We start from the raw sequence: 144,179 nt of genomic DNA on the forward strand, positions 1-144,179 counted from the left end.
TAGGACAGAGAAGATACAAAAAGCCTTGGGGAAGGTGGGGCACTGCCTTTTCCCCTGGGGGCCTGGTGTGTGCAGCATCCTTAAGAAATGGTCCTTGCATCTGAAATAAACCTTTTTAAATCCATCCACAACCTTGGCATTCTTGGGAAGAATACCCGCATGTTTTACCTTACACTACCCCAATAAGACCTAAAATCCTGTCAGAGAATGCAAACAGTGCAAGCTATCATGCAAGTTATGTGTGGTAACATTGGTGTCAGGGTACTGGTTTTGGTGTTGAATTATAGAATCATAGAATCATAGAATCGATTGGGTTGGAAAAGACCTCCGAGATCATCGAGTCCAACCCTTGGTCCAAATCCAGTCCATTTACTAGATCATAGCACTCAGTGCCACGTCCAATCTGCGTTTAAAAATCTCCAGGGATGGTGAATCCACCACCTCTCTGGGCAGCCCATTCCAATGCCTGATCACTCTCTCTGTAAAGAATTTTCTCCTGATATCCAACTTAAATTTCCCCTGGCGGAGCTTAAGCCCGTGTCCCCTTGTCCTATTGCTGAGTGCCTGAGAGAAGAGACCAACCCCCACCTGGCTAGAACTTCCCTTCAGGTAGTTATAGACGGTGATGAGGTCACCTCTGAGCCTCCTCTTCTCCAGGCTAAACAACCCCAGCTCCCTCAGCCTCTCCCCATAGGACTTGTGCTCCAGTCCCTTCACCAGCCTTGTTGCTCTTCTCTGGACCCGCTGCAGCACCTCAATATCCTTTCTGAACTGAGGGGCCCAGAACTGAACACAATACTCAAGGTGTGGCCTCACCAACGCAGAGTACAGGGGAAGGATCACTTCCCTGCTCCTGTTGGCCACACTATTTTTGATACAGGACAAGATCCCATTGGCCTTCTTGGCCACCTGGGCACACTGTTGGCTCATGTTGAGCTTCCTGTCAATTAGTACCCCCAGGTCCCTTTCTGCCTGGCTGCTCTCCAGCCACTCTGTCCCCAGCCTGTAGCGCTGCATGGGGTTGTTGTGGCCAAAGTGTGAATTATGCTAAAACCAACCTGGTTCACTGAACTCCAAATACACATCCTGCTTTTTGAAGTTGGATGTGACAAATAAGCTGGTAGCTGGTCTGTAAATGTGTGACTAGCAGTCAATCACTTTATACTATGAGTCCAGTCCCCTCTCATGCAGTCAGGTTCTTCTGACATAAAAAATTGATGCCGAAAAACTCGGTCTGAAGAACTACTCAGAGACTTTTGTATCTTTAAGTAGCAAGGTATTTGTTTATTCAACACTGGGAGCAAGCCAGTTCGCACTGGACAAACTTGCTCAACTTGAAAGTGCAAAAGCAAGCCATTTTATACACTTTAGATACATGGTTACATCATTTAACAAACATATTAATAAGTAGGCTAGTCTCTGAGCGGAGTCTTTCCAGACATGCGCAGTCTTCTACTCCTCAAGCCTTCCTCCCTCTGGTGATCGCCATGGATGTCTTCCTCAATTTGACCTCTTCAGTTAGGTGATCTGAATTCTTTGAGCTTGCAAAATCCTGGCTCTGGACCTTCTATATCTTATTCAAACATCTAGTTCACCTAATTTATTACTGTGTGTATACTACTCCTCTTCTTTCTATAATAAGGCCTTTGGTCCAGTGAGCAGAACAGAACATGATATTAACCAGTGCTCCTAAAATGTTCTTCTAGCAAAACAGGTATTGGGGTTTCTTAGCAGGCCAAGATATCTCAGTTAACTCTTTTAGGCCTGGCTCCTGTTTCACCTTCTTGGGGTGTACGCGTGGAGATTCCTCCCTTGGGTGGGGATGTCCTCCAAGGATACTCCGGTCATGGGTGGGAGTAGAAGGCTTAGACAAAGTTATTAAAAAACAAAGCCTTGCCAGTGAGTCTCGAGGTACAGGAAGTACTCCCTTGCTTTCTAAACCTCTTCTCAGAGAGTAGTCTAGGTGTGGCTAAAGCCAATCTTAGCCTCTATTTATGTTAATGGTTTAAATTTAAGCAATTATAATGGTATGATTGAAAAACTTTTGTCCCACAGGTTTCAATGATTGGCAAAATGAGAATATCTATATAAAATGAATATTTTATTTTATACAAAAGACCTTAATCAGAACTATTTACTACACAATATAAACACTAAAAATCTACTAGTCGAGTATAATATAGCATAAAGAAGTACAGTGCACTGTAACAAAGCAATTATTGAAGTAGTTATATTAAAGCTAGCAAAAAAAAATAATTATTAAGTAGAGATCTGATGTAACTCACCCATACCAATGCTCGTGGGGAGATCTCTTTCTCTCAACCTTGAGGAGTAACCTTGGAGGTGATGCCGTAAGGTCCATCTGGTTTTTTCTTATTTTCCTAATTTTATAAGCTTTGTAAGTAGTTATGTAGTAGATTTTAGGAGCAGCAGCCCTTATTCTCTCACCCTTTAGCACAGTAGTTTACACATTCCTCAACCCTCTTACCCCATTCTGTGTTCCCCATATCAATCCTACCTCTGAATTCCAGCAGAAAATGTTTAGTCTCTTGTCAAGGCAAGGCCTATGCTGTTTAGAGAACACTCATATCTTAGCCTGAACCACAGAACACAGTCAAGAACTGGGTGACCGTGTACCCTTTGTGCTCTGAAGAAGATGAAAATGATGAAGAAAAGCCCCCAGACCCAATTCCCAGGGGGTGGGCCAGGGGGTGGACCAGAGCAAAGGTTACGGGGTGGAAACACCTGGGATTGGACAGATAATATTATAAATTGTAACACCTGAACACGGCCTGGGCGTGCATCCTGTAATCTTATGCCTAGGCACAAATTAAACCCTTTTCTTATCTCATCCTCAATTAACTGCTCCGGAGTTTTTTTTCCTCAGCACATTTAGGCATCAGAGGGCATCCCCAGACAAGGGAGGAATCTCCACACATACACCCCAAGAAGATGTATAGTGCACTATCCTATCTTATACTATGCTACTAGTAGTTTTAGCGTTTATACTGTGTAGTAAATAATTCTGAATAAGATCTTTTGTCTGATCATTTGTAATAATAAATTATTCTTTCTATATAAATATTCTCAGTTTGCCAATCATTAAAACCTGTGGGACAAAAGTGGTTCAATCACACCTTTGTAATTCCCTAAATTTAAACCATTGACGTAATCCAAGGCTGCACCTAGACTCCTCTCTGAGAAAGAGTTTAGAAAGTGTGGTGGTTTGAGACCCCTCAAAAATCCAATTTCCAAGTTTAAGCCCCCCTCCCACAATTTACTTCAGTGTGAAAGGGTTTTCAGACAAAACACAGCTACTCAGCATTGGGGGAAGGGGAAAATACTTATGAGGTTTATTTACGTATATATATATATATATAGGTAATGTTGCCGCTGTATTTTGGTGCTGAAAAAAATCTCCAGGAGCAGTTAATTAGGGGTGAGATAAGAAAGGGTTTATTTGCCAAGGCTAAGATGTTACAAGACGCGCGCAGGCCGTGCCTGAGAGGTTACATTTTATAATACCATCCATCCAATCCCAGATGTGCCCACCTTTTGTCCTTTCCTCTGGTCCGCCCCGGGTCCACCCCCTTAAAATGAGTCTGGGGTCTTTTACTTCATCATCTTCACCATCTTCAGAGCACAAAGGGTACATAGTTACCTAATTTTTGACTGTATTCTGTGGTTTAGGCCCTGATATGCTGTTCTGTCAACTGTCTAGGCCTTGCCTTGACAAAAGACTAAACACTTCTGCTGTATTCAGAAGCAGGATTGATATGGGGAACATAGAATGGGGTAAGAGGGTTAGGAAATGTATAAACAAGGGTGCTGGAGAAAGGGAAAGGAACAAGGGACAAGGGGGGGGGAAGGTTACTGCTTTTAAAACTGACTTATAAAACTTACAAGTCTTACAAATATTAGAAAAATAAAAAAAAACATTAGGGGCTTAAGGCATCAGTAACAATTTAACTATCTCTTCTACGATGAAATAATATATTTACATTAGATTAAATTTCTCTTTTTCTTCAACAAGAGTCCAAGAAGAAAAAGTCTTTGTCACCTTTCAGGTCACAGTTCCTTCAAATTAGTTTCTGTGGTATTAGTTAGTGTCCTTTATTTTTAAGGTAGCAGGTTTTAGCATTGCAGTCAGAATTGTTCTGTTGTTACTTTGTGAAAATCCCAATCCCTCGAGCCCGAGCCTTCGGGGGACTTCCTTAGAGACTTTCACTCCTCCGATGTTGCTGCATTTTGGAACTCCCTTCAAATGGGAGTCCACCCGTCTCTCCAAAAGCGGGTCTCTGAAAGGGGTTTTGGGGATATTTAATTCAGTCTTACCCCCAAAATAGTCTTCATTGAGTTTTCTCTGTTCTATTGCCAGCTCTCCCTCCTTGCAGGAACATCTCTGCATCTTTGAGCCTGGCTCCACGCCATCTCGCTGCTGCTGGCTATCTTTCTGGCTTTCAGCCACCGCTGTCTCTGTTCAGCTCTGCAAAGAGCCATCTTCTTCCCCCCCCACAGAGGAGGGGAAGAAGGTGCGATCCAGGGGTCTCTCCGATTCTTTCGGAATCCCCCTCGATCACCAGCCTCAGGGGGGGCTCCACTCAGCTACTGGGCTGCTCCAGGCCCCCCAGCCAGGGGTTGGAGGGGAGGGCCTGCTGGCCCTCCCTCCCTGTGGCTTCACAACATGGCTACAACTTTTTTCAACTACCTCAACTTCCTTCTCTTCTGACCTGTGCCATATGTTGATTTTTACAGTAGCAAAATGTAGCTTCTGATTGGCCCTGGCACATCAGGAACACCCTCCCCCCGGGGTTAAGCACTTTCTAACTCTAGGGGAAAACACTTTTTATCCTAGGACAGAAAGCAAGGGAGTCCTTTCTGCACCTCGCAACTAAACGGCAGAGTTTTTTTAATAAATTTTGTCTAAGCCTTCCACTTCCTCCAGCAACAGTCAGATGCTGGGAACTCTGCTTTTGTGAAGCATTGGATGGACTCCTGGTGGACAACCATGGCACACTGCGCAAATGCTGTCTATGGAGAAGTTAATCCTCCCCCTTATACTGTGACTCTGTATCTACTGTAACAAAGAAAACTATACATCTTGTTTTGATAGGTAGAAATGCTATCTTCTTCTTAATGCCCACCAGACCATATACAGCTACATGTATCTAGGAACAATGCATATCCAGAGCCTTCCAGCACATTCCCTTACACTGTGGTATACCTGGGGTCATACGGTGATCACTCATGGTAACATACAGATATTTCAAGTCTGAAGCTCAAGGGCCAATATGGCTGACAGGGGTTACTCAAGATGACTAACTTCCCAAATACATCTTCTGCAAGACTCCCAGTACATCAGAGAATTATTTGGATTCTCCCAACTATCATTATTTCTCTGTCCTCCTTTGTGTGTATGCATCTTTTTATCATAGTTTTGAGTTAACGCTGGTAGGCAGCTAAGCACTACACAGTCACTTGCTCACTCCTCCCAGTGGGATTGGGTAGAGAATCAGAAGGGCAAAAGTGAAAAAACTCATGAGTTGAGATGAATGCAGTTTAATAGGTAAAGCAATGGGTGTCCACATAAACAAAACAAAATAAGGAATTAATTCACTATGCCACATGGGCAGGCAGGTGTTCAGTCATCTCCAGGAAAGCAGGGCTTCATCATGTGTAACAGTTACTTGGGAAGACAGGTGCCATAATTCCAAATATTCCCCCTTCTTTCTTCTTTCCCTGAGCTTTTACTGCTAAGCACAATGTCATATGGCATGGAATATTCCCTTGGTCAGTTGGGACCAGGTGTTCCGGCTGTGTCTCCTTGCAACTTCTTGGGCACCTCTGGCCTACTTGCCATGGGGGCAATGTGAGAAGCAGAAATGGCCTTGACTCTGTATAAACACTGTTCAGCAATAACTAAAATATCCCTGTGTTATCAACACTGTTTTGATCACAAATACAAAATATAGCCTCATACCAGCTACTATGAAGAAAAATAACTCTGTCCTAGATGAAACCAGTACATTCACATAATCTAATACTGTGCATGAAATGATAATCAGTGTTATATACCTTTGCTTTGGATAGTGATGCCGTGGAATGTTGGTGCTAAAAAAATACTCCGGAGAAGTTAATTAGGGGTGAGATAAGGGTTTAATTGTGCCAAGGCAAAAGATGTTACAGGACGCGCGCCCACTGTGCCCGAGATGTTACATTTTATAATACCATCTATCCAATCCCAAATGTGTCCACCCTGTGGCCTTTACTCTGGACCGCCCTGGGTCCACCCCCTGAGAAATGGGTCTGGGGGCTTTTACTTCATCATCTTCACCATCTTCAGAGCACAAAGGGTACATAGTCACCTAATTCTTGACTCCGTTTTGTTATTCAGGCCCTTATATGCTGTTCTCCAAACAGTCCAGGCCTTGCCTTGACAAAAGACTAAACATTGCCTCTGAATTCGGGGGTAGGTTTGATACGGGGAGCATAGAATGGGGTAAGAGGGTTAACGAATGTGTAAACTAAGGGTGCTACAGGGAAAGGGATGTGAGGGTTGCTGCTTTTAAAGTCTACTTCCACTACTTATAAAACTTATAAGGATTACAAATATTAGAAAAATAAATGACTATTAGGGGCTTAAGGCATCAATAACCTGCAATAAACTTTTCAAGAAAGTCACATGGGGCTCATGAGACAGCAAACAACAAGTAGTTTAAGTGCAGATTCAGCCTCAATACATCCAGAAAACTGCCCACAGTGAGACCTGCATTTTCTCAAGCTTTTGCCACCAGTAAGAGAAAGAACAGTGTGGAACTAAAATCCTGTTCCCCTGGCCTTCTTTTAAGGAGTGAGGGGAACTACATGGCAGAAGGTCTATTTATGCAGATCACGTGATAAACAGTGAGACTTGGTGTTGCAGGAGGAAATGGAAGACAGACAAAATTTATTAAAGAAGCCCTGCTGTTGAGTCATGAGGTACAGACAGTATCCAATCTTAGCCTCAGATTTTGTCAACAGTTTAAATTTGAGGAATTATAGAGGTGTGATTGAATCACTTCTGTCCCACAGGTTTTAATGATGTCAAACTGAGAATGTTTATATATAAAATTAATCATTTATTATTACAAATTATCAGAAAAAAGATCTTAATCAGAATTATTTGCTACACAATATAAACACTAAAACTACTACTAGTATAGTATATTGAAGCAATTATTGAAGCAAATATATTAAAGCTAGAAAAAGGAAATAAATATTAAGTAGAGTTTTGATGTAACTCACCTATACCAGTGTTCGTCGGGAGATCTCTTTCACTCAATCTCAAGGAGTATCCTAGGAGGACATCCCCACCCAAGGGAGGAATCTCCACACATACACCCCAAGAAGGGTTATGTTAGAAGAACCTGACTGTATGAAAGGGGACTGGACTTTTATAGTATAAAGTGATTGACTGCTAATCACACATTTACAGGCCAGCTACCAGCTTATCTGTCACATCCAACTTCAAAAAGCAGGATGTATGTTTGGAGTTTGGTGAACCAGGCTGGTTTTAGCATAATTCAACACCAAAAACTCTGGATCCCTTTCCCCACCCACAACGTGGGGGAGCCCAGTTCTAGTTCCATCTCCATCTGAAGAACCATTCCGACGTCTTGAGGGACGGGGAAAGGGGACTCCAGTGACAGGGTTTTTCAGGCCCCGAGCCTGGAGGGGAGAGGTGCCCTCCCCTCCCCCCACCCACGTGGCTCCATGGCTGGTACAGAGACAGCACACCGGCGTGGAGAGGAGGTAAGAGAAAGTTTATTGTTGGGAAGGGGTTTATAAAGCTTTTAGGAGGGTCAAAGGGGAACCAATCCCAAGTTCAGGGTCACAGAAAAAGCCATCAGGTAAAGGGTCAACAGCCAATAGGAAGGGGTTTACAAGGACCAATGAAAAAACACCTCAGGACACCTTCCCAGGACACTTTGTATGAGAGACAATAGTCCTTCACAGGGGCTGTCGGGAAGAGGGAGCAATGACACTGCAGAAAATACAAAAAGCCATTTTGAAACATGTTTAAACCAGTTTCTCATCAGATTCACTGCTACAAAAAACATTACTGTGGTGCCACCAGTGACTCACCACAGATAGCTTGCATGATAGCTTGCATTGTTTGCATTCTCTGACAGGATTTTAGGTCTTATCAGGGTAGGCCGTCCTGCCATACTTGGCTCTTCCCTTACCACTGCTCCTGTTGCTGTAGAACAGTCTGTAGTGAGCCATATACTATGAAACAGGTGTGATCAAGGATCATTATAGGTCCTAAAGATCTGAAGGAAGTGCCTTACTCACTGGCAGTCCAACTATTTTTACTTAACAATTTCTATAACATACATTTCTCAGATTTCCTAAATGTCATAAAACTGAAGCTCCCAATATCATATCCTATTCCTTGACAAAACTTATCACTACCACTTAAACATTTTATAACATACATTTTCAAATAGTCCAGCAATTAAGGTCTTTTACAATGTTCATTTAATCTTTAAGGTATTTTGTCCTGTCACTTGGACTTTCAGGAAATAGTAATTTCACTCATTCCTGTCATGTGATGTTCTGGGTGCTTTTTTTTCAATTTGGCATAACTGTTGCCTAATTTGAATTCCCTCATACAACAAGTCACTTTCATGCTCGTTCTCTCCTTCCCTTCTGAAAGTGAAAGTATGACCTATTGTTTCAGTTAGCCCATGGGGCACCCATACTCTTTTCAACCATACATTTCCTTCATAAATTTTTAAATGTATAGTAGCTCCAGGGATTCCAAATATTTCTCTTTTTTTTGGAGGTAGTTTTTCCCATCTTTTCATACTTTTACCAGTCTTAAGTTCTTCAGATTCCAGCTTTCAAATTAACAAGACATTCCAGTTTTCAAACGTGTTTCACTGAAAAGCTCTGCAGTGAAAAATCATGATTGTGATGTCATTATATCATTTAACAGTGCTAACTATCCTCATAGCCTTACTCGAATGACTTTTTAAGTAATTGGTTTATTCTTGTAATGCCTTTTTCCACCAACCTGTTCAATTGGATTTAGCAGGGACTAGCAATTGTAAGAAATACACTCCACTGTAATTACCTAAATGGAGTCCTACTGTGCTATATCACATTCAGGCATTACTGTGTCAGGTGTACCACATTTGCTAAGGTATTGTATTGGGCTTCTGTGGCCAGGTTTTGGTAGAAGGGAGGCTACAGGGGTGGCTTCTGTGAGAAGCTGCTAGAAGCTTCCCCCATTGTTATAGGTGTATGTGATCTCTCCCCCTGAGGTGAAGATGGTTAGTTCCAGGACAAACTTCCTGGTTCTGACCCAGAGAAGAACCAATTGAAAGTTTTAGTAACGCCTCTGCGAATGACATATTCAAGAAAGGTGGAAGAGAAGGTCGTTGCGCAGAAGAAATTCCAGCCAGGGAAGAGCTGCCCGGGAGCTCCCAGGTGACCTCGCCGCCTCCCCCGCCACGGCGGGGAGCTGTGCCCATCCAGTATGGAACAAAGTAGATGCATGAAAATGAAAGAGGACTGCTGCCCTTGTGGAAAGCCCAGGAGAGAATGGAGTTCTTCAGAAGACACTGTGGCCCGTGGAGAGAGAAGCAGTTTGTTCTGAGTGATGCCTTAAGCCCCTAATGGTTTTTTTTATTTTTCTAATATTTGTAAGACTGGTAAGAATTGTAGGTTTTAAAAAGCAGAAACCCCTTTGTCCCCTTGTTCCTTTCCCTTGTTTACACATTCCCTAACCCTTTTACCCCATTCTATGCCTTCTATATCAACCTACCCCTGAATCCAGTAGCAGTGTTTAGTCTTTTGTCAAGGCAAAGGCCTAGACTGTTTGGAGAACAGCATATCAGGGCCTAAACCACAGAGTACGGTCAAAAACTAGGTAACAATGTACCCTTTGTACTCTGATGAAGCTGAAGATGATGAAGTAGGTGGTCCCAAAAAGACCCCAGACCCAATTCTCAGGGGGAGGGCCCGGGGCAGACCAGAGGAAGGGCCAAAGGGTGGACACATCTGGGATTGGATGGATAATGTTATAAAATGTAACCTCTCGGGCACGGCCGGAGCGCGCGCACGTCTATATCACCTATTGCCTTGGCAAATAAACCCTTTCTTATCTCACCCCTAATTAACTGCTCCGGAGATTTTTTCAGAACCAAAATACACCAGCAACAGTGGTGGAACCCGCACGGGGAAAACTGGACCGGGGACTTCTTCAGACTGGAAATTTTCATCAGCAGGAATATTCCTCAGCAAGCCGGCTTTTATCTGAGAGAAATTCCCGCCGGTCTGAGAAGCCCAGCTCCACGGAACCCACGAAAACAAGCACGGAGCATAGAGGTGAGATAAGAAAAGAGCGAATTTGGTTAGTTAGCAGCTGCGGGAAAGTTTTGTGTCCCGGGATAGGGGGCACGGATTCCTGAAAATTTTGACTTGGGCCCTCGAAACAGTCTAGAGAGTCAATTTTCGGGGGGGGCGAACGGGTTAGTTCGCCAATTACCCAGGTCAGGGCGAGTGTTCAGCCTAGGGGCTGTTCTGGTTTTGGAGGGGACGCCCTCCGGTGCTCTGAGGTTGTGGGAGAGCCGGTGGGGCTCTATACTTTGTAGCTTGGTAAATAGCTGAGAGGTTACGTTAACAGCCTTGTAACCTAGAGGTAACAAGTTTGAGACCCAGTGTGTGACTGTGGTTTGCTTTTGTTTTGCAAGCATGGGTTGTGTGGATTCAAAATTTAAGATCCCTGAAGAATCCCCCCTGAGTTTGGTTCTAAAACACTGGAAAACGTTAATTAGTTCTGAGACATCTTTAAAGAAGGAAGAGCTGTGTAGGCTGTCTATAAATACCTGGCCGTTGTTTGGACAAATGAGAGGAGTAGCATGGCCGAAATTTGGTCCGTTTGAACTGAACACAGTGTTTCAATTAATCTCGCTTTTACATGTAGAACAGAGGTGGAGGGAAATTCGATACGCAGAGTTGTTTTTGTTCCTATTAACACGCCCTGGATTGGGGGTAGAAGATAAGAGAAACGAAAGCTCAGAAAAGGCAGAAAAATCGGAAATAGAGTTAGAAAAAGAGGGAAAAGATCAAGTTAAAACTACCCCCGTCTCACGAGTTTTATTTAAGAACACGGGGAATGGTGATTTAAATGCGTTAATATCATCCGATGAGAGAGAAAACAGCCTGGGAACGACGGGAGCGGCCCGGGGACCAGCCCCTGCTGAGCAGGCAGGAGCCATTGGCGGACCCCCTGGTGCGGATCTGGGTGCACCGGGAGGGATTAGGCAAATTAAAGTCTCTGGAGAAGTTAGCTCTAGTCCAGCGGGAGCGAGTCCTGTCGGTTTAGTTGGAATGTGCACAGAGGTGCAGGTGAAATCAGCTTTTGTTGGGGCTGCTGGCAGCGCGGTAGAGCTGAGCGAGAGTTACGCAGACGCTGCGGGGCTGGCTAGCCCAGGGATAACAACAGGAGAGACTCCTGACCCCACAGGGACCAAGGCTGCGGGATCTGCCCTGTCTGTTCCAGCGAGCAGGGAAGCAGTCTGTAGCTCTGCAGCAGCTGGCAGCTTTGCCGGAGTAGATAAAGTCGCCATAACAACGGCAGAAGTGAAACTTGAAAGCAGAGAAACTAGTAACAACTGAGATTGATAGCTGTATCGGTGAAGGGGGGGCGACGGCCCCAAATGTAGAGGTGTTTCTGAGAACAAGTAGCCCAGCACCAGAGATGGGTGCTCAGGCAGCTGGTTTTATCGGTGATGATAGCGATATAAGAACTGTAGGAGCGGAGCTGCATGCCCCAGGTGCAAGAGAAATAAGTTGGGTAAAAATGTATGAGACCAGGCAAAAGGCAAATGAGTCGCCCACAGACTTTTTGAATAGATTGAAAGATGTGGTTAAAAAACATATTGATATTGACTTAGAATCAGACTTGGGAAAGAAACAGTTGGTATACCTATTTGTGGGACAGCCCACAAACAATATAAAGAAGAAATTATTAGAGATAGCTTGGGCAGTATATCAGAACAGAAAGCAGAAAGTTAGTACGGTGGGCGGTGAGGCGATTATAAGAACAGCCATTGCCGCGGCAACAGAACTCCCGGCTCAGAGAGCAGGGGAGGCTTCTCGAATGGCCGTTACCATAGCGACGGAACTGGCTGGCGCGGTGAAGAAAAAAGTGTTACCTGTGTGTGATACAGTGGGAATGTATGTGACAGGAAAAGATCTGGGGACGGAGAAAGCGAAATTAGAGCAGAGAGCGATCCCAAAGTTTAAAACTGTGGCGAGCACGATAAAGCGAAGACAAGAAAAGCTAGTCCTAGTTGTTGCTCTAACTAGTGAAGAACTTTTAGTTCCTGCCAGTGTGGTCCAGGCAGAGACAGCAGATGCGAGTGCCGGGGCAGCGTTAACCACGCGCACAGAAAGGATGAATCCAACTGCGAGACAGTTAAAATCTAGATTTGGTACAGGAGCTGCTGCCGCCTCCGCAGACAGAGCGGAGGCCGTAGCAGGGGCAAAGGCAAATTATTTCCTGGCTGTGGCCAACACGAGTGGAGCAACTCATAACACCTTAGCGGCTGCGAACAAAAAATCAACTAGAGTGCAGAGACTGCAAAAGAACCTAGAATGGTGTCTGTGGCTGGAGTCTCAGCCCAGTTTAACACAGGATCCTCTGGCTCTGCCATTGGGGGCGGAGACGGAGCTGTTGCTTCCACTCCAGCCCTCCCAAACCTGCACAATCCGTATCCTCCCATCAGACCGAAAGGGGGGAAGGGAAGACAGAAGCAGTGTAAATTCCCGGCGAACCCAAAAACTAAAACCCGCCGGTGCAAAATATGTTATAAAGTAATAAGGTGATGCTTTGAATATTGATCTATTTTGAATGAAAACTAACCATGTGTCAGAAGTTAAATGTTCACAGGCAGTTCGTTCCAGCAAACAACCCTGGAAGCTGTACCACTAAAAATTCAAACTGAGAAGCTATGAGAACAACTTTTATGCAAGAGTAGACACGTCTCAACTGCAAACGCAATACACCAGACCAGGAGTGAGTAGATAAAGGCCTTCTGACACAATTGAAATTAATTTGCACTAAAAGGTGGTACAGAAACGTATACATATGTTATAATTATTGTGTTTCTTTGTTACTTTCTATTTTATATTGTTTTAAGCTTCGCTTATTGTTAGCTTAATTGCTAAGAATTGAAAGCTTATATTGCTTTTGCTTTTGTTACATGAATTGCTTTGAAGCCTGCAATGTTTGTACTTGCACTTATCTCGTTCCAACGACAATTTGTAAACATCTATGTTTCTCTGCAGCCTGTGGAAGAATTTCTCCTGAAGCAGTTTGATGAAGGGTCCGTAAAATTTGCATGTGATTGTGGAATCTGTTTATGTTTTAAGATGCTTTTTATCTAGTGTCATCTAGGAGTGTGTGTGTAAACCTGAATTTGCAAAGGAAGTCCTACACTGAAACAGAGGACAGATAAGAAAGTGGCATCAATGCTGTAGTGAAAGGCAGCAGAGCCGAGAAACCACAGAGTGACCCTTTGCCTGGATGCCATCACAGCTTCTGTAAAGCAGCAGTACTGCTCTAGCAGGTTCAACACTGCATCATGGGAATCCTGCTTCTGATTGCTAACCAGGAATTACAGCACTGGTTTTGTGAACTCTCCAATAAGGTCCTAGAAATCTGGCTTGCACCATTGCATACAATCCTTGAGACAATCCGGTAACATCGTTGTTGGAATAATAGGTTTAAGTTGCTTAAATAGTTTGCCGAAAATGCTTCTTAGCTTTATTGCCTTGTTGATATTCATATATCTATAAATGTACCTATTTTAACAGGTGAGGCAGCTTTTATCCATGGAGGCAAGGAGTCCCTGTAAGACTACTCCATGAGGTAAAGATGATTGACTGCAGTCTGGGACAGGTTGGAACAGGACAACCTGCCCCCGGTAAGGCCTAGAATTTGTCCAGAGAGTACGAGCTCTCTGTGGTGGGCTACTGACACTGCCAGGGTGCTGTTTGCATCCAGACGCAGTCTGCTTCAAGTAAGCTCTTGACTGGCCTATTAGATCTGTGACTGGCAGTTAATTGCTTTATGTGATAAAAGCACAAGCTCCTCTCTCAGAAGATTGAAATGCAGGAATTCCAAGATCCAAAATTCCTGTGAAATTGTCATCAAACAGAGAGTCACACTTCATCGACTCCCTAGTTGCATAAAGAGGTTTGTCTGTAGAATTGTTTAATGTTTTAAGATCTGCTTTGCAGGAACTGCAGAGATTTATCATGTCAGCTAAGCCTGTGAAGTAGGACACTCCTGTTCATCTGTTCCAGCCCAAAGACTGAAACTCCTGCAAGCCAAATGGAAAGAACTGTTTTTAAGTCCAGCAGACCATCTCCAATGTGGACAGTTATCATCAAAGACCATGAATTTCACCCAGGAAGAAGAAAAACCTCTGTTCCTGAGACGAGTAGAACAGCAAGGACTGTTACAAGAACTGTTAAAATAGTGTTGAAGTTTGCTTCTCTTGTTTGTATTGCTTAGTATGGTCAGGAACTATGAATTAAGTTTAAAACCCAAATTTACATTTGGCTTAGCAAAATGCACCAAACATTCTTTTAAGTGAGTGCTGAATTTGCACTACGGATTTGGCTGAAATTTGGCAACAAGTTTAAATTACACATTGGTAATTCTTAAAGATGTTTCATTAAGTCTATTTTCACAAACTTACTTCATGGTTACCAGGCTGGATCTGAATAGAGCAGCCATTAATGCTAGTATAAAAACTGCATAGCTTGTTATATAGTTAGTGCTATGTAGAGATTGAACAAGATCTTTGAGTCTTGTTTAATCTCTAAAGGGGGGAACTGATGCCTTAAGCCCCTAATGGTTTTTTTTTATTTTTCTAATATTTGTAAGACTGGTAAGAATTGTAGGTTTTAAAAAGCAGAAACCCCTTTGTCCCCTTGTTCCTTTCCCTTGTTTACACATTCCCTAACCCTTTTACCCCATTCTATGCCTTCTATATCAACCTACCCCTGAATCCAGTAGCAGTGTTTAGTCTTTTGTCAAGGCAAAGGCCTAGACTGTTTGGAGAACAGCATATCAGGGCCTAAACCACAGAGTATGGTCAAAAACTAGGTAACAATGTACCCTTTGTACTCTGATGAAGCTGAAGATGATGAAGTAGGTGGTCCCAAAAAGACCCCAGACCCAATTCTCAGGGGGAGGGCTCGGGGCAGACCAGAGGAAGGGCCAAAGGGTGGACACATCTGGGATTGGATGGATAATGTTATAAAATGTAACCTCTCGGGCACGGCCGGAGCGCGCGCACGTCTATATCACCTATTGCCTTGGCAAATAAACCCTTTCTTATCTCACCCCTAATTAACTGCTCCGGAGATTTTTTCAGAACCAAAATACACCGGCAACATGAGTAAGACTCTGTGATCCTTGTGGGGGACCCATGCTGGGACAATACCCTCTGTCAAAGACTGCATTCTATGAAAAACTATCGGGGTATAGAGACTCTGTGCACCCCAGGACCTGCAGCCTGGAGGAGGGGCGGACCCAACTTGGAGGGGTTTCCCGAGGACTGTTTCCCATGGGAGGGACCATGATGGAGCACACTGCCTTCTGCAGCCCATAGAAGAGAGACGATAAGGCGCAGCAGATTTGGAAGAGCTGTCGCCCTGGGGATAATGGAAGAGAGATTCTCGAGTGTGGCAGATTTGGAAGAGCTGTTGCCCTGGGGATAATGGAAGAGGGACCCTCAAGTGCTGTAGATTTGGAAGAGCTATTGCCCTGAGAATAAAGAAGGGACTCTGTGGGAGGCGTGTCTAAAAGGCACAGAGGATGTGCCCAGGTACAGAGCCCAAGGAGCATGCCCCAGAGTTAGTAAATTGGTTGGTTAAGAAAGTCACATGATATACAAGGATAAAAGGGCGCGTGAGTTTGAAATAAACCTCTTTGTCTCACCATCCACAAGGAGCATCATTTCTTTCCTTGTTATACAAGGGTCCCCTGCTACATATGACGCATGAACGGGACAATTTTAGCTTATATTAAGCAGATATTTACCCTGAATCAGGTATATAAGTGGTAGTTTCCAGCTATCAAGTCTATTAGTTTGACTTGGGAATCTTTAACCACAAAAAAGTTTGACGTCAATAAACCGTGCTCTTAGGGCATCTAAGAGACGGACAGTTAGTTTAGCGAGCTCAAAAAATATTAGGATAGTGCACGGAAGAAGAGAAGAAAGAGTTAAAGAAGAAGCCGAGAGGTCAGAGCAGGCAACCGGAGAGAGCGGAGAGGGTCCAACGCAACATCAAAAGCGGTGAGTTTAGCTAAAAGGCATTCCGCACGACTAGACTGCTCCCTGGGCGAGACGTGCCTGCAGCTCGGAGACCCGAGCCGCGGAGCACCTTAAGATCGTCAGGGAAAAGCCTGTTGGTCCCCTGAGTGTCGGTCATCTGGTAAAGCGGCTCTTCGCTACCGACTACTGTGGATCACGTGCGAGAAGCAGTTTCGCTGCCGCCCGTACCATCCCAGCCCCACCGCACGACCCCCACATTGCCTTTCTGCGGAAAGCACAGAGCTCCATGCCCGCTGCACCGCCGGCCCGGCACCTAGTGCCTGTTGCCTAGCAACTACTAAAACCGTATTTTGGAAGTACCGGGGAAACGGCCGAGCAGAGCACGTGTGCTGGCCGCCCCCCGTGCCGCAGTATCTGCTTATCGGAACCCAGCGCCGCCTTAACATCGCCCGCGTTCGCCCACTGTTCCTGCCGAAACCACGCTGCGCTCAAAAGCCACGTGGAAAAGCAGAACTGCGCCGCGACCCTATCGGAACCCCTGCTGAGTCCTGCGCACCGGAGGAGGCTGCCGCCACCTCCTGCCGACCCCTGCCTGTCTGTGACAACAGTGTAGACCCTCCAAGCTGAGGAAAAACCTTTCAGAAACCGCGGAAACCCCAAAAGAACTTTTTGCCGCTTTTCGCCACTTTTTGCCGCCGGCCCGGCGCTAGGACCGCCCGCCGGCCCCGCGCCACGTGGCGCCCGCCGAACCGCGCGTGCCGCAGACACCCCGCGCCTGCTGACCCTGCCCCGCTGCCGCCACCCAAGCGGCACACCGCCGCCCGCACGGGTCCCGCCCCGCGCCCCACCGCCGCTGCCCCGAGCACGCCGCTGGAGCCGGCCGTGCGGGTCCCGCCCCGCACCCGTCGCTACAGCTGCCCGTGCCTGCCGCTGCTCTGCACCGCAGCTTGCAGCCTGCACCGGGACACCAGCCACCAGCGCCGGAACCCCACGGCCCGCCATCACCGAACCAGCATCTGCCGAGCCTGCCCCCGCGCCAGGAGCTGCCCCACGCCGCAGCTGCCCCCAGCCGCGCGCAGAACCGCCCACGCCACCGGAGCAGCGCAGCGCACCCCCCCGTGCCGCAGGCAAAGCAGCCCTGACCCCCCAGTCACCGCAGAAAAAAGACTGCCAGTTAGCCCAAACTGCTACAAAAGGACTGAGAACGTGTGCTCCCAGCCGCTCGAGATAAGGTAACAAGACACCCTGTTTCCATAGAAACCTCATGATACATTGAAGCAAAACTCAGACTCAGGCGTTTTGCTAAACTTTGCAATATAAAGCAGTTTACTCTGATAAACTCTGCCTGCACGAGGCACACAGGGAAGAACAAAACAGCCCACACCCCACCCCCCCGCACACACTGCTGATAGCAGCACAGTACAACATGGTAATACAAACGCAAGGATCATACCGGGAGACACGAGAGCCACGTAAAACGAATCGCTGGGAAAGGACAGACATTGCCATGCGAACTCCCGACCCCCGGGTCCACACAAGGCAGTCCTGTTACAGCGATGGGGAGAGTAATTCAGTGTATTCGTCCCATTTCGCTGCAAATGAACAGCGACCACGTGGCAGCCATGGCCGCAGCCATTTTCCCCCACACACACAGACTGAACTCCAACCTTTCTTTTCCGGCCGAGAAGCCAACCCCGCCCCCTACTCGCCGCCTGCACCGCCCACCATCTCCCCACAGGGAACTGGTTTTGCCGAGACCACAAGGGAGGAATGGGAGGAATGGGGGGAGGGGGAGAAGGAGGGGGAGAAGGAGGGGGAGAAAGAGGGGGAGAAAGAGGGGGAGAAAGAGGGGGAGAAAGAGCCAAACATAGTTCCAACGGGAGGGATAAAAAGGGCAAATGGGGACAAGTCAGTTAACATGTGGGAGCAATGTCTGGACAAGGCAATTCGAATGGAACACATTCTCACTGCAGATCCAATTGATTACCTATCCAACAGTAAAGAGTTACAAGGTTATACTGAATTAAATTTAAGATGCTTGGACCAGCTGCAGTTGACTTTAAACAAGCAAATTGAATACAATGAAGCCAGAGAGATGCTGTACAAACATTTGGCTTTTGAAAGAGAAAATGCAAGAGCTTTGCAGAGCTCTCCTGTAAAGGAGAACTGTGACTTTACTGAGCTGGTGCAACCCTACCAAAAGGCTAGCTCTGAGAAGCAGCTACCTGCCTCCCTAGTTGCAGCTTTAGATGCCCAGATAAGAACACAGAAGGAAGTCAGACACACAGCTAGCTGTTTTAGTTGTGGAGAAATAGGTCACTCTCAGGAGGATTGCCCCTGGAAGCCCCTAATTGCAACGTTCCATAAACACCCTAGCAGCAGAGAAATGACTCAGTTGTACCAAGAGTGCCATAAGCAAAGCAAAAGATGTGCTACAAGCATTATACTGCTTGTAGCAGCCCTGCTTGTTGTAATCCTTTGTGGTACTACTTTTCATGTGCAAAAGAGAAACCTACTTAAGGCAAGCCACAATATACCAATAACCAGCCCCCAAAATAACCATGTGCCCTATACCCCAAAGAAAGGTGACAGGTGGAAAACATTACAGATGTTAATAGCAGAACACGCAGTCAAAAAACATGCAGAAGCCTTGCAGATCGGACTGCCTCTACCTATAAGGCTTCTAGCAAATTGGTCACGAGTGGTAACTGATTCAAAAAACCATTCCTTTACCATTCTCCATCACCCTGAGGATGCCCAAAAACCCCTCTTTCCCATCATGGTTTTAAACAGTGCACAATCTATCCAAAATCACTGCTGGGCTGCCTTTCCTCAGGGGATGCAAAATACCTCGATGAAGTATCAGACAACCATAATACACCATTATGCAGAAGACACATTAATAACCAATGCCACAAGAAATGAACTGCTAATTGTTTCTGCTGTTTTAACCAAAACTGCCCAAGGTGCAGATCTTCAGGTTGTTTCAGGAAGAATCCAACAGCCACAACTCTGGACTTGCCATGAACAAGACAACACAGCAAAAAAGCTCTACACAGGTGACACAGCTCAAGGTAAAATACATTTATATTTACACGAGTTGCAGGAACCTCAGAGGGCTACCAGTTGCCCTCTCTTGGTGTTGCTAGGGGAGAACTCCAACTTAAAGTCTGACAAATTGCTAACTGCAGAGGCAAACCAAATGTTAGAAAAAGATACTAAAGTAACAAAAAGCAAACAAAACAGGAGAGATCCTGAAAGGCAAATCTGCCTAGTTTTTGTTTCCAGCAGGTATGAAGCATTGCAGGTTTGTTTAAGTGGGATCAAACTGAGAGAAACCCGCTGTTGGTTCTAAAACAGCTCTTTCTGTCATGCCTCACCACCTAAATCTGTGTAAGTTGCTATTGAGTTTGTAAGCTTGTCATTTAGGGCAGAGCACGACTGAAGAACTGGACGGATGAAATCCTGCCTTTACCAACATTCCAGCTTTGAAAGGACAATTTGGATAGGATGACAGCTGAGGACACTGGATTTCAAGATGCCCTGGCAAGTTTTAGTGGTAATATTTTAATCCATCTCCTTAAGCACAGATTGTGGCAGAAATCAACAGTTTACCTTTAAAAACCACACCAGATGCAAAACTGAACCAGTGAAAGGCCTCAGGGCCTTCACACATGCATCTAAGAAAACACAATATGCTGCAATAGACTTAAATAAATCCTGCCACGGAACAGTAGGAAAACTACAAGCCATGAACTTAGCTTCTGTATAGTTCTGGACTGATTGTCATTCATATTACCTTGAGAAAAATTTAAAACAATCCTTTGATGTTGTGACTGTGCTTATTATGCTATGAAGTTGCTAACCTGTTTTGAAAGTTAATTTCCTTGAGATATTGTTAACCCTTACCTGTTTTTTGAAATGCGTTCTGGTTGGTTCCTGTGAGTTACAAAAGGTATGATTTCTATACAAATGCACACAAAATCACATCCTGAGACGCCACAGCCAATGACTGACAGAAACTGAAAAGCTGCTAAAGCAGCAATGTTTAACACTATACCCAGAGTTTTAAGGCAAGAAATTGCCTCATTCGTTCTCCATCAGAATACAGGTTCTCTAAGAGACCATTCAAATAACAATTAATAAAGCTACATCATCGAGGCATGCACACTGTCGGAAAACCACACTGAGAGTTAATAGCAGATGAGGCCTGGCGATCAGAGATATACATCTTTGAATTAGACATATTGAAATTGTACATGCAAATAGATATACATCCACAAAACATAACTGCTACTACATCCACTAGACAAAACACAAAAGTGTAAAACACATGAGTTAGTTGCTTAGCAAACCTTTGGTACTCTAAAATAGATTAACATTAAAATTAAGCAGCTAAATTCCTATAAAATAGGAAAATTCTCATGTCAAGCATTTCACACTAATCCATAAAACAGTAAAGGCGCATATTGAAACACGTGCTAAGTTTAAACAAAAGGGGGGAGAACTGGTGTAACCTGTAAGAACATCTGTATAAAGCTATGTATGTTATCAATTTTTGAGTTGTGACAGTGCTGAAAGAAACAGGTCTGAAAAGCAGCACACACCTCAGGCGTTTGTTTCTCCCAAGTTGCTAATCATAGTAAGATTTGATTTCAGGACGATGGATGAGATTCCTAGATTTATGACATGGAGAGAAAGCTATGCCTAAAAGTTATAAGAAAGAACTCAAGCAGGTTTCTTCCAGGTGTGTAAAACCCTATTCAAATATGTGACCACAGCAGCAGGAACCAGAGTAACGCAGAAGTTTGGAAAAGAGTTATGTTATGTTTCAAGTTTACATTAGAAAATGACCAACGTGGTGAAAAGCAATCTCTGGAATGTGTGTGTGTGTTCAGAGTACGGTGGCCACCGATGGATGATATGAATGAAAGGAATGAATGAATGAAAATAGTTGTTTGACTGGTCAAATAATAAAAAACAAACACCTCACAAATAACATTATCTCAGCCACAGGTCGCTTTTAAGAAATTGTAGTTTGCTAAGATTACCCTGTTCTTAAATAAAGTTGAATTCCCCAGTTATAAAAACCCTCAGATTAATAAAGTTATAAGTTTATACACAGTTAAGATAAGCCCCAAGTTAATAAAGTAATTATCCAAGTTGCACTACCCTATAAGAATATAAGAAGGTTTTAAAAAGGTTTACATTAGAGTTAAGAAACTGAGCAAAGCAATGTGCTGGATCGCTGCGAAGCTTAGTAATTTTATAATGTTCTGATTGTTAAAATTGTTGTTTACATTGTTGTTTGCATTTTTGTTCATACTGTTTTTGTGACTTCTTAATATAATTAAAGGAGGGGATATGTGGGAGGCGTGTCTAAAAGGCACAGAGGATGTGCCCAGGTACAGAGCCCAAGGAGCATGCCCCAGAGTTAGTAAATTGGTTGGTTAAGAAAGTCACATGATATACAAGGATAAAAGGGCGCGCGAGTTTGAAATAAACCTCTTTGTCTCACCATCCACGAGGAGCATCATTTCTTTCCTTGTTATACAAGGGTCCCCTGCTACAGGACTCCTCCTCCTGCATTGATGAAGGGGGAGGAGGGGTGGTTTGAAAAAGTGTGAAAAAGATCAGAACCTTCAGTTCTTGCTCAACAGTCTTCACAACTTCTTTTTCATCTACTAGAACAAGTAAATCCTTGGAAATACTTTATCACAGGGAAAGCTGTTTAAAATTGTCTTATCTCTCATTCTTGCGTTCCTATCCTGTTAGCAATAAATTTTTAATATTATCCCCATGTTGAGTTTGTCTTGCCTGTGTGACCTCTCCCAGTTCTTAGCAACTTTCGTGGGGGTTTGAAATCCGGCCAGAGTCAACCCACGACACCCATGTCTGGTAGAGCCAATGCCAGCTGGCTCCAGGACGAGCTTCCTGTTGCTGGTCAAGGCTGAGTCAATTAGGAATGATAGTAATGCCTCTGTGATAACATATTTTAAGAAGGAAAAAATAACATATTTTAAGAAGGAAAAAATTATTGCGCAGATGAAAATTGCGGCCAGAGAAGAGCGTAGTGAAAACATGAGAACAACTATGCAGACACCAAGGTCAGTGGAGAAGGAGGGAGAGGAGGTGCTCCAGGCACCCGAGCTGAGATTCCCCTGCAGCCCGTGGTGAAGACCATGGTGGAGCAGGCTGTCCCCCTGCAGCCCCTGGAGGACCACTGGGGTGCAGAGATCCACCTGCAGCCTGTGGAGGAGACCCACGCTGGAGCAGGTGGATGCCCAAAGGAGGCTGTGACCCCATGGAAGGCCCATGATGGAGCCGGGTCCTGGCAGGGACCTGCTGACCCATGCAGAGAGGAGCCCACACTGGAGCAGGTTTTCCTGGAAGGACCTGTGGGGGACCCACGCTGGAGCAGCCTGTGCCTGAAGGACTGCACCCCATGGAGGAGTGACCCACGGGACAGCAGTTTTGTGAAGATCTGTTGCCTGTGGGATGGACTCACGCTGGAGAGGTTTGTGAAGGACTGTCTCCTGTGGGAGGGACTCCATGGGAAGCAGGGGAAGGACTCCTCTCTCTGACAGTGGCAGAAACAACAACTGACCGTAACCTCCATTCCCCATCTCCGTGCACCGCTGTGGGGAGAAGGTAGAATTTGGAAGGAAGGAGGGGTGGGCGGAAGGTGTTTTTAAGATTATTTTCCTTCTTACTCTTTGGCTCTGATCCTGTCAGTAATAATTTTAATTAATATCCCCACTTTGCATCTGTTTTACCCATGCTGGTGATCAGTAACCTTTCCCAGCTCTTAACTCATGAATGCTTCATTGTATTTTCTCTCCTCTGTCCAGTTGCAGAGGGGAGGGAGAAAGCTGCTTTAGTGGGTACCTGGCATCCAGCCAGGGTCAACCCACTACACCATGTATAAGCCATAAGCCAATCACTGTAAAGGTTAGCTTGAACAATGATTGTTATGTAACTGAAAGATATATAAACCCATGGATTTTGTTGCTAAGTGGAACATGTTTGGCGAAGCTATTCCCCATGTTCCCCAGTGCTGCAAATAAAGAAGTGTCTTGCTTATTCACATCAAATTGGTGTAAAATTAGTTCTTCTATCCCAGTTTCGTGACACCCCCTTCCTCCTTCCCAAGTTCTACCTCCCCTCCCCCCAGCAGCGCAGAGAGATGGGGAATGGGGGTTACGGTCAGGCCATCACAGGTTGTTTCTGCCGCTGTCAGAGAGAGGAGTCCTTCCCCTGCTTCCTGTGGGGAAGTGCATGGATATTGTGTGCATAAGACTGTGGAATAGGATAAGGAATGCTCTGAAGCGGTGGAATAGGATAAGAAAAGTGTTTCAGATTGAGGTAAAGTTTGGGGACATACCAGACTTTGGTCAGTGGGAAGGACTAGAATCGGAAGAAGTAGTCCAGAGAGAAGAATTGCTTAATATAATAGATCATTACATAAGAAGGTTCATAGGACAAGTAGAACAAAGAAGGGAGGAATTAGGGTATTACCCTGCAGTGATAGAGGACTTTCGCAGGTGGAGACCGAGCTGGGAGTACAATCCCAGGGTTGGTTGGTACATTATTGACCACTCTTGCCAGCTGACACTTGAGCTTTATCGAGTGTTAGCAACCGAGGGGGGACGTGAATATTTAAATAAAATCTGTGAAAGTCAACCCCAGCCTCGACCTAAGCCCTACTTAGACATTTAATCTCCGTAACAATGGGAAGTCAGCAAAGATATAAACATGAAAACCCCCTTAGGATGTATTTTGAAGCATTGGAAAGACCTAGGAGGGACCCCAGGGGGAAATATAAGAAAAAGACTCTCATCAGGTATTGCACTCAGTGGTGGCCTTTGTATAAGTTAGATGATGACGAAAAATGGCCACCTGAAGGCATGTTAAACTATAACACTATTTTACAGCTTATGCTGTTCCTCCGTTGTCTGGGCAAATGGGATGAAGTGTTATATTGTGAGATGTTTTTCACCCTAAGAAATAAGCCTGAATGGCAGAGAGAATGTGGGGTAAATATCGCACCTAAAGATCCTTTGGTCCTGGTCTTAGAAAAAGATAAGAAAAATCTCAGACCGAAGGAGTGCTGTTGTGATTCCTGTAGTATTGGACAACGGTGCCTTAAACTAAAAGAAAGAGATAATGAAAAAGAAAGCGAGATAAGTTTATGGGAATATCAGCCCTATGCACCAGGATGTGGGGTGATGCCGCCAAATACAAGAGAGAGTGAGAGAGACAGCAGCTTGTTAACAGATACTTCGCTAGAATCAGGAAAAGACAGAACAGGGTACAGTCCTCAGGGACCAAGAAGTGGTGAAGGAGAGAGTACCCCGCAGGGGTCAAGTAGCATGCGAAAATCAGGAAGTCACCAGGAGGAGAGTAGCCTACCAAGATTAGAGAGTGATTGTGAAGAAGATAGCCCATCCAGATCAAGAAGTAGCAGAAATAGGGGTAGTAGTACACCCAGAAAAGGAGATAGCACCTGGGAATTAGGCAGTTGCGGAGCAGGGAGCAGCCCACTGGGAGTTGGGAGCTATAGGGATGAAGGCAGCCCACCAAGATCAGGGGGCAATGGAAAGGAGGATAGTTCCCCCAGGTCAAGGTGCAACGAAGAAGAGAGCGACACAGTAACTCAAGTAGAAAGGCAAAGTACCCCACAAAGATTAAATATAGTAATCCAGATAGATGACAAAAGAGACACACCAAGAGCAGAGGGAGAAGAGGAACAGAAACAAGAAGAAGGAAAAGAGAAAGAATAGAGCTGACACCGAAGCCCCAGAGGAAGACCCCAGAGAAGGAGTTGGCCATTCACACTACACTAGGTCTGTAGCACAGAGAGCTAGGGCCCAGGAAGAACAAGAAGCAAAAGACAAAGCTGAAGAAAGCTACACTATAGCCCCCCTTTGGCGAATAATGCCTGCTCCAGAACAAGGACAGATAAAGGTACCATTCACAACAAGTGATCTGAACAGCTGGAGGGAAGAAGTGAAAAATTTTAGGAAAAATCCAGAAGGGGTTGCTAAGAGATTTGAACTTGTGATGAACTATTGGTAAAGAATCTTGACATAGACTGGGAAGATATCGATGTGATGTTATCAGAATTAACTGAAACAGAGAGAGAGCCAGTAGTGAGAACAGGAAGGTTACATGCTTCCACAATGATCGGGGACCTTGAAACTATATTCCTGAGCAAAAATCCCAATTGGGATCTGAACAATCCAATTCACTATAAATGGTTAGTGCGATACAGAAAGTTGGTAGCGTTAGGCCTACGGAATGCAATACCTAAAGCCATTAACTGGGCAGCCCTGTACAACGTCAGGCAGGGAAAAGATGAAACCCCCTCAGAATTCTTAGGTAGGCTCAGAACAGCCATGAGACAGTATACCCCTTTAGACCCAGCGTCAGAGCAAGGCAGACAACAGTTGCTATGATTAGTAATGGGACAGTGCACCCCAGACATTAGAAAGAAGCTACAGAAACTCGAACACCCAGCGAACAGAGATTTAGAAACATTAATGAATGAGGCCTGGGAGGTATACAATAATAGGGGGAAGGAAGAAAGGAAAAAGGAAGATAAACGATTCGCTAGAGTGGTAGCAGTAGCAATGGCAGCTCAATATAAAATTCCCAGAAGCGAATACCAGGGGTAGGGGTCGTGGTTACCCTGTAAGAGGGAGGGGAAGATTCCAACCCCAACCAGCTAGAATAGGACCAAACCAATGTTCCAATTGCTTGCAGATAGGCCACTGGAAGTGGAACTGCCCTCAACTAGGAGAAAGATTCACAAACACTACCATTGCACATCAGAGCAGTGACTGAGGGGGACCGGTGAGTCGTTCCCTAGCAGACCCACTGGTTAAAATGGAGCTAGGGGAAGGTGAAAAGGAACTAGACTTTTTGATTGACATGGGAGCTACATTTTCAGTTTTGAATCAGAAACTAGTACCAAAGAGTGATGAGTTTGTACAAGTTGTGGGAGCAACAGGCCAACCAGAAAAGGCTTATTTTCTAAAACCTATCAAATACAAAATTGGAAAACAAATGGGAATCCATCAATTTTTGTACTTACCAAATTGACCAAAGCCTCTACTAGGTAGAGATTTATTAGAAAATTTGGGAGCAACAATAAAATTTAACCAAGACAAGTTTGAATTCCAGGTAAACGAAGAACAACTGATCGCAGCTTTAAGCTTGACGATCAACTGCACAGAACCAAAACCTGATAGTCACAATATCGAGTGAATTATGAGTGAAGCATACCCGTTAGTATGGGCCACTGACGTACCTGGGAAATCAAAACAAGCAACACCTATCACTATTGAACTTATACCTGTACCAAGGCCAATGGTGAAGAAACAATACCCACTGAGGTTAGAAGATAAAAAAGGAATCGAGCCAATAATTGAAAAATTTTTAGAATTGGGGTTATTAATAAAGTGCGAATCAGACTATAACACACCAGTCTTACCAGTTAAGAAAGCAAATGGAATTTATAGCCTAGTTCAAGATTTAAGAGCCATAAATGCAATAACAAAGACACTACATCCAGTGGTAGCCAACCCTTATACACTTCCAACTAAATTAAAAGACAATTTAATTTGGTTCACAGTGTTAGATCTAAAAGATGCATTCTTCTGCCTTCCTTTAGCCCTGGAAAGCCAAAAGGTTTTTACCTTCGAATGGGAATCTGTTAGCAAAGGAAGAAAGACTCAATTAACCTGGACAGCGTTACCTCAGGGCTATAAAAATAGTCCAACAATTTTTGGGAACCAATAAGCCAAAGAATTAGAACAATGGGAAAGGCCACAGGGAGATGGTACTCTTCAACAATACGTAGATGATCTGCTAATAGCAACTGGGACAGAAGAAGAATGTGTTAAATGGACTATTTCTCTGTTGAATTTCCTGGGTTTAAGCAGATATCGAGTCTCTCAACAGAAAGTGCAGTTGGTGCAAGAAAAAGTGGTGTACCTGGGATATGAAATTTCCAGAGGACAACGATCCCTAGGAACAGCAAGAAAAGAAGCCATCTGCCAAATGCCTAAACCCGAAACAGTGAGAGATCTACGAGCCTTTCTAGGGATGACAGGTTGGTGCCGTTTATGGATTTATCAATAAGGGATACTCGCTAAACCATTGTATGATTTGCTGAAAGAGTCTAAGAGTGTCCTAGTCCGGACTCCCAAAGCAGAGGGAGTTTTTAAGAGACTGAAACAAGAACTCATGAAAGCCCCAGCCTTGGGCCTGCCCGATGTAACAAAACCATTTTGGCTGTTCTCTCATGAACGGCAAGGAATGGCTTTAGGAGTCTTGGCACAACAGTTGGGACCACACAAAAGAGCCATGGCTAATTTCTCCAAACAGTTGGATGAAGTAAGCAAAGGATGGCCCAGCTGTCTGAAAGCAGTGGCCGCAGTTATCATAAACATAGAAGAGGCCAGAAAGCTCACATTGGGCCAGAAAATGACTGTGTTAGTGTCCCATACTGTATCCGCAGTACTCAAGCAGAAAGGTGGCCATTGGTTGTCACCTTCTAGATTCCTAAAGTACCAGGCAATACTAGATGAGTCAGATGATATAACCATTCAAGTCACTAACATTGTGAATCCAGCCTCATTTCTAGAAGGAAGAATGTCAGCAGAACCAATTGAACACGACTGTCTAGAGACCATCAAAGCTGTCTACTCCAGCCGCCCAGACCTCAAAGAAGAGCCGCTTGAAGATGCAGACAACTGGTTCTCCGACGGCAGCAGCTTTGTGAAACAAGGAGTAAGGATGGCAGGCTATGCAGTGACCACAACGGAAGAGGTAATTGAATCAAATCCTTTACCGGCAGGGACTTCAGCCCAGAAGGCAGAACTGATAGCTCTTACCCGAGCTCTGGAATTGGCAGAAGGCATGCGGATTAATATTTGGACAGATTCAAAATATGCCTTCTCCGTCGTGCACGCTCATGGAACAATTTGGAAAGAAAGAAGACTACTAACTGCCCAGGGGAAAATCATCAAACATGCAGAGGAAATTCTACAATTGTTAGAAGTAGTCCAACTCCCAGTTCAAGTGGCCATAATGCATTGCGAGGGACACCTGAAAGGTAACACTGTTCCAGAAATAGGGAATAGGAAAGCTGACCCAGAAGCTAAATTAGCTGCTGCGAGAACTGGGGAAGTGACCATAACAGCTCTAATACCAGGGGAGCTAGACACCAACTTTCAACCAAACTATCAGGAATCAGATCACAAGTGGATCCAAAGAAATAGAGGTAAATTGTTAGATAATGGATGGGGTCAACTAGAAACAGGACAACTAATAATACCAGGAAAATTAATGTGGCAATTTGTAAAAACAGAACATGAAAAGGCCCATTGGAGTTTAGATCCACTTTATCAGTATTTGCAGGCTAGAATAGCAGGACCAAAATTATTCACTACCATAAAGCAAGTCGCATCCCAATGTGAACGATGCTTGAAGAACAACCCGAATACAGGAACTAAAATACATCAAGGAGCAATAAACCGAGGTAAATTCCCAGGTGGGGTATGGCAAATTGATTTCTCTGAACTCCCAAGAAAAGGGGGGTATAAGTATTTATTGGTGTTGACTGACATTTTCTGGGTGGCCTGAAGCATTCCCCTGCAGGACAAACAGAGAGAGGTAACTAAAGTTTTGTTAAACGAAATCATACCACGATTTGGGGTACCAAGAAGTATCTCTTCAGACAGAGGTTCACATTTTTGTGCAAAGGTAGTGAGAGCAATAAGCAAAGCCTTGCAGATTAAATGGCAATTGCATATGCCCTATAGGCCACAGGCCAGTGGGCAAGTGGAAAAGCTAAATCATCTTATCAAACAACAAATTGCTAAAATATGTCAGGAGACTAACTTACAATGGTACCAAGCTTTGCCTATTGCTCTGATCAGGTTGAGGGTTAAACCTCGATCAAAAGAAAAACTAAGCCCTTTTGAAATTCTGTATGGACGACCTTATGCTATGCAAACTGTAAATAGCGATGCTATAGACCAAATAGGTAATGAGTATATATATGATTATGTAATTGTTGTAGGAAAACACTTTGATAAAAATGCCACTGTAGTATTAGAGCACCAGCCCAAACAACCTGATTGTAAACTGCATCCGTTTAATCCCGGTGATTGGGTGTATGTTAAGAATCTTTTAGGAAAACCCCTAGAAGAGAAGTGGGAGGGACCTTTCCAAGTGCTGCTAACCACCTTCACCGCGGTTCGGATAAAGGAGCGACCCACATGGATCCACTATTCTCGAGTTAAGAAAGCTCCAGAAGACAAGTGAGAAGACCCGACATAATGAATCCAGCCCTCTCTCTAATCCTCTCAGTGCTGACCATTGGACTCTCGATAAGTAATATCGGACTTGCGATAAATGTTACTCTGCCTCGAAGCCCTGCCCCAGAGTGGCCCTGGTCTAATGCCTATTCACCTGCCATATACGAACACCCACCTATGGCTGTTTATGTTATGTTCAATGACAAGCCATACACACTAAGGCAATGGAAAAGGGGTAGTGTCCTACTGGGCCGAGAGGGAGACGGTGTTCAAGTGGGATGCCGAGGATTTGATACCCCAGTAGAGCAAATAGGTGAAATTTCATTTCCAGCCGAAAAAGTAGATGGGGTTAAATTAACTATTGAATCCAAACAAAACCTCTCAATTACATATAGTCGTGTAGCAGGTGAGGCTCATACTGCTTGGATTATAAGAAAAGGACCAATTTTTTGTTGGTGGGATGAGATAAGAAGGGAAAAAGAACCTGAGCCACAATGCGAGATTAGGATTTTGTTGAACCAACCAGTAACAGTCTTCTGCAAACGAGAGAGTGGGAGTACTACCAGAGGTTGGACATTCGATATTGAACCTACTTCTGAAATTATCACAGACCCACCTGAGGGAACCACTAGTACTCCCACGACTCTTTCACCAAGTTGCAAAGGGGTGCATAATTTGACCTTTGTAGGACCTCATGTGATAAGGCAGTCAAATGAATTAAAATTACTGCTGGATCCTACCTACTCACTAAAGAAAGTCCAAATAAACATCCAAACAGACATCACACACTTACAAAAGAATTGTCAGCCCTTTATACAGCAAAGCCTTAAGGGCTGGAATGCATGGCTGACAGCTAGATCACACCCCAAGCGAACTCAAAGAGATGCGACTGGTTGGGCAGGCACAGGGCTAGGCATATTAAATACCATAGATCAAGAAGTATTAATAAATAAGTACTGTCACTTCACATCTAGGAAAACTCAAAGTTCCCTTGAGCTCATCTATTTTTACCCTGGCAGAAACTCAATCACTAGCAGTCAAATTACTAACCTTGGTAGCTAATCATACCACTGAAGATTTTCTTAAAATTGCAGACTATGCTGGGAATATCAGTAAAGAAGTGGCACTTGCCACCCAGTGCACCCAAACACAACAATGGGTACAATCAGTGGCAGCAGGGATCTTGAGAGAAGGAGTGTCAGGTACACTACCTCAGGAAATAAGGGAAATGATACTAAGAAATAGCTCTACCAGTCAGTTTGAGAAAGATCACCAAGCCTGGTGGCAACTAGTGAATTTTACTTACAATCCACAACACGAGCACATTGAGGCCTATGTTCTCACTATTAGTGCTGCAGAGGAGAAAGTTTTCTTTCCTGTCTTGACTTTGGGAGCTATACATCAAAATGTTGTTGTTAAGCCTGTAGATCATAATGTTTGAGCTAGTTATGATATGTTTGCGAAAACGCCATAGTAGAAGCAGAAGATTTATGCTTAGATGCTGAGAGCAGTGTATGCACTTTTGAAATGCTTCCTCTCAATAGAGCTCAATCACAAGTATTTTATGTAGGTAATGGATGTGCATGTGTAAGAACTGTTTGTAGTGACATCACCATAGATAATTGTCATGAAGTAACCAATAATACTAACTTTTGCATATGTAACTTCACTAAAATTGTAGGCTGTGACTTTAACTATACCTCTCCTGTAACTACTCAACAACTAATTGAAGCAGAATACACTTTATATCATGATATACCAAGACTACAAATAAGTATGGATACTAACCTTCTTAAAGCAATGCTCACACATCCCGACATAGAGAAGTTAGTTCAAGAAGTAAACAAGACCGCTCAATGCATGCTTTGGCAGGTGGAACATGACTCAACGGGAATAAAGAATATCTTAACAAAAATTGAACAAGAAGGGAAACACCACTGATGGGATATCTTTACGGGATATTCCCCAACAGCAACCCAGGTTTTTCATTATTTGATACACCCAATCTTGATCATATCGATAGCTATGTTCTTGCTAACTCTTCTGAACGTATGCCTGTGGTGTAAACTAAACTCCATAATCACAAGGACACAAGTAATCTGGGCAATGATACAAGCCTATCAACACCCTCAAAACTAAAAGTTGATGAAAGAATTCGTAAGTTTGAGAAAAGGGGGGAAATGAAGCCAGGCAAGGTCTAGAAAGCAAATGTAATATAGCAATATGAAAAGTAGAGAGTTAAATTCAGAATATAGATTTTAAGCAAAAGCATAGAGAACTTGGTCTTAGAACCAGCGGAGGCAATAATTCATTAAAGTATGCAGAATACAGTGACACAGGAGAACAGAAGTATATGTACTCAGGAAAACAGAAGGAACTAAGAGGCTAAAATAAGTATATAAAAGGAAAACAAGGACTGATAGAGAAGGAAAGTGAGTTAAAACATAGGTACACCGCGCCAAGATATCAGGAACTTCTGCCAGATACGCTAGAAAGGTAGCCAAAGTTCACAAAGTTCATGAAGAGGATGGAGGGTGGGCCGGGGACCCATAGGGATGAAGAACCGGAACGATCCTCCTAGATTCTCCCCAAATTGAAGACCACACCTCTAACTCCGCCTAGACTCCACCTGTTATGAATATTAAAAATGTATGTTGCAATATCATGAATATTCATATTGTATTATGCAATCACTTGCCAAAAATTGTATAAAAAGTCCAGCTGTGGGTTGTTCAATCGAAGCGGTTTCCCAGGACAACCTGGGCGCTGAGAATAAAGTACCTCCTGCTTAAAGACTACAAACTTTGTCTCTGAGCAGTTTCTCTGTTCGTGCCTTCTTGGGTGTCATGGGTGACAGTGGGTCTGTCAGCACCTTGGCACATACTGACGAAGCAATAGATGTTGACCAGATCAAAGTATACCCCTGAGATGAACTGAAAGAGAGGACTGAAAATGGAGGCCCTGATCCTGACAACATACTGATGCATCCTGAAGAAGCTGTCCTGTGGGAACAGAGAATACTGTCTCATGAGAACAGGAGCACTGTCTCATGAGAACAAGGACCTGTTTTGAATTAGAGTAGTTGGGAAGAACATCAACATGAGAGAAAAATAAGAGCAGGTGCTCGGGACTGTTGTGGGAAAGAACTGGGCTGTTTTGAGAAAGAGCAAAGTTGTTGTGAGAAAGTAGAGTTTAGAAAATGCACCTATTAGCTGTAAGAATTCTGGTGTGAAAGTTTGAACTGTCCTATCCGTGTGCATTACGTGTGTTCAAAAACTGTACTTAAGGGGCTGCGCAGCAGCCCTGGCTGTCCCTGCTTTTTTCTTGGAATAAACTTTGCTGGAACCTTTTTTCGTGTCGCTTTGGCCGTTCCGACACTTTCAGTGACATCTGGTGACCCCGACGTGATTGCAACATTGAAGACGGATTTATCTCCAATTGCGGAGCTGCCGTGACTTCCCTCCTAGAGGGGGAAAGAGCAGAGGATTTTCTCTCCTAGAGAGAGATTGGACCTGTGGGGCGAAGCACAGGGGGAACGGAGCCCGGTGAAGCTTGAGAGCGGGGCGGTTCCCGCGAAACGGTCCGGACCTGAACTTTTTGACCCTCATTAGGTAAGCTAACGGGGGTGCCACCGGGGACTATATTTTAACAATGGGACAGCACATAACGAAGGAGGAAAGTGTAGTTCTATCTACGTGGAAATCCCTCCTTAACCGAAAGAATGTCAAGGTTGTTGAATTTAATTTACGACGTGTGTTGTTATAGTACCGAAAATAAGGCTTTGAAACTACTACGTTAAGTTGCATTTCATGTGTTTGCCTAACACTTGCTCCGTGAGACTTTGAAAGATTTAGAAGAGTATGGGAGGCAACGATCTATGCAATAATTCATATAAGAACTAAAATTCTGAAACACAGTTGCCCAGAAAGATAAGCAGGTTGCCGATGTAACAAATTGTCCTTGAACTACACCTCCAAGCAAAAAAATGCAGAGAAATTTAATAATTCGCTCCCGGAGACAGAAAAGAAGTAAGGACCCCCCCTCTCCATTGCCACTGCTGCAGAAAAAGCAGTTTTTCCACCAGATAACTCCACCGAGAAAACAACTAAGAAAAAAAATCCAAATCAAGATATATAAGCGAATTGAGAGGGACAGAGACAAATTAGAACAATGGGGGCTGGGCAGAAAACAAGACAGCAAAGCCCGTCCCTGTATAAGCCTTTGAACTTAAGAGTCAGCATCTACCTCCTTTTCTTGCTTCTTCGCAGTCTGAGTTACTTATTTTTTGTTCATGTACTAATTGGCTGTTTCAGTCTCACAATGTGTGTAAGATAAAACACAGAAAAATATGCAACAAATCAAGTTTGGTGTCATGGAAGCCTGAAGACGACGATCCCTACTGGAGGTTGGAAAGAAAAGGGGGGGCAAAAAACTGCCTTCTGATATTTCTGTTAATTCTTGTGTTAACTGTAGTGTTTGTTGAATGTGTTTTTGTGAGCTCACAATATTATTGTTACTCTGTGTGTGTATGTGAAGAAACAAAGTTCTTTGCCCGGAGAAAAAGGAAAAAAGAAAAGTAAAAAGCCTTCCCTTGAAAAGATTCAGCCTTGCCAGGGAAAGAAACAGAGTGTATTTCACATGATAGAGGTGGTCTGTTGCTCGGTAACTAAGCAAAAACTTTATTCACTCACTCAGAGCTGGGAGGAGGATGAAAATATCCTGGTTTGTAAAAATTGCAACTTTGTAACCTTCTGATTGGAGAAAGAAATTGTCTTACAATTTCATAACATAGTCTCACTAACTGTTTTCTGAAGTTGTTCATTAAAATAACCAAAATTGTTTTAGGATGCATACATAAATGTAAGGGAGAAATAGAGTTTTTAAATTAACTGCTGACAACTGTCTGTGATAAGAAAATTCCAATGCATGTGGGGGGAGCGGTTCTCCGGCAGAGCTCTAAGCACAGCTGCGCTACCTTCCCTCTCCCCCCCTGCTCAAACAGCTCTGTAAGCATTCTTTTGTTGCTTCTGTATTTTACAGATAGTTTTTTTGAGATTGTTGAAGAAGCTTTAAGGTAGACTTATTTGGTGGAATACCTAGGTCAAAATATCTTATTTGACAGGGGCAGTTTTTGCCAGAGCAAAAAGGGAAAAATAAGTAAACTGTTTCTAGCTGGAAGTTTCCACCTTTGTGGAAGGAGAGATAAATTCTAAAGATATAATACAGGAAACTGCCTAACAACAGACAGTGTTTCAAGTTTAAACTGCATCTGTCCTAGTCTCTGTGCTAAGCAGCAGAGGTGTGTCCCTGTTATCAGGTGACAAGCTTAAACCAGAACTGTTGCTGCTTTGCAAGGTGTGCATCCTGGATCCCCTGGTATACCCTTATGAGCAAAACCTTAGTTTAAAGCAGCCTGAGTGAGTTTTACTGTGGCTTTATGTAAATTGCTAAAGTTGAGAGCTACTTTAAGAGTGTTAACTTCTTAAATACATTGATGTAAGTTAAACTGTTACACCTATTTTGTTTAAATAAGATGTTTAAAGTTTTCAGGCATATCCCAGAAAAATATGTAAATATCAGCAAAAATTCAGAATTGACTGCTTATAAATCCTAGCTGATCATATCGTTTCAGAGGCTGGGTGAGACTACTTAAGTTTTAAAAAGGACATGACTGTTCTCCAGTTTCATTTTTTACATTCAGAGAGGCAGGAATCTGCCCTATGAATTTGTGAATCCTGTTAAAATCCCAAGCCATGCGTGGCTTGATAAAGGAAAAGTAAGAGATACAAAACTACATTTAATCCAATTATGCAACTAAGACCTTATAAAAATCAGTAATCCCATCCTCTGAAAGATTTCCATATGCTGGGATTTTAAACAGCCAATTGTTTCTTCATAATGAAAGTTGCTATTTGCTTTTATTGAAGTTACAGTGACCTTCCTGAAATTCAGTGTTTTCCTTTATAATAGGAGAGAAATTTTCTGCAGTACAACATGATAAAATGCTGCTCAAAATGATAAAAGCAAAATAAAAGTAAATACAGAAGTTAGAGACCTAAAAAGATGAGCAAAAACTACATGTGATTGTTCTAACCAATGTTCTTTGAGAAGCAGGATTGAAGAATGCTCCAGGAAAAAATTCACAAAACCAAGCCATATAATCTATCTCCTACAGAGAGAATTATACTGCAAAGAATCATCACTAGGCCTTCAGTTTCAAAGAAAAACTGCAAAATTACCCATGATACCCACTTAAAACTGACTGAACTATTAATAACAAATTTGTGAGTTTTTTTATTAAAGGTGAAGAACAACTAAAAGAAGCAGATGAACAAGAGCTGAGAGTCAATTACGTCCCAGACATCAGAGACGACTTGGACTGACTTCTCACAGAAGACCCTGAATTTCAAGCTGTATTAGCAGACTGTAATAGTGATTTATTTATTCATTTTTCTAGGTACCGACTATAGCCAGAAATCATGTGTTGCTGCCAATCACACATTACTCATGTAACTCAGACATTGGTTTAATTCTCCACAATTTAGGAAGTTTTAAAAAACTGTAAGGACAAGTGATGTAATCTGCTGGTTTTCCAGAGCTAAGAAAATTATGCAGAGATTCCTAACTCACTTATAGGACAAATTGTTGTCAAGAAAACATTTTACACATCAAATGAACATTTTAAAATACAAAAAGGGGGGGAAAGAGACCATGCAGGTGCATAAACAGATGCTAAATTGGAGTAGATCTCATTTAAATTTGTTAGGCCTTATATTCCTTGTATGTACTCCTTTTCAAGCCAGGTACAGTTGTTGGACGTGACTGCCAAAGATGACACACTGAGAAGTACACAGCCAATAACTACTTAAAATGTAAAGTGTGTAATTAAAATGTAAAAGTATAATAGAAATTCCAGCTATGCGTGAGTGAAGTGTGACTGAGGTGGCCACCAATGAATGACTGAAGAGAGATGGTGTGAGAGAGAGAAACTGTGTAGATATATATGTGTGTAGACTTAAAAATACTTTACAGGAGTGTCAAGATTTTGAAGGAATGTGTTGCATGAATTTGTCGGACCATAGTGAATCCATACACAGAAGCATTCAGCTTTTGAAAGAAGGTGTCCTCAAATTACAAATTGATGATGGATGGGATTTGGTTAAATAAGTTGTTTGGTAAATGGGGTTTGTCTTGTTGGCTGTTATCCATCATAAAAACAGGATTGCTGATTTTGGTAATTATTGTAGTTGTGCTATTAATGATGCCCTGTTTGATCAGCCTGTTGCAAAGGGCCCTGCAGCAGACTGTTAAGGCCATCTTTGTCACACAAATACAAAAAAGGGGGAATTGTCACGGGTGACAGTGGGTCTGTCAGCACCTTGGCACATACTGACGAAGCAATAGATGTTGACCAGATCAAAGTATACCCCTGAGATGAACTGAAAGAGAGGACTGAAAATGGAGGCCCTGATCCTGACAACATACTGATGCATCCTGAAGAAGCTGTCCTGTGGGAACAGAGAATACTGTCTCATGAGAACAGGAGCACTGTCTCATGAGAACAAGGACCTGTTTTGAATTAGAGTAGTTGGGAAGAACATCAACATGAGAGAAAAATAAGAGCAGGTGCTCGGGACTGTTGTGGGAAAGAACTGGGCTGTTTTGAGAAAGAGCAAAGTTGTTGTGAGAAAGTAGAGTTTAGAAAATGCACCTATTAGCTGTAAGAATTCTGGTGTGAAAGTTTGAACTGTCCTATCCGTGTGCATTACGTGTGTTCAAAAACTGTACTTAAGGGGCTGCGCAGCAGCCCTGGCTGTCCCTGCTTTTTTCTTGGAATAAACTTTGCTGGAACCTTTTTTCGTGTCGCTTTGGCCATTCCGACACTTTCAGCGACACTTGGGGGCATAAAATTGGCATCAGAGGAATGGCGGGGTTTGGGAGATACACTTTGGGACTTGACTACCCTCGCTGCTACTACGAAACTTCTTGGTCGTGCAGTCATCCTGCTGAAGGGGGGACTGTGTCGTGGCCTGGCACACACTGCCCCGACCGAACCGTGCGAATTCAAACCGTGGCCGCCGCCACCCCGTGCAGAGTCGTGGTGCAGACGAACACCAGAGAGCCACTATGGCTGGAAGACACTCACGGCATAGTAGAGCAGAGCGAGGCAGCGTCACGGGGTTAAAGCAGGAGCGCCCGAGAGCCGGCAGGAGAGCAGCCTGGCAGTAGCGGTGCAAGAAAAAACCAGGAGCGTCCCCAGAGGGAAACAGGGATGGAGCAACCCCGAAAAAGTATCACTTTTTGTTGAGAAGGGGGGCAGGCTAGAAGGCTGCTTTCCCGTGTTTCTGTTAACTCTCGTGTTGACTCTGTTGTCTGTCCGGTGTGTCATTGTGGGCTCACGGTGTTGCTGACTATGCTGTGCTAGTGTGTGTGTGTTGGGGGTTGTGCGTGTGTGTGGAGAAGCGACCATGGGTTTGTTAGTAACTGTTAAAACCCAGGGATGAGGGGCCGGGAGAGGTGTCTCAGATGACACAGGAGCATAGGAATTTCCCTTTGAGATTATTCAAACTGCCACCGGTGCTGGCAGTCGCGGGGGAGAGGCGGCTCGGGTGCTGCGGGGCCGGCTCGGCGCTCGGCGGGGGCTGCAGCAGCGAGAACAGACACTAAACAGTTTCAGCGGGTTCTCTCTCCCTTCCCCCCCCCGCGAGGGTAGGGGGGGAGAGCGAGTGGGAACAGCAGCAGAGGCTGCAGTGAGAGAGAAAACCAAAATAGCCATCTTTCCTTTTTCTGTTACTCTTGGGGAATAGGTATTTAAAATGAACAAGTACACACCTTTCCATAGTTCTCGTTTCCATCTTGTGATATATAAATAATTGTGATTCGTGGAACAAATGGGTGATTACATCAAAATAAAACAAACGGATTGTAAAACTTAATTACACCCCCATAAAGAAATAAAACAGACCCTCACAAGGTCAAGAGGCCTAAAACCTCCTTACTATCCTAAGGATAAAATATAGTAGAACTTTAAATCTTTAGACGCCTGTTCGTCCAAGAATGCATGAATTATGACTGGTTGTAGAGATAACCCTTTTAGCTTTAGCTGTAAGAAAACCCATATATTAAATACTTAGCAAAAACCTGTAGAATGTATATGTATATGATATAATTAATATGCATGAAGTAGCTAAGATAAATACTAAATGTACCCTGTAGTAGGGGTGTGCAGATTTGGGAAACTGGTCTCATTTCTGTCACCCAGCCGGCTGCTTGCTTTTACCATATAATAAACTATTATTCAAAACTTATAGAAACTCGAGACTTTGTTTATCACAATTGGTGACTTTCCCGACGTGATGTTCTCCGATCCCTGCTGGGTTAATTAGTACTCGAAACAGGGGGGCCCCCGCTGAATTCAGCGGCCTATTTCGGGTCTAATTTTCCACAGGACTGGAGTAACACGTTCTATGGTTATATGGTAAAAGCAAGGATTGCTCCCGGATTGCTGCAGCAAAAAGGGCCCATAATTCTCGTGCACGAAGACCCAGGGAAGAACAACGGACTGTGAGTATTCCCTGGTTGGGCGGGTAAGAGGTCGGGGTGGATGAGTGGATGAGACGCAGCTTTGCTGCCAAGGGACTGCGGCAGCCCTTTGAACTGCGCTTCTGTCCCCGTGCGAACGGAACAGCCAGTGACCGGGCGAAGCGAGAGAATTGCTGATTGGACCTCTGGGGTTGGTGGAAAGTCTTAAGGAGAGACCTTTGTGTCAGTGGGGAGAGTTTAGAAGGGATCCCAGAGAGTCGGTGGAGAGATTCTAGAAGGGACCTCGGAAAAGTATGGGGCAAGGATTCAGTAAGAAAGGCAGCCCCAAGAGAAAAGGGAGCAAGCAGGCATTGCCCAAGCAGGCATTGCTGGATATTACCCCTACCAGTCCTCTGGGGGTAATGATATCAAATTGGGAAGATATTGAGAATATTAGTAAGTTAACCCAAGAAAGGCCAATAGAAAAGAGATCAAAAGAAGTGAAATGGGAACTACTAGGTAACTTACCTCTCCCCTATAACCCTTCTTATTGTTTACAAACTCCCTCGGTTGTAGTTCCCACAGCCCCAAGAAATACTCCCCCTCCCTCTCCACAACTCCCCTCAGCTGTAAACCTCACAGCCCTGTTAAATCAAGGGTATGGAAGTCCCAAAAGAACTAAAGCCCAAAGAAAAAAACAGACAGCCCTAAGAAACGTCAGAACCTTTTTAGTAGATCAGGAAAGCTCTGGTGAAGAAGACAAAAGTTTAAAAACAACAAAAGAAGTAGGGAAACTGATGGAAGACCTCTTGGGAGTAGCTGAACAATTAAACAAATTCTTAGGACTCGATTGGGAATGTAACTCAGCCCTGACTGAGTACTGTACTCCCTTGCCCGAAAGAACCAGAAAGGCTGTTCCCCATGAGAAAAATGTCAAAAAGGCATTTAAAGATCAGCAAGAAAAAAATAAAACCCCTATTACCTGGTTAGAAAGACTAAAGAAAAATTTACAGCAATATTTAGGCATTAGTCCTGATACACCAGCTGGCCTAATATTGTTGAAAGTCCACTTTATAAATTATGCCTGGAGTGATATTAAAAGAGAACTAAAGAAATTAGATGGATGGGAGAAAGGGGAGCTCAAAGACTTACTGAGAGAAGCCCAAAAAATATATATAAGCAGACCCCAACAAATTGTTTCAAGAGTCCAGGCAGTAAAATGTTTTTATTGTAAAAGAAAAGGTCATCTAAAAAGAAATTGTCTGAAAAGACAGAGGGACTTGAAACTATTTGAATAAAATAAATGAGATTAAAAGTGTCAAGAGCTCTATTTTGCAAGAATAACACACTGTAACCAGCTCTTGACAAAACTGAATTGAAACCTCAAGGTGAAAAATATAAATTTATAGTAAAGACTGAATCTAATCGAAAAGATATAACCAAAGTTCCCCAAAATTATAAAGCCAGTAAAACTACAATCAAAGTGATTAAAACAAAGAAGAAAAAAAAAAATTCACAATACCTCTCAAAAAAACAAGTTTAAATTTAGCAGTTTATTTCAAATACTGGAGAGAATGACTAGACCTTCCCTTTTGCACTACCAACCCACGTAAAACACGCTGGGATCAGCCCAGCAACCGTCCGAGCAGTGCCCCAAACCCTGTGATAAACAGACAGATCTCTGTAAGGAGCGGGCTCACACTGCCGGGACCCCCCGAGCTCACCAACGCCAGATCCTTCCTCAGCCCGGCTGCCGGCGGCCTGCCCGTGCTGAGTCATCTACCTTGCCCTGGCACACGAGCTGGGGACACTGTGTGCCATCGCAGAGTCGGCGTCCCCTCCCGACACACACCCCGGAGACACCGCGGAGTGAACTGTCAGCTTCGGCTCTTGGCTGCTGCTTCTCTGTCTTCCCCGAGCGGGAGGAGGGGGGGAAGGAGGAAAACTGAAGAGGTGTCCTGCAGGAGCAGGACAAGAGAGTCTATAACTTTAATTTTGGTGACTTGAGAAGAGGAAAGTTATTTCTGTAATATATTTTGTCCTTTAGAACAACAAACACCAGGTCCTAAAAGTATGTATATGTATGCAGTTGAATGTCTTCACCCATATTTGCAATTAAATTTGGAGAAGATTTAACAGTGATAAGGAGAGAGGAGGAGAGAAAGTGATTGATTTATGCTGTGTTGGAAACCCTGCTGTAGTGAGTCTGTGGTTGTGTTTGTCAATGTAGTAGAAGAAAGCGTTGTGAGGTTTTTACTGTTAAAAATTTGATTTTAGAGGAGCTGATATGTGTTTGCAAGTGATAAAATGGATTAATTTGCTTACCTGTGTCTCAAGTTTGGCACTTTTAGAGATCCTCACCCATTAAACAAGCTAACATGAGAAAAGGGAGGGCTATAGTGAAATAAGAAGGGGAACCACTGCTTTACTCTTGATATGGGTTAGCAATAATATTGGAAATTAAGTCTTTATAAAAAGTTCATTTCAGCAGACAGACCTGGTAACCAAGCAAAGACACCAAAACTCGGACTGGAGGTGGTATGGATGAAAAAGATTTTTGTGCGAAAATGAACAAATACCAATCTCCAAAAAGTGATGCATATACAGAATTGAAGTGCAATTTTGAATAATACTGTCAGAACACTAGATAATACCATGACTATTATATTCGTCTTTTGTTATCTTCTGATTTGTAAATATTTTGTCCTGGCAGTTTAACAACCTTTTATACTTCCTGATTACTACAGCTATCCTGGGGAAAGGGAGCAGGGAGAGAATTTATTAACTCCTTTGTACCCGGGGGTGGGGGAAAGGGGGGGCTAGACCGAATCCTGAAGGGCTGTGCTGAATCCTAAAAGGCTGTAAATAGCCCCAAGATCCCCAATACAAAAAGGCTAAAAGAACAAAAATCAGGAAGCATAATTCTAATCAATACAAGAGCTGTATTTTAAGTATTAATCAAACTTTAGTACCCACTGCTGTAAGTTTTGTATTGATAAGGGGAGCCATGGGTCAAACAGAAAAAGCTCATTTCTTGAAACCTTTAAAATACAAATTAGGAAAGTAATTTGAAATCCACAGATTCTTATATATGCCAAACTCACCAGTTTGTTTACTGGGAAGAGACTTACTAGAGCCATTGAGAGCTGAAATTAAATTTGAACAGAACAAAATAAAATTCAAAGTAAAAAGGAGCAATTGATTGAGATTTTAAATCTTGCCCTAATAGAGACTCAAAGTTCAAGCAGCATACATGAAGTAGTAACGGATCAAAGTATGAGCTTCGAAAACTTCAAGAAGAGCAAAAATAACATTGTCAATTGAAGTAAAAGTTAAATTAGGGGCACAGCCAATAAAGATTAAACAATATCCCCTAAAATAGAGAATCAGGAAAGGATTCAACACAATATAGAAAAGTTTATTAAACATGAGTTATTAAAAAATATATAAATCAAAATATAATATTCCCATCTTACCAGTAAAGGAACCTCATGGGAAGTATAAAATAGTGCAAGATCTTAGAGCAATAAATGAGATGGCTGGGGGCTTGCACCTCATAGTTGCAGATCCATGTACACGGCTGACTAAATTGACACCAGAGCTAAAATAGTTTACTGTCCTGGATCTAAAGGAGGCTTTCTTCTGCCTGGCCTGGAGCCCTGAAAAGTTAATCACTGTTCGCTTTTGAATGAGAAAATCCTTGCAGGACAAAAAATCCAAAATAATATGTACTGAATGAACTGTTCACATGCTAAACTTTCTCAGATTGGTTGAGTACTAAGAGCTGTGCAACAAGTCTCCTACCTCAATTGCAAGGTCGCTGCAGGACAACGAACCCTAAAAACAGCAAAGAAAGAAGCTGTCTGCCGGACTCCTTGGTCACCAGAGAAGGAAGAGCTCCAAACATTGCTCCGAGGGACCAAATAATGTCGTTTGTAGATCTACAGCTATGGACTTCTGGTGGAGCCCCTGTGTGAGCTCATAAAGGTGAGTCCAACACACTCACTTGGAGTAAAGAAACTGACAAAGCTTTTCATAAGCTAAAACAAAACTAATGAGGGCTCCAGCCCTTGATTTAAATCATTGGCTTTCACCTCAGCGCTTTCTGAAGTACCAAGCCACACTGATTGACCAAAATAATCAATCCAGCTTTTTCTTCAAGAAGCCACCAAAAATACAGTTGCACGTGACTGCTTAGAGACAATAAGAGCAACGTACTCAAGCCGACCAGACTTGAAAGAAGAACCCCTGAAAGATGCTAAAGACTTCTGGTTCACAGAAAAATTTCGTCTACAAAAGAGGACGTAAAGCTAGATATGCAATAACCACGATAAATGAAGTAATAAAGGCAAGAGCCCTCCTTGTCAATACCTTAACTCGGAAAATAACCAGATTATAACACTTCAGTTGCCAGAAAAGTTGCTATTATGTATCGAAAGGCTTACCAAAAAGGGTGTTACTGGCCTTGAAAGAAGAAATGCCATGAATGATCGGAAGTAAAAAGGGCAGTAAAAGCAGAAGAAAGCAAAATCCAGTATTTGATCCCTGACAGTAAAATTCAAATTCAGTAGTCAAAGACAGAGCCTAGATACTCTAAAGAAGACTGAAAGTTAATCCAGAATTTAAGAGGAAAAATAGAAGAAAAACAAATGGGTCAAGACACCACAGGGTAAGTTAGTAATATCCTCTTCTATTTCATGAACACTTAACAGAACGTAAGAGAACACATTAGGAGCAGAAGCTCTATACAGATATCTAAGCCAAAATATAGTAACACGAAATCTCTATACCATTGTGAGACAGGAGACACATAACAAAATTCAACTAAGACAAATAGAAAAAATAATTATCCAAGACAGAAATGGCAAATCGATTTTTAGAACTACCCAGAAAAAGGAGGGTATAGATATTTACTTGTTCTCACTGACACTTTTTCAGGTTGACCTGAGGCGTATCCTTGTCAAACTAATGTAGCCAGAAACATGATAAAAGTACTATTAAAAATTATATTGTACATTTCTAAAAACAACTTAGAAATGTTAAAGAGCTAATCCTCGAAACAAGCTTATAACCTCGAGAGGCCAATTCATAATGTTGTACCTAGAGATTATATATGTAAGATCTTTTACAGGTGAATCCCTGGAGCCACAGTGAAAAATCTATATCAAGTGATGCTAATTACACGAACTGCAATCAAAATTAAAAAAGCAACTTCCTTAAATACATTACACCAAAGTCAAGAAAACGCCAAGATCTGCGTAGACAACATCACCAACAGAAAATTTAAAATAAAATTAAGACATAAACCGACAAATGGAAACTTAAAGACATTTTTTAAACTTTTGACTCTATTACTGTATACAATAAATAAGACAAAATATACAAAGTTAATGTTATAAAAATCAAAAAGTCACGAATCAATAAGTTAATAATAAAAAAGGGGAGGGAATTGTGATATATAAATAATTGTGATTTGTGGAACAAATGGGTGATTACATCGAAATAAAACAAACGGATTGTAAAACTTAATTACACCCCCATAAAGAAATAAAACAGACCCTCACAAGGTCAAGAGGCCTAAAACCTCCTTACTATCCTAAGGATAAAATATAGTAGAACTTTAAATCTTTAGACGCCTGTTCGTCCAAGAATGCATGAATTATGACTGGTTGTAGAGATAACCCTTTTAGCTTTAGCTGTAAGAAAACCCATATATTAAATACTTAGCAAAAACCTGTAGAATGTATATGTATATGATATAATTAATATGCATGAAGTAGCTAAGATAAATACTAAATGTACCCTGTAGTAGGGGTGTGCAGATTTGGGAAACTGGTCTCATTTCTGTCACCCAGCCGGCTGCTTGCTTTTACCATATAATAAACTATTATTCGAAACTTATAGAAACTCGAGACTTTGTTTATCACAATCTCTAGCTCCTTAGCTCTGCCATGTGGGAATTAGTGAGGGACTGGCTTGCGGGGTGGTTGCCCCGCATAAATCATGCATCTAAGTGGTCGAGAAAAGAAAACAAAATCTCTCTCTTTAGTCCTTCTAATCACTTGTAGATAACTTAAACCCAAAGAATTGCGTTTAGTTGCAAGATAGTATGCAGACAGTTTTAGGGAGTTTTTCCGGGAAATGAGTATTTGTACGAAAATCTTAGTGAAATGCCTTATTCTTAGTTGTATTTTACCCCTATAAAACTCTTCTGCAAAAATATTGTATTCAGCAAAAAAAAAGCAGGGTTTTGACAAAAAGGGTAAAAAGCCCTCTTGCAAAACTTTGCCTTTACTTTAGCAGAGAGAGATAAGGTGTTAGTGGCTCACATAATAGAGATAGTTTGTTGCCGAGCAACTGAGTGGGAGGCTTACACCTCCGGCCAAACTAAAAAAAAAAAAAAAAAGTTTACCTTACCAGTTTCTCGGGACTGGGGTGTGTGTGTGTGTGTGTGTGTAGAACCCTCCTGCTTTATAGAGGCTGCAACTCTGCAACCTTCTGGTTGAGGAAAGAAATTATCTTCCCTTGCAGTCGCGGGGGGGGGGGGGGGGGGGGGGCGGCAAGAAATCCAAAAAACCTCTCCTGTCTCGCTTTGAATCTCCCTGCCTACAGGATAGGGGGAGGGGAAGCGAAACACTGCAAACCGAAACCTCAGTCACATACCACAGTAGAGATTTAAAGAAAAAATAGGTTAGAAATAATATTAAAATTAATGAAAAGAGTTGTGAGAAATAAAAACCCAGTCGGGTGATTTCCAATCAGAATTTATTATATGATAAAAGCAAATTCAGCGCTGGGTGATCAGGGAGGGGTTTCAACAACTCCCAGCACCTGTCACATCCAAAGAAGACAGTTGTTCTACATTTATTTCCAGCTACTTCATGAATATTCATTATACATAAGCATAAACACACATTGTTAAGTCAGACATTCAACAGATGGTTTTCTTAACAAGAATGTTATCTATAAACATCCGTAATATATTGTCAAGTCAGACATTCAGCAGATGTTTACTGGTTATCTATACAAAGTTATAAATTTTTAAGAAAGGTGCTATTATCTAGCTAACTTAACAAAATTCCTTCACTATAAATCTTACACAAGGTAAAAGGGAGGTAACTTGTTTTATCTCTTTATAGGGGCCCAATTAAGTTTTACAATTTGTTTTTCTTTTCTCTCTCCAGGTCGTATTGACTTTACACTGTTTTCTTTTAATTAGCTCAAATCATTTTCTCAGTTTCTCACAGTCACAAATAAAAATGTATTCATTCTCAATCTCTCATTAGTAATTCTCATGAATAGAGGAGCCAATCTGTGGCTCCAGCGAGATTGACCAGAAGCTGGGAGGATGATGCAGAATACAGTAAATTAAGGAAACTATTCTAATTGCTTTTTTCATTTTTTGTATTAATCAGGACAACAACCACAGCCATGCATTGTGTGAGAAATATAAACCTAGAGTCGGGTTATTTCCAATTAGAATTTATTATATGATAAAAGCAAATTCAGCGCTGGGTGATCAGGGAGGGGTTTCAACAACTCCCAACACCTGTCACACCCAAAGAAGACAGTTGTTCTACATTTATTTCCAACTAATTCATGAATATTCATTATACATAAGCATAAACATTACATATTGTTAAGTCAGACATTCCACAGATGTTTTTCTTAGACAAGAATATTATCTATAAGTATCTATAATATATTGTCAAGTCAGACATTCAGCAGATGTTTGCTTGTTATCTATACAAAGTTATAAATTTTTAAGAAAGGTGCTATTATCTAGCTAACTAAACAAAATTCACTATAAATCTTACACAAGGTAAAAGGGAGGTAACTTGTTTTATCTCTTTATAGGGGTCCAATTAAGTTTTACGATTTGTTTTTCTTTTCTCTCTCCAGGTCATATTGACCTTACACTGTTTTCTTTTAATTAGCCCGAATCATTTTCTCAGTTTGTCACACATTGGCCATTCAGTGCAGACCATGTATTTTAAAGAACAAAATACATTGGTTTTTTTCTTTCTTATGTAGCAGGTCTCTTGCCCTAATAAATATTACCAGAGCTAAGAAGGTTTTTGCTTCTTAGATTGGTATACCAGCAATGTATTTTAACTTATTGTTCTATGTTGTATTGCTGGTAAGCAAGAATCAGAGTTAGGATTAAAGCTTACATTTTGACTCCAATATAGAGTCATAATATGATTAAATTTGTATTATTAATTTAGCTGGAATTTGAAAACAAACTCCAAATTCTATATCAACTGACTTTTGAAGATCTCTCACTGGCTTTAGAGATATCTTCAGCGAATTTACTTCATAATATCCAAACTGGAAAAACTTTAAAAGAATGGATTGCTAGTATAGTTTGAATAATACTGTCAAATTACCAGACAATACTATAGTTATTGATATTATATTTCTATTGTCTCTCATGGAAATTGATATTGTTTGCATATGCTTTATCCCAGGAGTTTTATAGCGAGTGGTAAGAATTGTTTAATATCTCTCTCCTCTCTGACTGCTGCAACATATAAGAGAAACCTTTTAGTTTACAACTCCACACAAGATTATAAATAACAATGCATGAAGTGCTGAGCCTCACAGAAAAAGAGCCCTGTGTTAGAAAGCAAGACAGTAACTAGTTAGCAAAGCTGTAAATGAAAGGCTGATGTTTTTTGGACCCATCCCCCCCTTCTCCCCCCATAGACCCTAGCTCGCATCATGCCCGCAATCTTTTGATAGACTGCTAACTTCATAGCATGATGGTTTCTGTTGTTTGAATGCTTTATCTAACTTGTGCATTCCTTTACTGAATGCCTTAGTTGAGTGAATTTTGATCATGTCCTGGATATTTTTCTTTATGCTCTTAATGCTCTTGGGTTCTTCACAGCACACAGGCTTTGACCATTTAACACAAGCAGTGACAGTGCCTGGTGCCTGATTGTATTGCACTACCTGCTTTGTCCTACATGATTCTCTACAGTCTTTTATTAGTAACTGACAGCCAACCACTTCGTACTATAAAACCTATATTCCTCTCATACAGTCAAGTTACAAAAATTCTGAAATTTGAAATTCTTTTGCGAAAATTGTTTAATAGTCTAAGCTCTACTTTGCAGAAATTCCACAGATTCATTCTGTAATCCGAACCCATGAGATTAAACACTCCTGTTCATCTATTCCAACTTGGAGATTACGTCTACATTCAACAGTAGGATGCTGACCCCCTGTATGCTGACTGCAAAGAGATTATGATTACCTACAACCACGGCATAGCATGCAAATGACCCTGGCTGACCCAATGAAGCAGGAACAGCTAGAGCCTATTCCGATCTCTTCACTAAAGATGGATATGGTTACAAAGATATTATTGTCTACCCTTTTACTATTAGTCCTTTGTTGTAGATATTCTATGTTGTTTTCCTTGTTTTTCATCAATATGCTGCTTAACTTGTTCAACAATGGCATGGTCCAACCACAGACCATGCGGTGGGAATGTATTTGTGCTTAATTGGATGATGCAAGCGCTGATAGACGGGAACTTCATCCCTGAAACAACCATCTTGTATAACTTCAGATTAATTGGTATTTTGCTATTAGTTGACAACTCTCCAAAAACATTTGACAGAAACAGTGAAAAAGAAGATGATGTTAAGACAGACCCCTGAGATACAGCACGCCACAGGCAAATCATATAAAGACCTGTCCTTACACGGGACACTAAGCTCAAAGTCAACAAAGCTAAGCTTTTTATTCATGCAACAACTAACCTAACAGTTTAATTTCAGTACAAAAAAAAAAAAAGGGGGGGGGGGAGTGAGGAAAGATAAGTTCATGAGATGGTCTTGCTGACTGTTTCTTGAGGTTGCTTGCCTAAATAGCCAGAATTGTTTTAAACGTGGTGGAGAAGTGGAGCTTTTGAAGTTTTTGTAGTGACTACTGACAAGTTCTCTTTGAAGTCCAAAAGCCCATTTGCATAGAGAAGTGTGTGTTTTGCTTTAAAAATAGGAGTATATATTTATCTTTAAACTATAAGAATGTTTGTATGTATTTGGGTTTTGAATTGAACGTGAAGCAGAAATATGTTTATGTTTTCCAAGTTATACTTTCATAAAAACAAGAAATGCATAATTAGATCTTACTCATCTGAGGGCAAAACACAAGAATGATAATTTCTCAGCTCACAACCAGAAAACACAGTAAAATACAACTCAAAAGTATGTTTGTGTGAGAGTATGAAGTGATGGCCATCACGCATGAAAGTTGTGTGACTGTATGCATGTGAATGTATGAATATATGATTATTAATATATTCTGGTTTTGCTCACAAACGCATAAACCATATTACCTCACATATGCATAAGCACCTTTAGATAAAAAATAGGAGACACATAACCCTGAGTTAAATGAAGTTTCATTAGCAAAATAAAAGTTTTCAAGAACCACATGGACCAAAGAGTCGAACCAAGAGAAATCTGCATCAACTAGGGCCAGATTGTAATGATAACGTTCAGTTGTGGGACATTCCAACCAACATAATTGTTTCCTTTTTAGCGCCAATTGGCACTGCGAAAGCGTTGAAAGAAATTAAAAGGTTAGGGTGTTGGGCTGCTAAGCAATTAAACATAACATCAAAAATTTTAACTGAACTAACAAATGATGTTGATAGCATTAGGCACACTGTTTTGCAAAATAGAGCTGCAATAGATTTTTTGCTTTTAGCACAAGGGCACGGATGTGAAGATTTTGAGGGCATGTGTTGTATGAATTTATCAGATCATTCAACCTCGATACACGCTGATCTCCGAAAGTTGAAAGACAACATGAAAAAGCTTACTGTCAATGCGTCACCATTTGAAGAATGGTTAAACAATCTAGGATTATCAGGATAGCTACAAGACTTGGTAAAATCTGGAATAGTTATTTTGCTGGTGATTTGCGTTATTTTGATAATTGTACCGTGTATCTTGAAGTGTCTTACGGATATGGTGCGAAAGACCATCAATCAGGCCTGGATTGTGCAAAAGAAAAAGGGGGAATTGTTGAGAGTATCTTAGATGATGCAGGACATATATTGCTTCAGACCTGTTTGCACAATCCAGCCTGAGTGCCGGACGGCGAGGACCGTGTGTCCTTGAGCAGCAGATGTGTGTCCTTGAGCAGCAGATATGAGAAAGTTGCATAGAGGTAAACAAGAGAAGAGGATGTTATCCAGGGTGTGAGAAACCACAAGATGGGAGGGCCTGGAAATGTCAGAGTGTGTGCCTTGGCTAGTGGAGCCAATAAAGGTATAGCTAGAGCGTGTGAACCCTGTAGGACCCTTCATAATGTGTGTATTTTTGGAATAAAGCAGAGCATTGACTGTACCTCCATGAGAATGTGTCTTTGACTCTGAAGCTCCTTTTTGCATCTTCTCGTTTTAACAATAAAGTGCTGATGGCTATCCAGTATCTGTATTTTCCATTATAAAGCAAACAACAATAGTTGTATGGTTACAATTTGAAGGAGCAGGTGAAGATTCCGGTGAAAAATGAAAGCTTTTCTTCAATGAAATGGAAACTAAAGTGACCCAACAGGTTCTTATGACCATTTGACTGCATTAGCTATCATTCAGTAACAAATGGTATCCCTCAAGGATCCATACTGGGACCAGTATTGCTCAGTATCTTTATTAATGACACAGACAGTGGGATTGAGTGCACACTCATCAAGTTTTTGGATGATACCAAGATGAGTGGTGCAGTTGATATGCTAGAGGGAAGTAATGCCATTCAGAGGGACCTGGACAAGCTGGAGAAATTGTGACCCTCATGAAGTTCAACAAAGCCAATTGCAAGGTCCTGCACCTGGGTCAGAGCAATCCCCTTGTAATGCAATTGACTTAGTTCAACTCTTTCTGCCAGTTTCTTTTTCTTTTTCTAAACATTTTGTTGAGAGAGCTCTGGTCCAGTAGCGTTCATAAGTATCATATTTGATACTTGCCTTTGATCAAGTATCATCTGTCTTCCATTAGCCAGTATAAATCTGACATAAACACAGTCTCATATGTGCTGGTTATTTCAACAGATATGGGATGACACATTACATCTGATTCAGATGACAGTTTTACTGCCAGATGATTTGGTAATGTGCAAATGTTACCTTAATAATTATGTAACCACAGCCTGATGGTCCTGTAGTCTGGATCTCCTATGTGACTATGGTCTCTATATCCTAGCTGTACAGCACCAGTCTTAAACTCCTTCATTACTCTGCATTAAGCTCTAATCTTGCTACTTGGACGCCAAGCCATTCAATTGGCCCTGGACACTGTCAAATGAGAGGAATGGCCAAGGCTTTACCTCTACACCAACTCGTAGATGGTGGGGCTGGTTGGATCGGTGGAAGAAGACTAATTGGAAGCGTAGAGGAAAACCCATCTCGGCTGCTGATTTATGGCAAGACATTGCCTCTCGGGTTGAGAAGTTGACTGTGAGAGTCCACCATGTAGATGCCCATGTACCCAAAAATCGAGCTAATAAAGAACATCACAAGAACAAACAAGCAGACAGAGCTGCACAAGTAAGGGTGTCTAAGGTAGATCTAGATTAGCAGCACAAGGGAGAGTTGTTCCTAGCTCGATGGGCACATGATGCTTCAGGTCATCAGGGTAGAGATGCCACTTATAGATCATCATGAGACCGAGGGGTGGATTTAACCATGGACACTATTTCCCAGGTTATCCATGATTGTGAGACGTGCTGCCATTAAACAAGCAAAGAGAGTGAAGTCCCTATGGTATGGTGGACATTGGGATGAGTATAGATATGGAAAGGCTTGGCAGGTTGACTATATCACACTGCCACAGACCCACCAAGGTGCTCACTGTGCTGGTTTAAAGGTAAACCAGCAGGGGAAATGAACTCAACTCAAAAGAGAGATTATAAGTCAGAATAACAATTTAATAAAATAATACAATAAGTATGATTATACAGACAAACGATTGGTTTTAACCCACAAAACCCAAATGTATAACCCAGCACCCTGGGGCATGAACAGAGTGGTGTTTGTTGGGCTCCCTGAGTCCAAAGTAAAGGGAGAGGGGGAAAACCTGCTGGTGAGAGTGCTGTTGCAGTCTGGTCAAGGGTGGTGATTGCAGTCCGATTGAGAGTGGTGGTCTGCAGTCTGGTTGAGAGCGTTGATCTGCAGTCTTCCTCTGGATCCCACGAGTGGTTAAAAAAGTCCCAAGACTCCAAGATTATATATCCTCCAGTTCAGGCAGGAATGCCCAGTACCTCCCTCAGGGCAGGAGGTTCCTCAATGGGCTTGAGGACAAAAACACCCTCCTATCTCGCAGGCCTCTTAACACCTAGTTTAAAGCCTGAGGAGCCAGGCTCTATTGGCAGATGGTGTAAATGGTTCATTGATAACAGTTTCTGGGAAATGGCATGGAAGGCTATAGAATACACAGTTTTGGGTTACACCCATCCAGTGATGAACTGGTCCCAGCTGTCCTAACTAGGACATTATCCACCCCTTATTCTATGCCATCCATGTCATGCCCAAATTAACTCCCTTTAAAAACTATATCTCTTTTAAACTATATACATCTCTATATATATACAATGAAACATTACAGACCATTCTCACTCAAAATTAGGCCCCCTTGTGGTACACAACGTGTCTCCCCATCTTTTTGCATTACCCACCAGGTAAAACCAGGCCCTTGGGCAAAAACAATCCCTCAGATGGGTTTGCCTTTGCTTGAGGTGGGACTAATCCAAACATTCTTCCCTAATATACCTCTCATATGCACCACGGGGACTTTATCTCCATCTACAGTATGCAAAGGTTCTGGTTGGGCAGGGCCAGCTCGATTGATGGAGCCTCGGGTGTTGACCAACCAGGTGACCTTTACTAAATACAGCTCCCAGTGTTTGAGAGTCCCCCCACCCAGTGCCTTCAGGGTGGTTTTCAGCAGTCCGTTGCACCACTCAACTTTCCCAGCACCTGGTGCATGGTAGGGGATATGATACACCCACTTAATGCCGTGCTCTCTGGCCCAGGTGTCTACAAGGCCATTCTTGAAATGGGTCCCATTATCAGACTCAATTCTCTCTGGGGTGCCGTGTCTCCACAGGACTTGTTTTTCAAGGCCCAGAATGGTATTCTGGGCAGTGGCATGAGGCACAGGGTATGTCTTCAGCCATCCAGTACTTCCTTCTACCACGGTCAGTACGTTGCACTTGCCTTGGTGGGTTTTGGGGAGCGTGATGTAGTCAACTTGCCAGGCTTCCCCATACCTGTATTTCAACCACCGTCCATCATACCATAGAGGCTTCACCCGCTTGGCCTGCTTGATGGCAGCATGTCTCACAGTCATGGATGACCTGTGAGACACTGCCCATAGTTAGGTCCACCCCTCGGTCATGAGCCCATCTGTATGTTGCATCTCTCCCCTGGTGACCGGAGGCATCATGGGCCCATCGAGCCAGAAATAATTCACCTTTGTGCTGCCAATCCAGATCTACCTGAGAGACTTTAATCCTGGCAGATCAGTCCGCCTGCTCGTTGTTATGATGCTCCTCATTAACCCGTTTCTTGCGTACATGAGCATCTACGTGATGGACCTTTACGCTCAGCTTCTCTACCCAGCCAACGATGTCCTGCCACATCTCCGCCGCCCAGATGGGTTTCCCTTGGCGCTGCCAGTTGATTTTTCTCCATCGCTCCAGCCATCCCCACAGAGCATTGGCCACCATCAACAAGTCAGTGTAGAGATAGAGTCTTGGCAACTTCTCTCGTTCAGCTATATCCAAAGCTAACTGAACGGCTTTAAGCTCTGCAACCTGACTTGACCCACCTTGTCCTTCGGTCACTTCTGCAACTCGCTGTGTGGGACTCCATATGGCTGCCTTCCATTTTCAGTTTGTCCCTACAATGCGACAGGAGCCATCCGTGAAGAGCGCATATCGCCTTTCATCTGCTGGAAGCTTGTCATATGGTGGGGCCTCCTCAGCCCGTGTCACCTGCTCCTCTTCTTCTTCAGAGGATAGTCCAAAACTCTCACCTTCGGGCCAATTGGTGATAATTTCCAGAATCCCAGAGCGATTAGGATTCCCTATCCGGGTTTGCTGTGTGATCAGAGCGATCCACTTATTCCATGTGGCATTGGTGACGTGATGTGTAGAAGGAGCTTGAACATCCAGCCCAGCACTGGTAGTCAGGATGCCAGGATCACTTCTGAGGCAGCTCGAACTCCTTCATAAGCAGCCAGGATCTCTTTCTCAGTTGGTCTATAGCTGGCTTCAGATCCTTTGTATCCCCGACTCCAGAATCCCAGCGGTCGTCCTTGGGTCTCCCCAGGCACTTTCTGCCAGAGGCTCCAGGAAGAACCATTCTTCCCGGCTGCAGTGTAGAGCATGTTCTTCATGTCCTGTCTTGTCCTTACTGGTCCAAGGGCTACCGCATGGGCAATCTCCTGTTTAATTTGTTCAAAGGCTTGTTGTTGTTCAGGGCCCCATTGGAAATCATTTTTCTTCCATGTCACAAGGTAGAGAGGGCTTACAATCTGACTGTACTCAGGGATATGCATCCTCCAAAAGCCCACAGCACCTAAGAAAGCCCGTTTCCTTCTTGCTGGTTGGTGGGGACATGGCTGCTATTTTGTTAATCACCTCCGTTGGAATTAGGCGGCGTCCGTCTTGCCACTTCACTCCTAGAAACTGAATTTCCTGAGCAGGTCCCTTGACCTTACTTCATTTAATGGCAAAACCAGCTCTTAGGAGAATCTGGATTATCTTCTCTCCTTTCTTGAAGACTTCCCCCGCTGTGTTCCCCCATACAATGATGTCATCAATGTACTGTAGATGTTCTGGAGCCTCACCCTTTTCCAGTGCAGTCTGGATCAGTGCATGGCAAATGCTGGGACTGTGTTTCCACCCCTGAGGCAGTCGATTCCAGGTGTACTGCACACCCCTCCACGTGAAAGCAAATTGTGGCCTGCACTCCGCTGCCAAAGGAATGGAGAAAAAGGCATTGGCAATGTCAATGGTGACATACCACTTGGTTGCCTTGGACTCCAGCTTGTGCTGGAGCTCCAGCATGTCTGGCACAGCAGCATTCAGGGGTGGTGTGACTTCATTGAGTCCATGGTAATCCACCGTCAGCCTCTACTCTCCGCTGGACTTACACACTGGCCATATAGGGTTATTAAAGGTTGAGCGAGTCTTGCTGACCACCCCCTGGGTCTCCAGGTCATGGATCATCTTATGTATGGGGGTCACAGAGTCTCGGTCAGTGTGGTATTTCTGACGGTGCACTGTTGCTGTGGTTATCGGTACCAATTGTTCTTCAACCTTCAGCAGTCCCACAGCAGAGGGGTCCTCTGAGAGACCAGGCAAGGTGTTCAACTGTCTAATTTCTTCTGTCTCCTGATGCTGTGGGATATGTAGGTGCTAAAAAATCTCCGAAGCAGTTAATTAGGGGTGAGATAAGGAAAGGGTTTAATTATGCCATGGCAAAAGATGTTACATGGGGCGTGTGCCCGCTGTGCCTCAGATGCTACATTTTATAATACCATCTATCCGATCCCAAATGTGTCCACCCTGTGGCCTGTACTCTGGACCGCTCAGGGTCCACCCCCTAGAAATGGGTCTGGGGTGTATTTTGGGACCCTCTACTTCATCATATTCACCATCTTCAGAGCACAAAGGGTACATAGTCACCCAGTTCTTGACTTCATTTTGTTGTTCAGGCCCTGATATGCTGTTCTGCAAACAATATAGGCTTTCCCTTGACAAAAGACTAAACATTTCTACTGGATTCGGGGGTAGGAGTGATACGGGGTACATAGAATGGGGTAAGAGGGTTAAGGAATGTTTAAACTATTTGTACTACAGGGAAAGGGACAAGGGAGTGAGGGTTGCTGCTTTTAAAATCTACCTATAAAACTTATAAGGCTTACAAATATTAGAAAAATAAAAAACCATTAGGGGCTTAAGACATCACTCCACAGTAGCTATGCCAAAAACCCAACTAAGTCCTTTTGGGTCTTTGAAATACCCACTCCTCAGGTAATCTATGCCAAGGATACACAGGGCCTCTGGGCCAGTCACGATGGGGTGTCTGTGCCATTCCTTCCCAGTCAGGCTCACTTCAGCTTCCAGTACAGTCAGCTGTTGGGATCCCCCTGTCACCCCAGAAATAGAGATGGATTCTGCCCCTATGTATCTTCATGGCATTAAAGTACATTGTGCGCTGGTGTCAACTAAGGCCTTATATCTTTGTGGCTCTGATGTGCCAGGCCACCAAATCCACACTGTCCAATAGACCCGATTGTCCCTCTCCTCTACCTGGCTAGAGGCAGGGCACCCCTAGTCCTGGTCATGGTACTCATTGTGCTCTTCTTGTAAGTATGACCTGGAGGTCCCTTCAAGTGGATCAGACATATCATCATTCCTGTACTGTCTGGAGTCTTGCCCACGAGAGACTGGAGCAGCATTTATCCTTGAAGGGTTCCTTGTGGTACTTGTTTCTCTTTTCAGTTCACATACCCGGGCTGCTAAGGAAGAGGTGGATTTTCCATCCCACTTCCTCATATCTTCTCCGTGCTCGTGGAGGTAAAACCATAGATTGCCACATGGAGTGTACCCTCTCTCCTTAGCTGGGGGACTGTCGCAGGGTATCTGTTGAAGGCCTTGGTCCGAGGGGGGAAGAAAGATACACGACACACACACTAGGATGATCAGACACTAGGATGAGCCAGAGAGATGTCTGCCTGCTCAGCGCAGCAGGCAGCTTTTTATTCAGTTCTCCAACTTCTATTTTCCGACACATATATAAACATATTCTTGCAACAACATCCAGGAATGCGGCACCTGCACTCAGCCACACAGCTCAAGGCTGTGTCCATGGGAACTATCTAATTAGCTCCACTGCTCTCATGGAAAACGGCCCAACACTTTATAATATTCCAAAACCCTCAAACTTCAGTTGTGGGGCCGTGACTTCACCCCACAGGGGATGCTGGCTCCTGATAGCAGAGACTCTTGTTTGTCCCGGCGAGATATGGAAGATCCCTTCCTTAATTTCTTCTCTTAGCTTCTGGTGTCCCTCTTCAATCTTCTCTTCCAGGCTTCGGACATGTTCAGCCAGTTTGGTTTCCACAGATGAGACGTGGGCTTGTAATGGGGTGGTGACAGTGTCTTCATAAATCCTGAGTTTACTGACCAACGCACCCACCTTGTCCTCTCCCTCCCTCCATTGCAGCGTTGCTAAGTAGCGGGAATACATTTCTGGCCCAAGTCGTGCAAACTTTAACCACATCTGGGATGTGCACTGTACACCATCTGGACTTTTAGGGAATCTTTTGTCCTCTGAAAAGATTATCTCCAGTACAGCTAATTCTCTTAAGCACCAGATACCTTGTTCCATCGTGTTCCACTGTCCTTGCTGTACGTGGAGGTCCTCCTTACAAAGGTATCTCTCCCTCACACTGCACAACAATGGCCGCCAGAGGCTGAGAGTTTCCTGCCTCTTTCCAATCCTCTGATCAATGACTACATCTCGAGACAGGGATCCCAGCTGTCTGGCTTCACTCCCATCTAGAATTGTATCGTTAGCCACGGCATCCCAGATTCGGAGCAGCCAGGTCAGAATGGACTCATTCGTCTGTCGTGTGAACTCTCTCCGGAGTTCACGTAGCTCACCAGGGATAGAGACCGAGTGATTATTTCTGGCTCTGTCTCCTCCGGTGGATGTGAAGGTCCTGCCTCTTCGTCATCATTTGCTATACGAACTGATTTAGTCTTTGATTTCCTTTTCTGGACAGGGGCAACTGCTATTGGTTTCGGTTGTTCTCCTGGCTCCCTCGATGGTTTGTGTGGACACAGTGCCGGTTGATTTATTTCTTTCTCCCTCTGACTCAGCTGTGGTTTGGGTGGACATGGTGTCTGTAGATTTACTCCTTCTCTCCTCCCCCTTGACAGTGCTGTACCATGTCAAGTAGTGTCCGGTAGGCAGTGGCCAGGGCCCAGCAGGTTGCTGTGAGCTGGCCATCTCTGGAGCTGCCAGAGCATTTTTCCTTCACCAGTCTTATCATGCTAATGGGACCCTGCAGTTGTTCAGGGGTGAATTTCCAGATCATTGGAGGAGAAAACTTCTCCAAATACTGGCCGATGTCCTCCCACTTCCCGTGCCACTCAACATTATCCACTCCCAGGGCAGGCGTCCAGACAACCTCCCTAGAAGGCCCTGTTCTGACCTTAAACATGGTGTAGACAGTACAGAGCAGACAAAGCAACACTAACAATAACATTATGCTGTCTTTAACATCAAAAAGGAACTCAGTATTTTCTAAGACTGTTGTAGCAGGTCTGAAGGGGAAGAAGGAGGTGAGAGGCTGGAAACAACCATTCCCTCCTGTTCCCCCAAAGGGCTGGGTGCGATTTTTAATGAGGCCCCAGAGGTAGCAACCCACACCGGGACAGGCAAACAAGACTGAATACACATTCACAATGAAACTCACTGCTTCTCATCTTATGATGACAAACATAGTATACTAATAAAGCAATTTGGATCCCTCTCCCTGGTCTTAAAGAGAGCATCAAAACAGGCAAATAGTTCCCCATCTGTGGAAATATGAACAGGCTCAGATACAACATACAAGTGAATACATCAAACAACATGGTGATCAGGGAGTTTCTGTATCCAAATAGACAAATGCTTAAAATGAAATTGTGATTCTGACTTCTCTCTCTGCCCCATGCTGGGCAACAAAAATGTGCTGGTGTAAAGGTAAACGAGCAGAGGAAATGAACTCAACTCAAAAGAGAGATTATAAGTCAGAATAACAATTTAATAAAATAATACAATAAGTACGATTATACAGACAAACGATTGGTTTTAACCCACAAAACCCAAATGTATAACCCAGCACCCTGGGGCATGAACAGAGTGGTGTTCTTTGGGCCCCCTGAGTCCAAAGTAAAGGGAGAGGGGGAAAACCTGTTGGTGAGAGTACTGTTGCAGTCTGGTCAATAGTGGTGATTGCAGTCCGATTGAGAGTGGTGGTCTGCAGTCTGGTTGAGAGCGTTGATCTGCAGTCTTCCTCTGGATCCCACGAGTGGTTAAAAAAGTCCCAAGACTCCAAGATTATATATCCTCCAGTTCAGGCAGGAATGCCCAGTACCTCCCTCAGGGCGGGAGGTTCCTCAATGGGCTTGAGGACAAAAACACCCTCCTATCTCGCAGGCCTCTTAACACCTAGTTTATAGCCTGAGGAGCCAGGCTCTATTGGCAGATGGTGTAAATGGTTCATTGATAACAGTTTCTGGGAAATGGCATGGAAGGCTATAGAATACACAGTTTTGGGTTACACCCATCCAGTGATGAACTGGTCCCAGCTGTCCTAACTAGGACACTCACCATGGTGGAAGCAACCACTGGATGGTTAGTGACTTATCCAGTACCTCACGCAACTGCCCGAAATACTATTCTGGGTCTTGAAAAGCAAGTCCTGTGGCGACACGGCACCCCAGAGCACAGTGAGTCAGACTATGGGACTCATTTCAAAAACAGTTTAGTTACTACCTGGGCCAGGGAACATGGCACTGAATGGGTATATCATATCCCATATCATGCACCAGCCGCTGGAAAAGTTGAGCGATGTAATGGATTGCTGAAAACTACTCTCAAGGCATTGGCTGGGGGAACTTTCAAGCACTGGGATCAGCACCTAGCAAAGGCTACTTGGCTAGTCAACACTAAAGGCTCCGTCAATCGAGTCGACCCTGCCCAATCAGAGCCCTTCCACACTGTGAATGGAGACAAAGTCCCAGTAATTCACTTGAGAGGTATGTTTGGGTTAACCCTCCCTCGAGCAAAGGCAAACCCATTAGTGAGATTGCTCAAGGACCTGGATACACCTGGTGGATAATGAGAGAAGAAGGGGAAACCCAGTGTGTACCTCAAGGAGATTTAACCTTGAGAAAAAACTAATTTGTATTCTGAGTTGTATATTGCAGGAAAAGTCACCAGACGAGGAAGACCCAAACTAAGCTGATGCTTGTGTTCAACGATGAGACCACCATAGAAGACAAGACCTGTACAAGCGCGGGATATAGGTGAATAATGGGATATGGGTGTGAAGTAAAATGGTATGGAATAAGGGGTGGAGATTGTAATGGGTTTTTGTAGTAAAATAACAGTTCCTCTTTCCGGGAGGAACAGGATATTCCATGCCATGTTACGTCAGTCTGACTATAAGAGGGAAGGGAGAATTAGCTCAGTCCTTCTTTCTTCCGGTATGACCTTGTAGGCAGCTGTCTGTCTGAGATGCCATTCCGTGAGGGAGGTAGAGTTTTTTACTGTTAGTTTCCTTTGCCTGTGTGTCTGTAGCGTTATTAGTCTCTTCCTTTTTTTCTCCATGTAAATATAAACTTTCTTCCTTGGTAAGCCCTGGTTTTTCATGTTGTTTTTTCTTTCGTCTCCCCTTTTTGGGGGGGGGAATCTGCACTATGATTTCCTTATTCTCATTCTCCATTCTATCTCCACTTCCATCAATATCATGATATTTACTGAAAAAAGTAAGGTAAAATACTCATTTAGCTTGGGGGTCATATGCAAAGTCTTCTTAATGTCTCTTTCAGCCTCCTTGCATACCTGTCCTACCTCATTTTGTTGATGCTCTCTTTCTGTTTATAGCACTGATGCCCATGTGCTTTAATTTTCTTTACAAGTTAAAAGAAATTCTTTGGTTGGCCAGTGCTCTTTCCTTTCTGTGCATCTTCTCTGCTACTCCTAAAGCTTTTTTAATGATGCCTAATGGTGCTGAGGAAAAAAACTCCGAAGCAGTTAACTGAGGGTGAGATAAGGAAAGGGTTTAATTTGTACCTAGGCATAGATGTTACAAGATGCACGCCGGCTGTGCCTGAGACGTTACAATTTATAATACTGCTTGTCCAATCCAAGTTTTGTCCATCCCATTGCTTTTGCCCTGGTCCACCCCCTGGTCCACCCCCTGGGAATTGGGTCTGAGGGCTTTTGGGACCACTTCTTAATCATCTCCATCATCTTCAGAGTACAGAGGGTACACGATCACCCAGTTCACTAAACAGCATAGGCCTTGCCTTGACAAAAGACAACATTTTCTACTGAATTCAGGGGTAGAATTGATATGGGGAGCATGGAATGGGGTAAGAGGACTGCTCCTGGCCTGAGTGTGATGCTTACTGGTTTGGCTTGCTTAGACTTCCCAGGGTATTCGTTGGCCCAGACTAAAGGTATGACAGCATTCTCAACCTCTGCAGGTATCTCTCCATGATTTTCCTGTATAAAGAAAGCAGCTGCCTCGATATATTTAGTATCTGGGATTATAACTTTTATTTCTCCCCCCTTGCAGAATTTAATTTCAGCTTCTAATTTTTCCAATAAATCCCTACCCAGTAAAGGCCTAGGAGAATTTGGCATGTAAAGATATTGATGAGTTATCTAGTGCTTGCCCAATTTGAATGTTAAACATTTAAAAAATGGCCTTGTTTCACTTACCCCTGTAGCACCTACCACAGTTATAGTTTCATGACTCAGTTTCCCTTCCAAAGTATTTAATACAGAGTATGCCGCACCTGTATCGACCAAGAACTCAGCATCCTCCTCCCCCAGCTTAGCTGTAACCAGAGGTTCTGCTGGGGAAGAAACCTCCGGTTCCCTTCATGCATTCTGACTCACAGTCAGCTGGGGGGCTGGTGGTGGAGGAGGGGGAAGAGGGTTTTCAGTTCTCTTCAGCTCCAGGCACTCCTTTCTCCAATGTCCCTTCTTTTTACAATAAGAACATCTGTCATCTGCTCTGTCCTGTTGACAGTTAGACCTGTAATACCCGTGGTTACGTCTACGATGTTTTCGATAGCCACTTTCTAGCTCCATCACCCTTGTTCTCTTCTTCTGTTCTCTATTTTGATATACCGTCCAAGCTATATTCAATAACTCACCAATATCCTTTTTATCACTACCTGCCTTTTGCAGTTTTTTTCTTTATATCATCTGTAGACTGTCCTACAAACAAATACACCAGGTGTTTTTTTCCCAGATCTGACTCTATATCAATATCAGTATATTTCCTTATGACATCCTTCAGCCTATTCAGAAAATCTGTGGGCGACTCATTCGTATCCTGTCTAACTTCATACATCTTAGACCAGTTTATCGCCTTCGGAACCCCATGCCGGAATCCATAAATTACCCAGTCCTCATAACGTTTCAATGCTCCCAGATTCGCTGGTATGTTAGGGTCCCATTTGGGATCCTCAGGGGGGAAGATATCTTTAATATCTTCGCCTGGAAACTGCCCAGAGGTTTTTAGCATCTCAATTGCAGTTCGAGCAGCTCTTTTGCCATCTCCTTCTCTGTTTGATCTAATAAAGTATTCATCATAACTTCCAGGTCATACCAGTCAGGGTTCTGAGTTCTAATTGCTCTCTGGACATAGTTTGCCACTCTGTCTGGGTTATCTCTATATGCCCCTACAGAATCCTTCCATTGTTGTAACTCAACTAGTGAGAAAGGAACTTTTATTAATATTGTGCCCTGATTGGTTACAGCTTGTCTTAATGGGGCTTCTAACGGTGGCTTATCCTTTGTTCTTGTCCTACTAGCTATCGGGTCTGGGGCTGCTAACACTTCACAGGTTCTCTTCCCTTTTGTTTTTGGTTTTACTATAGGTGGGTCTACTTCTCCCATGCTATCACTTGATTCGCCCTCTGCTTCAGTGTCCTTATCAATAGGTGGTAAACCTCACTTCTGCCTTCTCTCAGCAACTGAAACTGGCTTGCCCTGTCTCTGTGTCCCTGTTCCCTCTTCATGAGAGGCAGAGATTGGAAACTCTTTCGGTTCCTCTTTCCCCCCCCTTCCGTAAAGCTGGACTGGCCCCCCTCGGCAGGGGGAGGGGTGGGAAAGGGGGCGGCTCCAGCCCCACCCCCCGGGTCAGTCAGGACAGAGGCCTCGCCTGTCAGCGCTGCCCCTGCCCCTCCCGCAATTCCGGGGGTTGTTTCTGCTATCGCTCCTAGGGCCCCTCCCCCCGCCGCTGCCGCAGCCGGGGTTGGCCCTGGCCCCGTCACTCCTGCCGTGCCTGCTCCTGTACTCGTTGCCATGACAGCAGATCCTGTACTAGCCGTGCCCAGAGCAGCTCCTGCCGCCCCCAAGACAACTCCTCCGGAGGCCCCGATTTGTCCAACTCCCCCCGGTGCAGCCGCACCAGGGAGTCCTCCAGCGGCCCCCACCTGCCCAGCCCCTGCCTGTGCAGCAGGAGCTGGTCCAGGGGCCGCCACCCCTGCAGCTCCGCCACCCCTGCAGCTCCGGCCCCCCTCGCCACCGCAGCAGCGGGGAGTCCTACCTGTGGGGCCCCCGGGCTATCTTCTATCAGGCGATATTAACATATCCAAATCATCATCCCTCGTGTTTTTAAATAAAATTTGTGGGACAGGAGCAGCCTTAACTTGACCTTTCTTCCCTTTTTCTAAAGCCATTTCTGAAGTTTCTGTCTCTTGAGCCTTCATTTTTCTTATCTCCCCCTCCCAATCCAGGGCGTGTTAATAAAAACAAAAACAACTCTGCATACCGAATTTCCTGCCATCTCTGTTCTACATGAAGAAGTGAAATTAATTGGAACACTGTGTCTAGTTCAAAAGGACCAAATTCCGGCCAAGTCACCCCTCTCATTTGTCCAAACAGAGGCCAAGCATCTACAGACAGCCTACAAAGTTCTTCCTTTGTTAAAATTGTCTCAGGACCGGTCAAAGTTCTCCAGTGTTTCAAAACCAAACTCAGAGGAGACCCCTTAGGAATCTTAAACTTTGAATCCACACAACCCATGACTACAAAACACAAACAAACCACACACCAGGATTTGGACTCGTCACCTTAGGATTACACAGCTGTTGCTGTCACCACTTAACTACCAAGCATACCTGGCTCCAGAGCCCACCCAGCTCCTCACAGGATCAGAGCACTCTAGAAGGACGTCCCCTTCCGATCAAAACAAAATCCACTCTTGCCGCAATCAGGTCAAGACTCTCAATGCAGGTACAAAAACGAACTTCACTTTATTGATTACAGAGGAGTATATATATCTGAGTATACACTTCAAACAGCATCTGATTGGTTGGTTCTGAATACACAGCTGGTCTTTTTGAGTTTTCTTTCAAGTCCCTTTATCGTACTTAAACATCCTGGTCTGTGACATCCCTCAAGTTTTATGGCCTTGTTTACTTCGCTTCCTGCGCGGACAAGGTCACTTCGCCCTGGGTCAGTCACGACATCTTCTTGAAGAATGGTTTCCACATTACAGCGCCTGTTAATCCCGCGACAACTCTGATCTGCTCCCGGTGAAAAACCCCTTTCGCCTACTGGAAATTGACTCTCGCGACTATTTTGGGCCCAAGTCTAAGCCTTTCCAGTCTTCCCGTGTTCCCTATTACCCCAGAAACACAAAAACACTTCCGCAACTGCTAACAAAAGAAGGTACCTTTTCCCTTATTTTGCCTTTTCTTATCTCACCTCTGTGCTCCGTGCTTGGTTTCGTGGGTTCTGTGGAGCTGGCTTTCTCAGACCAGGGCGGGAATTATCTCAGATAAAATGCCGTCTTGATGAGGAATTCCTGCACGATGAAAATATCCCATCTAAAGAAGTCCAAGTCCAAGTTTCCCCGTTCGGGCCAACAGCTGATGCCTAATGGTGCTGAGGAAAGAAACTCTGAAGCAGTTAATTGAGGGTGAGATAAGGAAAGGGTTTAATTTGTGTTGAGAGTATCTTAGACGATACAGGACATAACATATTGCTTCAGGCCTGCTTGCACAATCCAGCCTACATGCTGGATGGCGAGGACCGTGTGTCCTTGAGCAACCAATATGAGGAAGCTGCATAAACAAGAAAAGAGGATGTTATCCAGGGTGTTAGAAACCACAAGATGGGAGGGCCTGGAAATGTCAGAGCACGTGCCTTGGATAGGTGAGCCAATAGAGTCATAACTATAGCGTGTGAAAACGGATGTAACCAATAGATAGAGAAGAGCGTGTGAACCCTGTAGGACCCTATATAATTTGGGTAATTTTGCAATAAAGGAGAGCATTGACTGTACCTCCATGAGGATGTGTCTTTGACTCCGGAGCTCCTTTTTGCATCTTCTCATTTCTAATTTGTGCCTAGGCATAGATGTTACAAGACGTGCACCAGCCGTGCCTGAGATGTTACAATTTATAATACTGCCCAACCAATCCCAGTTTTGTCCATCCCGTTGCTTTTGCCCTGGTCCACCCCCTGGCCCACCCTCTGAGAATTGGGTCTGGGGGCTTTTGGGACCACTTCTTGATCATCTTCATCATCTTCAGAGTACAGAGGGTATATGGTCACCCAGTTCTTGACTGTGTTCTGTTGTTCAGGCCAAGATATGAGTGTTCTCTAAACAGCATAGGCCTTGCCTTGACAAGAGACTAAACATTTTCTACTGAATTCAGGGGTAGAATTGATATGGGGAGCATGGAATGGGGTAAGAGGGTTGAGGAATGTGTAATCTACTTGTGCTAAAGGGTGAGGAATATAGCTACTTCTAAAATCTACTTCTACTATAATTACATATAAAGCTTATAAAAATGAGCAAAATAAAAAAAACTAAAAGGGTCTTAAGGCATCATTAATACGTTTATTTTTTCAGTAAGGTCTTTAGCAGTTCTGGAAGCTTAGACATAAAATTTCAAGCCTCATCTAAACTCAAGTCCTTTAGTACTGCTGATTTCACTAAGCTGTCTCCTTAGTTACTCATGCTAAGGGTGTCTCTGCACATAAATGTGCAATTTAGTCAACTTAAAAAGCAAGATTTGTTTTTAAACTTATCTAAAGCAAAATTAATGTTGATATCTATGAAAAAGAGTATGGTTTCCCTTTTGTCCCATCAACCCAGTTTCCACATCCTCCTGTGTCTAAAGATAATCATTTAGAACAGATATGGTATTTTTGTCTCATCTACCTGTCGACTCACATACTTGTCTAGTTTATAATTCAACAGACTGTAACCACACTACCTTTTAATTATATGTTTGTAATCTCTTCCTTAGCTCATAACAACTATCCCAGTATCAACATGCGTACTGTGGAGAGGTAAGATATGATCTGTAGCTTATAATTAGGATTCAAAGCTTCTGGTTCTTCTCTGAGTCTTTAGGAAGCCCAGAGCATATTATGCTTTTCTTTTCAGGAAGAATTTATTCACTGAAAGGGTGGAATCACCATCCCTGGAGGTGTTCAAGAAACAACTGGACACTTGGTTCTATGGTCTAGCTGAGAAGGTGGTGATCAGTCAAAGGTTGGACTCAGCTATTTTGGAGGTATTTTACAACCTTAATGAGTCTATGATTTTATGGTTATCATTATGCATATTCTATTCAGAATGATGCATTTTGTTGACAGCTGTTTATTGGATGTTGAACAGTACCCTGGGTAGTTAGCCTTGCACCTAATTCAGAGCAAGAAAGGGTCTTACTATTAATTAGTACATCTATCAGCAGTACAATGGACAGTGGGGCTTTGCAGGTTAGAATTCTCTGTGGCAGGTGAACAGGAAAGAGAGCACCATGCAGAGAGATGCATATTTTCCTTCCCTACAGTTGTTTTTAGAAATATGAAAAATGAACAGTAAAGCTCCAATTGGTGGTCAGACTACTGAAGTCAGGATCTTATGGAACTAGATGTTGATGTTTTTATTGTTCAAGTTAATAAACCAAATATCAAAAAGAAGCAAATAGTTTCCGGAAGAAACAGGAGGCAAAAACAGGTGCAGTTGACTTTTTCTACTTTCTTTTTGAAATAGGAGACACTCTGATCCTCACTAGAACTTTTAACTATTATTGTTGATACTGCTGCTGTTGTTGAACTATGTTTGCTTTCTAGGTTATAAGCAGATAAAAAGAAAATTTCTTATTTCTGGTTCTAAAATATGAATAGACTGTGGTGGGTTCACCTTGACTGAACGTCAGGAGCCCACCCAGCTGCTCTATCCTTCCCCTTCCCAGCCAGACAGGGGAGAGAGTAAGGTGGGAAAACACAAATCGTGGGTTGTGATAAGGCAGTTTATATTGATGCAAAAAAGAAAGCAAAAGCAGCGTGCTCGTGCACAAAGCAGAAGCTAGCAGTTAATCTCTACTTCCCATAAGCAGCGATGGTTGGCCACTTCTCTGAGAAGCAGGGCTCCAGCACGCGTAACGGTTGTCAGCAGGTAGTGACGCCTAAAGAAGTTGAGGAAAAAAAACTCTGGAGGAGTTAATTGAGGATGAGATAAGAAAAGGGTTTAATTCCGTTACAAGACGCGCGTACCTTCCATGCCTGAGATGTTACAATTTATAATACTGCCTGACCAATCCGAAGTTTGTCCATCCTGTAGCTTTTGCCCTGGTCCACCCACAGCCCGCCCCCTGGGAATTGGGTCTGGGGGCTTTTCTTCATCATTTTCATCTTCTTCAGAGCACAAAGGGTACACGGTCACCCAGTTCTTGACTGTGTTCTGTGGTTCAGGCTAAGATATGAGTGTTCTCTAAACAGCATAGGCCTTGCCTTGACAAGAGACTCAACATTTTCTGCTGGAATTCAGGGGTAGAATTGATATGGGGAACATAGAATGGGATGATGGGGTAGGGGAATGTATAAACTACTGTACTAAAGGGTGAAGGATATAATATATCTACTTCTAAAATCTACTTCTACTATAATTACTTATAAAGCTTATAAAAGTTAGAAAAATCAAAAAACTAAAAGGGTCTTAAGGCATCAGTAGCCATCAGAGACAATGCTCCTTGCCTCAGCTTTTATATTTGGGTTGACGTCATATGGTATGGAATATCCCCTTGGTCAGTGTGGGTCAGTTGGCCTACTTGTGTCCCCTCCCAGGATCTCACCCTCGACTGAAGAAGGAATGTTACAGTGCTGTGCTCAGCAGTAGCCAAAACGCTGGTGTGTTATCAATGCTCCTCTAGCTACCAGTGCAGAGTACGGCACTGTGAGGGCTACTATGGGGAAATGAATTCTGGCTCAAGCAGACCCACCACAAGACCTGCTTAAAAATCCACAGTTGCTGTGTCATCAGGTTCTGATCAATGACTAGAAACTGTCTGGAACAAGTTTGTGTGGGAAGCTTCCAATCACTACTTGGCACATTCTCAGGTCACATTTTCTTTTGTCACACAGGTATCATTAAAAAATAGCTTTAAAAAAAAAAGAAATAAATTCTGGTTTTATATGCACTAACTTTTGGGACACAAACTGGTTTTTTAAAGCTAGTTAGGGTTTGGACACACAGTCAAATTAGCAAAATAGCTGAATCATGGTAACTGTGCATGTAGGTACTTAACTCATTGCAAAAGTGAGGAAAAGGTCTTCTACTATGCTAATGTGCTTTTTCTTCAGTTATCTGCTGCTTAAGAGCATATAGTTATTGCAATTCAGCAGATGAGTGAGTGTCTTGGTTTAAAGACAGTGTGAGCCAGGAGGCGGGACATCCAATGGAATAGAAACCTCTCTCTCCAAATTATGAAAATTTGAAATTATGAGATGTTAGTAAAATGTAGAAATGAATAATGGTTTTTACTTAAAATGGAGAACAAAACAGAACAAAACAAACAAAGCAGCAAAACACAGTAACCACAGGGGTACAGGAAGAAAATGGTCTGCCTCTCCACCTCCTCCCCTGAAGAGACTGGAGACCACTCAACCATGTGGCTCTCCCCTCCCCCCAGCAAACAAAGGGAATACAGGGAGGTTGGTGGGGAGCTTTTCCCCACTGATTCCACCCCCTTAAACTAAAACAAAACCTGGATAGTTATTTCTTTCCTGCTGGTTGTGTGAATTTGGCTCCGATGGTGAGCTGTGTCCAACGCAGGGCTCCCCTCCGAGTGCTGGCAGCTTGCAGTGTGGGGGTGGCAACAGGGTGAACTTTCAACCTGGAGTGGCTGCTGCAGCAGCAGTTTTCACACCCCCTGGTGGCTTGCAGCCAGCGCAGATGGCATGGGTCCAGCTGGTGCCATGTAGGAATGAGGCAGCAGAGGTTGAAAGGAAGCAGTGGCACTGCAATTTGGAGCAGTGGGGAGCTGGCACAGAGTGGCTCCATCCCAGAAGCGGCAACTGCGGCAAGCCAGTGTGGGGCGGCAGCTGGTTGACTCCGGCTGAAAAGTGGTGGCAACTGCGGTTGGAGTGGTGGGGATCCAGCATGGGGCAGACTCTGGGAATGACACAGGTCAGGCAGCCAGCAGCTAAACAATGAGGAGGGGGTGCGGGTTATGGACCTTCAAGGATCCGTCCCAGAAGCGATATAGAACAAACCAGAATTATTGTCCCATTTTACTCCCCCAGTTCTTGAAGGACCCTTGTTCCAGGTCTCCCATCTCAGTTTCTGTGGGAACCTCCATCTTCTTCCCTGCTGGTCATGCGCAGCCATTGGCATGTGTGCTCCCCCTTCCCCCCAAACCACATGGTGGCATGGAAAAATTCAGCAAGAAAATCTAAACCTCAACATTATTGTTGCCTAAAAGAGGCCACAGAGAAAAAACACTCCAGGCCAATTTAGTGTATAAGATAAGATAAAGAGAGTAGGTCCTTTAATCTCAGGCCTGAGGCCCAGGGAATACACGACGCACACACCTCTAGACAGTGGTTCTATGATTTTATAATAAGGTCCATCCAATCCCAGATTTGTCCTTCCTCGGTTCTGCCCCCCGACACGCCCCTTCAGGAATTGGGTTTGGGGTCTTTGGGACCCCTTCTTCCTCATCTTTATCTTCTTCAAAGCATGTACAGTCCTTGGAGTTCCTCCAAAGTTCTGGGCTTGAAGGTCACTGTGTCTGCGTGATATCTTCTGGTCCAGGCCTTAGGTTGTTTTTCTACAATTCTACCTTGAAAAAAAGACTAAACACGCTAATGGAATTTAGAGGGATTGATATGGAATGGGGTAACAGAGTTGGGTATGTGTAACTACTATGTTAAGGGTAAGGGATATAATACAGCTACGTTAAAATCTACATTCACTACACAACTACTTCTAAAATCTACAAAAACTAAAAATCAGAAAGCTCTGAGGCAGCATTATCCACCCCAAATTTTTTGCATACCAACATACTATATTGGATTTAAAATTTTCAACTATACATATACATGCATTATTCCAATTATATACACATATACAAATATATGCATACAGGCACAATGTTATGGACAGTTTGCACAAAAAATTAGGTCCCTTTGGGGTATACACCATGTTTCCCCATCTTTTTGCATCATCCACCAAGTGCAACATGGCCCTTGAGCAAAAACAATCCCACGAATGGGTTTGCCTTTGCTTGAGGCAGGACTAATCCAAACCATTTTCCCTAACATACCTCTCAGGTGCAGTACAGGGACTTTCTCTACATCTACGGTGTGAAGGGACTCTGATTGGGCAGGGCCAGCTTGACTGACAGAGCCTCTAGTGTTGACTAACCAAGTAGCCTTTGCTAGATGCTGTTCCTAATGCTTAAAAGTCCCCCCACCCAATGCCTTCAAAGTAGTTTTCAGCAGTCCGTTACACCATTCAACCTTCCCACCATGTGCTTCCACCATGGTGAGCACATAGGTCTTCCCTTGGCGAGATTGCAGCAGTGTGATGTAATCAATGTGCCAGGCCTGTCCATATCTATACTTAGTTCATCTCCCACCATACCAGAGGGGCTTCACTCTCTTAGCCTGCTTGATTGCAGGCTTGATGTCTCACAGTCCTGGATAACCTGGTGTGGTGGGTTGACCTTGACTGGATGCCAGGTGCCCACCCAGCCACTCTATCACTCCCCAGCGGGACAGGGGAGAGAGTAAGGTGGGAAAAAAAACAACTCGTGGGTTGGGATAAGGCCGTTTATTTAAAGCAAAAAAATAAAGTGAAGCTTGTGTGCGCAGAAGCAAAAGATAGCAGGGTTTATTCTCTACTTCCCATGAGCAGCAATGGTTGGCCATTCCCGAGAAGCAGGGCTTCAGCATGCGTGATGGTTTCTCAGCAGGCAGCCATTGGAGACAATGAATGCCCACCCCCCTGCTCTGTGCCTTAGCTTTTATATCTGAGTTGACGGTCATATGGTAGGGAATATCCCTTTGGTCAGTTTGGGTCAGCTGGCCTACTCGGGTCACCTCCCAGGATCTTGCCCTCAACTAAGGAAGGAATGTTACAGTGTTGGTGCTGTGCTCAGCAGTAGCCAAAACGCTGGTGCGTTATCAACACCCTTCTAGTTGCCAATGCAAAGCACAGCACTGTGAGGGCTACTGTGGGGAAATGAACTCCAGCTCAGCCAGACCCAATACACCCAGGAGATAGTCTCCATGGTTAAATCCACCCCTTGGTCTTGTGCCCACCTGATGACCTGAGGCATCATGGGACCATTGAGCTAGGAACAAGTCTCCCTTGTGCTGCCAGTCTAGATCTACCTGCGACACTTTGACTTGGACAGCTTGGTCTGCCTGTTCGTTGTTATGATGTTCCTCATTGGCTCGACGCTTAAGCACATGTGTCTACATGGTGGACTCTCACAATCAGCTTCTCTACTCAGGCGGTGATGTCTTGCCACATTTTGGCAGCCCAGATGGGTTTTCCTTTGCGTTGCCAATTGGCCTTCTTCCATCTGTCTAGCCATCTCCACAGAGCGTTTGCCAACATCCATGAGTCAGTGTAGAGGTAAAGCCTTGGTCACTTCTCTTGTTCAGCAATGTCCAAGGCCAGTTGGATGGCTCTGAGCTCTGCAAGTTGACTCAATCCACCTTCTCCTTCAGTGGCTTCTGCAACTTGTGTGGGGCTCCATATGGCTGCTTTCCATTTTTGGTTTGTCCCTACAGTGCAACAGGAACCATCAGTGAAAAGAATGTAACACTTTTCATCTTCTGGCAGTTGATTGAATGTTGGAGCTTCCTCAGCACGTGCCACCGGTTCTTCTTCATCTGCTAGACCAAAGTTCTTACCCTCAGGCCAATTTGTGATTATCTCCAAGATCACAGGGTGATTAGGGTTCCCTATTCAGGCATGCTGCATGATCAAGGCAATCCACTTACTCCATGTAGCATCAGTGGCATGATGTGTGGAAGGAACCTTTCCTTTAAACATCTACCACAACACTGGTAGTTGAGGTGCCAGGAGAAGCTGTGTTTCTGTGCAAATCACTTCTGAGGCAGCTTGAACCCCTTCATAGGCTGCTAGAATCTCCTTCTCTGTTGGGGTGTAGTTGGCCTCAGGCCCTCAGTAGCCTTGACTCCAGAATCCAAGTGGTCAGCCTCGAGTCTCCCCAGGCATCTTCTGCCAGAGGCTCCAAGAAGGACCATTATACCCAGCTGCAGAGTAGAGCATATTCTTCACCTCTGGTCCTGTCCCGACTGGCCCAAGGGTTACAGCGTGAACGATCTCCTGTTTGATCTATTCAAAGGCTTGTTGCTGTTTGGGGCCCCATTGGAAATTGTTCTTCTTGCATGTTACCAAGTAGAGAGGACTTACAATCTGTCTGTATTCTGGATTGTGCATCCTCCAGAAACCTACGGTGCCTATGAAAGCTTGCATTTCATTCTTGCTGGTCGGTGGGGACATTGCTCTTATCTTGTTGATTACCTCTTTTGGGATCTGACTGCGTCCATCTTGCCACTTCACTCCCAGGAACTGTATTTCTCGGGCAGGTCCCTTGACCTTACTCTGATAGCAAACCTGACTTTCAGGAGAATCTGGATGATCTTTTCTTTCTCAAAGACTTCTTCTGCTGTGTTCCCCCATACAATGATGTCATCCATGTACTGCAGATGTTCTAGAGCCTCACCCTTCTCTAGTGCAGCCTGGATTAGCCCACGACAGATGGTGGGACTGTGTTTCCACCCCTGGGGCAGTCGGTTCCAGGTGTACTGCACACCCCTCCAGGTGAAATCAAACTGTGACCTACACTCTGCTGCTAAAGGGATGGAGAAAAACGGTAATGTCAATGGTGGCACAACTTTGCTGCCTTGGACTCCAGTTCATACTAAAGCTCCAGCATGTCTGGCACAGAAGCACTCGATGGGGTAACTTCATTCAAGCCACAATAGTCCACTGTCAATCTCCATTCTCCATTAGACATACGCACGAGCCAAATGGGTCTGTTGAAGGATGAGTGAGTCTTGCTGACCACTCCTTGGCTCTTCAGTTCACTAATCATCTTGTGGATGGGAATCACAGAGTCTCGATTTGTTCGGTACTGCCAGCAATGCACTGTTGTGGTGGCAATTGGCACCTGCAGTTCTTCCACCTTCAAGAGTCCTAAAACAGAAGGGGTTTCTTGTGGCAGTCTGAAAAACAAAGCTAAACACGATTCCAGCATGGGGTAAAACTGGAATGGTTTATTGAACGCGAGAACACAATTTTAAAGGCTTAGAGGGCTGGACACGTTAATGAAGGGGACAACCTATGTTAATTAAGGAGTTACACAAGTTTCTACTGCAATTTCCAAATAGTTAATTTTTCTTCAAGCAGGATTACATGGAGGATGGAGGGATTACAGGGGTTTAGGCATGGTTTTAACAATCGTCTCAAAAAGTCCTTTCTTAATTCTGCTTGGAGCCAAGTTTAAATTCCAGGGTTGTACATCAACAGGTCTTAGAACAAGGGTCCAGTTTCTTCAGATCATGAGATGTTTGTCAGCCTTGTTTTCCAAGGTTTGTGATTCAAATTTACCAAGCTTCCTTTTGCTGAGAGTAGGTTTTTGGCCCCTTCATCTCCAGCTTTTTTATTTTCTAACTAAAAAAGAAAAGCTCAGGAAAAACTTTGATTGATCATTCACTGAATACAAGAGAGTAAACAAGGAGCACATAACAAAATACAAAGAAACACAAAAATTCCAAAAAATGCTACAATAAGTATTTTCTTAAACCCTGCACCAATATTAAAGGCATCCAATCAATCAAACTAACTATTAATTTTGCTTTCCTTATTTTCCTTTAGCTGATTTGCTAAATTTTTCAACTTATCAATACTCCTGTGAATAGATTCTGAATGGTCACTCAAATTCATGCAACACAATCCCTCAAAATCTTTGCAGCCGTGACCATGAGCTAGTAACAGAAAATCTGTGGCTGCCCTATTTTGCAGGGTAGCTTGTCTCACAGAACTAACATCTGTAAGCAAGTCTTCCAGGGCGGAACTGGTGGCATTTGCTTCCTTTGCTAGCCAACATCCCATCTTGTCAAGTGCACTTAACGTGTGACCAGCTCCTATGCCTGGAATTAAAAAACTTCCAAAAAATCTCTGTGCGTGGTTCCAAAATACGATTTCAGAATCACAGTCTGCCTTAAACCCAGGTGTATTAAAATCTTGCTTGTTAAAGGAGTGTTTAAGGCGTTTACTGAGTGAAGGGTTCTTAGAAGGCAAGGGGGTTTTTACTGGATTAAACAGAGCAAGTTTACCCAGAGTACATGGTCCTCCTTCAGCTTTACTAGGAATACCTTTCCACACTCTTTCTCCACAAATTAGAAATAAGTCATCAGGAAGTCCGATTGGAAAAGGTTTTGATTTGATGTTTATCACATTAAGGTGGTGCTTACACCAAAAACTTTCATTGTGGTATGCACTTGTGGGAGACACATCTAAAAGCATTGGATCATGTGTATGTGGATTTTCAGGGTAAAAATAGAAGCACAGGGGGGCAGTTAAACTGCCCATGACATCTAATTCTTGAGGCTCTACAGTTAAATTTGTAAGATAATTTTGATATGGCCCTTTGGGCTGTCCATGGTCTGTGCTATATTTTTCGAAGCAATCATCTATTGGCACATTATGAGTTTCTGGGTGTGCACGCGGGAGGTAATGCTTTCTCAGAAAAGTAGTCCATTCTCCACTGGAGAGTGGAATTCCTACCAGACAGGTCTGCAATGGGTTTGTCAGGGTAGCAACTGACAGGCACAGTGTGTCAGTTCCAGTGGCTTTTGCTAAGGTAGTCCAAATGTTTTTTCTGCTGGAGGTTAGCCATTTAGGTGGGACTGGAGCAGGAGGTGGCATTCTCGCAGGCATTCTGGTGGTCATGAGGACGATGCAAGAGATGGTCGTATAAAACGTGAGGGGATCCATCTCGGTCCACGTTCTGTTAAAACACAACCATACCCTTTTCCCCATGTTATCAAAGGACAAGGACCTTGCCACTGGCCTGAAAATGGATCTTTAAACATTACTTTGGGTTTTGAATTTTCAGGTATAAAATGTCGCTGTACTGGAGTAGAATTTTCTGTCATTCTGTTTAAAAAATTAAGTACATACAAAGCTTTGTTTAAGCAATCTTGAGGAGCTAACCCTGTGCTCCCCCTTTTCTGTTTCTTTAACATGTCTTTGAGAGTGCGATGAGCTCGTTCTATTATTGCTTGGCCTGTTGGGGAGTGAGGGATTCCTGCTATGTGTTCAATTCCCCATAATGCAAAGAAATCTTTGGTCTGTTTTGACACATAGGAAGGTGCATTGTCCGTTTTGACTTGTTTTGGCACACCCATATGTGCGAATGCAGTTAAAAATGTTTTTGGACATCTTGACTTTTCTCACCAGAGTGCTCTGTGTCTGTCATAAATCCTGAAAATGTGTCAATAGAAACATGAACGTATTTTAATATACCGAATGATGGTACATGTGTAACATCCGTTTGCCAGAGCTGGAGAGACTCTAAACCTCTGGGATTTACTCCTTCTGAGGTCAAGGGTGTGATCATCTGGCAATCTGGGTAAGAAGCTATAATTGCTCGGGCTTGTTCCATTGTGAGATCAAATCGTTTTTTCAGAGCTTTGGCATTTTGGTGAAAAAAGTCATGCGACAGTTTAGCTTGTTCTAAACTCTGAGGGACTATTACTGGTCCAGCTAAGAGGTCAGCATGTCGGTTCCTCTCTGCCAGCATCAAAACCAAGACCGGGTGAATCAGGAAGTTAAACATCTGGGCTGCAGTGGGTAGTTGTATATTGGTTGTTCCCAGGAATATGTTCCACCAATGATGTTCTCCAGTCTTTGCCACTTTGGTAATGATGTTTTTAATCTCTGCCGTGTCATGTTTCACTTGCCACAGCATGCGACGTGAAGTAGCCTTTACCTTTTCCATCATTTGTTCCACATCAGGATGATAGAGCATTTTCTGGAGGATATTAATGTCCATACCTATTTGTAGTTCAGGCACTTCATGATATAACATATATTTATTTATCCGAGATCAGTTGTATAGTGCTCACAGGAGCAGTGTAACTAAAGTCACATCCTATTATTTTAGTAAAATTGCAAACACAGAAGTTAGTACCATTAGTTAATTCTTTACAATCATCAATAGTTATACTTGTGCAAGGTGTCCTGATGCATGCACATCCTTTGCCTACATAGTATGCTTGAGACTGTGCCTGTGTATTTGGGAACATTTCAAAAGTACATGTACTATCTTCTGTATCTAAACATAAATCCTCCTTTTCTGCTACAGCATTTTCACATATATATCCTAATTGTTCTCTGGGTATACAGGCTTCTGTGCTGATAGTTTGCCATTTCCCTATGTCCCTGTCATAGCTTGCCCAGACATTATGTCCCATGGGTCTAATTACTATGTCCTGGTGTATTGTTCCTAATGCTAAGACAGGAAATATGGTCTGTTCTTTTGCCTCACGGATGGTAAGAACATATGCTCCTGCTCTGAGTTATATGTGAAGTTTACTAATTGCCACCATGCATGATGTTCTTTCTCAAATTTGGTTGTGATGTCATCTCTGGATATGATCTCTCATTTCCTGAGATAAAATTCCTGATGTTCCTTCTCTTATAACTCCTGCAGCTATGGATTGTATCCATTGCTGGGTTTGGATACACTATATTGCTATTGTGACATTTTCTTGTAAATTTCCAAAAACATTGGTCACAACATGAAAATCTTCAGATGTGTATTTAGCTAACAAGATCATCAAGTCTGTAGTAAGAGATTATGTTTCAGCTATAGTCATTAATGATGATTTTAGTGGTACTTCCAATTTTCCCAAATCAGAAGTTGCAAGTGTCGAGTTTAGTAATAAGTATTTCCTGATCTATGGAATTTAATACACCTAGTCCTGATCCAAACCATCCTGTTAGATCTTTCTGTGGTTTTTTTCGTGGTGGGATCTAGTTCTTAAGGAAGCAATCCATCCTTTAAGACTTTGGAAAATGAAGGGCTGACAATCCCCTTTTATAGTGGATATGTTTGTTTAGATTTTTACCTGGACCTTTTTTAGTGAATATGTAGGGTCCAGGAGTAACTTCTGCTTGTTAGATTGTCTAATTACATAAGGTCCTACAAGAGAAAGATTATGACTTCTTTCTGTATTTTCTGAGGGTGTATATGAGGAAGGAGTCAGTTTAGCTGTTGTTGTGGTGTCTATTATAAATTTCTTTGATAGTGCCTTGTCTCCTTTCAAAGTAGCCCAAAGACAAAGTTGTGTTAACACTGATCAGACGCACAGGCGGACTTACCAATCAGTTTTGCATTGTGATATTCTATGGGTTCTCTTACATTGATTTGGGACATTTGTTTCTCATGGTCAGGTATATTAATTCCTCTACATCCTATCTGTGTTTCCCCAATTATTCCAGTTAAGATACTAAGCCCATTCCTTTTCTCCCAATCGTGTTCTAAATATGGTTCATTTTTGTGCATGACTACAGTGGTCAGGTTTAAATTAGAAATGTCTCTTCCACACATACCAGAATATCCAATATAAGCTTGAGACCATGGCCAGTCTAAGGTAATGGCTTGAGCCAGAGTTATTATACTTATCAGAGTTCCAATGGCTAGTGTCGAGTAAACTTGTGGATTGTTGGTCCTACAGGTTCTGACATCCATGTTTCTTTAAGTGACTTCTTCACTCGTGAATAATGAATCCAGGTGGGTTGTTCTTTCATTTTGATTGCTATGTAGGTCGTCAGAAGCACTTGGTATGGTCCTTTCCACTTCTCATGTAGTGGTTGGCCTGAAAAAGTTTTAAGATACACCCACTCTCCAGGGGAAATGTTATGTAAGGTGTATCGGGGAGGGTTACTGTATCAGGGAAAGGTCCGAGATATACAGACACGAAAAAAACAGACACCGTTGCTAGCTCAACAAAAAAAACCCCCAATATTTATTATAAAAGGTGGCCAAGAAAATGAACAAACCTAAAAGGGAGGAATGAGGAGAGGAATAAGCTCCCAGCGAGATCTACCCAGTTACTTAGCTGTTGCCTATAAAGTTATCTTACCGACCTAGCATATCTATAATTACCCATAGCAGAAGTGGCATCCTCGGAGAGTCAGTAAGTTAACAAGCTGGCAAGCGTCCCTGCCAAAAGGCAACGTTGTCCTTGAAGTAAGCTAGCTCCCCAAGAAGGCACTATCTGCTTTTTTAAACAATTAATTGAGAGACCACAACCTCCCAGGTGTGGCCAGCACTGCCCAGCCAGAGACCCTCAGTCCCACCTCCTGGTTATGTAAGTGCACCTCTTCTGCGCATGCGTGAGAACTTCGGAAATCCCCGCATGCATGCGCAGTGTGTTTTGGGAGTCTATCTTAATTGAGTCTGGGGCAGAGCCTTCCTCACTTCATCATCACTTTCTCCTCCAAATGCCCTTGACGGACAAGTAACCAATCACAGGACACCAATTAAAACAGTTTATACAAGAAACTCTCTTCAAGGACAACTTTCCTGTTTATCAGTGCTTGTTTTCCCATAACTTGGCAGGGAAAGAGCAAAGTTTTCAGAGGTGGCAGGGCCAAACACAGACCAAAAGTATCAGCATAAATTCACCCTGGTACATAAGGGCTGGTCTATTTCCTTGTGAGCAAGTACTCATTACTTGTTTGTTAATTTCTGACAACTGTTTACTCAATGAGATCAGTTATTCCCATATATATCCTTCCTCAACATGTATGAGGTCTTTTCCTTGATAATAATTCCCATAGGGTCTCCCATATAACATTTCAAAAGGGCTTAGCCCTTCTTTAGTCTTATGTTTGACCCTTATTCACAATAAGGCTAGAGGTAAGGCTTGGTACCAATGCAAATTTACTTCTTGACAGACTTTTTTAATTATTGTTTTATGAAATGATTCATTTTCTCTACTTGACCACTTGCCTGTGGTCAATATGTAGTATGTAATTGCCAATCAATTTGCAGAATGCTGCTTATCTTTTAGTTATAAAATGTGGTCCTCAGTTCGAGGAGATGATGCCAGGTACTCTGAATCTGGGGATAATTTCATTAAGTAGTACTCTGACAACTTCTCAAGCCTTATTGCTTTGGGTCAGAAAAACTTCTAGCCAACTTGAGAAGGTATCTTTTAAGATCAATAGGTATCGGTATCTCCTTTTCTTAGGTAATTCTGAAAAATCTATTTGCCAGTGTTGCTCTGGGAGGTTACCTTTCCCAGTTGTCCCTATTTCTATTTTATGTGTTGTGTGAGGATTATTGTGTAGTGTCTTTAGGTGTTTATGTGGTGCATTTGTCCCCAAATGAGTTTTGTTATGTTCTGTCTGTACAACTTTCTATAGTACCTTTTTAGGTATTACTACTTATCTTGTTTTTAAGTGGTATATATTACCTTTGGGTCGACCTTGTTGATTTGTATTAATTTTAAATTTTCTTTTGAATATGATACATTAGACTGGCTAAGGCTTCAGCTATTAGCCTTGCTTTGTGAGAACCAGACCCCACGTTCTTACAAGCTTCTATCATCTCCAGAAGTGTGGGATCTTTTAGCATTTTTAAAGCTTGCTGGCAATCCTCATTAGCTTTTTCAACCACAAGCTTATTAAACAGAATGTCCTGGCTTTCCTTCTGCTGGACTTGGTGTGCTATAGCCTCCTTTAGTCTGGTTATAAAGTCCACAAAAGGTTCTTTTGGGCCCTGATGAATTAGGGTGAATGAAGGTGTTTGGACATATGCATCAGCAACCTTTTTAAGGGCTTCCACTGCCAGTTCTTTTGTAATGCCAAGATATTTTAAATCCACAAGAGCCTGATCTTGTCGGCTGGCATAATTGCCTTCTCCATACAGCATGTCAATAGTATTGCTTATTGGAATACCACGCCTTTCCATCTTTTCGTTAACATATTTAACTATAAGTCGCTTCCATTCCGCTTCAAAAATGGATGCTTGCACAGTCCATAACAGTCCATTAATTACCGTTTTGATATCATACGGTATTAAACGGTAGGCAAGGAAAAACGATTCAAAAAGCCCCACTGTAAAGGGTGTTCCTAAACCGTATCCCACAATTGCTTTTTTGATGTCTTTCAACATAGGATATGATACGGGACGCCACTCTGGAGCGCGGCCTTCCTCCAGATAAATCGGAAAAGCCTTTAAAAACTCGGTGTCCTTAGCCTGGGCAACCTCTGTCTGAAAAGCCTTCCAAATATCATTGCATGGAAGGGGGATATCTGCTGTCCGGCAGCTGCCGGGAGCCTCGGTAACAAAGGAAGAGGCCCTGGCCCTGCCCCTTAGTTCCCATCTACCCCGGATGGGCGATGATGTTGGGGTAGAGGCGGCGCTGGAGGTAGAGGGCGTTCTGGTGGGAGGGTCAGTGGGCATGCTGGGTGTGTAGGGGGGTGAACGTGGAGGTGGGCTGGGGCGTGGTGCTGACAGGGCACGCGCAGGCGGGCATTCCCGCGTTCGCCTCTTGCGTGCCTTGGCCCCGTGCGCACGAGAGCGCCCGCCCCCCCCACTGTCACCATGTTGCAAAGACCGCGTGTCCCTCGTGCCGCTTTTCTCCCTCCCGCCATGCTGGTTTTTCCGGGGCTTGTCCTTTATCGGGAATTTTGAGTTGGATTTTTTAGATTTTTGTGGTGATTCTTGGAGGCTTTCATTGGAACTCGTCATCTGATGCTGTAGCATCATCTAGTTCTTAACTAAGCATTCTATCCTTCAAGACTTTGGAGAATGAAGGGCTGACAATCTCCTTTTATAGAGGATATGTTTGTTTGGATTTCTGACAATTTATTCAATGAGATCAGATATTCCCGTATATATCCTTCCCCAACTTGTATGAGGTCTTCTCCTTGATAATAATTCCCATAGGGTCTTCCATATAACATTTCAAAAGGGCTTAGCCCTTCTTTAATCTTAGGTTTGATCATTATTTGCAATAAGGCTAGAGGTAAGGCTTGGTACCAATGCAGATTTATTTCTTGACAGATTTTTCCAATTGTTGTTTTATCAAATGATTCATTTTCTCCACCTGACAACTTGCCTGTGGTCGATATGGAGTATGAAATTGCCAATCAATTTGCAGAATGCTGCTTATCTTTTAGTTATAAAAATGTAGCACTCTGACAACTTCTCGAGCCTTATTGCTTTGGGTCAGGAAAACTTCTAGCCAACTTGAGAAGGTATCTTTTAGGGCCAATAGGTATCAGTACCTCTTTTTCTTAGGTAGTTCTGAAAAATCTATCTGCCAGTGTTGCCCTGGGAGGTTACCCTTGCTAATTGTCCCTATTTCTATTTTATTAGTTGTGTGAGGATTATTGTGTAGTGTATTCTCTAGGTGTTTATGCAGTGCATTTGTCCCAAATGAGTTTTGTTATGTTCTGTCTGTACAACTTTCCATAGTACCCTTTCCGGTATTACTACTTATCCTGTTTTTAGGTGGTACATATTACCTTTCAGTTGACTTTGTTGCTTTTGAATATGATACATTAGAGCTTACCTCTATGATTTTGTCATCTGGGATTAAGGATGCAAATCCTACCTGGGCCTTTTCTGCTGCCTTTTTCCCACTCGATCTTCTAATCGATTGCCTTTTTCCTGGTGCATATTACCTTCTTGATGTCCTCTGCAATGCATAATGGCAAGTTGGTAATTGGACAGAGCTTAAAGATTTCTTCAGCGCGATTTATCTGTTTGCCTTGCGATGAGAGCTGCCCTCTTTTTTCCATATTGCTCCGTGGGCATTTACTACACTAAAAGCATATTTTGAGTCTGTCTATATGTTAATATCTTTTCCTTTTCTTAATTGCAATGCTCTGGTGAGTGCAATTATCTCTGCCTTTTGTGCAGAGGTCCCAGCAGCAAGTGCCTGTGCTTTGATGATATGATCTGTGGTTGTTATCGCATTTCTTGTTTTGCGGATTCTGTTTTTCACATAGCTGCTCCCGTCGGTAAATCACGTTTCTGCCTCAGGCAGCTGTGTATCTTTTAAGTCCAGTCGACTGGAATATGTTGCTTCAATTGTTTCTATGCAACCATGATGCACTGGTTCCTCCATAGTCATTGAACTGGACAAAAAGGTGACTGGATTGTTGATGTTAAATCTGGAGGGCGAGAGCCAGTGATTCTCTTTCTGTTCTAGCACTGCTGAAACCATATGTGATATTAGACAGTCATTGTAAACTTTTTGTGCTTTTTGTATGTTTAGCACTGCTATTGCAAGCATCTTGGCCATCTTTTGCTTACTTCATCTAATTGTTTAGAGAAGTATGATCTTATCTGTTGGACTACGACTCCCAGTGCAATCCCTTGCCTTTCATGTGAGAAAAGCAAAAGGTTTAGTCACATCTGGAAGGCCTAGTGCAGGTGCTTGCATCAGTTCTTTCTTAAGTTGATGGAAAGCTCACCAAGCTTCTCCAGGTCACACTAATTGTTTAATTCCATCCTGTAGAATCTGGTATAAGGGTTTGACTATCAGTAGTATATTTGTAGATCCAAAGCTTACATCAGCCAGTTATTCCTAAAAATGTGCAAAGTTCTTTTGGAGTCTGGAGCAAAGGTATTTTACAGATGGTTTCTTTTCTCTCTGGTCCTAGTTGACATTGTTTTCCTGAGATTTCATATCCTAGATAAATAACTTCTTTCTTGACAATGTGGGCTTTATTTTTGGATACCTTGTACCCTTTCAGTTCCAGAAAGTTTAATAAGATTACAGTCCAGCTTTCACATTCATCTTGGGTTCTGGTGGCAGTTAACAAATTGTCCACATTCTGCAAGAGGACTCCCCTGTCTGACGGTGCAGTCCATTCTTTAAGATCTTTTGCAAGTTGATTTTTGAAGATTGTGGACTATTTTTAAATCTTTGAGATAATACGGCCCAGGTGAGCTGAGATCTGTGACTTGTGTCCAGGTTTTCCCACTCAAAGGCGAACAATTTTTGACTTTTAGGGTCCAAAGGCAGGCAGAAAAAGGCATCTTTTAAGTCTAGAACAGAAACATATTTACTTTTAGTTTGGTCAAAAGTGTATATGGGTTTACTACCACTAGGTGGAGATAGAGGATATTGTTTGTTTCTTACGGGCTGTTCTGGGTTTAACCTTACTGTTTAGTTTTAGCTCTTTCTGGGGTCCCGTAGGCCCAAACTCCAGGGTAAAACTTGATTAAAGCTTGATGATGGCACTTCTCCTGGTATTTGTAGCTGAATTAAAGCAAGACTTAAGATTTCGATTAGTTTGTTTTCTCTTACTTTAATTTCTATCTCCCTATTTTTAACTTAAATTTTTTTGCATTCAATTTTTCTAATAAATCTTGTCTTGAAAGTGATATAGGTGTATAAAGCATATAAAGGAATTTGTGCATACTTTAAATGTTTCATAAACGATACCTTCTGATGTTGACTAGTTTCATTTATAACATTCAAAGATACATAACATTTAGTTCCTAACTTAACACAGAACATGATGCACTAGTGTCCACCAAAGACTCTATTTTATGTTTGTCCTTTCTTAGTTCCATTAAAACCAGGGGTCTCTGGAGTGCAAACCCCCCGGTACGTCTGAAGAAGTTAGTAATGGTTATCAGGCTTTAACATAGTTTGGGCTTATGCTCTGGCTGCTTTTAATACTAATTCCTTTTCGGTTTCAGTTAAAACCATCTATCATCAAATCAATATTTTCTCAATCTAGACCTAAAGTTTTAATATATATTTTAAACTTCTCTGCTACCCCAACCGGATCATCTCTATATTTACAAGCAATATTTTCTAATTTTCTAGATTTCCCATAGAGAAAATAACTTTAAGCCTTATAGGTCGGCGGGTCTTGTTCTCATCTTGTTGCACGTTCGCCTGCTCAGGGGAGATAAGGATGGGGAAAGAGAAGTTTTGTTTTGGTTTTTTTTCTTCTCCTTTCTCTGTCCCTCTCTTGCTGTCTTGAGGATGAGGACAATAAATTTTCCTTATCCTTTGCCAGCCCTGAAGGGGGGGATGGAAGCCTTATCTTCCACAGGACATTTGCCCTTTCTCCAAAGGGACTTACATAATCATCAAGTCCACTTTCTGGTTCACTGTTTTTATATTTTAAACACCTTTGTCCTATAAAACATGTTGAACAACATCGTTTAAGTTTTCCTATTCCCTCTCTTTGATTCTTTTGTTCGAAAGTTAGGACAAACGGATCTCATGAGACCAGATTAATGCCACACAGTCTCTGCTACTCTGGGTGTTCCCTCGAAGCAAAGAATATATCGGCGTAAATTACTTCATCTCATTTTCAGTTTTCGCTTTGCCTGCCTCTTGCTGTGCTCTTTGCAAGATAACAGAGACGCAAATTCAGGCTCCTACTTGCTCTGTGGTTTCAGTCACACACTTCTAGCACACACCACACACCACACAGCACCAGTCCCAAAGCAGGAAGGCTCTAAACCAGCCCTGTCAACCATTCCAGCACCTCCCGTTCTGCTGTCCCGCAGCAATCCTCAGCCTGACATTGGGAAAAAATGAAAGCTCCTTTCTAGGGTGCTCCTACTGCCCCAAAATATCCACACTCCCCACAAACCATTCACTAACACAGGGTAGCAATTCCCACAATCTGGATATTAACAAAAGGAGAACAAGCTCTATTTCTTTCGTCTTATTTCATATACAGATCTCGTTATGCCCTCTGGCACTGTATAAGAACAGTATCTAAATTCAACCACTCTATTGCTAAAGTTCTGTTTGTGCAATGTATAAATCTCTGCCAACGCATTCTCCAACCTTGTAAGACCGTTCCACCAACACATGTGCTTCAGTCTTTTAGTTCTAAATCCCCCCGTGCCAATCCTATCCCTATCCACAGGTTAACATGCTGAAATTGCCAACAATTAATGCAGATGATGAATATACGAGGTGGACAACTATTACAAATTGAGCACAGATAAGGATTAGCACTTTCATTTGCTGTTAGCAGAGAGGCTTTCAGCCCTGGAGTTTGTGGCATTTACAAGTGGCCAGCAAACTTCCGGGTCTAATTCCTGCAAATAATAAGTGTTAGAGTCAGTTTCCTTTCCAATTAGTTCTATAAACCATGAAACCACTATCTCCCATAAACACATGAAGGTAGTCTCTTTGCCGTGGTTGGGAGTAAAACAGTAACAAACTTAAAACAAATATGATTCCCAATATTTGCTTACTTAACCCACAACAGCAATTTTATGACATAAAAGACAATACTCACAAACAAAAGCAAACAATATAATCAGCACACACAAGGGATCCCCACAGATGGTTTAAAACAAACCCAAAGATAACATATTACCAGACTTATAATGATCGCAATTCCGAGTCCAAGTCCAAAATCCAACCACAAAGGTAAACCCAAAAACATTCGTTCCTTTCTTCCAAATCCTCTTAGCCCGAGGAATTTGGTATAGCTTTGGTGAGACTAACTCACAATCAAAGCCTATGCAACCTTCTAGTGGGACTCGAACTCACAATTAGAAGGATGCTGCTCTTGTTAGCTGCTAGCAAGCCAGAGCCCTAGAAAACCAGCATACGACTTATGGTTTCCTTCCCAAAACCCTAGGGAAAAATAAAAGAGTGCTTTAGAATTTGTATACCTTTACACAGGATCTTCGTCCACTCTCGTGATGATCCAGTGGACCCCAGGGAGCCTCACCGGAGTAATATCCCGGGGTGCGCTGAGGGTCCCCGGTTCCGGAGGGTCTTCACAGACGAGCGGAAATGTGGGGTGAAGTCACAGCCCCACAACTGAAGTTTGAGGAGTTTGGAATGTTACAAGGTGTTGGGCCGTTTTCCATGGGAGCAGTGAAGCTAACTAGATAGTTCCCATGGACACAGCCTTGAGCTCTGTGGTTGAAGTGCGGGTGCGCATTCCTCAGTGGTTTTGTGGAAATATGTTTGTGTTGTGTGTATGGGAAAGTAGAAGTAGGAGAACCTAATAAAAGGCTGCCTGCTGCGCTGAGCAGGCAGACATCTCTTTGTCTCACCATCCTCGTGTGTGTCGTCTGTCATTCTTCCCCCCCTAGGACCGAGACCTTCGACAGATACCCAGCGACAGTTGGTGCCCCGGTGGACCAGGCGAACAGAAAAAAAGACTGTCGACTATTGCCTGGGTCGTAGGGGTATCGCGGCCGGAGGCAGGTGAGAGCTGCAGGGCGAGGTGCAGCAGGGTCTCGGTACTCAGGACCTGTATAGCAGCGGGGTGCGCTGCAGGACCCGGGTCTGATTTTCTCTACACCTGAACACAAGTGTTTCTGCCGCACTTGGAAGCCACGAGTTGCCTGGGGAGCCTGGGTGCATTTGGCACTTCTCAGGCGCAGGTGAGCTCCTGAGAATTTTTTCTAAGTCACCATGGGGGCAGACCATGTGTGCAAACGACAGGCGTGTGTTTATCGCCTGGAAAGCTTTGTTACGGCGTTTTGGTGTTAGTTAGACCGACGAAGCTAAGTTATGTCGCTTGTTACTTTTGTGTCTTCGGACTGAGAGGGAGGCTGCTTTGCCTGGGAGGACATTAGAGTGCTAAAGAAGAGGGGCCGGGCGGAGCCGAAGCGGGATCGGAGGTTGCGGAGCGGGACCGGGAGCAGCCGAGCGGCCCCGCCAGAATGGACGCACTGCTAGCGACTCGGCAGCACTTGTCCAAGATAACCAAGGACAGCTACGGCATGAATGTGCTGCTGATGGCCCGGGAGACGATCTTGTGAACATAGTGGCTGAATTCCACCTTAAGGAGCTTTCTACGTCTCCTCTGGACGGTACCGCACCTGTGTACCCGGCGCCGGGTGCCTGCGCAGCTGTGTCTGGTCCGCCCGCTGTGGGTGCCTGCGGGGCGGCGCCGGGTCCGGCTTCGGCGCCGCCGAGTCCATCTATGCCCGCGCGGGCAGCGGCAGCCGTGCCGCGGCCCCAGCGGCCGCGGCCCTGGGTGCCGGCAGACTGGTAGCAGCTGCGGTCCCCGGCCCAGGCGCCGGCCCCGGCTCGGAGCGGTACACCCACACATGCGCCGGCGGCGGCCGTTCGGCCGCGGGCCGCGGCGCGGCGGACGGCGGGGGGGTCTGTTTTCCCTCGCGCTGCCGACAGCCATGGTCCCGAGCGGTGTTGTGGGGGGGTAGCGGGCCTGTAGTGGCGGCCGCGGTGACAGGCGGTGCAGTGGGGGGGCTGTCTGTGTTCTCCCCTGTTTTACACACCCCCCGAGCCCCCCCCCCCCCCCAATTCCTCCTCCCCGGAACGTGTCCATCTGCAGCTGTTCCTTCCCTCCTGTATATCGTTCTTTCTCAGCAGACCATGTAGATAACTTGCGACATAAGGAGAGCAAAGGCAATTTGACTTCTCTTCCTGATTTTTCTCCGAAAGACCCAACCTCTATTCCCCCTCCTCCCCCTCCCTCCCTCCCTCTCCCCCGTCCTCCGACAAGTGCTAGTGAAAGCTCCCTTAACGAAGCAATACTTGCTTCCAGGGGGGCCGAGTACTCAAGAGAAACAGGAGACGCAGGGGGGGCAGAGGGTGGGAAGAGGTGAAGAAGGGAGGACAAAATGCAGCAGTGGTTCTGTTGCCGTTATGACAAATAGAGTGTCCTTGCTCTATGAAAAAGGTTGAAAATTTTCAAGGTAACATCCTGTCTGTTCCCGTCGTATTTGTCTTTTGCATGGGGAGCTGTATAAGATTTACAAGTTAATATTAGCAAATATGCCTTAAATTCCCTTTAAGTTACGAGACTGATGAGAACTACACAGCCAATAACTGCTTGAAATCTGTGTGTGACTGAGGAGCGTGTTTGAGGTGGCCACCTGAATGCATGAGTGGAAAAAGATTGTGTGAAAGAGAAAAGCTACATGAATGTGTAACTGTGTAAACTTACAAATACTTTCTGCCGGTGTCAAGATTTTAGAGCTGTGTAACATGATTCTGTTGAACCATAGTGACTCCTTATTCTGAATGGTATATGAATTCTTCAAATTCCCACCATGAGTAATTCCACTCTTATGAAAACTGGTGAGGTTTTAGTTATTTCAAGACTAGCCCTGTCTGACTAGCCATATGATTAGGACTGAAGTTAAATAAGAGCTTCTTACACAAATTTGGTGTTCTATTTCAGCCTTGTTTCAGAGGCTTATAGAGGTTAAATCTCAGGTGGAGCCTTTCCACTGGTACTGTTCTTTTTTCATGTGTCGTGCTGCCCATGGGCTGTAGCTGTGTGGGTTGTGCAGGAGGCAGGGTCGTTTGAGCTTTTCTGTGTTTTCCAGGGTTTAAATCAAGGGTTATCGATGTTGCTGCCCTGCTTGATCAGCCAGTTACGGGGGGGGCCTGCAGACTGTCAGGACCATCCTGCGTCCTTTCTCAGAACCATCTACAGCGCTACAGATAGTGTGTCTCTAGGCCTCCTGATTGGAGAGCAGAGTACACCAGTTATGTTGATCAGTGTGGCCAGGGCTGCGATATCATTTCAGGGAGTCCTTGTGTCTTCTTTTTGGGGCTTCTTTCATGCGGCAGCTGGTGGCAATATGCATCGTGAAACAGCTAGTCCTTCATCCTTGGGATGTGCCCTGCCTGTGGCAGCTGTGTTTTCAGAAAAATGTCCTCAATGCTTGTGACTACTGCTTGTTCTATACCAGACGTATTGATCACATAATCTGACTGGTGGATGTTTAGCATTGTACGAAGGCGGCGTGGGTTAAGTGCCTTGTTAATCAGCCATTCTAGTAGCACAATTGTGAGATTTGGGGATTTTTTGTTCATGTTGCAGTCATTGATGCTAACTGTACGAGGCAGATTTGTGCTATGGTCTCCACACCTTATCCTTCAGTGACAATTCCTAAAGGGACACAAATAGCTCAATTTGTATCTTTTCTGAGTTGTGTTCCCCAAGCAGAGCCTTGTGAGCGTTGGGATGGAGGATTTGGTTCTACTGATGCACCACAAGTCTTTTGGTCAGTGCCAATCTCTGCACAACATCCACAGCTGACCTGCACTCTCTACGATACTTGAAACTTGCTGTCAGTTGTCCAAGCGGACGGACTTCTGCATTCGGGACCTGATGTAACTGTCATTGTACGGACATCCTGGCCAGCCTCCTGGCCTGTGGTCACGCCAGGGGTTTGGGTTGTGAGACTAGGAGGTACTGCTCAGAATTTTCTTTTAGAACATACAGATCCTGTGTGATTTCAGCAGTGGCTCGCACCTACAGAACAGCTGTTGGCTCTGCAACAGCTTGTTAAAGACCAGCTTGATGTTGATCACATTGAACCATCTCAGAATCCTTTAATCACCCCTGTCTTTGTGATAAAGAAAAAATCTGTGAAATGAAGACTGTTGTATGATCTCAGACGGGTGGTGCGGTCATGGTTACCATGTCAGCACTGGTTTATTGACCCTTTCTATGCTTCCTGCTGAATAACCCATTGTTATTATTAATTTGACAGGTTGTTTTTTCACAATCCAGTTAGACCCCAGTTATAGAGAAGAAAGAATCACATTTTCAGTTCCATCTATTGATCGTGCAGAACCTTACAAGTGTTATACATAGAAAACCCTCTCCCAGGAAATGCAGATATTCCTATAATTTGTCCGTGGTTTATGATTCCAACATTGTCTCCTGTAATTTTCTGACTGTCTTTTGTTGTCATTATATAGGTAATATTTCTGCTGGCTGTGGCCACTGAGGATCAGTTGGGTGTGTTGGAAGCTGAAACCAGAAAGAGTCTACAATCCTTTGGCCTAGTAGTTGCTCCTGAGAAGGTGCAGCGAGAGGAACCCTGGAAGTATTTAGGGTTCAAAATTACATGGAAAGCAGTTATTCCTCAGCCAGTTCAATTGGGTATTGATGTCAAGAATTCTTACTGACGTACAAAAGCTATGAGGGTCTTTGAATTGGATTAGGTCCTATTTGGAATTGGCAAACACCCAGCTGGCACCTCTATTTGACCTACTCAAACATTCTGACAATCTTCGGGAACCGAGGGAACTGACTAAAAGAGCAGTTCAAACCATCCAGCAAGTAGACCAGGCTTTATAGTCTAAATTTGTTTCATGAATTGATCATTGCTAAATTGTCTAATTTTTTTTTATTTTTGCAGATCACAGTGTTCCTTTTGGGGCATTGGTACAGTGGTTTGACCATTGGTCTGATCTACTGCACATCATAGAGTGGCTATTTTTTGCCTTATCGGGCTCGAAAAACTGCTCCTGGATTGCTTGAGCTCATAGCTCAAATCGTCATTGAGGTTAGAAAAAGGTGTGTAGAGTGTTCTGGCAGAAATCCATCATGCATTGTTGTACCTGTACAATCTCGTTACTTTCAGTGGTGCCTTGAAAACAAATGTGACTTGCAAGCTGCTTTAGCTGGGTTTCACAGCCAAATTTCTTATCATGTACCTTCACATTCCCTTCTTAAGTTTTTTTTTTTTAGGAAAATTCCAATTGGACAAAAACACTACGCAGTGCAGAACCCCTCGATGGCCTTACAGTCTTTGCGGACAGCTCAAGGAAGACAAGTGAAGCTGCGGTAGCGTGGAAAGCAGAATGTGGATGACAACATCAAATTGTTCATCAAGAGGGTTCTCCTCAAATTATGGGACGTCAAGCTGTAACTCTTGCCTTTCAGTTATTTCCTATTCAGTCTTTAAATGTTATTACTGATTCTGCATATGTTGTTAATTTATTACAGCAACTCTATCAGGCGCTGTTGTATTGTCCATCTCCAGGTCTTATTTTTCAAGTTTTGTTCGAGCTCTAGAGAACTCTTTTGCAGAGGCCTGTTCCTTCTTTTGTGCTACATGTTTGTAGTCATACCTCTTTCCGAGGTTTCTTCACAGAGGGGAATGTCCGGGCAGATGCTTTTGTTTTTGCTGTCGCTTTGAGACTCGTTCCTAACATTCACCAGCAAGCTGTCTTGTTTCATTAGTTTCTTTTATTATCAAGGTGCAGAAGCTTTCAGATGTCGATTTGGCTTGACTCATTCTATTGCTAGCTTAATTGTTGCCTCCTGTCCAGACTGTCATGATGCCTATACTCTTGTCCAGATTGTCGTAATGCCTATACTCCTGTCTAGACTGTCATGATGCCTATACTCTTGTCCAGAGTGCCATAATGCCTTTACTCCTGTCTATTTTGGTACTAACCCTCGAGGCCTTAAGGCCTCACAGATGTGGCAATCGGATGACATTCATGTCAATGAATTTGGTAATTTAAAGCATGTCCATGTGTCCACTGACGTTTTCCCATGTGGCGGTTGCTAATGCACATACTAGACAAAAAAGCCATGATGTCATTAAACACTTCCATTGTGCTTTTGCTACATCTGGACCCCCCGCTCAAGAGTGGATGAACAATAAGCTGTCTTGTGTCTGTAGGTCTGTCAAAAATTTCTTTGTTTTGTAGAGGGTCACTCATGTTACGGCTATTTCACATTCTTCTACAGGACACGTTATTGTGGAGAGAGTGTATGGTGCCCTGAAGCACTTGCTTCAAAAACAGAAAGGGGGAATGAGGGGATAACCCCCTCAGTCTCTAAGCTAGACAAAGCTCTGTATGTCTTAAACCTTTTGACCTTCTTTGGCGATTGTCTTTATTTACCTTCTTTTAGAGTTTCAGGAAAAATATGCTGTGCTTCTCAGAAAGCCTCCTCCAAACTGATAATCTTGTGATCCCTGTGAGAACTGAGGACAGAGCTCAGCATGCAGATGCAGAACTTGTCTCTGGTCAATAGTCTGATCCACATGACTTGATAACTTGGGGAAAGGGATATGTTTGTCTCTACAGATAATAGTCCTCTCTGAATACCTGTGCGGTATGTACGTCCTGCTGTTGGTCCTGGAAGTCGTCAGTGCAGTTCCTGACCTGTCAAAGTTCACTCCATGGCATAGTCGAAACATCCAGGTGACGCTAATGAAGGAACTGAACCACACAACCTTTTGTGCATCACTGGCATATCCAGAGCAGCCATTTCACACCTGTCTTGTTGGTGTTCCTCTGGGTGACACGGAAGCACCTCTCCTGGTGCAGGATGTCATCCGACGGCGTGACTTTATTGAAACGGGACTGTCATACTGTGTGCGGGTGTCGTGATCGTGTTGATAGTTGGGATGATGTGTTGTCTGTTAACACTCCACTTCAAAAGTTAGGTATTTTAGAGTCACTGTTTGTAAAAGACTGTGTGTATTTTAATCACCGTGTAGGTTATGACATAGAACGAGCACGTGGTGAGTCTATGGTACGGGATGTGTTCCCTGAACTGTCTTTCTATAGAAATAGTTCCTTCTGGTGTCGGTGAGAATCTGACTTGGAGTACTCCAGCAGTGAGTGCACCTTGTCGACTCCCTACGGGAGTGTTTCTTCTGTGTGAAGATAGAATCTAGCCAGGAATCCCTGCACAGCCAATAGGGGACCTTGTACATTTGGAAGGTTGGGGTTGTTGACCCGCTCACAGACTACTACTTAATCACTCGTTGCTCCATCAACGAAGCCACAGGGCAGTACACCTTAATGAACGGTGTAATGATAACATACTGCTCTGGAATTATGGACAGAGAGTGGCTGCTTCCTTAGTTCTCCCTTGGGCAGCTGCAGCTAAGGCCTTAAGCACTTTAAATCATATGGCTTGCTGGGTAGCGAAGCAAGTCAATAAAACTTCACCAGTATTGTACCAACTGGCCACTGATGTGAATTCTATCCGACATGCAATGTTACAAAATAGAGCAGCCGTGGATTTCCTACTGTTAGTCCACAGACACGGGTGTCAAGACTTTAATGGGATGTGTTGTATGAATCTGTCAGATCATTCTAAGTCTATTTATAGAGGCATTGCTGAGTTGCAGGTGGCAACTCAGAAGATCAAAGAAAGCACTGAGTTTTTTGGCTTGGAGAACTGGTTTGGCAGATGAGGAATACCTAGCTGGTTAGCTTCACTTTTCAAAACGGGATGCTTGGTAGTATTGATGGTTGTGGTTGTGTTACTGATGCTGCCGTGTTTAGTATCGCTCCTGCAAAGGGCCCTGCAGGATGTGATGCGGGCAGTCTTTGTAGCACAATTACAGACAGGGGGAATTGTGGGGTGAAGTCACAGCCCCACAACTGAAGTTTGAGGAGTTTGGAATGTTACAAGGTGTTGGGCCGTTTTCCATGGGAGCAGTGAAGCTAACTAGATAGTTCCCATGGACACAGCCTTGAGCTGTGTGGCTGAAGTGCAGGTGCGCATTCCTCAGTGGTTTTGTGGAAATATGTTTGTGTTGTGTGTATGGGAAAGTAGAAGTAGGAGAACCTAATAAAAGGCTGCCTGCTGCGCTGAGCAGGCAGACATCTCTTTGTCTCACCATCCTCGTGTGTGTCGTCTGTCATTCTTCCCCCCCTAGGACCGAGACCTTTGACAGATACCCAGCGACACGGAAATACTCCTGACTGGCTCGCCAAATTGATTCAAAGAAATCCTTAAACAATATATATAAAGCACACTTTTATTATGGCCGGGGACATGCAAAGGGGATTTCGCCCACTCATATATGTCCGCTGAGAAAAGAAACACACAGCTTTTTATACAGTGAGTTTCAAAATTATCTATCATATACACTCTTTATGAAGTCTGCTTTATCTAAATAGACATTTGGTTGCCTAACTCCTATTCTTACTATTATAGAGTAGTTACATAAAGTTTTATCATTTCAAACAACTTAGGTTCCCCACACCCCTCCTTCTGTCTCCCTTGCAATGTTATGTGCTAAAAGTCTTTCCGCTTTCCTGACAGTCCTTTTGTTTACGTAAGCTAGCTTTATCTTAATTGCCCACAGTTTAGGCAGCAACCTTCTTTCAAGCAGTTTACAATTTGCAGAGTCACACTAACATAGCTAAATTTACTAACATAGCAAAATTTTTATTTTATTTTGTCTTGTCTTTATTTCAGTGTAAGTTGTATGTTGCCAGAATTAAAGTAGCAGGAATGACATGAACCTATGAAGAATGAATTTTGAGAGGAGCAAGGAGAGTACGACAGTGACCAGAGTCAGGCTGGTGTCGGTGCCCAACGATCGACTGTGCTGCATCTCCTGTCTTGCGTACCCATCCTGATGGAATGTAGTCCAAGATCTGGAGGGGTGGAAGAAACCCATTGTACCAGGGTGATTTTATGCTGATACTTTTGGTCTGTGTTTGTCCCCAGCCACCTGCAGTAGTTTATATTCTCCCTGCCCAAGTTCACTGATAAAACAGTGAATTCGTCCTTGGAGGGAGAACTTCTGTATAAACTGTTTTAATTGGTGTTCTGTGATTGGCTGGTTGTCCTCCAAGGTAGCTTGAAGGAGAAAGTGATGAGGAGGGGAGGAAGGCTCGACCCCCAACTCAATTAGAAAAGACCCCCAAAGCATACTGCGCGTGCATTAGGGGATTTCCGAAGTTCTCATGCATGCGCAGAAGAGATGCACTTACATAACCAGGAGGTGGGACTGAGGGTCTCTGGCTGGGCGGTGCTGGCCACACCTGCGGAGGTTGTGGTCACTCAATTAATTGTATAAGAAGCAGATAGTGCTTTCTTGGAGGGGTGCTAGCTTTACTTCAAGGACAACGTTGCCTTTTGGCGGGGACGCCTGCCAGTTTGTGAACTCACTGACTCTCCAAGGATGCAGCTTCTGCTATGGGTAATTATAGGTATGCTGGGTCGGTAAGATAACTTTATGGGCAACAGCTGGGTAACTGGGGAGGTTGTGCTGGGGGCTTATTTCTCTCCTCCTTCCTCCCTTTTGTGTTTGTTCTTTTTGTTGGCCACCTCTTGGTAATAAATATAGGTTTTGTTGAACTTGCAACTGTGTCATGGTTTTCAAGCTTCAGTATGTCTCAAACCCTCCCTAATACACCCATTAAATGGTAAAATTATATCTATCTATGAAAGGATGGGGGATTGTAGTTAATGAAAATGTATAAATCTGTTTCTTGGGTCTAAAGATGGGTTAAGAATATAGTTAATTTTTTTGTGTTGGTAAGAAGGGATTTCAGTAATAAGAAAAAAATACAATAGAATAGTCAGAAGATATATAAATTATGTGGTATCTGAGTAGGATGAAAATTGTATGGAATAAGGGGTGGAGATTTCAGTGGGTCTGGCTGAGATGGAGTTCATTTTCCCATAGCAGCCCTCACAGTGCTGTGCTTTGCATTGGTAACCAGAAAGGTGAAAACACACCAGTGTTTTGGCTAATGCTGAGCAGTGCTGGCTCAGCATCAGCCCTGTGTCTCAACATTCCTCCCCCCTCCCCCCCCCCCCCCCCCCCCCCCCCCCCCCGTCGGGGGTCACTAGGGAGCAACTACAGCCTCTGCTCCACTAGAGATTCAACAGCGCCCCCTGCCAATTGTTGGAGAGCAACTGCAGCCTCCCCTCCACCAGAGATCCAACAGCGCTTCCTGACGGCCACTAGTTAGAATTGCGCCAAAAGACGAAAAGTACTTAACTATGGTGTTTTTTCTTGGTGGGAATTTGGGTGCAGGATATATTTTTTTTTTTATTTTTTTTACTTGTTCTTTTATTGGGTTACCTATACATATATATATATTCTTTAATAAAGGGCTGTTAATTTTTTTCTTTCTACACATTTCCTCAACTGGACCCCCTTAATTTGGGATTTACAATTGCTTAGAGGAGGGAGCTTGGTCTTCCTCATAACTCGCCCTCCTCAACAAACATATCTGTCTCGTTAAACTGAGACACCCTCTCATGGTACTTTATTTCAACAAAATGACCTCTGTTTTCTCTCTCCATATCTTTTTGGACCTATAGACTGTAAATAAAAGTAGTTAGGGCTGCTCTTGGCTCCGAGGCCAAATGGCCCAACATAGCTTGCACCCATCTCTTAATATTATAGCTGCGTCCAAAGTGCCTGTTGGGAATGATCCCTGACCTCTGCCATGCTCAAATCATGCCTAGGCATTTTCTGTGAAATCTCTAGTTGGCATAGATGAAAATCATGCTGAGAAACCATGCTAACAACTTCATAGCATAGCTAGTCATGTGCTTATTCTTTAGATTGCACCTTTGCTATTTAGTTTGCTAGTACAGACATAGCCACAGTGTAAGATTGATACTCTTTTTGCTGTCCCTGCTGCCAGTTCTGCCAGAAATATAATTTCATGAAACAACCCAGAGAGTAGAGTACCATTTTAAAGGATAATGTTAGATAATGATGGGGCTTAAGTGAAAGGTACTCTCTAACAATAGGTTAATTTAAAGTCCAAGAGTAAAGGTGAAGCCCCTAGAAATAGTCTTCATTAAAAACAATCCAAACACATTTCACAGCCACCTTTTCAAGGAGCTAACACTCAGTGGAAGATTGGTACAAAGAACAATGAAATGGGGAGTAGAGTCTTACAAACAGTAGCCATGTCATATCACTGCTTCGTGTGCTGTTCTGAAACTGTGTGAGCAGCTCAAAATCCAGTCTGACCACCAAGTTAATTTTTAATTAATCTACAGTAACTTCTATATAACTTATAAAAATTCTGTGCCATTTCAGTGTTGAGCCATGCACGAGAGGATGCATGAATTAAGCAAGGCTTTTAGAATCCATCCATACAAAGAGTACTACTTTTCCTGACTTAGAGTAATATAAGAGTCTGTCTTAAGTACAGTTCACACAGAGACAGGTTCCATACTAAAGTACACTGACAAGCTTCATTGCAGAGAAATAAAATCAGTTGACTATTTGCTCTGTGATCATTAAAAATCTTCCAAAGGTCCAAATTCTAGATCCTGAGCCTGTGTAAAAGGCAAAGGTTCTCCACAGGCACAGAAAAGCCTTCAAAGTCTACTGTAAATTGCAGGTCTACTGGAGTCTGTGCAGGCACTATTTCCATATGCCAAAAAATAGATATGCATAGTTACAGGTTCCCTTCTCCACTTTGGCAGATGTTGTTCTACGACTGGTGTGTGTCAGTGGTGAGTCACAGTTCTGACATCAAACACTCTTTAGAGGAATCATTCTTGATTTGCAAACTGCATTTTACTGCATTCATAGATGAGATAAAATATGTCCTTCAGTTTGAAAACCTATGATGTAAGTACACAAAAGCAACTTCAGTGCAAAGAGCATTTCAGTGACTACTTCATAGTACATACCTAACAGAGCAGATGCTGATACATCATAGCTGGACAGGGGGAGAAGCTCTCAAGAGTACCTTAACAATATCTCACTGTTCTGGTTTAGATTTTCTTGCTGAATTTTTCCATGCCACCCTGCGGTTTAGGGGAAGGGGAGGGGGGGTGCGCACTACCATGCTTTCACTGATGACTGCGGAGGAGCGGGGGGGGGGGGGGGGGGGGGGGGGGGGGGGGGCGGAGGGGGAAGGAAGATGGAGGTTCCCACAAAAACTGAGGCAGGATCCCTGGAACGAGGGTCCTGCAAGAACTGGGGGAATGAAAGGGGCCAACAGTTCTGGTTTGTGCTCTCTCGCTTGTGGGACGGAACCCAGGAGGTCCCTGACCACGCCGGCTCCCCGTGCTTTCGCTGCTGACCGTGCGACATACGGCACTCCTGGAGCCCTCCCTGCTCCGGCTCCGCGCCGCTCTGACTGGCACCACTGCTGCCTTTCAACCTTTGCTGCCTCATTCCCAGGTGGCACTAGCTGGACCCAGGCCATCTACACTCTCTGCAAGCCACCAGGGGGTGAAAACCACCTCTGCAGCAGCCGTGCCAGGTCAAAGCTCACTCCATCACCACCCCCACACTGCAAGCTGCCAGCGCTCGGAGGGGAGCCCTGCATTGGACACAGTTCACCATCGGAGCCAAATTCACGCAACCAGCAGGAAAGAAATAACTATCCAGGTTTTGTTTTAGTTTAAGGGGGTGGAATCAGCGGGGAAAAGCTCCCCGCCATCCTCCCTGTATTCCCTTTGTTTGCCGGGGGGAGGGGGGAGTCACACGGTTGAGTGGTCTTCAGTCTCTTCAGGGGAGGAGGTGGAGAGGCAGATCATTTTCTTCCTGTACCCCTGTGGTTACTGCGTTTTGCTGCTTTGTTTGTTTTGTTCTGTTTTGTTCTCCATTTTAAGTAAAAACCATTATTCATTTCTACATTTTACTAACATCTCATAATTTTAAATTTTAATAATTTGGAGGGAGGAGTCTTACCTCCTCGCTCACATTGTCTTTAAATCAAGACAATAATTTAGCTTTCCCAGTGTGGGGTACTAGAGGAAACGTAGACAAAGAATAACAGTTTTGAGTAATCCCTTTGTGTTTTGGATATAGAACCCCTCAGGCATCATGTTGTTCAACTTATTCCTGTTTTTTCATCATGTATTCATGCATACGTACTTTCCACTTATAGGTGGTTATCTCAAAATGGGTTCTATAACCAAGGCAACTGTGACTATTCTTCAGTTCGTAACTTGGATCTGTGGAGTGGTAAATTCAATGCTTGTACATCTCCTTTGAAATGTGTTTTCAGGGCTGTATTACTATCATAACAACTGAGTAACAGCAAAAGTACAGACAATAATATAATCATGTCCATCCCCAGTGAAGAGATCCAAGTGGGTTACAGTGGTCATTTACTTGGAGTCAACAGTACTTGAGATAATCTTTTCCCGGTTGGCAGACCTAGTTTCCAAGTTTGGACAGGTGAACAGGTGTGTCCAATCCTATGGGCCCAGACAATGCGATGAATCTCAGGAATTTCTGCAAAATATAAAGTCTAGTACAACAGAACTTCTCATTTCAGAATTTTATAATTTGTATTCATCTTTTATAGTATGAGGCACATGCTGCGTGAGGCCCCAGGCCACCGCACGGGCTGCACAGGGCTCCGGGCTGCCCAGAAGCCGCCACACATGCTGTGCGGAGCTCATATGACCAAATATGTCATGGTTTGAGAGCCTCAAAAATCTAATTCCCTAGTCAAAGCCCCTGGTACATCTCAACCTAATGTGAGATGGGTTTTCCAGACAAACACACAAGACTCAAAATAGGGGGAAAGGGAATATATTACAATGACTATACAAATAAATATTATAATACATTATACACACGATCTCAACTATCTCTACCATGACATAAGTATTTACAATGGATCAGATCTCTTCTCCCCTCCAAATAAAAGTCCAGGAGGGAAGAAGGACAGATCCCTTCTTCAGAGCAGCAATATCTCTAAGGCAGCAGGTCTCTCTGTCTCTATGCAGCAGCCGTAACTGGATTGTTGTAGCTGGATCTCTTCTCAATACACACAAGGGGGTCTCCAAGCCCCTTGGCCCATCGTCTCCAAATGAGGGTCTTCAAGACACAAGGGGGTCTCCTTTCACCCCTCTTGGCTCTCCTTCGACTCCAAGCGAAGGTCTCACCTGTGGACTGCTAGCAGGGACAAAACTCGCTTCACCACAGGCATATCACAAAATGCAGGGGCATCTTCGTGAAAGTGCCTTCCTCAGGGGGGTTCACCCCTGAGTCAGAACATCTTGGGCAGCATTCAGTTGAAAGCCTTTGCCTCAAGAGTTCTACCAGAGCTCCTGTGCTCTGTCTCAGGCTACTAGGCTTGTCAGCAGCAGGGAGGGGGGGCCAAGGTCAACCCCCCCCCGCATTCCTCCAAATGCTTTACCAAAACAAAGAGAGGATGGACGTCATTTCAAAATATACACCAAGAGGAAGTGAAAAAAAACCAATCCAATTTAAAAATCCATTAAAATTGCAAACACTTTTTTTTTCCTGAAACATGAACTTGCATCTTTCATAAGAAAAGCAAGTGGGAGTCCCCCAGTACAGAAAGCACATCCCGCTGCCCTAATTAGCTATGAGCTGGCTCGTCTCAACATCGATATTGCCGCTCTCAGTGAAGTTCGCCTTCACAAGGAAGGCAGCCTCAGAGAACATGGTGCCGGTTACACACTCTTTTGGTCAGGCAAGCCCAGAACCAAAAAACATCTCTCAGAAGTCGGCTTCATGATCAAAAACTCTGTTGTTCCAAAACTCGAAAATCTGCTGACAGGTCAATCTGACAGCATTATCTCCCTACGCCTTCCACTACACAACAAGCAACACGTTGTCCTCTTTAGTATTTATGTCCCAACTCTCCAAGCTGACCCTTCTGAAAAAGATAAATTTTACACTGACCTGCGTCGCCTTACCCAAAAGGTGCCTGCAGATGATAAGATCATTATCCTTGGTGATTTCAATGCCAGAGTAGGCAAGAATTCTGAAGCATGGAAAGGAATATTAGGCAAACATGGTGTTGGAAACTGCAACGATAATGGTCGACTTCTGCTAGAATTCTGTGTGGAGCAACAGCTCACCATTACTAATACTATCGTTCAGCAGAAAAATAGTCTGAAGACAACCTGGATGCACCCCAGATCTAAGCATTGGCACCTCATCGATTATGTCTTGGTGAGACGGAGAGATGTCCGCGATGTCCACCATACCCGTGTGATGTCCAGCTCAGAATGCCAAACAGACCATCGGCTTGTGCGCTGTAAACTCAACTTCAATCTCAAATTCAAACCTAAAAGGGGCAGTATCCCAAGGAGAAGACTCCAAGTTAACAATCTCCAATCAGCCACAGTAAGAGACAGATTCCAGGCAAACCTTCAAACTAAGCTTGATAACCACTCCATAGATTCTACAGATTCCTCTCCTGAAACAATTTGGCACCATATTAAAAACAGCATCCTGCAGTCCTCTGAAGAATCCTTACGATTCTCCCTCAAGAAGAACAAGGACTGGTTTGATGAAAACAATCAAGAGATCCAGGAATTGTTGAGGAAGAAGAGAACCGCTCACCAAGCTCACCTTGCTCTGCCATCCTGTAACGCAAGAAAAGCAGCCTTTCGTCTTGCATGCAGCAAGCTTCAACAGAAACTCTGTGACATCCAGAACAAGTGGTGGATCAGTCTAGCTGAAAAATCTCAGTTATGTGCAGACACGGGTGATCACAGAGGATTCTATGAGGCCCTGAAAACAGCATACCAAGTCCAAAGCCCTCTACTCAGTACAGATGGTCAAATGCTTCTAACACAAAAAACCTCCATTCTGAATCCATGGTCTGAACACTTTCAGACTCTTTTCAGTACCAACCGTGTAGTCCAAGACTCAGCAATTCAGTCCATCACACAGCAACCGGTGAAATACGAATAGGATACTGCCCCCACTTTAGGAGAAACCCTTAAGGCCATACAGCAGGTGAAAATTGGCAAGGCAGCTGGGGTTGATGGAATTCCACCTGAAGTCTGGAAACATGGATGCCATGCACTCCATGCTAAATTTCATGAGTTTGTGGTCTGCTGTTGGGAACTAGGCGAACTCCCATCAGACCTTTGTGATGCAGTCATCATCACTTTGTATAAGAAGAAAGGAATTAAATCAGACTGTTCAAATTACTGTGGTATTACTCTGCTCTCCATTGCTGGCAAAATCCTGGCAAGAATACTCTTGAACAGACTAATACCCACCATAGCAGAAGGAATTCTACCTGAAAGCCAATGTGGTTTCAGATCCAACAGGAGTACCACAGACATGGTATTCATTCTCAGACAACTGCAAGAGAAGTGTAGGGAACAGAACAAAGGTCTCTATGTAACCTTTGTCAACCTCACCAAGTCTTTCGATACTGTGAGCAGAAAAGGTCTGTGGCAGATTTTGGAACGTTTAAGTTGTCCCCCCAAGTTCCTTAAAATGATCATCTCACTCCATGAGGATCAGCACGGCCAAGTCAAATATGGCAATGTACTTTCTGAGCCCTTTCTAATAACTAATGGTGTGAAACAAGGCTGTGTTCTCGCACCAACCCTATTCACAGTCTTTTTCAGCATGATGCTCGAAAGGGCCATGGCAGACCTCAATGATCAGGATGGTATCTACATTCGATACCATACTGATGGAAGCCTATTCAATCTAAGGCGTCTGAAGGCCCACACTAAGACCTTAAACCATCTTGTCCGGGAGCTGCTTTATGCTGATGACACCGCCCTTGTCGCTCACACAGAAGCAGCTCTGCAGCATTTAACATCCTGCTTTGCAGATGCTGCTGAGCTCTTTGGGCTGAAAGTCAGCTTAAAAACGACAGAAGTTCTCTATCAGCCGGCACCTCAGGAAGTCTTCCATCATCCCCACATCACCATTGGCCAATCAGAGCTCAAATCAGTCCAGCAGTTTAATTACCTAGGTAGCCTCATCTCCTCGGATGGTAAGATTGACAGAGAGATAGACAACAGGTTAGCAAAGGCGTATAGTGCTTTCGGAAGATTCCATAAAAGAGTTTGGCGAAATAAACACTTGAAGAAAAGTACAAAGATCAGTGTTTACAGAGCCATAGTGCTGTCGACTCTCTTATATGGATCTGAATCATGGGTCATCTACCGCCACCACCTGCGTCTCCCAGAACGCTTCTATCAACACTGCCTCCGTAAAATCCTAAACATCCACTGGTCAGATTATGTGACCAATACATCTGTTCTAGAACAAGCAACAGTCACAAGTGTTGAGGCCATGTTGCTGAGAACACAGCTGCATTGGGCAGGACAGGTGTCAAGGATGAAGGACCGCTGCCTCCCTAAGATCTTGCTTTATGGTGAACTTGCCACCGGCTGCCGCAAGAGAGGAGCCCCAAAGAGAAGACAAAGGACTCCCTGAAACAACATCTCACCCTTGGCCATATTCATCAACATAACTGGTCTACTCTGGCCTCCAATCGGGAGGTCTGGAGACACACTATCTTTAACGCTGCTGATGCTTTTGAGAAAGCACGCGGGATCACTCTTGAGGAGTAAAGACAGCTCAGAAAGAATCGTGCCTTGCAGAATATACCACCTGGTGAGTCTTTCTGCTGTGCCTTTTGCAACTGGACATGTCTATCTCGTATTGGCCTTTTTAGCCACCAACGCGCTTGCAACAAGCGTGGGTAGCGCCTTCCCAAATCTTTGTTCGCAAAGCCTAGCCATGACGTGACGTGGTTGACTTCCAGTCACACATTTATAGGCCTGTTAGGAGCCATCACAGGCAATGTATATCTGGAGTTTGATGCAACACCAGACAACATCCTGGTCTCACCAACCACTTCCACAGAAAGCTTGCACTCTCTGTACAGATTCCAGGCCTCATCGAGGGCAAATCGTCCTGCCCCAGTTTACCCCTGACTGCAGTCAATCCTCCTCCACCTCATGGAGTGATAGTACAGGTTATCTCTTGCCTCCATGCTATAAAAGAATTTTATCCATCTTCACGTTAACTATACCATTGATTCTGAAATCATTTCTGCACTTCACTAGAATGTTACCAGTTCATCACAAGAAAATTGTAAGCATGATGTGAGCCAGAGCCCATAGGGAGGTCCACAAACATCAGTTCTTCATTTGCAGTCTTGCCAACCAGCTTTTCAACATAAGACTTTTCTTCTGTGAGGCCCAGCACCTCAAATATTGTTATTTCACAATCACATATAATCTTGTGTAGACTCGTAAGCCAAAAGATTTCTGTCATATGCTGATTCCAAATAATTCTTGCCACCTGCTGTGACACTACTGGGACAAAACACATACAAATATGAGCACTGCAAAACAATCAGTGTCTGATTTAGAATTCCCAAACCACACTGTTCTGTCTGATCTTCACAAACATCAGTGGTGTGACATGAACAGCACAGAAACGGATCGCTCTATACAGCGATGACCATTAGGCCTCAGGATGTTACAAGTTCTATAGTTTTCCATTGTCTTCTTTCCTCCCTTAGTGACATGTCTGCCCCATCCCAGGAGGCAAAACCAAGCACAATTGCAGACACTCTGCACACAGCATCACATATTTCCTTCACATCCTGAAGCCAGGGCTTAGCTCTAGCCTTTACCTTTAACACCGCTGCCAGAAAAACTTGGCAGCGCACAGTTCAGGAATAGTATTCCAATTCTGATTGTTGCTTACCAGTAATACAAAACAAAGCATACAGATTGTTGGTGCAACTCATCTAAGAAATATAGACCTTCTTATCTCTGGAATAGTAGATCCAGGGATCTGTTGGGACACGAGACCTGCTATGCAGAAAAGAATAACCAATCCATTTTGTTATTCAAGATACACGGCCTGCACTGAATAGGCTAATGCAGGAGTAGTCATGGTTGTGGTAGCTGTATCCTCCCAGCCCCTGGCCAGGCTCACTGAGAACCACAAATGACAAATAAGGATCACCTGAAAGGCATTGTTCATTACACAAATAACAACATCAGGTGTGGACAAGACACACGAGAGACAGGTACACAATAACTGAGTCATTACACCAGTTAGTAAAAGTTAGTAGACACAATGAATTATATTTAGGATATGTTTTCTTCCATGTGATATTCGGCCTGGCCTTGCGCTGCTCAGCATTCACTGATCTCTGTCCAGAATTCTTGCCGCTCATGATAAGGTTTCATCAAACATGCTGGAAGCCAGCAGGGTCCTGTGGGAGACAAAACACAAACAAACCCCCCTTCCCAATACTAACAACTTAATATCTACTTGAGGTGTCATATTACCCCTCCTCGTTACAAAAGTATGGTTTTATCAAGTTAAGGTTTTGTTCTGCTCTTGTTCTTTCTCTTATTTTTGTGTTCTTTGCCTTGGTTTTAACAGTTATACTTTCAAGGAATCTGGCAGTGTTCTGGGTTTGTGAGGATTCTCAAGAACCATAAATCTTGAGACACGTTTCATTTTTCTGTTTGTGACTCCAGCCCACATGTGCCCACCGTGTGAACTGAAAATTACCACCGCGTGAACCTAAATTAACATGGCTTATCAATTTTATGCCAAACTTCCAAGAACCTAAACCCACAATGACTTTGAGGCTGGCAGCTGTTGTCTCACTGCCCCCACCAGGGCCATAAAACCCCATATCCACTAGCACCCTCAGAGGACAAAGTGTCACTGGCCCCATGCAGGGTTATTCACAACATACAGAAGAGTCACAGCAACTAATTTTTCACAACCATCATGAAAACAAAGCTCCTTGACTGCATCCCAAGCAGTGCTTCAGCTAATTCTCTAATTGACTTCTCCGTACAAAGTTGGCTCCTAAAAATCCAACCTTTCTGGAAGGCACAGTTGGGTCTGGAAGAGGCCCTGCTGCTCTGCACCCTCAGAGGAGAAACCAGCTCCTGGGGGCTGTTGGATTCCATAAATTAGATGCTATTAGCCATGCCAACTTGACAAACATAACCACAAACCCCCTAGATAGGGCTTTCAACACAATCAGATCCCAAACATAGGCACCAATTAATCAATCAATTCCAAGTTCCAACCTTTTTTCCTCTCCTCGTCAAATTCAATACTATTCTTAACCTTCTTCTCTAAGTTTGACTATAACGTGTGCGAAGGTATCCGATTGCCCATGTGCACCCAGCACCTGGTGCTTGCTGGCCTAAAACACAAAACACACTATATAAACAATTTTTCCCTTATTAGAGTTACCAAAACCAAAAGTTATCTCCCTGCTGCCTCAGCTGCTGACCCCCCCGGGTCCTGGGCTTAGAACACATCCCGGCGTGGCCCCAGGGGGGAAAAATGCCTGCCTCTCCCGGGTCCCAGGCTTAGAACACATCCCAGCATGGCCCCAGGGGGGGAAAATGCTTGCCCCCCCCCCGGGTCCTGGGCTTAGAACACATCCAGCGTGGCCCCAGGGGGGGAAAATGCCCATTCCCCCGGGGTCCCGGACTTAAACACAAATAATACAGCCTGGCGCAGCCTCCCCAGAGAAAACCCCTCCCCTGACGAGTCCCGTTTTTTTCTACAGATAACACAGAGCCCGACGCAGCCCCCCACCCAGGGAAACCTCTTTCCATGGAAGCCCCAGGGGTGGCAGCCTGGCACTGGACTTGACTTCTGTACAATCCCTGAGTGAACATCAAAACTCCTGTGTCTGCCCAGGACACTTTGACGAAAGGGGTAACACTACAACCCCCATCGCGACATTTTAACACCATGTCCTTCACCCACAGCTCCCTGACATGCTCACAAACACTAACACTTGACTCAGAAAGAGTCTTGTTGGACAGCAACCAGCCAACCCTGCCACTCCAAGCAGTGATTGGCCCCTTCTGACGTCTCTTCCCAGCATATATGCTGGGCATAATATTCCACGGCATGGGACATCCCTTTGGCCTGTTCAAGCCAGCTTTCCTGGCTGTGCTCCCTCTCAGTTTTCATGTGCACCAGCTCTCTACAGAGCCTGAAATGTTACAGGACTATCAGTGTCATTCGCACACTGAATCCAAAACACAGCATTGTAACAGCTATCAGGAAGTAGCTTAATTCTATCCCAGTCAAAACCAAGTGTATCACAACAACACGATAGACAGAAGATGAAGATCAATAGAAGCACAGGGAGTCAGCTATATTGTGCAACCTGCCACCCTAGCCCAATTTCCTACAAAAAACATCAGTTCACTCCACAGGCTATGCATCCCAAGTGCACATTCTACTTTGTCCTTGGCAACGGTGTATTTCGTGTTCAGTACGACATTCTCTTCGCCAAAAAACTGTATTAGGAAGAGTTCGAACATACTGAAGCTAGAAAACCATGACACCATTGCAAGTTCAACAAAACCTATATTTATTACCAAGAGGTGGCCAACATAACGAACAAACGCAAAAGGGAGGAAGGAGGAGAGAAATAAGCCCCCAGCATGACCTCCCCAGTTACCCAGCTGTTGCCCATACAGTTATATTACCGACCTAGCATGCCTATAATTACCCATAGCAGAAGCGGCATCCTTGGAGAGTCAGTAAGTTCACAAACTGGCAGGCATTCCCACCAAGGCAATGTTGTCCTTGAGGTAAAGCTAGCCCCTTTCCAAAAAAGAGCCATCTGCTTTTATACAATTAACTGAGTGACCACAACCTCCGCAGGTGTGGCCATCACTGCCCAGCCAGAGGCCCTCAGTCCCACCTCCTTGGATACGTAAGTGCATCTCTTCTGCGCATGCGTGGCTTTCCCTGGGCCTGCGTACACGGTTTTACCGACGTGGTTTACCGACGGGAGCAGCTATGTGAAAAACAGAATCCGCAAAACAAGAAATGCGATAACAACCACAGATCATATCATCAAAGCACAGGCACTTGCTGCTGGGACCTCTGCACAAAAGGCAGAGATAATTGCACTCACCAGAGCATTGCAATTAAGAAAAGGAAAAGATATTAACATATAGACAGACTCAAAATATGCTTTTAGTGTAGTAAATGCCCACGGAGCAATATGGAAAAAAGAGGGCAGCTCTCATCGCAAGGCAAACAGATAAATCGCGCTGAAGAAATCTTTAAGCTCTGTCCAATTACCAACTTGCCATTATGCATTGCAGAGGACATCAAGAAGGTAATATGCACCAGGAAAAAGGCAATCGATTAGAAGATCGAGTGGGAAAAAGGCAGCAGAAAAGGCCCAGGTAGGATTTGCATCCTTAATCTCAGATGACAAAATCATAGAGGTAAGCTCTAATGTATCATATTCAAAAGCAACAAAGTCAACTGAAAGGTAATATGTACCACCTAAAAACAGGATAAGTAGTAATACCGGAAAGGGTACTATGGAAAGTTGTACAGACAGAACATAACAAAACTCATTTGGGACAAATGCACTGCATAAACACCTAGAGAATACACTACACAATAATCCTCACACAACTAATAAAATAGAAATAGGGACAATTAGCAAGGGTAACCTCCCAGGGCAACACTGGCAGATAGATTTTTCAGAACTACCTAAGAAAAAGAGGTACTGATACCTATTGGCCCTAAAAGATACCTTCTCAAGTTGGCTAGAAGTTTTCCTGACCCAAAGCAATAAGGCTCGAGAAGTTGTCAGAGTGCTACATTTTTATAACTAAAAGATAAGCAGCATTCTGCAAATTGATTGGCAATTACATACTCCATATCGACCACAGGCAAGTTGTCAGGTGGAGAAAATGAATCATTTGATAAAACAACAATTGGAAAAATCTGTCAAGAAATAAATCTGCATTGGTACCAAGCCTTACCTCTAGCCTTATTGCAAATAATGATCAAACCTAAGATTAAAGAAGGGCTAAGCCCTTTTGAAATGTTATATGGAAGACCCTATGGGAATTATTATCAAGGAGAAGACCTCATACAAGTTGGGGAAGGATATATACGGGAATATCTGATCTCATTGAATAAACAATTGTCAGAAATCCAAACAAACATATCCTCTATAAAAGGAGATTGTCAGCCCTTCATTCTCCAAAGTCTTGAAGGATAGAATGCTTGGTTAAGAACTAGATGATGCTACAGCATCAGATGACAAGTTCCAATGAAAGCCTCCAAGAATCACCACAAAAATCTAAAAAATCCAACTCAAAATTCCCGATAAAGGACAAGCCCCGGAAAAACCAGCATGGCGGGAGGGAGAAAAGCAGCGTGAGGGACACGCGGTCTTTGCAACATGGTGACGGTGGGGGGAGAGGGCACTCTCGCGGGGCCAAGGCACGCGAGAGGTGAACGCGGGGACGCACGCCGTGTGGAAAACCGGCGCTCAAAATTTTGCACTCGCCCTGTCGGTTCCGCCCCCTAGCCCGCCCACGCAAGCCCTGTCAGCACCACGCCCCAGCCCGCCTCCGCGTTCACCCCCGTACGCACCCGGCATGCCCACGGACCCTCCCACCAGAACCCCCTCTCCCTCCAGTGCTGCCTCTACCCCAGCGTCATCGCCCATCCGGGGTAGACGGGAACTAAGGGGCTGGGCCAGGACCTCTTTCGACAATAACATCGGGAAAGATGGCTGCGCCCATGAAGCCTTTGTTACTGAGGCTCCCGGCAGCTACCCCAATTTATTCCCTTGTTTGTCTGTCTCATGCTCCACCCCATGTTCTAGCCCTTTCCCTGCCTGAACTCATAAAACCCCAGCACACCTCAATAAAGCATTCCATTTGCACCTCTACCTTGACTAAGGACCTGTCCGTGCTGTGTCACGGCCCCATTCCCCTCTCCCCTCGGACCATGGCATATGGCGCCCACTGCATGGCCAAGGTAGAGATCTTTTATATTAAGAGACCTCGCGCATGCCACAAGGGCTCAGGTGATGCTGGGAGAAGCATTTTCCCCCCGCCGGTCCTCCTCAGGTGAACTCCAGACTGCTGCAGGCAGCCCTCGCACCAGAAAAGGTGAGCACTGGGGAAACTACCCTCACAAAAGAAAAAAAACTTTAAAACCAACTGCAGACTACCAGAAGCCTAAGTAACTCCGCAATGGGCATCTGGTTATCTAGCTCTCAAAAACTGGTATAGAGCAAGCTTAAAGACTTTACTTTGGAAAAGGGACACCCCTTAGACAAAAAAAACCTGCAAAAGCCCTTGCTAAATGTCTTGAAAACAGAGGAGAAACAGTCTCCAACAGCACATCTGTAAAAGACTGGGAGAAAATTGGATACGATATCTGGAAAGCGAAAGAGAGGGGAGACAAAACTGCTACTGAAGCATTAATTGCCTGGAGGCTGGTTCTGATGATGCTACAGCATCAGATGACGAGTTCCAATGAAAGCCTCCAAGAATCACCGCAAAAATCTAAAAAATCCAACTCAAAATCCCCGATAAAGGACAAGCCCCGGAAAAACCAGCATGGCGGGAGGGAGAAAAGCGGTGCGAGGGACACACAGTCTTTGCAACATGGTGACGGTGGGGGGGGAGGGCGCTCGCGCGTGCACGGGGCCAAGGCACGCAAGAGACGAACGTGGGAACACACGCTGCGTGGAAAAATGGCGAGGAAAAATTTCGCATGCGCCCTGTCGGTTCCGCCCTCTAGCCCGCCCACGCGAGCCCTGTCAGCAACACGCCCCAGCCCACCTCTGCGTTCACCCCCCTACACACCCAGCATGCCCACGGACCCTCCCACCAGAACGCCCTCTCCCTCCAGCGCCGCCTCTACCCCAACATCATCGCCCGTCCGGGGTAGATGGGAACTAAGGGGCAGGGCCAGGGCCTCTTCCTTTGTTACCAAGGCTCCCGGCAGCTGCCGGACAGCAGATATCCCCCTTCTGTGCAATAATATTTGGAAGGCTTTTTGGACAGAGGTATCATATCCTTTGTTGAAAGACATCAAAAAAGCAATTGTGGAATACGGTTTAGGAACACCCTTTACAGTGGGGCTTTCTGAATCGTTTTTCCTTGCCTACCGTTTAATACCGTATGATATCAAAGCGGTAATTAATGGACTGTTATCGACTGTGCAAGCATCCGTTTTTGAAGCGGAATGGAAGCGACTTATAGTTAAATATGTTAACGAAAAGATGGAAAGGCGTGGTATTCCAATAAGCAATGCTATTGACATGCTGTATGGAGAGGGCAATTATGCCAGCCGACAAGATCAGGCTCTTGTGGATTTAAAATATCTTGGCATTACAAAAGAACTGGCAGTGGAAGCCCTTAAAAAGGTTGCTGATGCATATGTCCAAACACCTTCATTCACCCTAATTCATCAGGGTCCAAAAGAACCTTTTGTGGACTTTATAACCAGACTAAAGGAGGCTATAGCACACCAAGTCCAGCAGAAGGAAAGCCAGGACATTCTGTTTAATAAGCTTGTGGTTGAAAAAGCTAATGAGGATTGCCAGCAAGCTTTAAAAATGCTAAAAGATCCCACACTTCTGGAGATGATAGAAGCTTGTAAGAATGTGGGGTCTGGTTCTCACAAAGCAAGGCTAATAGCTGAAGCCTTAGCTGGTCCACAAACCTGTTTTCCCTGTGGCGAGACAGGACATATAAAAAAGCACTGCCCTCAGCTAACCACAAAACCTGAGCTTCCAAAGACACCGTGTAAACGATGTGGCAAGGGCAGACACTGGACTAAGGACTGCAGGTCCCTCACTAACATCTATGGGGAACTGCTACCCCCGAAAAAGTCACCCGACTTAAAGAGAAAAGTGACTTTTAATTCACTGCCAGATCTTAGACAGTGCGACTGTGAGCTGTCGGGAAACAGGGGGACCAGCGCCTGGGGTGGCGCTGTGACACAAACACCCCCACAGCTGCGTTCCATCCTTCACAGCCCATCCTTTCCGCTCGTGCCAGCAAACCACAGCAATTAGAATGGATTATATTAGGCCTACCATTCCCTACAGTCCAACTTATATATGATGAACAAGTTATGCAAGTTGTACCCAGAAATATCTGCAACCCTGACCATGAGTTGAACCCCAAAGAGACCTATTTAGTCATCTCACACTTAGCAGCACGCGAGAAAGGAATTACAACATTACTAACTGGACTTAATGAACATAACATTTTTATTTGTATTTTTGCCTCTCTCCCACCTATAGAAGTCAACTGTTTTCCAGTGGCAAAGATGATTTCAATAACTGCTCTAACAAATCTCATGTCACGAGATGAGGAGCTCACAGTCAGCGATGGACTAAAAGTCAATTGGACGATGGCTGTACAAGCAGAGAGACCATTTCTAACATGTTCTGTTTACTTTTCAGGATCTCGTAGTCCACAGAAGACTACTGTCACAGGGCTTTTAGATACTGGAGCGGATATAACCATAATCGCTTACTGGGACTGGCCTCCCAGCTGGCCAGCACACAGCACTAACATCAAAGTTAGTGGTGTGGGCAGCTCACAACAGCCAGCCCAAAGCTCAGAAGTAGTTACCATCCACGGGCCGGAGGGCAGATGTGCATCTCTCTGACCATTCATACTGAACGTACCGGTAACTTTATGGGGACGGGATGCCATGGAGCAGTGGCATATCGGACTACAAACAATTTTTTAGGGAGGGTCACTGAGCGATTGCAACTACCCAAACTGACTTGGAAGACTGAGGCTCCGGTCTGGGTAAGTCAGTGGCCCTTGCCTAGCCAAAAGCTGCAAATTTTAAACAAATTGGTTGATCAGGAATTGGCAAAAGGAAACCTGGAGCCTTCTACCAGTCCCTGGAACACTCCAGTGTTTGTCATCAAAAAATCCTCAGGATCCTGGAGGCTTCTCCAGAACCTGCGCAAAGTAAACGAAGTCCTGGAACCCATGGGAGCCCTGCAACAAGGTATGCCATCCCCATCCATGCTACCTGCTGAATGACCCATGGTTGTTGTTGATATCAACAACTGTTTCTTTCACATTTTTCTAAATTCGGAAGATTCGGCTAAATTTGCATTTTCTGTCCCAGCAATTAATGTTTGTGAACCTCACTGCAGGTTCCGGTGGCGAGTGCTTCCTCAGGGAATGAAAAATTCACCAACCCTTTGTCAAATGTTTGTTGCAGAAATTCTATCACCAATCAGGCGGAAATTTAACAAATCCATCATCTTTCATTATATGGATGATGTTCTGATCTGCGCAAATACAGAATTGGCCGTGGAAAAAACTTTGTATTTGGTTGTTTTGGCTCTAAATTCTCATGGCTTAGAAATCTCCCCTGAAAAAATACAAAAGGAAGAACCCTGGAGGTACCTCGGACTCCAAATTAATTCAAAAACTATCAGGCCACAATCAATTACAATTGATAAAAATGTACAAAATTTAAATGACCTCTAGAAGCTGCTGGGAGCCATCAATTGGGTACACCCTGTACTGGTGATATGGTTTGAAACTGGCTCCCTGCCAAGTTTCCAAACCTTACCACAAGAAGTCCCCCCCCCAAAACCTCAGGGAGAAGAGGGAAAAAAACAACCAAGAAAACCGAAATGAGAGAGAGACAGCTAAAGCAATATATATAAATATATTTACACTTATGTTACAGTTATATACAATTGAAATATATATATAATTTCACAAGGGAAAGGGAAGGGGGAAGGGAAAAGGAACAAAACCAAAATAATATATATATATATATATATATCCCGATTAGTAGCCCAATATCTAGCAACTAAAAGAATAGGCAAAAAACTATCTTACTACTCTCCTTGGGACAATGGAGAGTCATGCTGGAACGATCGCCAGCAACCTCCATCTCCCAAGGTCGACAAGGCCTTACCAGGCCTCGCTCCCCAACATGACAGACTCAACAGCAGGGAACCTGCACCTCCAGGTCGCCAGAAGGAAAGAGAGAGAAGGCCTTTCCTCCTTTCTTCTTATAGCCGGGCTTACGTAAGAATCGTAGGGAATACTGGGTAAATCTGGGCCCTTCCTTGGTTACAAACTGGTCACCAAGGAAGGCCTAGGCCAAACTACCACAACTGGGGATCACAACCACTGATTTACAGCCTCTCTGAGCTTTTAAAAGGAGATGCAAATCTGTCCTCCCCCAAGTCCATCACAGAAGAGGCTGAAAGGGCCCTTCAGGTGATGGAAAGGAAAATATCAGAACCACAGGTGTTTAGGAAGATGGAGGGACTACCCTCTTCCCTAATAATCCTGCAAGAGACCAAACAACCTCTGGCTATTCTAGGCCAGTTCTCTAATGACCAAGGAGGGAATGGTTATTTCTTCCTCACGAATTTTCAAAAACAATTGTCACTTTAGTGGAAATGATTGGTGAGTTAATTTGTAAGGGCCATATGAGGTGTTTGGAGCTCAGTGGGAGGGAACCAGATTGTGTTTACCTCCCAATGATCTCAGAGCAGCTTGAACAACTGCTGAAGTCCTCAACTGATTTGCAAATTGCCATCAGTGGATACCCAGGAGAGGTGAAGTTTCATCTCCCAGCTTGTCAATTTATACAGAGATTGGTTCAAATTCCACTTAGACTGGAAATTCTGCAGTCCGAAATTCCAATTAAAGAAGCAAAAACAATTTTTATGGATGGCTCAGGAAAAACCGGAAAAGCAGTCATTGTTTGGAAGCAAGACGACAATTGGCAACAAGACATTCATAAAGTGCAGGGTTCATCCCAGACTGTAAAGCTATCAGCAGTTGTGCATGCCTTTGACATATTTCAAAAATGAGGCAATAAACATTGTTTCTGATTCGGCTTATGTGGTGGGCATAGTAAAAAGAATTGAAAACGCATATTTGAGGCATGTTTCTAATCAGCTCCTATTTGGTTTGCTAACCAGATTGTTGTTTTTCATCCAAAACAGGAAATTCAAGTATTACGTAGTGCATACCCGATCCCACACAGCTCTACCAGGTCCCGTAGCGTAGGGGAACCAGATACCAGATCAGCTAGCAGGTATGGTGGCGGCACCAAATTTATACCAGCAAGCCACTCTCACATGAATTTTTCCACCAGAATGCCCGATCACTGCAAAAACAATTCGGATTAAAATTAAACCAGGCAAAAGAAATCCTGACTGCCAGGCAGTGACCCCGCTTAGACCTGAGGGGACTAATCCCAGAGGGCTGGAACCACTGGAGATTTGGCAGTCAGACGTAACACATGTACCAGAATTTGGAACATTAAAATATGTACGTCTCAATTGACACCTTTTCCAAAATGATAGTGGCAACAGGTAAGAAAAATCGAGATGTCAAGAGGCATTTTCTATCTGCATTTGAGAGGATGGGGGTCCCAAAACAGGCCCAAACTGACAATGCCCCCTCATATGTATCAAAAGAAACTAAGGCATTCTTTAATAGCTGGGGTATCCACCATATCACTGGGATCCCACATAACCCTACGGGACAAGGTATTGTGGAAAGGGCTCACCAAAACATCAAAAATTTAATCAGAAAACAAAACAGGGGGAGTATAGGTATGATTCCCCAAGAAAGATTGGACAAAGTCACGTCCGTTTTAAATTTTTTAAATAAATTGGAAGAACCTGACATGCCCATGAGTAGAAGTCCCATTGAAAGGCACTTCCAATCAGCATCAAATCAGGATACAAGGAAGGTCAAAGTGTTATATAAAGATATTTTAACTGACAAATGGACGGGTCCTTTTCCTCTCATCACGTGGGGGAAAGGACACGCCTGTGTTTCCACTGAGACAGGCCTGAAGTGAGTTCCAGCAAAGAGAGTCAAGATCTACCAGGATCCACCATGCGTTACACCTGTGCCTGCCTCCTCATCATCCTCCTTGATATAGGAACTGAGCAAAGAACATCAGAAACTGCAGCTGCTCTTCCAAACTGGGCTTATGCCAATTCAGAGAACATCTGGGTAAAATTAGCTCAGGAGACAGGAAATGAGGCCACCTGTCTGTCCCTGTCTAACATTAATAACCTGTTTCAAACATGTCTAATTGGAATACCCACAAATAAAGGTTCAAAGGTACACTTTGAATCCCCCTCATATGGGACTGAGGAGCCCATGGAAACTGAAATTATAGAATCAATAATTACAAACCGTTGTTTTCTCTTTACACCAAGTACCACTGTCAAAGTTCACAACCACAAGGTAACTCCCTATAAAGAAATTTATCAAAACATCTCCCTCTAGTGCAACAACACCATGCTCAAAAAAATAATCACTGAGGTTGTTGGCACAAAACCAATGGTATTGCCAGAGGGAAAGTTTTTAATCTGTGGTGAGAGGGCCTGGGCAGCTGTCCCCTCTTACCCGGTAGGAGGCCTCGGTACTATAGGGCAGCTCTCCCTCTTTAACCCCGGAAAATTCCTCTTCTCAAGGCAAATTCCATCAGCACCAATTCGATCCAAAAGATCCTCCCCTCATAAATCAGTGAGCAATATTATTCAGCCAATCCCAGAAGACTGTGAACCTCGTATACCCTTATGGTCAAAAACCATGAATTTTTGGAGCGCCTTTGCGGTGTTCCCAGGGATTGGCACAGCGCATGCCCTTGGTCTCCTAACATGCCTGGGATGCTGTATGGCAAAAGAGGTTAATGCCACCATCGTTGCCCTGGACACCCTAAAACTAAAAGAGGTATCCCTCCAAAACAGGGCCACAATAGACTTTCTCCTTTTAATGCATGGCCATGGGTGTCAGGAGTTTGAAGGCATGTGCTGTCTCAATTTCTCTGACCACTCCCAATCCGTGTTCAAAAGCATCAAAGAATTACAAGATCTGTTTAGCGACATACGAATGTCACCAAAGTTCTCCGCCGATGATTTATTTGACAAGCTGAGTTTACCCAGTCTACCTAATTGGCTTAAGCAACTCCTGTTAACTTGCTTTGAGATTTTGCTTTTTCTGTTTGTGTTGTTATTAACCATTTCCTGTGTCGCAGCATGCTGCAAGAAGACCATCACAAAAAATATTTCCCTAGCAGTGCATGATTCAAACAACAGAGGGGGAGATGTGGAGGACCAGGAATCAGAATGGGAACGATTTCAGGAATGGAAAAAGTGAAGCCAGGCAAGGTCTAGAGAGCAAATGTAATATAGCAATAAGAAAAGTAGAGAGTTAAAGTCAGGATATAGGCTTTAAGCAAAAGCATGAAGAATGTGATCTTAGAGACAGCGGAGGCCATAACTCATTAAAGAATGCAGGACACATTGACACAGAAGAACAGAAGCATATGTACTCAGGAAAACAGAAGGAACTGATGCTAAAATAAGTATATAGAAGGAAAACAAAGGCTGATAAGGAAAGAAGATGAGCCAAAACCTAGGTGTCCTTGCCAAGATATCAGGAACTTCTGCCAAATATGCTAGGAAGGTAGCCAAAGTAGGAAAGTTCACAAAGTTCATGATGATGATGGAAAGAGGACCAGGGGCTCGTGAGGCTGAAGAACCAGAACGACCCTCCCAGATTGTCCCCAAATTGAAGACCACACCTCTAACTCCACCTAAACTCCACCTGTTATGAATATTAAAATTGTATGTTGCAATATTATGAATATTCATATTGTATGATGCAATTGCCTGACAAAAATAGTATAAAAGGACCAGCTGTGAATTGCTGGAATGAAGCAGTTTTGTCCAGGATGACCTGGCTGCTTCCCAGCACCGTAATTAATAAAGATACCTCCTGCTTATAGACTGAAAACTTTGAGCAGTTTCTCCGTCCGTGCCTTTTTGGGGGCATAAAAATTGGCATCAAAAGATATACAGCGATTGAAAGGACTTTATGATATGGACTTTAGAGTTCTTATGTGTTTATAAATATACACATTGTACGTTTCCCCAGGATTTGTATTTCCTGGGCATGCCCAGGCATGCCCGTTTCCCTGCTTCCCTCTCTGATAGGCTGAAGAAGCTGCAGAGACAGTTACCATTCGCCCTTTCCTTCCCCGGTTCTTCCCACCTGAACTCATAAAACCCCAGCACACCTCAATAAAGCATTCCATTTGCACCTCTACCTTGACTCCGGACCTGTCTGTGCTGTGTCACGGCCCCATTCCCCTCCCCCCTCAGACCGTGGCACCCTTGAGCAAAAACAATCCCTCGGATGGGTTTGCCTTTGCTTGAGGTGGGACTAATCCAAACAGTCTTTCCTAACATACCTCTCATATGCACCACGGGGACTTTATCTCCATCTACAGTATGCAAAGGTTCTGATTGGGCAGGGCCAGCTCGATTGATGGAGCCTTGGGTGTTGACCAACCAGGTGGCCTTTGCTAAACGCATCTCCCAGTGTTTGAAAGTCTCCCCACACAGTGCCTTCAGGGTGGTTTTCAGCAGTCCATGGTACCACTCAACTTTTCCAGCAGCTGGTGCATGGTAGGGGATATGATACACCCACTCAATGCCATGCTCTTTGGCCCAGGTATCTACGAGGCCATTTTTGAAATGGGTCCCATTATCAGACTCGATTCTCTCTGGGGTGCCGTGTCGCCATAGGACTTGTTTTTCAAGGCCCAGGATGGTATTCTGGGCAGTGGCATGAGGCACAGGGTATGTCTCCAGCCATCCAGTACTTCCTTCTACCATGGTCAGCATGTAGCGCTTGCCTTGGTGGGTTTTGGGGAGCATGATGTAGTCAACTTGCCAGGCTTCTCCATACCTGTTCTTCGACCACCGTCCACCATACCATAAAGGCTTCACCTGCTTGGCCTGCTTGATGGTAGCACATGTCTCACAGTCATGGATGACCTGTGAGACACTGCCCATAGTTAGGTCCACCCCTCGGTCACTAGCCCATCTGTATGTTGCATCTCTCCCCTGGTGACCGGAGGCATCATGGGCCCAGCAAGCCAGAAATAATTCTCCTTTGTGTTGCCAATCCAGATCTACCTGAGAGACTTTAATCCTAGCAGCTCAGTCCACCTGCTCGTTGTTACGATGCTCCTCATTAGCCCATTTCTTGCCTACATGAGCATCTACGTGACGGACTTTCACTCTCAGCTTCTCTACCCGGCCAGCGATGTCCTACCACATCGCCGCCGCCCAGATGGGTTTCCCTTTGTGCTGCCAGTTGGCCTTTCTCCATTGCTCCAGCCATCCCCACAAAGCATTGGCCACCATCCATGAGTCAGTGTAGAGATAGAGTCTTGGCAACTTCTCTCGTTCAGCTATATCCAAAGCCAACTGAACGGCTTTAAGCTCTGCAACCTCACTTGACCCACCTTGTCCTTCAGTTGCTTCTGCAACTTGCTGTGTGGGACTCCATATGGCTGCCTTCCATTTTCAGTTTGTCCTCACAATGTGGCAGGAGCCATTCGTGAAGAGAGCATATCACTTTTCATCTTCTGGTAGCTTTTCATATGGTGGAGCCTCCTCAGCCCGTGTCACTTGCTCTTCTTCTTCTTCAGAGCATAGTAAAAAACTCTCACCTTCGGGCCAATTGGTGATAATTTCCAGAATCCCAGAGCGATTAGGATTCCCTATCCGGGTTCGTTGTGTGATCAGAGCGATCCACTTACTCCATGTGGCATCGGTGGTGTGATGTGTAGAAGGAGCTCTTCCCTTGAACATTCAGCCCAGCACTGGTAGTCGGGGTGCCAGGAGGAGCTGCGCTTCGGTGCCCATCACTTCTGTGCCAGCTCGAACTCCTTCATAAGCAGCCAGGATCTCTTTCTCAGTTGGTCTATAGCTGGCTTCAGATCCTTTGTATCCCCAGCTCCAGAATCCCAGCGGTCATCCTCGGGTCTCCCCAGGCACTTTCTGCCAGAGGCTCCAGGAAGGGACATTCTCCCTGGCTGCAGTGTAGAGCACGTTCTTCACATCCTGTCCTGTCCTTACTGGCCCAAGGGCTATCGCATGGGCAATCTCCTGTTTAATCTGTTCAAAGGCTTGTTGTTGTTCAGGGCCCCACTGGAAATCATTTTTCTTCCGTGTCACAAGGTAGAGAGGGCTTACAATCTGACTGTACTCGGGGATATGCATCCTCCAAAAGCCCACAGCACCTAAGAAAGCCTGTTTCCTTCTTGCTGGTTGGTGGGGACATGGCTGCTATTTTGTTAATCACCTCCGTTGGAATTAGGTGGCATCCGTCTTGCCACTTCACTCCTAGAAACTGAATTTCCTGAGCGGATCCCTTGACCTTACTTTGTTTAATGGCAAAACCAGCTCTTAGGAGAATCTGGATTATCTTCTGTCCTTTCTTGAAGACTTCCCCCGCTGTGTTCTCCCATACAATGATGTCATCAATGTACTGTAGATGTTCTGGAGCCTCACCCTTTTCCAGTGCAGTCTGGATCAGTCCATGGCAAATGCTGGGACAGTGTTTCCACCCCTGAGGCAGTTGATTCCAGGTATACTACACACTACTCCAAGTGAAAGCAAATTGTGGCCTGTGGGGTGAAGTCACAGCCCCACAACTGAAGTTTGAGGCGTTTGGAATGTTACAAAGTGTTGGGCCATTTTCCATGGGAGCAGTGGAGCTAATTAGATAGTTCCCATGGACACAGTCTTGAGTTATAAAGAGTACAAGGTTGAATCTGTTTGGCTGAAGTGCAGGTGCTGCATTCCTGGGTGTTGTTGTAGGAATGTGTTTATGGTGTGTGTGTGGGAAAGTAGAAGTTAGAGAACTTAATAAAAAGCTGCCTGCTGCGCTGAGCAGGCAGACATCTCTCTGGCTCATCCTAGTGTCTGATCATCCCAGTGTGTGTGTGTCGCGTGTCTTCCCCCAGAGACCAAGGCCTCCGACAGGTACCCTACAACAATGGTGCCCCGTGTGGACGAGAAAAAGACTGTCGAGTATTGCCCGGGTCGTCTGGGGTATCGCGACCGGAGGCAGTTGAGCTGCGGGGCGAGACGCAGCAAGGTCTTGGTGCTCAGGAGCTGTTAAAGCAGCGTGGCACTGCAGGACCTGGGTCCGGTCGTTCTCTACACTTGCAGGCAAGTGTTTCTGCCCCACTTGGAAGGCACAAGTTGCCTGGAGAGCCTGGGTGCATCTGGCACTTGGTAAGGCGCAGGTGAGCTCCTGAGAACTTTTTCCTAGTTGTGATATATAAATAATTGTGATTCGTGGAACAAATGGGTGATTACATCAAAATAAAACAAACGGATTGTAAAACTTAATTACACCCCCATAAAGAAATAAAACAGACCCTCACAAGGTCAAGAGGCCTAAAACCTCCTTACTATCCTAAGGATAAAATATAGTAGAACTTTAAATCTTTAGGCGCCTGTTCGTCCAAGAATGCATGAATTATGACTGGTTGTAGAGATAACCCTTTTAGCTTTAGCTGTAAGAAAACCCATATATTAAATATTTAGCAAAAACCTGTAGAATGTATATGTATATGATATAATTAATATGCATGAAGTAGCTAAGATAAATACTAAATGTACCCTGTAGTAGGGGTGTGCAGATTTGGGAAACTGGTCTCATTTCTGTCACCCAGCCGGCTGCTTGCTTTTACCATATAATAAACTATTATTCGAAACTTATAAAAACTCGAGACTTTGTTTATCACAATTGGTGACTTTCCCGACGTGATGTTCTCCGATCCCTGCTGGGTTAATTAGTACTCGAAACAGGGGGGCCCCTGCTGAATTCAGCGGCCTATTTCGGGTCTAATTTTCCACAGGACTGGAGTAACACGTTCTATGGTTATATGGTAAAAGCAAGGATTGCTCCCGGATTGCTGCAGCAAAAAGGGCCCATAATTCTCGTGCACGAAGACCCAGGGAAGAACAACGGACTGTGAGTATTCCCTGGTTGGGCGGGTAAGAGGTCGGGGTGGATGAGTGGATGAGACGCAGCTTTGCTGCCAAGGGACTGCGGCAGCCCCTTGAACTGCGCTTCTGTCCCCGTGCGAACGAACAGCCAGTGACCGGGCGAAGCGAGAGAATTGCTGATTGGACCTCTGGGGTCGGTGGAAAGTCTTAAGGAGAGACCTTTGTGTCAGTGGGGAGAGTTTAGAAGGGATCCCAGAGAGTCGGTGGAGAGATTCTAGAAGGGACCTCGGAAAAGTATGGGGCAAGGATTCAGTAAGAAAGGCAGTCCCAGGAGAAAAGGGAGCAAGCAGGCATTGCCAAGCAGGCATTGCTGGATATTACCCCTACCAGTCCTCTGGGGGTAATGATATCAAATTGGGAAGATATTGAGAATATTAGTAAGTTAACCCAAGAAAGGCCAATAGAAAAGAGATCAAAAGAAGTGAAATGGGAACTACTAGGTAACTTACCTCTCCCCTATAACCCTTCTTATTGTTTACAAACTCCCTCGGTTGTAGTTCCCACAGCCCCAAGAAATACTCCCCCTCCCTCTCCACAACTCCCCTCAGCTGTAAACCTCACAGCCCTGTTAAATCAAGGGTATGGAAGTCCCAAAAGAACTAAAGCCCAAAGAAAAAAACAGACAGCCCTAAGAAACGTCAGAACCTTTTTAGTAGATCAGGAAAGCTCTGGTGAAGAAGACAAAAGTTTAAAAACAACAAAAGAAGTAGGGAAACTGATGGAAGACCTCTTGGGAGTAGCTGAACAATTAAACAAATTCTTAGGACTCGATTGGGAATGTAACTCAGCCCTGACTGAGTATTGTACTCCCTTGCCCGAAAGAACTAGAAAGGCTGTTCCCCATGAGAAAAATGTCAAAAAGGCATTTAAAGATCAGCAAGAAAAAAAATAAAACCCCTATTACCTGGTTAGAAAGACTAAAGAAAAATTTACAGCAATATTTAGGCATTAGTCCTGATACACCAGCTGGCCTAATATTGTTGAAAGTCCACTTTATAAATTATGCCTGGAGTGATATTAAAAGAGAACTAAAGAAATTAGATGGATGGGAGAAAGGGGAGCTCAAAGACTTACTGAGAGAAGCCCAAAAAGTATATATAAGCAGACCCCAACAAATTGTTTCAAGAGTCCAGGCAGTAAAATGTTTTTATTGTAAAAGAAAAGGTCATCTAAAAAGAAATTGTCTGAAAAGACAGAGGGACTTGAAACTATTTGAATAAAATAAATGAGATTAAAAGTGTCAAGAGCTCTATTTTGCAAGAATAACACACTGTAACCAGCTCTTGACAAAACTGAATTGAAACCTCAAGGTGAAAAATATAAATTTATAGTAAAGACTGAATCTAATCGAAAAGATATAACCAAAGTTCCCCAAAATTATAAAGCCAGTAAAACTACAATCAAAGTGATTAAAACAAAGAAGAAAAAAAAATAATTCACAATACCTCTCAAAAAAAAAAACAAGTTTAAATTTAGCAGTTTATTTCAGATACTGGAGAGAATGACTAGACCTTCCCTTTTGCACTACCAACCCACGTAAAACACGCTGGGATCAGCCCAGCAACCGTCCGAGCAGTGCCCCAAACCCTGTGATAAACAGACAGATCTCTGTAAGGAGCGGGCTCACACTGCCGGGACCCCCCGAGCTCACCAACGCCAGATCCTTCCTCAGCCCGGCTGCCGGCGGCCTGCCCGTGCTGAGTCATCTACCTTGCCCTGGCACACGAGCTGGGGACACTGTGTGCCATCGCAGAGTCGGCGTCCCCTCCCGACACACACCCCGGAGACACCGCGGAGTGAACTGTCAGCTTCGGCTCTTGGCTGCTGCTTCTCTGTCTTCCCCGAGCGGGAGGAGGGGGGGAAGGAGGAAAACTGAAGAGGTGTCCTGCAGGAGCAGGACAAGAGAGTCTATAACTTTAATTTTGGTGACTTGAGAAGAGGAAAGTTATTTCTGTAATATATTTTGTCCTTTAGAACAACAAACACCAGGTCCTAAAAGTATGTATATGTATGCAGTTGAATGTCTTCACCCATATTTGCAATTAAATTTGGAGAAGATTTTGAACAGTGATAAGGAGAGAGGAGGAGAGAAAGTGATTGATTTATGCTGTGTTGGAAACCCTGCTGTAGTGAGTCTGTGGTTGTGTTTGTCAAGGTAGTAGAAGAAAGCGTTGTGAGGTTTTTACTGTTAAAAATTTGATTTTAGAGGAGCTGATATGTGTTTGCAAGTGATAAAATGGATTACTTTGCTTACCTGTGTCTCAAGTTTGGCACTTTTAGAGATCCTCACCCATTAAACAAGCTAACATGAGAAAAGGGAGGGCTATAGTGAAATAAGAAGAGGAACCACTGCTTTACTCTTGATATGGGTTAGCAATAATATTGGAAATTAAGTCTTTATAAAAAGTTCATTTCAGCAGACAGACCTGGTAACCAAGCAAAGACACCAAAACTCGGACTGGAGGTGGTATGGATGAAAAAGATTTTTGTGCGAAAATGAACAAATACCAATCTCCAAAAAGTGATGCATATACAGAATTGAAGTGCAATTTTGAATAATACTGTCAGAACACTAGATAATACCATGACTATTATATTCGTCTTTTGTTATCTTCTGATTTGTAAATATTCTGTCCTGGCAGTTTAACAACCTTTTATACTTCCTGATTACTACAGCTATCCTGGGGAAAGGGAGCAGGGAGAGAATTTATTAACTCCTTTGTACCCGGGGGTGGGGGAAAGGGGGGGCTAGACCGAATCCTGAAGGGCTGTGCTGAATCCTAAAAAGCTGTAAATAGCCCCAAGATCCCCAATACAAAAAGGCTAAAAGAACAAAAATCAGGAAGCATAATTCTAATCAATACAAGAGCTGTATTTTAAGTATTAATCAAACTTTAGTACCCAATGCTGTAAGTTTTGTATTGATAAGGGGAGCCATGGGTCAAACAGAAAAAGCTCATTTCTTGAAACCTTTAAAATACAAATTAGGAAAGTAATTTGAAATCCACAGATTCTTATATATGCCAAACTCACCAGTTTGTTTACTGGGAAGAGACTTACTAGAGCCATTGAGAGCTGAAATTAAATTTGAACAGAACAAAATAAAATTCAAAGTAAAAAGGAGCAATTGATTGAGATTTTAAATCTTGCCCTAATAGAGACTCAAAGTTCAAGCAGCATACATGAAGTAGTAACGGATCAAAGTATGAGCTTCGAAAACTTCAAGAAGAGCAAAAATAACATTGTCAATTGAAGTAAAAGTTAAATTAGGGGCACAGCCAATAAAGATTAAACAATATCCCCTAAAATAGAGAATCAGGAAAGGATTCAACACAATATAGAAAAGTTTATTAAACATGAGTTATTAAAAAATATATAAATCAAAATATAATATTCCCATCTTACCAGTAAAGGAACCTCATGGGAAGTATAAAATAGTGCAAGATCTTAGAGCAATAAATGAGATGGCTGGGAGCTTGCACCTCATAGTTGCAGATCCATGTACACGGCTGACTAAATTGACACCAGAGCTAAAATAGTTTACTGTCCTGGATCTAAAGGAGGCTTTCTTCTGCCTGGCCTGGAGCCCTGAAAAGTTAATCACTGTTCGCTTTTGAATGAGAAAATCCTTGCAGGACAAAGAAAATCCAAAATAATATGTACTGAATGAACTGTTCACATGCTAAACTTTCTCAGATTGGTTGAGTACTAAGAGCTGTGCAACAAGTCTCCTACCTCAATTGCAAGGTCGCTGCAGGACAACGAACCCTAAAAACAGCAAAGAAAGAAGCTGTCTGCCGGACTCCTTGGCCACCAGAGAAGGAAGAGCTCCAAACATTGCTCCGAGGGACCAAATAATGTCGTTTGTAGATCTACAGCTATGGACTTCTGGTGGAGCCCCTGTGTGAGCTCATAAAGGTGAGTCCAACACACTCACTTGGAGTAAAGAAACTGAAAAAGCTTTTCATAAGCTAAAACAAAACTAATGAGGGCTCCAGCCCTTGATTTAAATCATTGGCTTTCACCTCAGCGCTTTCTGAAGTACCAAGTCACACTGATTGACCAAAATAATCAATCCAGCTTTTTCTTCAAGAAGCCACCAAAAATACAGTTGCACGTGACTGCTTAGAGACAATAAGAGCAACGTACTCAAGCTGACCAGACTTGAAAGAAGAACCCCTGAAAGATGCTAAAGACTTCTGGTTCACAGAAAAATTTCCTCTACAAAAAGGGACGTAAAGCTAGATATGCAATAACCACGATAAATGAAGTAATAAAGGCAAGAGCCCTCCTTGTCAATACCTTAACTCGGAAAATAACCAGATTATAACACTTCAGTTGCCAGAAAAGTTGCTATTATGTATCGAAAGGCTTACCAAAAAGGGTGTTACTGGCCTTGAAAGAAGAAATGCCATGAATGATCGGAAGTAAAAAGGGCAGTAAAAGCAGAAGAAAGCAAAATCCAGTATTTGATCCCTGACAGTAAAATTCAAATTCAGTAGTCAAAGACAGAGCCTAGATACTCTAAAGAAGACTGAAAGTTAATCCAGAATTTAAGAGGAAAAATAGAAGAAAAACAAATGGGTCAAGACACCACAGGGTAAGTTAGTAATATCCTCTTCTATTTCATGAACACTTAACAGAACGTAAGAGAACACATTAGGAGCAGAAGCTCTATACAGATATCTAAGCCAAAATATAGTAACACGAAATCTCTATACCATTGTGAGACAGGAGACGCATAACAAAATTCAACTAAGACAAATAGAAAAAATAATTATCCAAGACAGAAATGGCAAATCGATTTTTAGAACTACCCAGAAAAAGGAGGGTATAGATATTTACTTGTTCTCACTGACACTTTTTCAGGTTGACCTGAGGCGTATCCTTGTCAAACTAATGTAGCCAGAAACATGATAAAAGTACTATTAAAAATTATATTGTACATTTATAAAAACAACTTAGAAATGTTAAAGAGCTAATCCTCGAAACAAGCTTATAACCTCGAGAGGCCAATTCATAATGTTGTACCTAGAGATTATATATGTAAGATCTTTTACAGGTGAATCCCTGGAGCCACAGTGAAAAATCTATATCAAGTGATGCTAATTACACGAACTGCAATCAAAATTAAAAAAGCAACTTCCTTAAATACATTACACCAAAGTCAAGAAAACGCCAAGATCTGCGTAGACAACATCACCAACAGAAAATTTAAAATAAAATTAAGACATAAACCGACAAATGGAAACTTAAAGACATTTTTTAAACTTTTGACTCTATTACTGTATACAATAAATAAGACAAAATATACAAAGTTAATGTTATAAAAATCAAAAAGTCACGAATCAATAAGTTAATAATAAAAAAGGGGAGGGAATTGTGATATATAAATAATTGTGATTCGTGGAACAAATGGGTGATTACATCAAAATAAAACAAACGGATTGTAAAACTTAATTACACCCCCATAAAGAAATAAAACAGACCCTCACAAGGTCAAGAGGCCTAAAACCTCCTTACTATCCTAAGGATAAAATATAGTAGAACTTTAAATCTTTAGGCGCCTGTTCGTCCAAGAATGCATGAATTATGACTGGTTGTAGAGATAACCCTTTTAGCTTTAGCTGTAAGAAAACCCATATATTAAATATTTAGCAAAAACCTGTAGAATGTATATGTATATGATATAATTAATATGCATGAAGTAGCTAAGATAAATACTAAATGTACCCTGTAGTAGGGGTGTGCAGATTTGGGAAACTGGTCTCATTTCTGTCACCCAGCCGGCTGCTTGCTTTTACCATATAATAAACTATTATTCGAAACTTATAAAAACTCGAGACTTTGTTTATCACATAGTCACCATGGGGGCAGACCATGTGTGCAAACGAAAGGCTTGTGTTTATTGCCTGGAAAGCTTTGTTACGGCATTTTGGTGTTAGATCGACGAAGCTAAGTTATGTCGCTTGTTAGTTTTGTGTCTTCAGACTGCTTTGCCTGGGAGGACATTAGAGTGCTAAAGAAGAGGGGCCGGGCGGAGCCGAAGGGAGCCGAAGCGGGATCGGAGATCGGGGAGCGGGACCGGGAGCAGCCGAGCAGCCCCGCCAAGATGGATGTGCTGCTAGCGACTCGGCAGCACTTGTCCAAGATAATCAAGGACAGCTACGGCATGAATGTGCTGCTGATGGACCAGGACACGGTCCTGTGAACTTAGTGATTGATTTTCACCTTAAGGAGCTTTCTACGTCTCCTCCGGACGGTGCCGTGCCTGTGTACCCAGCGCCGGGTGCCTGTGCAGCCGTGTTTGGTCCGCCCGCTGCGGGTTGCTGCGGGGCGGCGCCGGGTCCGGCTCCGGCGCCGCTGAGTCCATCTGTGCCCGCGCGGGCAGCGGCAGCCGTGGTGCGGACCCGGCGGCAGTGGCCGTGGCCCTGGGTGCCGGCGGACTGGTAGCAGCTGCGGTACCAGGCGCCGGCCCCGGCCCCGGTCCTGGTGCGGCGGGCGGTGGCAGCAGCAGCTCCGTGCGTGATTGCGGTGCCAGGCCCGGCCCCAGCCGGCGCGCAGCCGGGGCCCGCTGGGATCGCTGCGGCGGCCCCGGCTCCGAGCGGTACGCCCACGCATGCGCCGGCGGCAGCCCCGGTAACGGCGGCCGCGGGCCCCGGCGCCAGTGGGGGGGTTTGTTTTCCCCCGCGCTGCCGACAGCCGTGGTCCCGATCAGTGTTGCGGGGGGGTGGTATCCCTCCCCCTTATTCAGTAATTCTACTCCGCGGCGGGTGTTTCCCCTGGCAACCCTCCTCTCCCTCGCAGCATGCCTGCAGCAGTGCTGACCCCGGGGGGGTAGCGGGCTAGTAGCGGCGGCCGCGGTGTCAGGCGGTGCAGTGGGGGGACTGTCTGTGTTCTCCACTGTTTTACACCCCCCCCAAGCCCCCCCCCCCTCCCCAGAACGTGTCCATCTGCAGCTGTTCCTTCCCTCCTATGTATCGTTCTTTCTCAGCGGACCGTGTAGCTAGCTTGCGACATAAGGAGAGCAAGGGCAATTTGACTTCTCTTCCTGATTTTTCTCCGAAAGACCCAACCTCTATTCCCCCTCCTCCCCCTCCCTCCCTCCCTCTCCCTAGTCCTCCGACAAGTGCTAGTGAAAGCTCCCTTAACGAAGGGAGCTCCCTTTTGCTTCCAGGGGGGCCAAGTGCTCAAGAGAAACAGGAGACGCAGGGGGGGCAAAGGGCGGGAAAAGGTGAAGAAGGGAAGACAAAAGGAGGTAGTTCTGCCTATTGCAGAAGTGGTTCTGTTGCCGTTATGACAAATAGTGTCCTTGCTCTATGAAAAAGGTTGAAAATTTCCAAGGTAATATCCTGTCCGTTCCTATCGTATTTGTCTTTTGCATGGAGAGTTGTACAAGATTTACAAGTAAATATTAGCAAATATGCCTTAAATTCCCTTTAAGTTATGAGACTGATGAGAACTACACAGCCAATAACAACTTACGCTGTGTGTGTGAATGATGGATGACTGAAGTGGCCACCTATGTATGACTGGAAAAAGATTGTGTGAAAGAGAAAAGCTACATGAATGTGTAACTGTGTAAACTTAAAAATACTTTCTGCCGGTGTCAAAATTTTACAGAGATGTATAACATGATTCTGTTGAACCATAGTGACTCATTCTGGATGGTATATGAACTCTTCAAATTCCCACCATGAGTAATTCCACTCTTATGAAAACTGGTGAGGTTTTAGTTATTTCAAGACTAGCCCTGTCTGGCTAGCCATTTGATCAGGACTGAAGTTAAATAAGAGCTTCTTACACAAATTTGGTGTTCTATTTCAGCCTTGTTTCAGAGGTTTATAGAGGTTAAATCTCAGGTGGAGCCTTTCCACTGGTACTGTTCTTTTTTCATGTGTCGTGCTGCCCATGGGCTGTAACTGTGTGGGTTGTGCAGGAGGCAGGGTCGTTTGAGCTTTTCTGTGTTTTCCAGGGTTTAAATCAAGGGTTGTCGATGTTGCTGCCCTGCTTGATCAGCTTGTTGCAGGGGGGCCCTGCAGACTGTCAGGGCCATCCTGCATCCTTTCTCAGAAGCATCAACAGCTTTATATATAGTGTGTCTCAGGGCCTCCTGATTGGAGACCAGAGTACACCAGTTATGTTGATCAGTGTGACCAGGGCTGCGATGTCGTTTCAGGGAGTCCTTGTGTCTTCTCTTCGGGACTCCTCTCATGTGGCAGCTGGTGGCAATATTCATCGTGAAACAGCTAGTCCTTCATCCTTGGGATGTGCCCTGACTATGGCAGCTGTGTTCTCAGAAAAAAGTCTTCAATGCTTGTGACTGCTGCTTGTTCTATACCAGACATAGTGATCACATAATCTGACTGGTGGATGTTTAGCATTGTACGAAGGCAGTGTGGGTTAAGTGCCTTGTTAATCAGCCATTCTAGTAGCACAATTGCGGGATTTTGGGATTTCTTGTTCATGTTGCAGTCATTGATGCTAACTATACAAGACAGATCTGTGCTATGGTCTCCACACCTTATCCTCCAGTGACAATTCCTAAAGGGACACAAATAGCTCAACTTGTACCTTTTCTAAGTTGTGTTCCCCAAGCAGAGCCTCATGTGCATCGGGATGGAGGATTTGGTTCTACTGATGCACCACAAGTCTTTTGGTCAGTGCCGATCTCTGCACAACGTCCACAGCTGACCTGCACTCTCTACGATACTTGAAGCTTGCTGTCAGTTGTCCAGGCGAACGAACTTCTGCATTCGGGACCTGATGTAACTATCATTGTACGGACATCCTGGCCAGCCTCCTGGCCTGTGGTCATGCCAGGGGTTTGGGTTGTGAGACTAGGAGGTACTGCTCAGAATTTTTTTACAACGTACAGATACTGTGTGACTTCAGCAGTGGCTCATACCTACAGAACAGCTGTTGGCTCTGCAACAGCTTGTTAAAGAGCAGCTTGATGCTGATTACATTGAACCAGAATCCTTTAATCACCCCTGTCTTTGTGATAAAGAAAAAATCTGTGAAATGAAGACTGTTGCATGGTCTCAGACAGGTGGTGCGGTCATGGTTACCATGTCAGCACTGGTTTATTGACCCCTTCTATGCTTCCTGCTGAATAACCCATTGTTATTATTAATTTGACAGGTTGTTTTTTCACAATCCAGTTAGACCCCAGTTATAGAGAAGAAAGAATCGCATTTTCAGTTCCATCTATTAATCATGCAGAACCTTACGAGTGTTATACATAGAAAACCCTCTCCCAGGAAATGAAAATATTCCTATAATTTGTCAGAGATTTATGATTCCAACATTATCTCCTGTAATTTTCTGACTGTCTTTTGTTGTCATTATATAGGTAATATTTCTGCTGGATGTGGCCACTGAGGATCAGTTGGATGTGTTGGAAGCTGAAACCAGAAAGAGTCTACAATCCTTTGGATGTGGCACTGAGTGCCATGATCTAATAAATGGACTGGATTTGGACCAAGGGTTGGACTCGATGATCTCGGAGGTCTTTTCCAACCCAATCGATTCTATGATTCTATGATTTGGCCTAGTAGTTGCTCCTGAGAAGGTGCAGCGAGAGGAACCCTGGAAGTATTTAGGGTTCAAAAATTACACGGAAAGCAGTTATTCCTCAGCCAGTTCAATTGGATATTGATGTCAAAACTCTTACTGACGTACAAAAGCTATGAGGGTCTTTGAATTGGATTAGGTCCTATTTGGAATTGGCAAACACCCAGCTGGCACCTCTATTTGACCTGCTCAAACATTCTGACAATCCTCAGGAACCAAGGGAACTGACTAAAAGAGCAGTTCAAACCATCCAGCAAGTAGAGCAGACTTTCTAAATTTGTTTCGTGAATTGATCATTGTCAAATTGTCCAATTTTTCATTTTTTCATTTTTGCAGATCACAGTGTTCCTTTTGGGGCATTGGTACAGTGGTTTGACCATTGGTCTCATCCACTGCACATCATAGAGTGGCTATTTTTTCCTTATCGGGCTCAAAAAACTGCTTCTGGATTGCTTGAGCTCATAGCTCAAATCATCATTGAGGCTAGAAAAAGGCGCGTAGAATGTACTGGCAGAAATCCACCTCATATTGTTGTACCTGTACAATCTCGTTACTTTGAATGGTGCCTGGGAGACAAACATGAATTGCAAGCTGCTTTAGCTGGGTTCCACGGCCAAATTTCTTATCATTTACCTTTACATCCCCTTCTTAAGATTTTTTTTAGGGAAATTCCAATTGGACAAAAACACTACGCAGCGCAGAGCCCCTTGATGGCCTTACAGTCTTTGCGGACGGCTCGAGGAAGACGGGTGAAGCTGCGGTAGCGTGGAAAACAGAATGTGGATGACAACATCAAATTGTTCATCAAGAGGGTTCTCCTCAAATTGTGGAACGTCAAGCTGTAACTCTTGCCTTTCAGTTATTTCCTATTCAGTCTTTAAATGTTATTACTGATTCTGCATATGTTGTTAATTTATTACAGCAACTCTATCAGGCGGTGTTGTATTGTCCATCTCCAGGTCTTATTTTTCAAGTTTTGTTTGAGCTCTAGAGCACTTTTTTGCAGTGGCCTGTTCCTTCTTTTGTGCTACATGTTCGTAGTCATACCTCTTTGCCAGATTTCTTCACAGAGGGGAATGTCCGGGCAGATGCTCTTGTTTTTGCTGTCGCTTTGAGACTCGTTCCTAACATTCACCAGCAAGCTGTCTTGTCTCATTAGTTTTTTTCTTTTATCAAGGTGCAGAAGCTTTCAGACGTTGATTTGGCTTGACTCATTCTATTGCGCGCTTAAATGTTGCCTCTCGTCCAGACTGTCGTAATGCCTATACTTCTGTCCAGACTGTCATGATGCCTATACTCTTGTCCCGATTGTCATAATGCCTATACTCCTATCTCTTTTGGTACTAACCCTCGAGGCCTTAAGGCCTTACAGATGTGGCAATCAGATGACACTCATGTCAATGAATTTGGTAATTTAAAGCATGTCCATGTGTCCACTGACATGTCTTCCCATGTGGTGGTTGCTAAGGCACATACTAGACAAAAAAGCCATGATGTCATTAACACTTCCGTTGTGCTTTTGCTACATCTGGAGCACCCGCTCAAGTGCGGATGAACAATAATCTGTCTTATGTCTGTAAATCTGTCCAAATTTTCTTTGCGTTGTGGAGGATCACTCATGTTACGGCTATTTCACATTCTTCTACAGGACACGTTATTGTGGAGAGAGTGTATGGTGCCCTGAAGCACTTGCTTCAAAAACAGAAAGGGGGAATGAGGGGATAACCCCCTCAGTCTCTAGGCTAGTGTCGTGGTTTGGACCTTGTTTTTCCCCCAGAGGCTGAGAAAAGTGGTAGACCCCAAGGGGTGGAAACCCCTAGAAGTTTTGAAGTTTTGCCCAATGGGCGCTCCTGCAGAAATGTAAACATATCACAACCAGTCCGGAAGAGATGAGTTGTAGTTTGGTGGTTGTGGAGGAGAGGTGGCCATGTTATGAGCCACGAGGAAGGGGCTCTAAGCCCCTTGGGCCCTCTGGGGCCTCCCAGCCCCGGCTGGGGGGCTGCAGGGACCTGGAACAGCATAAAGCTGGGCTAGGTGCCTGTAGTTATGCCGGGAGATGTTTTTTCTCCATGGGCACACAGCAGCAGCCGGGACTGATCAGAGAAACGGTGGCAGAGAGCCAGAGATAAGAACCTGAACTGAAGAAACAGCAGAAACAACATGCAGCACCGGAGAGAAGACTCCTGGAAAGGGAGGAGAAAGAGAGCCAGCAGCTGAGACAGAGTTCTTGGGGGTAAGACTGATACCATATCCCCAAAACTCCCTTGAGACCCTCTTGGAGAAGAGGGACATGGACTCCTATTTTGGAGAGTAGTTTTGGACATGCAGCACCGGAGAGAGAGAGGAGCTGAGAAGCTCAAAAGACGTCCCGGAGCTGGACCGGGACGGCCAGATGGAATGCAGGGGGAGTTGACCTTGGCTTCCCCCCCTCGCACTACTGCCACAGTGGCAGCCTGAGAGGCAGGGCACAGAGGCCCTGCAAGCAAGGAGCTGAGTCTCCTGAAGATACCAGACCGTCACGAAGACTCCCCTGTGTCTTCGTGATATGACGTGGTGATACGACCTTGTCTGGGGTTACGAAGCCCACGGAAGACCCCTCGGTTGAGGCGATGGGGCCGAGGGAGGTTGGATATCTCCCTCGTTGAGTGCTGGCAGAAAGCCAGCTATCAGCTGCTGCATGTGGAGAAGACAGACAGACTGCTGCCTCAGAAGATGCTGCTGCTCAGAGACTGGAAGGGATCTGTCCTTCTTTCCCTCCTGGACTTTTATTTGGGGGGGAGAAGAGATCTGATCATTGTAAATACATATGTCATGGTAGAGATAGTTGTGATCGTGTGTATAATGTGATATGGTATTTATTTGTACAGTCATTGTAATATATTTCCCTTTCCCCCACTTTGAGTCTGGTGTGTTTTGTCTGGAAAAATCCATCTCACATTAGGTTGAGATGTGGGAGGGGGGATGGAGCTAGGGAATTGGATTTTGGGGCTATCTCAAACCATGACAGCTAGACAAAGCTCTGTATGTCTCAAACCTTTTGACCTTCTCTGGCGATTGTCTTTATTTACCTTCTTTTAGAGTTTCAGGAAAAATATGCTGTGCTTGGCAAAAAGCCTCCTCCAAACTGATAATCTTGTGATCCCTGTGAGAGCTGAGGACAGAGCACAGCATGCAGATGCAGAACTTGTCTCTGGTCAATAGTCTGATCCACATGACTTGATAACTTGGGGAAAGGGATATGTTTGTCTCTACAGATAATGGCCCTCGCTGAATACCTGCGCGGTATGTACGTCCTGCTGTTGGTCCTGGAAGTCATCAGTGCAGTTCCTGACCTGTCAAAGTTCACTCCATGGCATAGTCGAAACGTCTGGGTGACTCTAATGAAGAAACTGAATCACACGACCTTTTGTGCATCACTGGCATATCCAGAGCAGCCATTTCACACCTGTCTTGTTGGTGTTCCTCTGGGTGACACAGAAGCATCTCTCCTGGTGCAGGATGTCTTCCGACGGCGTGACTTACTGAAACGGGACTGTCATACTGTGCGCAGGTGTCTTGACCATGTTGATAGCTGGGATGATGTGTTGTCTGTTAGCACTCCACTTCAAAAGTTAGATATTTTAGGGTCACTGTTTGTAAAAGACTGTGTGTATTTTAATCATTGTGTAGATTATGATATGGAACGAGCACATGGTGAGTCTATGGTACGGGATGTGTTCTCTGAATCATCTTTCTATAAAAATAGTTCCTTCTGGTGTCGGTAAGAATCGGACTTGGAGTACTCCAGCAAAGAGTGCACCTTGTCAACTCCCTACGGGAGTGTTTCTTCTGTGTGGAGATAGAAACTGGCCAGGAATCCCTGCACAGCCAATAGGGGAGCCTTGTACATCTAAAAAGTTGGTGGTTGTAGTTGTGTTGCTGATGCTGCCTTATCTAGTGTCGTTCCTGCAAAGGGCCCTGCAGGATACCATACGGGCAGTCTTTGTTGCACAACTGCAGAATAGGGGGGGAATTGTGGGATGAAGTCACAGCCCCACAACTGAAGTTTGAGGCGTTTGGAATGTTACAAAGTGTTGGGCCATTTTCCATGGGAGCAGTGGAGCTAATTAGATAGTTCCCATGGACACAGTCTTGAGTTATAAAGAGTACAAGGTTGAATCTGTTTGGCTGAAGTGCAGGTGCTGCATTCCTGGGTGTTGTTGTAGGAATGTGTTTATGGTGTGTGTGTGGGAAAGTAGAAGTTAGAGAACTTAATAAAAAGCTGCCTGCTGCGCTGAGCAGGCAGACATCTCTCTGGCTCATCCTAGTGTCTGATCATCCCAGTGTGTGTGTGTCGCGTGTCTTCCCCCAGAGACCAAGGCCTCCGACAGGTACCCTATGACAGTGGCCTGCACTCCTCTGCCAAAGGAATGGAGAAAAAGGCATTGGCAATGTCAGTGGTGGCTTGCCACTTGGTTGCCTTGGACTCCAACTCATACTGGAGCTCCAGCATGTCCGGCACAGCAGCACTCAGGGGCAGTGTGACTTCATTGAGTCCACGGTAATCCACCGTCAGCCTCCACTCTCCGCTGGACTTACGCACTTGCCATATAGGGCTATTAAAGGGTGAGCGAGTCTTGCTGACCACCCCCTGGGTCTCCAGGTCACAGATCATCTTATGTATAGGAGTCACAGAGTCTTGGTCAGTGCGGTATTTCTGACGGTGCACTGTTGCTGTGGTTATCGGTACCAATTGTTCTTCAACCTTCAGCAGTCCCACAGCAGAAGGGTCCTCTGAGAGACCAGGTGTGATGGTTTCAGTCTAGGCCTTCCTGGAAACCAGCTTGTAACCAGGAAGGAACTAGGAAGGTGACCAAGGAAGTATTCCATGCTATTCCTTTACGTAACCTAGGGTATAAATAAGGCATTGATAAGAGAGTTCGCTCTCTTCTCTTCCGGCGAGGTTGGAGAACGGTGGTCCCTGTCTGGGCCTGGCTTATCTGGAGCTGAGGCCTACAGTAACTGCTGTTATCGGCCACGCGTGAGGGGGGAGTGCTGGGCCGTGTCCAGACGTACTGCTTTCTTTCAAGGGAAGTGGTGAGCTCTTGCCAATTCTTCAGCTTTGCTGGGTTTTTAGATTGTGTAGATCTGTTTTATTATTTGTCCCTTTTCACCCTATTTTATCCTTTTCCCTTCTCCCTTTCCCCTCTTCCCTTCGACTTCGGGAAGCTATTTGGGGTCATAGATTTATATATATATAATTCTCATTGTATATCTCTGGTTTATACATAATATATATATATTTTGGCTAAAACTTTGGCTGCCTGGTTTTTTCGTTTTTTTCCTTCCCTCTCTGGGAAGGAGACCCTGTTGTCGAGTTTCGGAGATTTGGCAGGAAGCCAACTCCAAACTTGCACACCAGGCAAGGTGTTCAACTGTCTAATTTCCTCGGTCTCTACAGTAGCTATGCCAAAAGCCCAACAAAGTCCTTTTGGGTCTTTGAAATACCCACTCCTCAGGTAATCTTTGCCAAGGATACTCGGAGCTTCTGGGCCAGTCACAATGGGGTGTCTGTGCCATTCCTTCCCAGTCAGGCTCAGTTCAGCTTCCAGTACAGTCAGCTGTTGGGATCCCCCTATCACCCCAGAAATGGACATGGATTCTGCCCCTACGTATCTTCATGGCATTAAAGTACATTGTGCGCCGGTGTCCACTAAGGCCTTATATCTTTGTGGCTCTGATGTGCTAGGCCACCGAATCCGCACTGTCCAATAGAGCCGATTGTCCCTCTCCTCTACCTGGCTAGAGGCAGGGCACCCCTAGTCCTGGTCATGGTACTCATTGTGCTCTTCTTGTAAGTATGACCTGGAGGTCCCTTCAAGAGGATCAGACATATCATCATAACAGCAAAGCTATGATGTAGTCGCTATCACGGAAACGTGGTGGGATGACTCGCATGACTGGAGTGTTGCTGTGGGTGGCTACAAGCTCTTCAGAAGGGACAGGCAAGGTAGGAGAGGTGGAGGGGTGGCTCTATATGTTAGAGAGTCTCTTGACTGTAGAAGTTGAAGTCAGTAACAATAAGGTTGAGTGCCTGTGGATCAGAATTAGGGGGAAGGCCAACAAGGCTGATATCCTGGTGGGAGTCTGTTACAGACCACCCAACCAGGGTGATGAGGTATATGAATTATTCTACAAGCAGCTGACAGATGTCTCAAAATCGCCAGCCTTTGTTCTCGTGGGTGACTTTAACCTGACGGATGTCTGCTGGGAACTCCACACAGCAGAGAAGAGGCAGTCTAGGAGATTCCTAGAGTGTATAGAGGATAATTTCCTGCTCCAGCTGGTAAATGAGCCTACCAGGGATGGAGCCCCGCTAGACCTCCTGTTCACAAACAGAGAGTGGCTGGTGGGAGATGTGGTGGTCGGTGGACGTCTGGGACACAGTGATCATGAAATAATAGAGTTTTCAATACTCACGGATGCAAGAAGGGTCATCAATAAAACCTCTACGTTGGACTTCCGGAGGGCAGATTTCGGCCTATTCAGAAGACTAGTTCAGAGCATACCCTGGGAAACAACCCTTGAAAACAAAGGGGTCCAGGAGGGATGGACGTACTTCAAGAAGCAAGTTTTGAAAGCACAGGAGCAGGCTGTCCCACTGTGTGAAAAGGCGAGCCGGCGGGGAAGACGACCGGTCTGGCTAAACAGGGAGATTTTGAAAGAAATTAGGGTAGAAAAGAGAGCTTACTGACTATGGAAAAAAGGGCTGGCTACTCAGGAAGAGTTTAGGAATATAGTTAGGTCATGTAGAAAGAAAATTAGAGAGACAAAGGCACACTTTGAACTCAAACTAGCCACTTCTGTTAGAGATAACAAGAAGTGCTTCTACAAATGCTTTGGTAGCCAAAGGAGGGGCACGGAAAACCTCCATTCTTTGTTGGACATTTGGGGGAACAGAGTCACCAAAGATGAGGAAAAGGCTGTGGTACTTAACATCTTCTTTGCCTCAGTTTTCAACAGTAAGACAGGTTGTCCTTAAAACAACTGGCCTCTGGAACTTGTAGAAAGAGACAAGAATCTGAACAGCCCCCCTGTAATCCAGAAGGAAACAGTTAGGGACCTACTGAGCTGCTTGGATCCCCACAAGTCTATAAGACCAGATGAGATCCACCCAAGGGTGATGAGAGAGCTGGCAGAAGAGCTCGCCAAGCCTCTCTCCATCATCTACCAACAGTCCTGGCTCACTGGGGAGGTCCCACATGATTGGAAGTTGGCAAATGTCATGCCAATCCACAAAAAAGGCTGCAGCAGGACCCTGGCAACTATAGGCCCGTCAGCCTGACCTCAGTGCCTGGCAAGGTTATGGAGCAGATCATCCTAAGTGCAATCACACAGCACCTACAGGATGGACAAGGGATCAGACCCAGCCAGCATGGGTTTAGGAAGGGCAGGTCCTGTCTGACCAACATGATCTCCTTTTATGATCAGGTGACCCGCCTGGTTGATGAGGGGAAGGCTGTGGATGTGGTCTACCTGGACTTCAGCAAGGCCTTTGACACTGTCTCCCACAGCATTCTCCTGAAAAAGCTGGCAGCCCACGGCTTGGACAGGGGCACTGTGCTGGGTTAGGAACTGGCTGGAGGGCCGGGCCCAGAGAGTGGTGGTGAATGGTGCTGCATCCAGTTGGTGGCCGGTGACTAGTGGTGTCCCCCAGGGATCAGTGTTGGACCCAGTTCTGTTTAATATCTTCACTGATGATTTAGATGAGGGGATTGAGTCCATCATCAGCAAATTTGCAGATGACACTAAGCTGGGGGGGAGTTTTGATCAGCTGGAAGGCAGGAGGGCTCTGCAGAGGGACCTAGATAGGTTGGAGAGTTGGGCTGATTCCAACAGGATGAGGTTCAACAAGGCCAAGTGCCGGGTCCTTCACTTTGGTCACAACAACCCCATGCAGCGCTACAGGCTGGAGACAGAGTGGCTGGAGAGCAGCCAGGCAGAAAGGGACCTGGGGGTACTAATTGACAAGAAGCTGAACATGAGCCAGCAGTGTGCCCAGGTGGCCAAGAAGGCCAATGGCATCATGGCCTGTATCAGGAACAGTGTGGCCAGCAGGTCCAAGGAAGTGATTCTTCCCCTGTACTCAGCGCTGGTGAGGCCACACCTCTATTACTGTGTCCAGTTCTGGGCCCCTCAGTTCAGGAAGGATATTGAGGTGCTGGAGCAGGTCCAGAGGAGGGCAACTAGGCTGGTGAAGGGACTGGAGCATAAGTCCTATGAGGAGAGACTGAGGGAGCTGGGGCTGTTCAGCCTGGAGAAGAGGAGGCTCAGGGGAGACCTCATCACTCTCTACAACTCCCTGAAAGGAGGTTGTAGCCAGGTGGGGGTTGGTCTCTTTTCCCAGGCAACTATCAGCAAGACAAGAGAGCATGGTCTCAAGTTGTGCCAGGGGAGGTTTAGGTTAGATATTAGAAAGAATTTCTTTACAGAGAGAGTGGTCAGACATTGGAATGGGACGCCCAGGGAAGTAGTGTATTCTCCATGCCTGGAGATTTTTAAAAAGAGACTGGATGTGGCACTTAGTGCCATGGTCTAGTAACTGCAGCAGTAGTGGATCAAGGGTTGGACTTGATGATCTCAGACGTCCCTTCCAACCCAGCTGATTCTATGATTCTATGATCATTCCTGTACCGTCTGGAGTCTTGCCCACGAGAGATTGGAGCAACATTTATCCTTGAAGGGTTCCTTGTGGTACTTGTTCCTCTTTTCAGTTCACGTACCCAGGCTGCTAAGGAAGAGGTGGGTTTTCCATCCCACTTCCTCATATCTTCTCCGTGCTCATGGAGGTAAAACCATAGATTGTTATGTGGAGTGTACCCTCTCTCCTTTGCTGGGGGACGCTGGCTCCTGATAGCAGAAACTCTTGTTTGTCCTGGCGAGATATGGAAGATCCCTTCCTTAATTTCCTCTCTTAGCTTCTGGTGGCCCTCCTCAATCTTCTCTTCCAGGCTTCGGACATGTTCAGTCAGTTTGGTTTCCATAGATGAGACGTGGGCTCGTAATGGGGCGATGACAGTGTCTTCATAAATTCTGAGTTTACTAACCAACGCACCCATCTTGTCCTCTCCCTCCCTCCATTGCAGCGTTGCTAAGTAGCGGGAATACATTTCTGGCCCAAGCAGTTCAAACTTTAACCACATCCGGGATGTGCACTGTACGCTATCTGGACTTTTAGGGAATCTTTTGTCCTCTGAAAAGATTATCTCCAGTACAGCTAATTCTCTTAAGCACCGGATGCCTTGTTCCATCGTGTTCCACTGTCCTTGCTGTACGTGGAGGTCCTCCTTACAAAGGTATCTCTCCCTCACACTGGACAGCAGTCACCACCAGAGGCTGAGAGTTTCCTGCCTCTTTCCAATCCTCTGATCAATGACTACATCTCGAGACAGGGATCCCAGTTGCCTTGCTTCACTCCCATCTAGAATTGTATTGTTAGCCACGGCATCCCAGATTCGGAGCAGCCAGGTCAGATTGGACTCATTCACCTGTCGGGTGAACTCTCTCCGGAGCTCACGTAGCTCACCAGGGATAGAGACCGAGTGATTATTTCTGGCTCTGTCTCCTCCAGTGGATGTGAAGGTCCTGCCTCTTCGTCATCATTTGCTATACGAACTGATTTAGTCTTTGATTTCCTTTTCTGGACAGGGGCAACTGCTATTGGTTTCGGTTGTTCTCCTGGCTCCCTCGATGGTTTGTGTGGACACAGTGCCGGTTGATTTATTTCTTTCTCCCTCTGACTCAGCTGTGGTTTGGGTGGACATGGTGTCTGTAGATTTACTCCTTCTCTCCTCCCCCTGACAGTGCTGTACCATGTCAAGTAGTGTCCGGTAGGCAGTGGCCAGGGCCCAGCAGGTTGCTGTGAGCTGGCCATCTCTGGAGCTGCCAGAGCATTTTTCCTTCACCAGTCTTATCATGCTAACAGGACCCTGCAGTTGTTCAGGGGTGAATTTCCAGATCATTGGAGGAGAAAACTTCTCCAAATACTGGCCGATGTCCTCCCACTTCCCGTGCCACTCAACATTATCCACTCCCAGAGCAGGCGTCCAGGCAACCTCCCTAGAAGGCCCTGTTCTGACCCAAAATATGGTGTACACAGTACAGAGCAGACAAAGCAACACTAACAATAACATTATGCTGTCTAAAGGCTGGAAACAACCATTCCCTCCTGTTCCCCCAAAGGGCTGGGTGCAATTTTTAATGAGGCCCCAGAGGTAGCAACCCACACCAGGACAGGCAAACAAGACTGAATACACATTCACAATGAAACTCACTGCTTCTGATGTTACGATGACATAAACATAGTATATTAATAAAGCAATTTGGATCCCTCTCCCTGGTCTTAAAGAGAGCATCAAAATAGGCAAATAGTTCCCCATCTGTGGAAATATGAACAGGCTCAGATACAACATCCACGTGAATACATCAAACAACATGGTGATCAGGGAGTTTCTGTATCCAAATAGACAAATGCTTAAAATGAAATTGTGATTCTGACTTCTCTCTCTGCCCCATGCTGGGCACCAAAAATGTGCTGGTTTAAAGGTAAACCGGCAGGGGAAATGAACCCAACTCAAAAGAGAGATTATAAGTCAGAATAACAATTTAATAAAATAATACAATAAGTATGATTATACAGACAAACGATTGGTTTTAACCCACAAAACCCAAATGTATAACCCAGCACCCTGGGGCATGAACAGAGTGGTGTTCTTTGGCCCCTCTGAGTCCAAAGTAAAAGGAGAGGGAAAAAACCTGTTGGTGAGAGTGCTGTTGCAGTCTGGTCAAGAGTGGTGACTGCAGTCCGGTCGAGAGTGGTGGTTGCAGTGTGGTTGAGAGTGGTGGTCTCAGTCTGGTTGTGATTGTCTCAGTCCTTCTCTGGATCCCACGAGTGGTTAAAAAAGTCCCAAGGCCCCAAGATTATATATCAGGCCAGAATGCCCAGTACCTCCCTCAGGGCGGGGAGTTCCACAATGGGTGTGAGGACGGGAGCACCCTCCTATCTCGCAGGCCTCTTAACACCCAGTTTATAGCCTGAGGAGTCAGGCGTGGTCTGGGCAGATGGTGTCAATGGTCTATTGATAACAGTTTCTGGGAAATGGCATGGAGGGCTATAGAATACACAGTTTGGGGTTACACCCACACAGTAATGAACTGGTCCCAGCTGTTCTAACTAGGACAATGATAGATAATTTTGAAACTCACTGTATAAAAAGCTGTGTGTTTCTTTTCTCAGCGTACATGCATGGGGGGGCGAAATCCCCTTGCATCTCCCCGGCCATAATAAAAGTGCGCTTTATATATATTGTTTAAGGATTTCTCTGAATCAACACCACAGATTATCTTTCCACCAAGGTTAAATATCCTTGAGGCACACTACAGGTCTCCTTATCCTTCTGCATTACCCACCAAAAACACCCTGGTCCCTGAGCAAAGACAATCCCATGGATGGGTTTGCCTTTTCCCATGGGAGAAGAAACCCACACCAACTTCCCCAGCCACTTCCCTATGTGTAGTATGGGGACCTTCTCTCCTTCTACAGTGTGTAGGGGTTTTCTTTGGGTAGATCCCATAGTGTTGACCAACCAAGTGGCTTCAGCTAAATTTGCCTCCCAATGCTTCCATGTCCTATTGCCTAATGCTTTTAGCATAGTCTTTAGCAGTCCATTATACCTCTCAATCTTTCCAGAGGCTTGTGGGTGATAAGGGATGTGATATATCCACTTAATGCCATGTTTCTTGGTCCAAGAGTTTATAAGGTTATTCCGAAAGTGAGTCCCATTATCTGATTCAATTCTCTCTGGGGTCCCATGTCCCACAGAATGTTCCTCTCGAGGCCTAAGATGGTGTTTCTGGGAGTGGCCTGGTTTACAGGGTATGTTTCCAGCCAGCCAGTCATTGCCTCCACCATGGTGAGTATGTAGCTCTTGCCTTGGCATGTTCATGGCAGTGGTCCAATGTAGTTAATTTGCCAGGCCTCACCATATCGGAAACCCAGCAACTGCCCTCTATTCCAAGAAGGTTTTACTCCCATTGTGAGAAAAAGCCCTCTTTTAAATTTAGAAAGACGGCATAAACTCAGGGAACAAAGAAACAAGGAAGAATTTATTCGACGCACCGTGTCTTTCACCGAATTTCCAAGGAAAAAGACCCTTTGTGTTTACATCTTATACATTTTATAGTTTCACAAAATCCCACCCTTCTTCAGATAAGTTTAATATATTCATTTTTGCCTAAAAAGGTTTCTTTTCTCTGAAAAGGGGCTTTCCCTTCCTTCCAGTTGGCTGAAAGGTGTCCCCAGTCAAAGATGATGGATCTTCCTTTGTTCTTAGCCCAAAGAGAGAAAAGAATCCCTGTGTACAAAATGGCCCCAAAAGATTTTAATTTTTAAGAACTTTTGTATTTCCCTTATCCGACCAAAAAAGACGCTGATACTCAAGTCTAGTTTTTGGAACTTAGATATCTTACAACTTCGCGATACGCCTATATAAAAAAACCTTATTTTTGTTTCTCATACCATGGCTCTCTTGATTGTTGCACATGTTTCAAATTTGTGAGTGACCGGTGTGATGGCCTCCATGGTCAGGTCCACCCCTCGATCATGAGCCCATCTGTATCTCGTGTCTCTTCCTATATGTCCTTATGTTTCATGGGCCCATCAGGCTATAAATAGCTCACCCTTCCGCTCCCAGTCCAAGTCTACCTGAGCTATTCCAATCTTGGCAGTCTTATTTACCTGTTCATTGTTCCGATGTTCTTCAGTGGCGTGACTTTTGGGCATGTGAGCATCTACATGACACACCTTCAGAGTCATGTTTTCCACCTGTGCAGTGATGTCCTGCCACAATGCAGCAGCCCAGACAGGTTTACCCCTGCGTTGCCAATTGGTCTTCTTCCACTGCTGCAGCCACCCCCACGGGGCATTAGCCACCATCCAGGAGTCAGTATAGATATACAGTACAGGCCATTTTTCTCATTCAGCAATCTTTAGGGCTAGTTGGATGGCTCTCACTTCTGCAAACTGGCTTGACTCGCCCTCTCCTTCAGCAGCCTCAACGACTTGTCGTGTGGGACTCCACACAGCAGCTTTCTAACTCTGATGATTTCCTACCACACGGCAAGATCCATCAGTAAATAGAGCATAGTTTCTTTCATTTCCTGGTAACTCATTATACGGTGGTGCTTCTTGGGCACAAGTCACCTCTTCAGGCAATGCTCCAAAATCTCTGCCTTCTGACCAGTCCATAGTCTCTTCCAGAATTCCTGGGAAATTGGGTTTTCCCATTTGGGCTCGTTGTGTAATCAGTGCTACCCACTTACTCCATGTAGC

The sequence above is a fragment of the Pseudopipra pipra genome, chromosome W (assembly GCF_036250125.1).
Source record: "Pseudopipra pipra isolate bDixPip1 chromosome W, bDixPip1.hap1, whole genome shotgun sequence".
Classification (NCBI taxonomy): Eukaryota; Metazoa; Chordata; class Aves; order Passeriformes; family Pipridae; genus Pseudopipra; species Pseudopipra pipra.